The 144,179-nt window shown below is 43.0% G+C and overlaps 18 protein-coding genes and 1 pseudogene across 19 annotated transcripts; all 19 read left to right on the top strand.

The window, feature by feature from the left end:
- Positions 1–9,552: 9,552 nt before the first annotated feature.
- Positions 9,553–16,287, top strand: LOC311107776 (protocadherin alpha-C2-like; the record flags this gene model as incomplete). Its single annotated transcript, XM_084150318.1, has 4 exons — positions 9,553–12,108; positions 15,402–15,460; positions 15,604–15,719; positions 15,932–16,287. 4 exons carry the CDS (start codon positions 9,553–9,555, stop codon positions 16,285–16,287), a joined length of 3,087 nt encoding a protein of 1,028 aa, XP_084006444.1.
- A 6,733-nt stretch (positions 16,288–23,020) lies between these two features.
- LOC311107703 (protocadherin beta-14-like) lies at positions 23,021–30,673 on the top strand (the record flags this gene model as incomplete). Its single annotated transcript, XM_084150222.1, has 3 exons — positions 23,021–25,417; positions 29,171–30,244; positions 30,617–30,673. 3 exons carry the CDS (start codon positions 23,021–23,023, stop codon positions 30,671–30,673), a joined length of 3,528 nt encoding a protein of 1,175 aa, XP_084006348.1.
- Positions 30,674–30,852: 179 nt separating this feature from the next.
- LOC311107702 (protocadherin alpha-C2-like) lies at positions 30,853–33,455 on the top strand (the record flags this gene model as incomplete). Its single annotated transcript, XM_084150221.1, has 2 exons — positions 30,853–33,258; positions 33,438–33,455. The coding sequence occupies 2 exons, from the start codon at positions 30,853–30,855 to the stop codon at positions 33,453–33,455; spliced, it is 2,424 nt and encodes an 807-aa protein (XP_084006347.1).
- A 2,086-nt stretch (positions 33,456–35,541) lies between these two features.
- Positions 35,542–38,281, top strand: LOC311107701 (protocadherin alpha-C2-like; the record flags this gene model as incomplete). The annotated part of the gene is made up of 2 exons (XM_084150220.1): positions 35,542–37,953; positions 38,273–38,281. 2 exons carry the CDS (start codon positions 35,542–35,544, stop codon positions 38,279–38,281), a joined length of 2,421 nt encoding a protein of 806 aa, XP_084006346.1.
- Positions 38,282–38,580: 299 nt separating this feature from the next.
- Positions 38,581–43,795, top strand: LOC311107700 (protocadherin beta-16-like; the record flags this gene model as incomplete). Its single annotated transcript, XM_084150219.1, has 2 exons — positions 38,581–40,878; positions 42,695–43,795. 2 exons carry the CDS (start codon positions 38,581–38,583, stop codon positions 43,793–43,795), a joined length of 3,399 nt encoding a protein of 1,132 aa, XP_084006345.1.
- A 536-nt stretch (positions 43,796–44,331) lies between these two features.
- Positions 44,332–46,779, top strand: LOC311107699 (protocadherin alpha-C2-like; the record flags this gene model as incomplete). Its single annotated transcript, XM_084150218.1, has 1 exon — positions 44,332–46,779. One exon carries the CDS (start codon positions 44,332–44,334, stop codon positions 46,777–46,779), a length of 2,448 nt encoding a protein of 815 aa, XP_084006344.1.
- Positions 46,780–47,900: 1,121 nt separating this feature from the next.
- Positions 47,901–58,433, top strand: LOC311107781 (protocadherin alpha-C2-like; the record flags this gene model as incomplete). The annotated part of the gene is made up of 2 exons (XM_084150323.1): positions 47,901–50,315; positions 58,401–58,433. Exons 1-2 carry the CDS (start codon positions 47,907–47,909, stop codon positions 58,431–58,433), a joined length of 2,442 nt encoding a protein of 813 aa, XP_084006449.1. The 5' UTR covers positions 47,901–47,906.
- Positions 58,434–67,488: 9,055 nt separating this feature from the next.
- Positions 67,489–71,562, top strand: LOC311107698 (protocadherin gamma-A5-like; the record flags this gene model as incomplete). Its single annotated transcript, XM_084150217.1, has 3 exons — positions 67,489–69,852; positions 71,268–71,435; positions 71,518–71,562. The coding sequence occupies 3 exons, from the start codon at positions 67,489–67,491 to the stop codon at positions 71,560–71,562; spliced, it is 2,577 nt and encodes an 858-aa protein (XP_084006343.1).
- A 504-nt stretch (positions 71,563–72,066) lies between these two features.
- On the top strand, positions 72,067–74,460 carry LOC311107696 (protocadherin alpha-13-like; the record flags this gene model as incomplete). The annotated part of the gene is made up of 1 exon (XM_084150215.1): positions 72,067–74,460. The coding sequence occupies one exon, from the start codon at positions 72,067–72,069 to the stop codon at positions 74,458–74,460; it is 2,394 nt and encodes a 797-aa protein (XP_084006341.1).
- A 3,172-nt stretch (positions 74,461–77,632) lies between these two features.
- Positions 77,633–84,488, top strand: LOC311107695 (protocadherin beta-15-like; annotated as a pseudogene). Its single transcript has 3 exons — positions 77,633–77,681; positions 79,382–79,860; positions 83,563–84,488. The product of its transcript is annotated as a protocadherin beta-15-like (transcript).
- A 669-nt stretch (positions 84,489–85,157) lies between these two features.
- On the top strand, positions 85,158–87,584 carry LOC311107694 (protocadherin alpha-8-like; the record flags this gene model as incomplete). Its single annotated transcript, XM_084150214.1, has 1 exon — positions 85,158–87,584. The coding sequence occupies one exon, from the start codon at positions 85,158–85,160 to the stop codon at positions 87,582–87,584; it is 2,427 nt and encodes an 808-aa protein (XP_084006340.1).
- A 481-nt stretch (positions 87,585–88,065) lies between these two features.
- On the top strand, positions 88,066–90,429 carry LOC311107693 (protocadherin alpha-7-like; the record flags this gene model as incomplete). Its single annotated transcript, XM_084150213.1, has 1 exon — positions 88,066–90,429. The coding sequence occupies one exon, from the start codon at positions 88,066–88,068 to the stop codon at positions 90,427–90,429; it is 2,364 nt and encodes a 787-aa protein (XP_084006339.1).
- An 815-nt stretch (positions 90,430–91,244) lies between these two features.
- On the top strand, positions 91,245–93,623 carry LOC311107782 (protocadherin alpha-7-like; the record flags this gene model as incomplete). The annotated part of the gene is made up of 1 exon (XM_084150324.1): positions 91,245–93,623. The coding sequence occupies exon 1, from the start codon at positions 91,248–91,250 to the stop codon at positions 93,621–93,623; it is 2,376 nt and encodes a 791-aa protein (XP_084006450.1). The 5' UTR covers positions 91,245–91,247.
- A 3,954-nt stretch (positions 93,624–97,577) lies between these two features.
- LOC311107692 (protocadherin alpha-7-like) lies at positions 97,578–99,938 on the top strand (the record flags this gene model as incomplete). The annotated part of the gene is made up of 1 exon (XM_084150212.1): positions 97,578–99,938. The coding sequence occupies one exon, from the start codon at positions 97,578–97,580 to the stop codon at positions 99,936–99,938; it is 2,361 nt and encodes a 786-aa protein (XP_084006338.1).
- A 788-nt stretch (positions 99,939–100,726) lies between these two features.
- LOC311107691 (protocadherin alpha-3-like) lies at positions 100,727–103,108 on the top strand (the record flags this gene model as incomplete). Its single annotated transcript, XM_084150211.1, has 1 exon — positions 100,727–103,108. Exon 1 carries the CDS (start codon positions 100,733–100,735, stop codon positions 103,106–103,108), a length of 2,376 nt encoding a protein of 791 aa, XP_084006337.1. The 5' UTR covers positions 100,727–100,732.
- Positions 103,109–107,076: 3,968 nt separating this feature from the next.
- Positions 107,077–109,449, top strand: LOC311107779 (protocadherin alpha-3-like; the record flags this gene model as incomplete). The annotated part of the gene is made up of 1 exon (XM_084150321.1): positions 107,077–109,449. One exon carries the CDS (start codon positions 107,077–107,079, stop codon positions 109,447–109,449), a length of 2,373 nt encoding a protein of 790 aa, XP_084006447.1.
- Positions 109,450–110,663: 1,214 nt separating this feature from the next.
- LOC311107690 (protocadherin alpha-3-like) lies at positions 110,664–113,039 on the top strand (the record flags this gene model as incomplete). Its single annotated transcript, XM_084150210.1, has 1 exon — positions 110,664–113,039. The coding sequence occupies one exon, from the start codon at positions 110,664–110,666 to the stop codon at positions 113,037–113,039; it is 2,376 nt and encodes a 791-aa protein (XP_084006336.1).
- A 797-nt stretch (positions 113,040–113,836) lies between these two features.
- On the top strand, positions 113,837–116,209 carry LOC311107780 (protocadherin alpha-3-like; the record flags this gene model as incomplete). Its single annotated transcript, XM_084150322.1, has 1 exon — positions 113,837–116,209. One exon carries the CDS (start codon positions 113,837–113,839, stop codon positions 116,207–116,209), a length of 2,373 nt encoding a protein of 790 aa, XP_084006448.1.
- Positions 116,210–117,004: 795 nt separating this feature from the next.
- LOC311107689 (protocadherin alpha-8-like) lies at positions 117,005–136,936 on the top strand (the record flags this gene model as incomplete). Its single annotated transcript, XM_084150209.1, has 3 exons — positions 117,005–119,294; positions 122,355–122,539; positions 136,859–136,936. 3 exons carry the CDS (start codon positions 117,005–117,007, stop codon positions 136,934–136,936), a joined length of 2,553 nt encoding a protein of 850 aa, XP_084006335.1.
- Positions 136,937–144,179: the final 7,243 nt, after the last annotated feature.

Here is a 144,179-nt window from a genome sequence, read left to right as displayed (position 1 = left end):
CCGTGGTGTGGTGTTGCAATATGTCCCTAGTGTTATATGGCTGTAGAGCTTTTGATGACAGTGCGCCAGCTTAGCTCAACGGTTACTACTTACTCCAAAGTTGCCACTCCTTGTCGGTCCGCCGGCTGAGGAGTCGAACCGTGGGCGCTGCCTGGCGTTTTTTTCTATTTCCTGTTACACTTTATTACGTCAGTTATTTTTCTTCAGTTAGGATATCCTTTGATTATGAAACAGATATTAGCCTAGTTTCATTGTAAGGGTGGTGTGGCCTTGTAAGCTAGGTCTTTTTACATGGTTGTCATCCTAGTCACTTTAATAATGGAACACTAGTCCCTTTAATAATGTTTACATACTGCTTTACTCATTTGATATGTATATACTGTATTCTATTCTACTGTATTTTAGTCAATGCCACTCCGACATTTCTCGTCCTAATATTTATATATTTCTTAATTCCATTATTTTACTTTTAGATTTGTGTGTATTGTTGTGAATTGTTAGATACTACTGCACTGTTGGAGCTAGGAACACAAGCATTTCTCTACACACGCAATAACATCTGCTAAATATGTGTATGTGACCAATAACATTTTATTTTATTTTATTTTATTTTGTAGTAGGCCTATCAAAAATAAAACAGTCTTAAAAATGGGCAGGCTATTCCACCTGATCCGTGAGGAAGGCCAGTTAATGGACAGTTGTGTGCCTTTGCTTACCTGTAATGCCAGAATCTACAGGTACATTCCCCCCTGTGTGTGCTGCCTGAATTATCTGAATGTACTAGCAGGAGTTGCTCTGAGACAACGGAATATCAGATAATATACATGAACAATTCAATCTAGAATGATTTCCTGCAGGTGGATTTCAGGCACATTTTAAACCATTTCAAATTAAAGAGGCAATTGGGGAAACCACCTTTAGCAATATAGGGCCTAGTAATAATGAAAACAACAACAAAAACATTATTATAATGATCATATACAGTTGAAGTCGGAAGTTTACATACACTTAGGTTGGAGTCATTAAAACTCGTTTTTCAACCACTCCACAAATTTCTTGTTAACAAACTATAGTTTTGGCAAGTCAGTTAGGACATCTACTTTGTGCATGACACAAGTAATTTTTACAACAATTGTTTACAGACAGATTATTTCACTTATAATTCACTGTATCACAATTCCAGTGGGTCAGAAGTTTACATACACTAAGTTGACTGTGCCTTTAAACAGCTTGGGAAATTCCAGAAAATGATGGCATACCTTTAGAAGCTTCTGATAGGCTAATTTACATAATTTGAGTCAATTGGAGGTGTACATGTGGATGTATTTCAAGGCTTACCTTCAAACACAGTGCCTCTTTGCTTGACATCATGGGAAAATCAAAAGAAATCAGCCAAGACCTCAGAAAAAAAATTGTAGACCTCCACAAGTCTGGTTCATCCTTGGGAGCAATTTCCAAACGCCTGAAGGTACCACGTTCATCTGTACAAACAATAGTACGCATGTATAAACACCATGGGACCACGCAGCCGTCATACCGCTCAGGAAGGAGGCGCGTTCTGTCTCCTAGAGATTAACATACTTTGGTGCGAAAAGTGCAAATCAATCCCAGAACAACAGCAAAGGACATTGTGAAGATGCTGGAGGAAACAGGTACAAAAGTATCTATATCCACAGTAAAACGAGTCCTATATTGACATAACCTGAATGGCCGTTCAGCAAGGAAGAAGCCACTGCTCCAAAACCGCCATTAAAAAGCCAGACTATGGTTTGCAACTGCACATGGGGACAAAGATCGTACTTTTTGGAGAAATGTCCTCTGATCTGATTTAACAAAAATAGAACTGTTAATGACCATCGTTATGTTTGGAGGAAAAAGGGGATGGCTTGCAAGCCGAAGAATACCATCCCAACCGTGAAGCACAGGGGTGGCAGCATCATGCTGTGGGGGTGCTTTGCTGCAGGAGGGACTGGTGCACTTCACAAAATAGATGGCATCATGAGGAAGGAAAATGATGTGGGTATATTGAAGCAACATCTCAAGACATCTGTCAGGAAGTTAATGCTTGGTCGCAAATGGGTCTTCCAAATGGACAATGACCCCAAGCATACTTCCAAAGCTGTGGCAAAATGGCTTAAGGACTACAAAGTCAAGGTATTGGAGTGGCCATCACAAAGACCTGACCTCAACCCTATATAATATTTGTGGGCAGAACTGAAAAAGCATGTGTGAGCAAGGAGGCCTACAAACCTGAATCAGTTACACCATCTCTGTCAGGAGGAATGGGCCAAAATTCACACAACTTATTGTGGGAAGCTTGTGGAAGGCTACCCGAAATGTTTGACCCAAGTTAAACAATTTAAAGGCAATGCTACCAAATACTAATTGAGTGTATGGAAACTTCTAACCCACTGGGAATGTGATGAAAGAAATAAAAGCTGAAATAAATCATTCTCTCTACTATTATTCTGTTTTTTTTTTTTCACATTCTTAAAATAAAGTGGTGATCCTAACTGACCTAAGACAGCGAGTTTTTACTAGGATTAAATGTCAGGAATTGTGAAAAACTGAGTTTAAATGTATTTGGCTAAGGTGTATGTAAACTTCCGACTTCAACTGTTTGTCTTGAATTATGTCTGCAGCCTATTTATGCCTAAGTTATTTAGTAGGCACTCTGATAACAGCACACTTGGTTAAACATGTTGGTTATCTGACCTCAATGAATGTGAATGGATAAGCCTATTCATGTATACTCTCCCTGGTTGCACAATGCACATCCAGCCTATATATAGATGTTTTTCTTCCTGGGTAACTGTGCCAGTGTAGCTCAGTGGTTACTTCTGAATGTTCTCAGTTCCAATCTCTCAGTCCGCGGACTGAGAAGTTCAAACCCATGGGTGCTGTCTGATTTTTTTTATTTATTTCAATTTCATTTGGTTCACAAAAGTTAGCCTATAAATCAAGAAAAATAGGTTATTGATATAACGAAAACTGTTTAAGCCATATACATAAATGTCGAATGATGCAAAACTTTTATAGCACTATAATAAACTATAGCCTAGGAAACTAATCTACAACACCTAGTCAGTTTATTATGACTTGATTTGCAATCTCAATCATGCAATCATTGTTTGTTTTTTCAGGTTTGGCCGCATTCGTTTCGTCAAAGGTTTCCAAAACAAATGTTGTTGATTAACTACTATTCCGAATTCTGAGTTAAACAAACCTGTACGGAGATACCTGTGACGTAGGCTTGGCCTGAGCTATGCCTACAAGGTCAAAAGTCGTTTTGCTGTATGTAACTCTCGGCGCTGGTTTAGCTCAGTGGTTACTTCAACTCGAAATGCTATGTCAAGGTCGCGGTCCAGCATAAAACAAATATTTTAATTCCATTCCATTTAAATGGGGGCGGCAGGTATTTTAGGGATTAAGAGCGTTGTGCCAGTAACCGAAAGGTCGCTGGTTCTAATCCCCGAACCGACTAGGTGAAAAATCTGTCGATGTGCCCTTGAGCAAGGCACTTAACCCTAATTGCTCCTGTAAGTCGCTCTGGATAAGAGCGTCTGCTAAATGACTAAAATGTAAAAAATTTAAAAGTAGGCAATTACAATTCCGTTTATTGGTTACATGTTTTCATTTGTATTATTGACATTTAATAATAACATTAAATGTAATTAATAACATTAACTGAATTGACAGCAATAGATAGTGACCAACTCTGGTCTCTTTATTATGTTAAATGTATTTAACCATAAATAAATACATTCTGAAAAGTTTATGATAGGTCAGTATCTATCCATAGTCCCTAGTTTTGCAGTCTTTTTGAATGTAAGCTTTCTATCAGGTAGATGGCGCTCTAGAATCATGAATGAGAGAAGTGAATGCTTTGTTTTGAAAATATTGTGGACTATAGACTCACTCTAAAACAATTATAATGGATCCTTCACTTAATTGCAAAACCGTCTAAGCTAATGCAGTTCCTTATTGCACAAGTCTTCCTTAACCTGAGTGACGTAGCCTATATCATAGCAGAAGTCTGTAGCTCAGCTGGTAGAGCACGGCGCTTGTAACGCCAAGGTAGTGGGTTCGATCCCCGGGACCACCCATACACAAAAAAATGTATGCACGCATGACTGTAAGTCGCTTTGGATAAAAGCGTCTGCTAAATGGCATATTATTATTATAAGTCTTACGTCATTCTGCAGCCTCGCCCTCTCCGCGCAGGGTTAGCTCAGAAGTTACTTCAACTGTCAAACAATCTACAGGACCTCAGGTACGATCCACCGGCGATGTCTAGCGTTTTTGGAAAAAATATTCAAAATACAAAAATTAGTGTTGGATTTTTCTTATTGGTGAATGAGGATAACTTCCTATTGAGAGTTTACATTTTGAACTTTCATTCTTACATTGTAGCCTACATTTACAGTGGGGGAAAAAAGTATTTAGTCAGCCACCAATTGTGCAAGTTCTCCCACTTAAAAAGATGAGAGAGGCCTGTAATTTTCATCGTAGGTACACGTCAACTATGACAAACAAAATGAGAAAGAAAAATCCAGAAAATCACATTGTAGGATTTTTAATGAATTTATTTGCAAATTATGGTGGAAAATAAGTATTTGGTCAATAACAAAAGTTTCTCAATACTTTGTTATATATCCGTTGTTGGTAATGACACAGGTCAAACATTTTCTGTAAGTCTTCACACACTGTTGCTGGTATTTTGGCCCATTCCTCCATGCAGATCTCCTCTAGAGCAGTGATGTTTTGGGGCTGTCGCTGGGCAACACGGACTTTCAACTCCCTCCAAAGATTTTCTATGGGGCTGAGATCTGGAGACTGGCTAGGCCACTCCAGGACCTTGAAATGCTTCTTACGAAGCCACTCCTTCGTTGCCCGGGCGGTGTGTTTGGGATCATTGTCATGCTGATAGACCCAGCCACGTTTCATCTTAGTCATTTAGCAGACGCTCTTATCCAGAGCGACTTACATTATTTATATATATATATATATTTTTTTTCATACTGGCCCCCCGTGGGAATTGAACCCACAACCCTGGCGTTGCAAACGCCATGCTCAACATCCCTGCCGGCCATTCCCTCCCCTACCCTGGACGACACTGGGCCAATTGTGCGCCGCCCAATGGGTCTCCCGGTCGTGGCCGGCTACGACAGAGCCTGGATTCGAACCAGGATCTCTAGTGGCACAGCTAGCACTGCGATGCAGTGCCTTAGACCACTGCGCCACTCGAATCTTCAATGCCCTTGCTGATGGAAGGAGGTTTTCACTAAAAATCTCACAATACATGGCCCCATTCATTCTTTCCTTTACACAGATCAGTCAACCTGGTCCCTTTGCAGAAAAACAGCCCCAAAGCATGATGTTTCCACCCCCATGCTTCACAGTAGGTATGGTGTTCTTTGGATGCAACTCAGCATTCTTTGTCCTGCAAACACGACGAGTTGAGTTTTTACCAAAAAGTTCCATTTTGATTTCATCTGACCATATGACATTCTCCCAGTCCTCTTCTGGATCATCCAAATGCACTCTAGCAAACTTCAGACGGGCCTGGACATGTACTGGCTTAAGCAGGGGGACACGCCTGGCACTGCAGGATTTGAGTCCCTGGCGGCGTAGTGTGTTACTGATGGCTGTAGGCTTTGTTACTTTGGTCCCAGCTCTCTGCAGGTCATTCACTAGGTCCCCCCGTGTGGTTCTGGGATTTCTGCTCACCGTTCTTGTGATCATTTTGACCCCACGGGGTGAGATCTTGCGTGGAGCCCCAGATCGAGGGAGATTATCAGTGGTCTTGTATGTCTTCCATTTCCTAATAATTGCTCCCACAGTTGATTTCTTCAAACCAAGCTGCTTACCTATTGTATATTCAGTCTTCCCAGCCTGGTGCAGGTCTACAATTTAGTTTCTGGTGTCCTTTGACAGCTCTTTGGTCTTGGCCATAGTGGAGTTTGGAGTGTGACTGTTTGAGGTTGTGGACAGGTGTATTTTATACTGATAACAAGTTCAAACAGGTGCCATTAATACAGGTAACGAGTGGAGAACAGAGGAGCCTCTTAAAGAAGAAGTTACAGGTCTGTGAGAGCCAGAAATCTTGCTTGTTTGTAGGTGACCAAATACTTATTTTCCACCATCATTTGCAAATAAATTCATTAAAAATCCTACAATGTGATTTTCTGGATTTTTTTTCCTCAATTTGTCTGTCATAGTTGACGTGTACCTATGATGAAAATTACAGGCCTCTCTCATCTTTTTAAGTGGGAGAACTTGCACAATTGGTGGCTGACTAAATACTTTTTTTCCCCACGTATAACTTCAATGAATGGGTATAATTGTGAGCTAAATTAAAGTAGTTTGTAAAACCAGTTTATAGGCTACCATTTAGGCTACAGGTAGCCTTTGCCTTAACATTTCAAAAATGTAAATGTAGGCTTTGGTTTGAGTATATAGTTTAATATTGAACTGTTGCAATGTAAAGAAAACAAAGATTATGTTTGTAGGCTACAGTATTTCAGTCCTATCTGCCCTGACATTTCTCCACCCAAATTTATACAGTAGATGGCGCTCTAGGATCACGAATAAAATAAGGATTTTCAATAGGCACACAGATAATAAACTGGCATCTCAAACTTCCCACACGGCTTAAGGTCAAGTCCATTTCAATACAATTCAGGATTTAGGAAGTGAATGTATACGAACCACAGTTTAAGATGATCATATTTTTGTGGGGTTAATAAAATATACCTATTCATTTGGAAGAACAGGTTATGACAATTACAAAATGTTTTGTTGTTATAGAAAACGTAAATAAATTATCTTCAGCTTCATGTAATGTTAAAAAAAGTATAGTTGCTCTCATAGAATGTTATTAATTGAACACTAGGCCCACTCTCTGCCTCTATGTCCACATAGAAAATAACGAACTCTGTTGTGCTGAAGAACAGCTCCGCCATTCAGCCGGTTAGCCTATAGAACTCTCAGTTGAGTTAGCCCATCATAAACCTTTGAACGCCGGACTACCCTTGTGTATGTATACTTTAAACAAAACAAAAAAAGAGTAAATCGTTGAAAAATTTTAAGAAAGAAGGTAGGTATGAACATGACAAAAGTAAGAATGGCAGTCAATGATGGTGTGTAACAAGGCAGTCAATGATGGTGTGTAACAAGACAGGTTATGTGGCCTAGAAAGTACCCCCCCCCCCCATCCTGTCTCTAGCTCTCCGCTTTCTCTTCCCCCCCCCCCCCCCCCCCCCCCTCTCTCTCTCTCTCTCTCTCTCTCCCTCTCCGTGTGTGTGTGTGCGTGCGAGCGAGCAAGCAAGAGAGAGAGAGAAATGACCTCTGTGTGTGCTCTTCCGGGTCAGTCAGGTGATTGTTGGTGAGTGTGAGCAAGGTGCTTTCGCTGTCGTACAATGCAATGGGGGTGCAAGGAGATGCGAGGGGCGGATGAAACGATCTTAATGCTCCGTGTAATGCATGTTAATGTAACAGGCACCGAGGGACTTTCGGTACATCCAACTGAGTGCTTAGGGATTATTTATCACAAAACATTTGTATTATTATGTTGGGGAACGGTTGATCCCGGATAGCTACACACTAATCCTCCACTCTGTTAATTAAAAAGACGATGAAACCAATGGAAATTGTGTTTTTTCAGAAATGTAATCATTTCTGGAGAAGCTTAACCATCTGCTGGAGGTTAAGTCTGTGAGCAGATTGTGTTTTCTGGTTATTTAAACCTGCGGATTTTACTATTTTTTCAAGAAGGGCGGGTGGAGGGTTTCTGTGGGTGATGGGGGAAGGAGGAGGGAGGAAGGGGGTTGTCGCTAAGGAAGGGTGTCCAACAAGCTCTCACAGTCTCATGTCAGAATTAGACGTTCATCAATGTTTCTCAAACATCACATTTCCAAGATGTTCCAAATGTAAAATGTCGAAGTGTTTGGTTACTTCTCCGTATCTTTCCAAGTTTGTTTAGGCATTAACTCCGAATTTGGACGTCGAAGACAGACTTGTATCACGGGTGACCTGCCTTTGGTGTCGGGAAGATCTTTCTTTGTTCTGTGGCTGTGTTGTCAGCTCATGTTGAGAAATCTGAGCTCGAGCCACGGCGTTTAATTAGAGTGCGACTCGAGTTGGTCGAGAGACGAGGCCTAGCGCGCGGAGGGATTCTGTAGGCCTAGTGTGTGTGCGCGTGCGCGCGCGTGGTTAATATCTGACTGACTGGCCCGGATTAAAGGGGAAAAGATTAGATGTGCGCAAACATGTGCCGCACTCTTAAGAGATCCCGGCCGTCCTCTTTGTTTTATCAGAGCCCGACCTGCCAGCTCCATAATCTAGTCAAGTTATTCCATCTTATTGACATCTATTCAAATTAGGTGGCCTAACATTTTGCCTTGTCTGTACAAACAACCTCTGTCTTTTGCCATGTTTTTATGTTATCTCCGTAAAATGACCGCAATTATCCCTGCAAACTATAATGTAAAATGTGAGTTTTATATAATCTGAAGAGTAATGCCTTTCTGTGATTAAACAGCGCGATTATGGTTTTATGAAGTTGCTTTCATGATGATTGTGTTGATACGAGTTCAGGTCTGCTTATACAGATAAAGTAGTTGTAATGCGTGTTTGTACCAGAATATCAGTTCCTCTTTTAATGATTGTCATTCTTTTTAGCTGGAAAATAGATGCTCACAAACAACCATTAAAATTGAATAACCCATTAAGAATTATTTTTATAAACCCCAAATTCTCTATGATGATTAATCATCAATGGGGTCCTTTGGGTATTAATTTTCTAGGAAGCTATTGGAGGCACTGTTTCATATAGTGGCCAGTAGCTATATGAAATAAGAAGAGTCTTTTTAGTGGATTTTATTTCCAACTCTGTGTCTTTATAAAGTGTATTATTGAAAGGCCTGAAGGACACTGTGGAGGACGAAACCTCTGAAACCTGCGTCAGCTGCGCAGCGTAATAACTGGAAAACGACACCCTCGATGAAAAGCAATTAGCCGTTAATCCAAATCTGACCCTGATGTCTCGACTGAAAGCTACTCTGCTTTCGCGTCTCTAATCGCTCGGAGGAGCCGCACCAGAGAAAGGGTTAACGTTGCTACTGTAATTAGAGTCGCTGCTCTCATGTCGTCGTTCTCCAATACGATGCTGCTCGCAGCTACGGAACCCCTCCCTCTCCTAACACACACACACACCCCTCCCCACCAGCTCTTCCAAATGTCTAATAAACTGGAAATTCTGAGCGCGAGCCTCCCCTGCTCACACACTGCTGGTATTGCGCGCGGGGAGCACAACACATAGAGACGCTTAACTCCTCTCCTCTCCTCCAAGTTTACATTCTTGTATTTATTATTCTAAAGAGCAATACTTTGATGAAAGTAGACTACATTGTAAGTGCGTAAAGGAGCAACATGCGCTGAAGTGTTTGCTTGTTTGTTTTCTACAACAACTGGAAACAAATCCACAAATCATTTTATTAAGCGCATAATGTCAGTTACGGGTAAACTCATCCTGTGCTGTTTTCACGGTTGATGATTTTCTTGGGAGGCATTGAGATGGAGCACAGGCTCGCGAGCACGCGGTGGACACCGTTAACTGGGCTGGTGGTGTGCCTGCTGGTGTGTGCGTGTGTGGTGGACCTGGTTCTGGCACAGATTCGGTACTCCATCCCCGAGGAGTTGGAGCACGGGGCTTTTGTCGGTAACATCGCTGAGGACCTCGGTTTGGATGTGGCCAAACTGTCCGCCCGTCGCTTCCGGATAGTCTCCGGTGCCAAGAAACAGTACTTAGAGGTGAATCTGGAAAACGGTATTTTATTTGTTAACGAGAAGATCGACCGTGAGGAGCTGTGTGAACGGAGCCCGACCTGCTTCTTACACTTGCAAGTGGTGATCGAGAATCCGTTAGAACTGTACCGAGTGGAGGTGGAGATTTTGGATGTGAACGACAACTCTCCCATTTTCCCGTGGAGCGAGTTTAATCTGGAGATTACAGAGTCAGCGGCGCCCGGGTCCCGGTTCCCGTTGGAGAGCGCGCAGGACCAGGACGTGGGCACCAACTCGCTCAGATCCTACCAGCTGAGCTCCAATGAGCACTTTGTTCTAAACATCCAGACACGTAATGACGGGAGCAAGTTTGCAGAGCTTGTGCTGGAGACCCCGCTGGACAGGGAGCAGCAGAAGACGCACGAGATGGTGCTCACAGCCGTGGACGGGGGGTCGCCGGAGCGCTCCGGCACGGCTCTCATCACCATCACGGTGCTGGATGCCAACGACAACGTACCCGTTTTCGACCGGTCTGTTTACCGGGCGAGCCTGGTAGAAAACGCACCGAGAGGGACTTTAGTGCTAAAGCTAAATGCCACCGATTTGGACGAGGGTGCGAACGGGGAGGTCTCATACGCGTTCAGTGGGCACGCACCGCTCAAAGTGCGCGAGCTGTTCAGCGTGGACCAGTACACGGGTGAGATCAGAGTGAAGGGGATTGTGGACTATGAGAAAGCGAGTGTTTATGAGCTGTATGTGCAGGCTAAAGACAGGGGTCCCTCAGCAGTGGCCGTGCACAGTAAGGTACTGGTGGATGTCTTAGATGTGAATGACAATGCGCCGGAAGTCATCCTCACCTCCGTGTCCACACCTGTCCAGGAAGATGCGCCACCGGGCACGGTGATAGCCGTTATAAGCGTCATGGACCGGGATTCGGGAGAGAACGGGAATGTGGACTGCCAGATCCCCAGCAACGTCCCCTTCCAGCTCCACTCATCTTTTAAGAACTACTACACTCTGGTGACTAGCGAGTTTCTCGATAGAGAAGCCGTCTCCGAGTACAACATCACACTCACGGCCCGGGACCTGGGCTCCCCGTCGCTCTCCACTAGGAAAACCATTCTTGTCCAAGTGTCTGATATTAACGATAACCCCCCGCGCTTCGCCCAGCCATCATACACAGTTTATGTGACCGAGAATAATGCCCCGGGCGCATTCATTTGCTCAGTCACTGCTTTCGACCCCGATTCTAATCAGAACGCCTATCTGTCCTACTCGATTCTGGAGGGTCAGATCCAGGGAATGCCCGTGTCCACTTACGTCTCCATCAACTCGGACAACGGAAACATTTACGCGCTGCGCTCCTTTGACTACGAGCAGCTAAGGAACTTTCAGATACGGGTGCAGGCGCAGGACGCCGGTTTCCCCCCGCTCAGCAGCAATGTCACGGTAAATGTGTTTGTTTTGGACCAGAATGATAACGCGCCGGTCATCGTGTCCCCCTTGCCCAATAACGGAACCGTGGCGACAGAGGTGGTCCCGAGGTCAGTGGATGCGGGGTACCTAGTCGCCAAGATCACTGCGCTAGATGCGGACGCAGGACAGAACTCGCGCCTCTCCTACCAGGTGCTCCAGGCTACGGACCCGGGGCTGTTCAGTGTCGCCCTCTACACGGGAGAAATCAGGACGATTCGCCGGTTCGTGGATAAGGACTCTACGAGGCAGAGAGTCGTCATCCTGGTCAAGGACAACGGGCAGCCGCCTCTCTCCGCCACCGTCTCTATCCTCCTCTCCGTGGTTGACAATGTGCCCGAGTCCCTGTCTGATTTCGGCGACCTCACTCTGAGCCCACAGCCCCCCTCCAACCTCGCCCTCTACTTGATCGTGTCACTGAGCACCATCTCGCTAATCTTCCTGGTGGCTATTATCGTCCTGGCTGCGGTCAAGTGTTACAAGGACAGAGAGACCCTCAGTGGGTATAACCTCCCCCCCTTCGCCTGCTGCTGCTGCGGGGGCTTCCAGCCAGAGCCGCCCCCGGAGGTGTTCAAGAAATCTAACCTAAACCTGCAGATCTCCACCGGGACTAAGGTGCCCACCAACTGCATGGAGGTCAATGGCAACGGTACTCTGTCCCAGGCGTACTGTTATAAAGTGTGTCTGACCCCCGAGTCAGCTAAGAGTGACTTTATGTTCCTGAAGCCGTGCAGCCCCATTAGCACCCCGAGGAACAACGAGGCAAAGGGGGCTGAAAACTTGGCTTGGAGCGCGCACAACCGGAGCGCATCGGTGAATAACAACTCCGGAGCCACCACTCCGAATGAGGTAACGTGAGAGTAAATGTGTTGGCATTCATATAATTGATTTTGTGTTTATTCTCAGTTTTGTTTTGATAATCATCAAGTACATGACATTCCACCTAATGAAGGTCAGATCATACATGCAAAAGTGTGATATGTTTGACTGAGCTTGAACGATATTCATATCAACGTATATATCAGACTTGGAAACTCTCTCCTAATGCAACCAACACGTATTTAGTTTACATTTCTGTTGGTGTGTATATGTGACAAACCATAACCTTGATTATACAGTAATGGCATGTGAGTAAATGAAAAGGAAGTTAAATAATTAGAGAGTGGATATTCTATTCACAAAGGCTATGAGAGAAAGCTGAACACACCACAGTATATTTTACACTGAGCATGTGTTGTGGAGCGTATTTATCTCCTCTTGCACACAGAACTGAACAGTCTGCCAGAGATATCCGTTTCACAGAGCAACGGAGAGGTATAAACCTCAGTCATGTTTTCTTCGATGCTTGTATTTCGATCCCTAATCTATGTGTTGTTTCTAATCTATTTGCACTGTCTATAATCCTCGTGTGTCCATTGCTTGTTTATTTGTAAACATGTTCGGAGTAATAGGGTGATTTGAGAAATCCCATAACGTTTGTATGATTGAGTTTTGTGGGTACAATGTCATTGTCTGTTCTGTCTGCTGCGTTGTGATACGAAAGATATACAGACATTCAGTCTATACTTTCCTATCAAAAACCACCAGTTTGAATTGATTTCTAGTAGCATCTGCGAATAGAGTTTTTACAAGGTGAACCGCTGACAGACAGCTAATGACGGGAGCGAGTTTGAAATACAACACCGCTTGTCTGGGCTATAGTATTCTATCAACGACCGTTCTGGAGAATTCTGCACGTCTACTTATTTTCATACTAACGTTTTTTTGGACCAATAACCCCACTAACTATGCCTCAAGGGCACAGTCACGGCGGAGCCATTATACGACACACAATGCCGTGCATACGAAAGGGGGTCGCGTCCATTATTGATGAAAAATGCAAAGAGATGGTTTTGGGGGACGAGTTAAGGGGTCCAAGGACCTGGCTGGGACGTGGCGCGCCTGTAGATTGCCCTGGCGTTGTCCTCGCGGTATGAGAGAGTAGAGAGATGTGGATCCTGCAACCTGGACTCAGGGGTAGACATAACATAGTGAACGTAAATCCGGCCTCAGGGCTAGACATAACATAGTAAATGTAAATCAGGGACACTCCAATTAGTATAATATGTTACCTTTTGTATAGTTTGTATTAATTTGTGGATGTCCAACATCCATTTTGTATGATATGTTACGAATTACAATTCGTACAATATGTTACAAATTTCCATTTGTTCAAAATATTATGAATTTGGAAACGTATGATATGTTACAAATTCCAATTTGTTGTGGGAATTGTTAGCTCGGTGGCTAGGTGGCTAACGCTAACGTTAGCTAGGTGGCTAACGTTAGCTAGGTAGCTAACATTAGCTAGGCTAGGGTTTAGGGTTAAGGTTAGGGTTAAGGTTAGGGTTAAGATGAGTAATTAGGTTAAAGGGTTAAGGTTAGGGGAAGTGTTATGCTAAGTAGTTGCAAAGTTGCTAATTAGCTAATGTTGTCCGTGATAAGATTCAAACACGCAACCTTAGGGTTGCTAGACGTTTGCGTTATACACCCACCCATCCACCCTGACTTTGTAATTTTTACCTTAAAGCAATACTTTGTTATTTTGGCATTGAGGCCCTTTATATACTTCCCCAGAGTCAGATGAACTCGTGGATACTATTTTTATATCTCTGTGTCCAGTATGAAGGAAGTTAGAGGTAGTTTTGCGAGCCAATGCTAACTAGCGCTAGCACAATGACTGGAAGTCTATGGGAATTTGCTAGCATGTAACCATACCAAACGTAACATATCATACTAATTTGAGTGTCCCAGATTTACGTTTACTATGTTACGTCTAGTCTATGAGTCCAGGCTGGTGGATCCATTTTTTGTCTGAGTTCCGAGCAACTAGGAAGGATGGGGGAGGGGGAGGCGATATCGACACCGCTGTTGTCGGAGTCACTAGATGTAATCTGGTACAATGTAGGCAGACAGTGTGACGGATAAAGGGACACACTTTTTTTCCTAGAATATCGCCATCTCCGTGTAGACTGAAGACTAAAAATGTCAGTCCCATTCATAGCAAGAACACCTCTGGCCATATAAAGAGCTTGATTCTAGGTCATGATGATTGTTCTGCTCGTAGCTATGTCCCTCCAGAGGCTTGGTGTCCTTGATGACGTTAATTGGTTCCCTTAAATCACCCTTGTGTTCCCCGAGAGTCATGTCGCGGATGACACCATAAAACCTCAAAGACTTACCAATTAAACAGTGGGATGGTTATATAGCCTAGTTGTCAACCATAACAATGTTGTATGTAGGCCTACATGTAGTGTCATTTCAGCAGGGTGATAAAAAAACAGTAAAACATACATTGAAGGTGAAAAAATGGTATGGTCTGTGAAACAGAGTGATCAGCTGAGATGACCTATAGTGTGTAAAGCTGCAAGGACTGCACAACTTTTCCCGCTTCTCAACAAGACAGTAATTAAAAGCATGTTCTCGGAGCATCAGAGCATTATGAAGGTAAAAATGATGCATAAAAACCACAAAACAATTACTTGTATAATTTTCTTAATTTCCTGAGTGCCACGGTTTTCTTTGAAGATGAAAATCGTGTTTTCGTTTAATCCCGGTGGGGTTCTAATTGTTTTTTTGTGCACAGCTCCTGTGGAATGTATTTTGAATATCGGTTCTATACGCTTACGTGGCAATCTTCTTGTTAACAGCTCTAAGTGAATTAATAGAGCGTGGAATCCATAGGCTACTATGAGACTTATTCCCAGAATAAATATCACTCCGCAGTGCCGGTCCCACTCCCCTGCTGTGCTGTGCTGCGGTGGATGAAAGCGAAATAATTGACAGGCAAGTCATTGCTCATGGCACGGCGCACTTCCTCACTGCGTTCTGAAATAAGGCCACAGGGGGGCAGTCAAGCTCCATGGAAAAACTATCACTCGTCCAATTCAATGAGATATCCGGATATAATGAAGCCTAGAATATGGAAATGAAAAGAAGTCTACTATTGGATATTTATCACTATTCTTACATGTTTAACCATCTCTTCAACGAAGACATTGAACCACAAGGCTATATTACTGTTGGGTGATTTCAGACCGGTTGTTTGGTGGTTTGTAAGACAGGACATGTTTTAAGATCGTATTTTCTCTCTTTATCTATAGCTCAAGCAACCAAACACAGACTGGACCCTCACAAAGAACCAGAACTCCACTCTGAAAAGGTAACCATTACTTTTGACACTACACTTACAACTACCTCAGCATACCGGTCTTTTACATATAACCTTATTAATGTATGGCCGGTATGTGTTCATGCCATAAAGCATTGTGTGATTATTTATGGATGAATCTTTATCCTCTGTAGCTGTAACTCTATCAACATGGACGGCACTCTGATGAGGAAGGCCATGCATGCAGACCCAGAGAACTACATGACACCCATGGCTGGCCAGTACTGGACCTGGGGCACCCATATGAGGGGTACGTGAAGGCCTGGGCCTGAAACACACAGACACACGCAGGCACGCACACACAGACACACAGACGCAGGCACAGATACACACACACACACCACACACACAATGCCTCTCCCTGTGTGTGTGTTTGTGTGTTTGTGTGTGTTTGTAATAGCCGTCTCACCTTGATTTCAGTCATGCAGTATGTTAATTGATATTATCTCTCTACTTTCACAGACTACAAGATGTCTCCTCCTGCCACTGGGCCTCCTCCTCGCTCCTGGACCCCCCGGTGCACCCCTCCACCACCCCAGCAACAGCCCCAACCCCAGCAGCCTCCACTCCCCCCACACCCACACCCCCATCCTCACCCTCACCCCCACCCACCTCCAGACTACCAGCATAATGTGTACATCCCGGGCACACCGTCGGCCCTGTGCACCCTGAGGCCAGCAGCCACCCACCACCGCAGCGAGCTGGACGTCCACAACTCCTTCTCTACCTTTGGCAAGAAGAGATGCTTCATCCACAACTACGAGCCCCAGACAGAGCAAGCAGCAGCTGTCATCAACAACGACCTGTATAACGATTAATAATGGGATCCTGAGAGGGAATGAGTGAGTGAGTGAGTGAGTAGTCTCTGTGGTATGAATGAATGAATGTATGAGCCCTATGTCTGCTAACATAGTAAACAGACTAAGGGTTGAATGAAAATGAATAAATTCATGTCTGAATGAATTCAATAATTGTACAAATGCCAGAATGAATTAATGAACTTTCGACCTCTATAATAAAGGAAAGAGGGATATGGACTAATATTGAGAAGATGAATGGATGAATCTAAGAAGAGTGATCTTCAAACCGTTTTTATATCTGCCACTGTTGGCCATTGCTATTTTTGACACATGTTTTTCACAGTCTGGTTTTTAGTGGATTTGAGTCATTTAGCAGACGCTCTTATCCAAAGCGATTTACAGGAGCAATTAGGGTTAAGTGCCTTGCTCAAGGGCACATCGACAGATTTTTCACCTAGTCGGCTCGGGATTTGAACCAGCGACCTTTCGGTTACTGGCCCAACGCTCTTAACTGCTAGGCTACCTGCCGCCCAGTATGATAAATTATTATTATTATTATTATTATATTATTATTATTATTATTATTATTATTATTATTATTATTATTATTATTATTATTATTATTATTATTTTGACAATCAGCATGGAGCAACAGTTTGATGAGAAACATCCAAATAGCCTAAGATTGGACAGCGCTTTGCACATTGTTATAAATATGAATTATATTTTTGAATGTTTACGAAAATGAAAATTAATACAAATAACCAAGTTGCATTCATTCATCTGAAATGGTAAAAAATGTATGGCTCTGTCAAGCAGAACTTGTGTGAATATATATGAACATAGCCTACTTTTAGATGAAAACTGCATTTGTGATGCAGGTGATCCACAAAGACTTAAACATTTTAGATGCAAACTGCATTTGTGATGCAGGTGATCCACGAAGACTTAAACAGTCAACTACCCAACACATATACTGTATATACATTTCTGAGAATAAAGTATTTTTTCTCATATATACTTTTCTTTCTTATATTATGGAGCCTATTACGCATTCTCTTGTCATCACCAGCTTTCCCCAAACAGGCCTAGAGGCAGTAAAGGTTTTAATTCTGAGGATGGATTAAATTGAGTGAGACACGTATTCAATGTTTAGTCAGCTTGAGTCACACATCCACTTTAAAGTTGGGAAATTGTTTTAGGGTGAAAAAGTTCCACGGCACACTAACTCCGGGGCAAGCTTTCTGCCACGGTAAGCTGTTTTCCGTGGCAAGGAATAAACATAGTAAAATGCTAACATATGCTAATTGGGGTGCTCGCATTTACATTCGCCCGCAGAGAATAGTCGAGGTTCATTAACTGAACAAACAGAATCTCCCCTCGAAATATCATTTTAATTAAAGACGGTGGCACTGGGACACAAGCGGCGGGCTGGGAGCTTCCGTTCCAAATGCCACACCTGGACGCGATATATTGAACCTTCTGCCCATTCTCTCCATGCCCTTTTCTTTTTAATGTCCGGGGGAATGAGTTCCGAATGTCAACAGATGAGTAGTCTATCGGCCGGATTCATGGGGGTAATTAGGTCGGCGCGTGCCTCAGATTGAAAATAATTCTGTTAATAAGGAAACGGTCTCCATGGAGACAAGACGCTTCTCGAACTGGAGTGTAACCTTCTCTCTGGCTGGGGAGGAGGAGGAGAGCCATAGGGACGGTATAGCAGGGCTGGAGTTATTTAGTTAAGCTAAACATCACTTAAATAAAGGTGATATAGTACGTGGACCTACTGTACAGTGCATTCGGAAAGTATTTAGACCCCTTCCCCTTTTCCACATTTTGTTACTTTACAGCCTTATTCTAAGATGGACTAAATACATGTTTTCCCTCATCAATCTACACACAATACTCCATAATGACAAAGCGAAAAAATAATGTTTGCACATGTATTACAAATAAAAGACAGAAATACCTTATTTACATAAGTATTCAGACCCTTCGCTATGAGACTCAAAATTCTGCTCAGGTGCATCCTGTTTCCATTGATAATTCTTGAGATGTTTCTACAACTTGACTGGAGTCCACCTGTGGTAAATTCAATTGATTGGACAAGATTTGGAAATGGACATACCTGTCTATATAAGGTCCCACAGTTGACAGTGGATGTCAGAGCAAAAACCAAGCCATGAGGTCAAAGAAAATGTCCATAGAGCTTCGTGACAGGATTGTGTCGAGGCTGGGGAAGGGTACCAAAAAATGTCTGCAGCATTGAAGGTCCCCAAGAACACAGTGGCCTCCATCATTCTTAAATGGAAGAAGTCTCTTCCTAGAGCTGGCCGCCCCGGCCAAACTGAGCAATCGGGGGAAAAGGGCCTTGGTCAGGGAGGTGACCAAGAACCCGATAGTCACTCTGACAGAGCTCCAGAGTTCCTCTGTGGAGATGGGAGAACCTTCCAGAAGGGCTACCATCTTTGCAGCACTCCATCAATCAGGCCATTATGGTAGAGTGGCCAGACGGAAGCCACTCCTCAGCAAAAGGCTCCTTAAGGACTCTCTGACCATGAGAAACAAGATTCTCTGGTCTGGTGAAACCAAGATTGAACTCTTTGGCCTGAATGCCAAGCATCACATCTAGAGGAAACCTGGCACCATCCCTACGGTGAAGCATGGTGGTGACAGCATCATGCTGTGGGGATGTTTTTCAGCGGCAGGGACTGGGAGACTAGTCAGGATCGAGGGAAAGATGAACAGAGCAAAGTACAGAGAGATCCTTGATGAAAACCTGCTCCAGAGCACTCAGGACCTTAGACTGGGGTGAAGGTTCACCTTCCAACAGGACAACGACCCTAAGCACACAGCCAAGACAACGCAGGAGTGGCTTCGGGACAAGTGTCTGAATGTCCTTGAGTGGCCCAGCCAGAGCCCGGACTTGAACCCGATCGCTGGACCAATTGTGCGCCGCCCATGGGTCTCCCGGTCACGGCAGAGCCTGGACTTGAACCAGGATCTCTAGTGGCACAGCTAGCACTGCGATGCAGTGCCTTAGACCACTGCGCCACTCGGGATCTGTTTGGGATTCTTGCGGTGAATTTGCAGTCAAATTATTTGTTATTATGTTCGGCCTGCGGCTGAATCTAGTTGATGATCCCTGCTATAGAGGCTGTTATGCCTTTTCCCGTCAGTATCCAGTGTAGACGCCAGTGTATTTGCTCCCTTATAAGCCCTCTCCCACTGCCTCTGACCTTATTGAGGCCTAGTAAAGGCTCTATATCCAAACCTCAGAGGGAAGCTCCATGTCTCATCACTAGAGAACAGGATGACCATGTCTGTACCCCATGCAGCTCTGTGACCCATGGGGCTTATTCTGCAGGTGTATCCCCATACTCACCTCTACCCCACCCTTTCTTCCCTCCCTCTCTAATCCCATATATTCTCCTCCAAGTCGGCTTCTCCCTTTCACTAGATCAATGAACGTCAATGAAATACACAGAGAGGGACACATTATTTAGGTAAGAAAAACACGTATATAAAGTCAATGTGAATGAATGAACGCTCTTACAAGCATGTTCAGAACGCCATGGCCTAGATATGTCTTATTATGAGATAATACAGGGATAATGAACACTCTTAGAGAACTGAATGAAACACCAGCTCTATCACATAGCCTACTTCATTACCACAGCGCATGACCGATGTGATCAGGCATGGCCTAATATAGATCTACTTACTAAGGTTACTATCTGTAAAGACTGGATCTGTATACAGTACATGACGTCTGCATGCTGGATCTCCACCAGGGGGCACCATTAAGTCACAAACAGAGGGAGAGAGATGGAAAAGGAGCAGACAGACGAGAGAAGCTTCTTCGCATTTCAAAATAAAGATTTAATCAAGTAAAGTACTCACTTAACAAAAATATTTCACTGTGCTACACTTTCAACATAATCGAATAGAGCACATAAAAAAGGGTACTAACACTCAGAACGCATGCATGGGTCCCCCTGTAGCTCAGTTGGTACAGCATGGCGCTTGCAACGCCAGGGTTGTGGGTTCGTTTCCCACGGGGGGCCAGTATGAAAATGTATGCACTCACTAACTGTAAATCGCTCTGGGTAAGAGCGTCTGTCAAAAAAACAAAGACGCAGACAAGAAAGCACATAAGACTTAGTTGTGTTTTAGAAATTACAGCTAGTTTAGTTGATATTGGCACACATGTGTTGGTATTGGTTTGAGAGATTGATATCAGTTTGGGGATTAAGTGGCTTCCTGGTCATCTGTAGAGGTCATACGTTGGCTCTGGTTCATCAGTAAGTGACCTGTAATGAAAAAAGAACACAGAATACCCCAAAGTCCCGCCTACTTCCTGGTGCAAGTCCCGCACTGTTTTGAATGGGCGTCAAGCTTATATCATACAATTAATGACAATGGGGTCATTTCACTGGCATACCGGACACCTCCACAGCCCCCGCAACATGTTTTATTTCGATATGTACTAGGAAACTACATGTTTGTTTCTTGGGCTTCAGGAATGTGACTGGAAAAGTGCCCCAGGCCTTGAAAAATAAAAAAATAAACTGATAAGTATAAGCGGATATCGGTGAACATACGCAGTGGTCAAGGCTACGACGGCGCCGGTGCAATGAGTGGAGTTTACTCAGGTGTTCAAAAGTGCATATCTGACCGAGAGCCTAATGCTTCTTCGGTAGTTCTTTATGAGATTTAGTTTTAGAAAACAATTTCTCCGCAGAAGCGACAGTTACAGGGATGCTAAAAACAGCTTGAATACCATAACAACATCAGGGAAACTGGGCAGAAGGGAGCGGTGCTTCAAATCCAGCAGTTCTGCAACATCTTTAATTGGGCCTCTCATGCTCCTTGATGGAACATTACACCTCAAAACGATCCTTTGGTTTTTGTTTCATTAGTCCATTGTTGACATAATCCCAAAGGTTTTCAAGATATGTCACTTTCAAAATACAGAATTCATCCCCAAATGATGCATTTTGCATCACGGGATAATTTCTGTATTGGATTTAATGAAATGTACCTTGAATATTGCAGCCCATTTGTGTAGGCTATTTGCCAGACACAACCCTCTGAGTAGTTTGAATTTATTTTCAAGCCGACTACTTTTTTCCTCATTGTTAGGCTATTTGATATGTAACAGTTTATAAATAGCAGTTAAATAGCAACTAAATACGGTATATAGCTATAAATAGTACACTGCATAATGAAACAATCCATACTAAACTAGTGTTTTGAGGGTGGACTGACTGTATTATTTGGCATTAATAGACTGGTTTTACGCACAACAACTTTGCATCCAAACTGGGAGAGAGCGTGTACAATCTGCAATGTTTGAATTTCCAACTTTAATTACTGAACAAGTAATTACATTATTGCCACCAGCCAGCAGTCTAAATGGCAGGATTGCAACACCGTGTATAGCTTCATGAAATGAGCTTCATAACATGAGAAAATGACGACCAAATAGGCCTACCAATAAACATTTATCCATTAGCTAAAGCAAAGCTATACATACCCTGGCACCAAAGAAAGCCTATCATCGATTCGATAGGCACGCAGCCACATAGACATACAGCAGCCTTTCAGCACCATGGACAGCGATCGGTATCGTCGATACTTTGTGAGCGGCTGTCTGGCTGACACATTCGATTTTTATTTTATTTTAGGGGGGAACGAACTCCGACCTTGCCGGGGTCCAGAGAAACTGCGTTATACCAGTCGGTCATTTAAGATATATGTCAAATTATATTCCTATTCGCGGATTAATTTACCTTTACCCAATGCCTTTTTATGAAGGTTTTCGATTACGAAATTGTTTTGCAAGCGAAAACCTTCATGAAAGGCATCAGGTAGAAGTTAATTAATCCACGAATACGAATATCATTTTACATATATCTTAAATGATCACGTCTTCATGAATTGTATGATATAAACTTGAAGCCCATTCAAAAACCGTATGGGATTTACACCAGGAAATAGGTGCGACTTTCATAGAGTATAGAGAGGCAGTTAGGAATGTAAGAGACAGCGGCATACACACCATTACAGTAAAGACTATTCATGAATTATATGTTCAAATAAACTGCTAGTAATTTGAGTGTTTTTCAACCATTCAGGCCTGCTATATTTGGCCTTCTAAACGTTTAGTGAATAAAGGCGCTTGGTTAGAGTGATATACAGGCGCTGTCCACTGGCGAGGTGCTGAAATCCCTGCCAACGGTCTATTGTTGTGTCACATTAGGATACTAGACAGCAAAAATTGAATTTTATTCATATTTTTCGCGGGTGATGTCATAATCATTGAGTAGAGGTCAGATAATTTGAATATATGGATTTGGCGCTACATTTGATTCACTGCTAGCCCATTTGTGTACATGCCCTTCATACTTAGTAATATGAATATCAACAGCATACTTAGTAATCAGAATATTTAGCAGAATCAGAGCAACCAGTGTGGCCTCTCTCGCAGCCTGACTCCACTCCTGCGTTAACCACACGGTGTCGCTGTTCACCAGTAAACGTCTCAGCACTGTTCAGAGGGAGCCATGACATTCTCATCCAGCCCTGCTGTAGGACAGACCTGTTTCAGCTGATATAAATATGCCTCTTTATTTTATAACAACGATAATGCTCTGAACAACTGGCTACTACATAGGAATTTTGTACATGCATTAATAGCATCCGAGTGTATAAGGAGTCTATTTCTGGCTGGAATTCAACGTTCAGGATGCATCGGGAAAAAAGGCGTTTCTCGGCTGTCTTTGTTTTTTGTACCTTATGGAGCAGCACTTTGTCCGTGACTCGGTACTCCATACCCGAGGAGATGGAGAGGGGGTCCGTCGTGGCCAATTTAGCCGCAGATTTGGGTCTGGAGGTTGGAGTTCTGGCTCATCGTGAGGTAAAACTTGAAATGTTCCAAGAAAGCAAGAAATATCTGGATGTCAACAAGAAGACAGGGGAGCTCTACATTGTTGAAAAGATGGACAGAGAATATCTCTGCCCATCGAAAACTGCAACAACATGTTTTGTTAAACTAGACGTTATCATTGAAAGTCCCTTGCGCATTTTCAATATCGAGTTAGAAATCAAAGATATCAATGATAATGCCCCTCATTTTCGTAGAGACAGGGTAGAGCTTGATGTTTCAGAATCGGCTACCCCGGGTGAGAGATTCTCCTTACCAAATGCCGTGGACCCAGATGGTGGTATAAACACTGTAAAAATGTACAAACTCAGTGAAAGCGAACATTTCACCATAGAAATTCAGACTGGGAGTGATGGTACTAAATATGTTGACATGGTTTTGACAAAGGCTTTAGATCGAGAAGAGCACGCGGTTCATCATCTAATATTGACCGCTGTAGATGGCGGGGTGCCCGCGCGCTCTGGTACAGCTAATATCATTGTTAGGGTGCTAGATACAAACGACAACGCCCCTCGATTCGACCACCCGGTTTATTCCGTTAATATGACAGAGAACTCCCCGATTGGAACGCTAGTAATGAAGCTTGACGCCACAGATTTAGATGAGGGCCCAAATGCAGAAATCACGTATTCATTCACACTTTACACATCAGAGAAAACACAAGACGTCTTTGCACTAAATCCAAACACAGGAGAGATAACAGTGAAGGGCACTATTGATTATGAAGACATTAAATTTTACGAGATGCATGTTGAGGCTAAGGACAAAGGACAGCATCCCCTATTGGGGCAGTGTAAAGTTATAGTGCACGTTACAGATATGAACGACAACTATCCAGATATCACCGTTAAATCTTATAAGAGCACAGTTAATGAGAACATTCCCGTAGGGACAGTCATAGCTATCGTAGGTATAAGCGACAGGGACACAGGTGACAATGGCAAAGTGAGCCTATCTATAAACCAAAAGCTGCCATTTGTTTTGAACAAGTCATCTGACGTCCTTTATGAGCTTGTAGTCTCAAAGCCATTAGACCGTGAGCAAGTCGCAGAATATGACATCACACTCGTTGTGACGGATGGTGGAACGCCCTCTTTGTCTGATAATGAAACGATAACTTTACATCTATTGGATGTCAATGACAACGCGCCACTTTTCCCCCAGTCCTTCTACACTATACCCGTTATGGAGAATAACGCACCTGGGGCCTTGCTAAGTTCCCTCACTGCGTTTGATCCAGACCTCCATGAAAACCAGTATCTAGTTTATTTCATCATAGAGAAGGAGATAGTGAACACCTCCATGTCCATGCTGTTCTCCATCAATCCGGAGAACGGTAATCTTTACGCACTAAAGACGTTTGACTATGAGATAGAGAAGGAGTTCCTTTTCCACATTGAGGCCAGAGACTCTGGTGTTCCTCCACTCAGCAGTAACGTGACTGTCCACATCATTATTGTGGACCAGAACGACAACACCCCGGTCATAGTCTCTCCGTGGCGCGCGCACGGCTCCATGGTGGAGGAAAAGATCCCCAGATCCACCGATAAAGGATCTCTGGTCTCCAAGGTGATAGCCATAGACACGGACTCGGTCCAGAACTCTCGGATTACATACCAGTTTCTACAGGTTACTGACGCCACCTTATTCAGTCTAGACCAATACAACGGAGAGGTCCGTACTATGAGAATGTTTAGTTACAGAGATCCGCGTCATCAACGGCTGGTTGTCATCGCCAAGGACAATGGGGACCCTGCTCTCTCTGCTACAGTTACCATAAAGCTCTCAACAGTGGAGACTGCCGTTAAAGCCTACTCTGACATGACTGAAGTGCCTCTGGAATATGACATATTTTCAGATTTAAACTTGTATTTGGTGATCGGCCTTGGCTCTGTGTCCTTTCTGTTATTGATCACCATATTGGTCACCTGTGTGCTGAAGTGTCAGAAACCAATGCCCAGCAAAGCGGCTCCTCCAAGTAGGAACAGCGTGATCAGTGAGAGGAACTCGACCATCGCAGATTCCACCCTGGTCTCCAACGATGCCTACTGGTACAGTCTGTTTCTGGCGGAGACTAGGAAAGGAAAGCTGGTAGTCAGACAGCCTGTGCCAAAGGCGGGGTCCAGATACATCGTGTCCAGTATACCAAGGAGCACGGGATTGACAGAGACCAGCGACTCAGCAGCTTCTACTTTGCAGGTAATACTAAACTCTTCATTTCAGATATTTAAATTGTTGTTTCTATGTAGTCTATTGTCCGTGTATGACTCTTTACACATTCACCTTGTGTGTACATGTCTATACATTATTTGATTATTAAACAGAAGATACTTCAGGGTTTATAAAATAATACTCAATCTCTATACCATAGGTCTACAAAAACCTTTAAAAGATAAATATATATGGCAAAACCAAATAAATCACATATAGGCTAACTTGGGGCGGCAGGTAGCCTGGCGGGTAGGAGCATTGGGCCAGTAACCGAAAGGTTGCTGGATCGAATTCCCTAGCTGACAAGGTAAAAATCTGTCGTTCTGCCCCTGAGCAAGGCAGTTAACCCACTGTTCCCCGGGCGCCGAAGACGTGGATTTCGATTAAGGCAGCCCCCCGCACCTCTCTGATTCAGAGCGGTTGGGTTAAACGCGGAAGACACATTTCAGTTGTACAACTGACTAGGTATCCCCCTTTCCCCTTCATTCTTAAATTCGATAAAAATCTTGCAGGCAATAATGTTCCACACATTTGCATCCTTGTATGTACAGTACCAGTCAAAAGTTTGGACACACCTCTCATTCCAGTGTTTTGCTTTCTTTTTTACTGTTTTCTACATTATAGAATAATAGTGAAGACATCAAAACTATGAAACAACACATATGGAATAATGTAGCAACCAAAAAAGTGTTAAACAAATCAAAATATATTTTATATTTTATATTCTTCAAAGTAGCCACCCTTTGCCTTGATGACAGCTTTGCACACTCTTGGCATTCTCTCAACCAGCTTCATGAAGTAGTCCCCTGGAATGCATTTCAATTAACAGGTGTGCCTTGTTAAAAGTACATTTGTGGAATTTATTTCCTTCTTAATGCATTTGAGCCAATCAGTTCTGTTGTGACAAGGTAGGGGTGGTATACAGAAGATAGCCCTATTTGGTAAAAGACCAAGTCCATATTATGGCAAGAACAGCTCAAAAAAGCAAAGAGAAACCAGTCCATCATTACTTTAAGACATGAAGGTCAGTCAATCCGGAACATTTCAAGAACTTTGAAAGTTTCTTCAAGTGCAGTCGCAATAACCATCAAATGCTATGATGAAACTGGCTCTCATGAGGACCCAGAGTTACCTCTGCTGCAGAGAATAAGTTCATTAGAGTTAACTGCAACTCAGATTGCAGCCCAAATACATTTTTCACAGAGTTCAAGTAGCAGACACATCTCAACATAAATTGTTCAGAGGAGACTGCGTAAATCAGGCCTTCATGGTCGAATTGCTGCAAAGAAACCACTACTAAAGGACACCAATAAGAAGAAGACACTTGCTTGGGCAAAGAAACACGAGCAATGGACATTAGACTGGTGGAAATCTGTACTTTGGTCTGATGAGTCCAAATTTGAGATTTTTGGTTCCAACCGCCATGTGTTTGTGAGACACAGAGTAGGTGAACGGATGATCTCCACATGTGTGGTTCCCACCGGGAAGCATGGAGGAGGAGGTGGGATGGTGTGGGGGTGTTTTGCTGGTGACACTGTCTGTGATTTATTTAAAATTCAAGGCACACTTAACCAGCATGGCTACCACAGCATTCTGCAGCGATACGCCATCCCATCTGGTTTGCGCTTAGTGGGACTGTCATTTGTTTTTCAACAGGACAATGACCCAAAACACACCTCCAGGCTTTGTAAGGGCTATTTGACCAAGAAGAGTGATGGAGTGCTGCATCAGATGACCTGGCCTCCACAATCCCCCGACCTCAACCCAATTGAGATGGTTTGGGAATAGTTGGACCACAGAGTGAAAGAAAAGCAGCCAATAAGTGCTCAGCATATGTAGGAACTCCTTCAAGACTGTTGGAAAAGCATTCTTCAAGAAGCTGGTTGAGCGAATGCCAAGAGTGTGCAAAGCTGTCATCAAGGCAAAGGGTGGCTACTTTGAAGAATCTAAAATAAAAAATATATTTTGATTTGTTTAACACTTTTTTGGTTACTACATGATTCCATATGTGTTATTTCATAGTTTGTATGTCTTCACTATTATTCTACAATGTAGAAAATAGTACAAATTAAGAAAAACCCTTGAATGAGTAGGTGTGTCCAAACTTTTGACTGGTACTGTAGTTTTAGTCAGATGTACAACCTTGTTATATGCACAAAGTGTCGCTGTTTACCAGCTAAACACACTCGCTTGTGATGCAATAATCGCCATGACAGTTTGTCATGAAGAAGACAGTGTACAAACGCAGTGGATAGCTCCCAGTGCTGAACCGTCAAAAAGGAGATTATTCTGCCCTGATCGCCCTAAAACACCAAAGGAATTGTGCTATGCTGTTTTAAAGATCTTATTCTGTTGTCTCACGTTTTGTTTGACCTGACTGCTTTGTCAACAAAGCTCACAAATATAACAATGGAGGCATGTATCAGCGCACAGCACTGGAGAAGGTACGTCTCGGTATTTCTTATTTTCTCTGCGGTCCTGAACACGGCATATGCCGTTACTCACTATTCTATTCCTGAAGAAATGGAGGAGGGCTCCGTTGTGGCTAATCTTGCAGCTGATTTAAGTTTGGATGTGAAAACATTGAGTAAACGTAAGATGCGGTTGGACATTATCTCCAATAAAAAATATCTGGATGTGAACAAAGAAACGGGTGAGCTGTACATTGTAGAGAAGATGGACAGGGAATATCTTTGCGCTGCTAAGACATCTTGTTTTCTTAAAATGGAAGCTATTATTGAAAATCCACAACGGATCTTTTACATCGAAATAGAGATAATGGACATAAATGATAACGCCCCCCATTTCCGAAGAGACACCATTAACTTGGATATTTCAGAAGCAACACAGGGGGGTGAACGATTTTCTGTTAACAATGCAGTGGATCCTGACGTTGGTTCGAACTCAGTGAAAACATACCTACTGAGCGAAAATGAGCACTTTACAATCGAAATTCAGACAGGAAGAGACGGGTCAAAATTTGCTGATTTGATACTGAAAAGTGTGTTAGACCGAGAGGAGCAGGCAGTTCATAATCTAATACTCACCGCTGTAGACGGTGGAGTCCCTGCGCGCTCTGGTACAGCCAGCATAGTTGTTCGCGTTTTAGATACGAATGACAACGCCCCAAAGTTTGACAAAGACAACTACAAAATCGATATAATGGAAAACTCACCTATTGGAAGCCTTGTTGTTAAATTGAATGCAACTGACTTAGATGAGGGTACAAATTCGGAAATAATATATTCTTATAGCCTGTACACGTCAGAGAAAACACAACAAACATTCCATTTAAACCCTAATAATGGTGAGATCACGGTAAAGGAAATGATCAATTATGAGGATTTCAGGATCTATGATATGGAAGTAATTGCAACGGATAAGGGGCCCAATTCCTTGTCAGGTCAATGTAAATTAACCATTTTAGTTACGGATATGAATGACAATCATCCCGAAATATCAATCAAATCATTTCAAAGCCCTGTAAAGGAGGACATAGCAGTAGACACGGTGATAGCAGTAGTCAGTGTCAGCGATAAAGATTCAGGTGAAAATGGGATAGTTGATATTCATATTGCCGATACATTACCTTTTGCGCTGAGAGAGTCTTCTGATAACTATTATGAGTTAGTAGTTTCACAACCTCTGGATCGTGAGAAGATCCCAGAATATGACATCACCTTTACAGTAACAGACAGGGGTTTCCCTCCGCTTTCTGACAATGAAACTATGACTTTAGAACTACTAGACGTTAACGACAACGTTCCACAGTTCCCCCAGTCATTCTACACTATTCCCGTTATGGAGAATAACGCACCTGGGGCCTTGCTAAGTTCCCTCACTGCGTTTGATCCAGACCTCCATGAAAACCAGTATCTAGTTTATTTCATCATAGAGAAGGAGATAGTGAACACCTCCATGTCCATGCTGTTCTCCATCAATCCGGAGAACGGTAATCTTTACGCACTGAAGACGTTTGACTATGAGATAGAGAAGGAGTTCCTTTTCCACATTGAGGCCAGAGACTCTGGTGTTCCTCCGCTCAGCAGTAACGTGACTGTCCACATCATTATTGTGGACCAGAACGACAACCCCCCGGTCATAGTCTCTCCGTGGCGCGCGCACGGCTCCATGGTGGAGGAGAAGATCCCCAGATCCACCGACAAAGGATCCCTGGTCTCCAAGGTGATAGCCATAGACACGGACTCGGTCCAGAACTCTCGGATTACATACCAGTTTCTACAGGTTACTGATGCCACCTTATTCAGTCTAGACCAATACAACGGAGAGGTCCGTACTATGAGAATGTTCAGTTACAGAGATCCGCGTCATCAACGGCTGGTTGTCATTGCCAAGGACAACGGGGACCCTGCGCTCTCTGCTACAGTTACCATAAAGCTCTCAACAGTGGAGACTGCCGTTAAAGCCTACTCTGACATGACTGAAGTGCCCCTAGAATATGACATATTTTCAGACTTAAACCTCTATTTGGTGATCGGCCTGGGCTCCGTGTCCTTTCTGTTATTGATCACCATATTGGTCACCTGTGTGCTGAAGTGTCAGAAACCAAAGCCCAGCAAAGCGGCTCCTCCAAGTAGGAACAGCGTGATCAGTGAGAGGAACTCAACCATCGCAGATTCCACCCTGGTCTCTAACGATGCCTACTGGTACAGTCTGTTTCTGGCGGAGACTAGGAAAGGAAAGCTGGTAGTCAGACAGCCTGTGCCAAAAGCAGGTTCCAGATACATCGTGTCAAGTATACCAAGGAGCACGGGATTGACAGAGACCAGCGACTCAGCGGCCTCTACTCTGCAGGTAAGAATAAACTCTTCATTTCAGATTAGCGAACTATTTGACTTTAATTGGTTGTCTATGTATGACTCTTCATGCATTCACGTAGTGCGTAAATGTCTATACATTTGTTGTTATTCAAGAGAAAACACTTGTGGGGTCATGAAACAACAAGTATTCAACATCAAGTTGGTCTACAACAAGTTTTATAATAGAAATGTTTGGCAAAAAACGGAGATCACATATCGGCTACCTTGGTCTTTCAGGCAATGATGCTTCACACGTTTGCATCCATCTATCTAGAATTAGCTATAATATTCAGACATAGTCCAACAAAGTCGAAGGAAGAACAGATGTACAAGCTTGTTATATGCACAAAGTGTCGCTGTTCACCAGCTAAACACACTCGCTTGTGATGCAATAATCGCCATGACAGTTCGTCATAGTAACTAAGGCAGTGTACCAACGCAATGAACAGCTCCCGGTGCTGAAACCATCAAAAAGGACATTATTCTGCCCTGCTCGACATAAACGCCAAAGGAGTTGCTCTATTCTCTTGTAAACATTTTATTCTCCTGGTTCACGTTGTGTTTGACCTGACTGCACAGTTACCAGGACACAAAAATATGACAATGGAGGCGCACAGAAGCGCAGAGCACTGGAGAAGGTACGTCTCGGTCTTTCTTCTTTTCTCTGCGGCCCTGAACACCGTATATGCGGTTACTCACTATTCTATTCCAGAGGAATTAAAGGAAGGCTCTGTTCTCGCCAATTTAGCTGCTGATCTGGGACTAGACGTGCAGGAACTAAGTAGACGAAAGATGCGGTTAGATGTCATAGCCAATAAGAAATACTTGGATGTGAACAAAGAAACAGGAGAGCTGTACATTGTTGAAAAAATTGACAGAGAATATCTTTGCATATCAAAAACAACATGCTTTCTCAAATTGGATGCAACAATTGAAAATCCAATAAGAATGTTCAACATTGAGTTGGAAATATTGGACATTAACGACAATGCGCCTCATTTTCGAAGAGATACAATGCACTTGGATATAGCAGAGTCTACTCCTGCGGGCGAAAGGTTCTCATTGAACAATGCGGTGGACCCAGATATTGGTACGAATTCAATTAAAACATACTATCTGGGTGAAAGTGAGCACTTCAATATAGAAATCCAGACTGGAAGAGATGGGTCTAAATTTACTGATTTGATTCTGAAAAAGGCTTTAGACAGAGAGGAGCAGTCGGTTCATAATCTAATACTCACTGCTGTAGACGGAGGAGTCCCTTCACGCACAGGCACAGCGAATATCATTGTCCGTGTGCTGGATACAAATGACAACGCCCCTAAATTTGATCGGGAAAGCTACAACATTGATATAATGGAGAATTCCCCAATTGGACGTGTAGTAGTGAAACTGAATGCAACGGATTTGGACGAGGGGTCCAATTCGGAAATAGTATATTCATTTAGTCTTTATACATCAGAGAAAACGCAAGAAACGTTCAATTTAAACCCTAATACCGGTGAAATAACAGTAAAGGAAATGATAAATTATGAAGATTTTAGGATATATGATATGGAAGTTATAGCAACGGACAAAGGAACTAATTTTTTATCTGGACATTGCAAACTAACTATCTTAGTGACCGATATGAATGATAATCATCCCGAATTATCAATCAAATCCTTTCAAAGTCCAATCAAGGAGGATATAGCAGTAGACACGGTAATAGCAGTGGTTAGTGTCAGCGATAAAGATTCAGGTGAAAATGGAAAAGTCGATATTCACATTGCTGATCAATTACCTTTTGCGCTGAGAGAATCCTCTGGTAACTATTATGAGTTAGTAGTTTCAGAGCCTCTGGACCGCGAGAAGGTCCCAGAATATGACATCACTTTTACCGTAACAGACAGGGGTTTCCCTCCTCTATCTGACAACGAAACTATGACTTTAGAACTACTAGACGTAAACGACAACGTTCCACAGTTCCCCCAGTCGTTCTACACTATTCCCGTTATGGAGAATAATGCACCTGGGGCCTTGCTAAGTTCCCTCACTGCGTTTGATCCAGACCTCCATGAAAACCAGTATCTAGTTTATTTCATCATAGAAAAGGAGATAGTGAACACCTCAATGTCCATGCTGTTCTCCATCAATCCGGAGAACGGTAATCTTTACGCACTAAAGACGTTTGACTATGAGATAGAGAAGGAGTTCCTTTTCCACATTGAGGCCAGAGACTCTGGTGTTCCTCCACTCAGCAGTAACGTGACTGTCCACATCATTATTGTGGACCAGAACGACAACCCCCCGGTCATAGTCTCTCCGTGGCGTGCACACGGCTCCATGGTGGAGGAGAAGATCCCCAGATCCACCGATAAAGGATGCCTGGTCTCCAAAGTGATAGCCATAGACACAGACTCAGTCCAGAACTCTCGGATTACATACCAGTTTCTACAGGTTACTGACGCCACCTTATTCAGTCTGGACCAATACAACGGAGAGGTCCGTACTATGAGAATGTTCAGTTACAGAGATCCGCGTCATCAACGACTGGTTGTCATCGCAAAGGACAATGGGGACCCTGCTCTCTCTGCTACGGTTACCATAAAGCTCTCAACAGTGGAGACTGCCGTTAAAGCCTACTCTGATATGACTGAAGTGCCTCTAGAATATGACATATTTTCAGACTTAAACCTCTATTTGGTGATCGGCCTTGGCTCAGTGTCCTTTCTGTTATTGATCACCATATTGGTCACCTGTGTGCTGAAGTGTCAGAAACCAAAGCCCAGCAAAGCAGCTCCTCCCAGTAGGAACAGTGTGATCAGCGAGAGGAACTCAACCATCGCAGATTCCACCCTGGTCTCCAACGATGCCTACTGGTACAGTCTGTTTCTAGCGGAGACAAGGAAAGGAAAGCTGGTAGTCAGACAGCCTGTGCCTAAGGCGGGGTCCAGATACATTGTGTCCAGTATACCAAGGAGCACGGGCCTGACAGAGACCAGTGACTCAGCGGCCTCTACTCTGCAGGTAAGAATAAACTCTTCATTTCAAATCTGCAAAATCTTGTTTTACTGGAGCCTACTGTCCGTGTTTGACTCTTTATGCGTTCGCCTCGCGCGTAAATGTATATCTATCTGTACGTTCTTAAAAATTCAATGGAAGACACTAATAATGTCATAACATAATAATCAATCAACAATGTGTAGGTCTACAACAACTTTTAAAAGATACATACAGTATCTCACAAAAGTGAGTACACCCCCTCACATTTTGCTACAACGTAAAGTAGTTAGTGTACAGCTTGTATAACAGTGTAAATTTGCTGTCCCCTCAAAATAACTAAACACACAGCCATTAATGTCTAAACCGCTCGCAACAAAAGTGAGTACACCCCTAAGTGAAAATGTCCAAATTGGGCCCAAAGTGTCAATATTTTGTGTGGCCACCATCATTTTCCAGCTCTGCCTTAACCCTCTTGGGCATGGAGTTCACCAGAGCTTCACAGGTTGCCACTGGAGTCCTCTTCCACTCCTCCATGACGACACCACGGAGCTGGTGGATGTTAGAGACCTTGCACTCCTCCACCTTCCGTTTGAGGATGCCCCACAGATGCTCAATAGGGTTTAGGTCTGGAGACATGCTTGGCCAGTCCATCACCTTTACCCTCAGCTTCTTTAGCAAGGCAGTGGTCATCTTGGAGGTGTGTTTGGGGTCGTTATCATGTTGGAATACTGCCCTGCGGCCCAGTCTCCAAAGGAAGGGGATCATGCTCTGCTTCAGTATGTCACAGTACATGTTGGCATTCATGGTTCCCTCAATGAACTGTAGCTCCCCAGTGCCGGCAGTACTCATGCAGCCCCAGACCATGACACTCCCACCACCATGCTTGACTGTAGGCAAGACACACTTGTCTTTGTACTCCTCACCTGGTTACCGCCACACACGCTTGACACCATCTGAACCAAATAAGTTAATCTTGATCTCATCAGACCACAGCACATGGTTCCAGTAATCCATGTCCTTAGTCTGCTTGTCTTCAGCAAACTGTTTGCGGGCTTTCTTGTGCATCATCTTGAGAAGAGGCTTCCTTCTGGGACGACAGCCATGCAGCACTGACAGGCTGACCCCCCACCCCTTCAACCTCTGCAGCAATGCTGGCAGCACTCATACGTCTATTTCCCAAAGACAACCTCTGGATATGACGCTGAGCACATGCACTCAACTCAACTTCTTTGGTCGACCATGGCGAGGCCTGTTCTGAGTGGAACCTGTCCTGTTAAACCACTGTATGGTCTTGGCCACCGTGCTGCAGCTCAGTTTCAGGGTCTTGGCAATCTTCTTATAGCCCAGGCCATCTTTATGTAGAGCAACAATTCTTTTTTTCAGATCCTCAGAGAGTTCTTTGCCATGAGGTGCCATGTTGAACTTCCAGTGACCAGTATAAGGGAGTGTGAGAGCGATGACACCAAATTTAACACACCTGCTCCCCATTCACACCTGAGACCTTGTAACACTAAAGAGTCACATGACACCGGGGAGGGAAAATGGCTAATTGGGCCCAATTTTGACATTTTCACTTAGGGGTGTACTCACTTTTGTTGCCAGCAGTTTAGACATTAATGGCTGCGTGTTGAGTTATTTTGAGGGGACAGCAAATTTACACTGTTATACAAGCTGTACACTCACTACTTTACATTGTAGCAAAGTGTCATTTCTTCAGTGTTGTCACATGAAAAGATATACTCAAATATTTACAAAAATGTGAGGGGTGTACTCACTTTTGTGAGATACTGTATATGGGGTAAAACCACTTCATCATTCTAATAATGACTGGACAGCACGTAATCCACTGGAGTTGGCAAAGCTGGGTAAAGCCAAAGAAATGCCATATAGGCTACCTTAGTCATTTTTCATTATTTACGTCGATTAAAATCTTGCAGCTAATGATGCTGCAAATGTTTGGATCCCTGTATCTGGTTTTAGTTATATTTTTCAAATATAGTCCGCTTAAATGCAAAGAGAAATATGTACAAGCTTGTTACATGCACAAAGCGTCGCTGTTGACCAGCTAGCTAAACAGACTCGCTTGTCATGCAATGGTCGCCATAACAGTACGTCAAAAGGAAGGCAGTGTAGCCTACTAACGCAGTGGACAGCTCCCGGTGCTGAATACGGTCAAAAAGGACATTATTCGTCACTGCTCGCCCTTAAACGCCAAAGGAGTTGTGATATATTATTTAACATATTTTCTTCGGCTGGCTCACGTTGTTTTACCTGACTTCATAGTAACCAGAACCTACAAATATAACAATGGAGTCGCATATAAGCGCACAACACTGGGTAAGGTACGTCTCGATCTTTCTTCTTTTTAGTGCCGTCCTGAACACTGCGTCTGCCGTGACTCACTATTCTATTCCCGAGGAAATGGAGGAAGGTTCTGTGGTTGCTAATTTAGCTGCTGATTTGGGTCTGGATGTAAAAACTCTGAGTAAAAGGAGGATTCGATTAGATGTCATAGCGAATAAGAAATATCTGGATGTGAACAAAGAAACAGGGCAGCTGCATATCGTAGAGAGGATTGACAGAGAATATATTTGCACTACTAAGACATCTACATCTTGTTTTCTAAAAATGGAGGCTATTGTTGAAAACCCACAGCGGATATTTTATATCGAATTAGAGATAATGGACATCAATGATAATGCACCAAATTTCCGAAGGGACACCATAAACTTAGATATTTCTGAAGCAACGCAGGCCGGTGAAAGGTTCTCTGTCAATAATGCAGTGGACCTTGATGTTGGGGCTAATTCAGTGAAAACCTACCATCTAAGTGACAGCGACCATTTCAATATAGAAATTCAGACCGGAAGAGATGGGTCAAAGTTTGCTGATTTGATCCTGAAAAAGGCTTTAGATCGAGAGCAGCAGGCGGTTCATAATCTAATACTCACGGCTGTAGATGGCGGGTTACCAACGCGCTCCGGGACAGCCAGCATTACTGTTCGTGTGCTTGATACGAACGACAACGCCCCTAAGTTTGACAAAGACAATTACAAAATCGATTTAATGGAAAACTCTCCAATTGGAAGTCTTGTGGTTGAATTGAATGCAACAGACTTAGATGAGGGTACCAATTCGGAAATATTATATTCATATAGTTTGTATACATCAGAGAAAACACAACAAACATTCGATTTAAACCCTAAGAACGGTGAGATCACGGTAAAGGAAATGATCAATTACGAAGATTTCAGGATCTATGATATGGAAGTCATAGCAACTGACAAGGGGCCTAATTCATTAACAGGTCAATGTAAATTAACCATTTTGGTCACAGATATGAATGATAATCATCCTGAAATCTCCGTCAAATCATTTCAAAGTCCAGTCAAGGAGGATATAGCAGTAGACACGGTGATAGCAGTAGTCAGTGTCAGCGATAAAGATTCAGGTGAAAATGGGATAGTTGATATTCGTATTGCCGATACATTACCTTTTGTGCTGAGAGAGTCTTCTAATAACTATTACGAGTTAGTAGTTTCACAACCTCTGGACCGTGAGAAGGTCCCAGAATATGACATCACTTTTACGGTAACAGACAGGGGATCCCCTCCACTATTTGACAATGAAACTGTGACTTTAGAACTACTAGACGTTAACGACAACGTCCCACAGTTTCCCCAGTCGTTCTACACTATACCCGTTATGGAGAATAACGCACCTGGGGCCTTGCTAAGTTCCCTCACTGCGTTTGATCCAGACCTCCATGAAAACCAGTATCTAGTTTATTTCATCATCGAGAAGGAGATAGTGAACACCTCCATGTCCATGCTGTTCTCCATCAATCCGGAGAACGGTAATCTTTACGCACTAAAGACGTTTGACTATGAGATAGAGAAGGAGTTCCTTTTCCACATTGAGGCCCGAGACTCTGGTGTTCCTCCGCTCAGCAGTAACGTGACTGTCCACATCATTATTGTGGACCAGAACGACAACACTCCGGTCATAGTCTCTCCTTGGCGCGCGCACGGCTCTGTGGTAGAGGAGAAGATCCCCAGATCCACCGACAAAGGATCCCTGATCTCCAAGGTGATAGCCATAGACACGGACTCGGTCCAGAACTCTCGGATTACATACCAGTTTCTACAGGTTACTGACGCCACCTTATTTAGTCTGGACCAATACAATGGAGAGATCCGGACAATGAGAATGTTCAGTTACAGAGATGCGCGTCATCAACGGCTGGTTGTCATTGCCAAGGACAACGGGGACCCTGCGCTCTCTGCTACAGTTACCATAAAGCTCTCAACAGTGGAGACTATCGTTAAAGCCTACTCTGACATGACTGAAGTGCCTCTAGAATATGACATATTTTCAGACTTAAACCTATATTTGGTGATCGGCCTTGGCTCGGTGTCCTTTCTGTTGTTGATCACCATATTGGTCACCTGTGTGCTGAAGTGTCAGAAACCAAAGCCCAGCAAAGCGCCCCCTCCAAGTAGGAACAGTGTGATCAGTGAGAGGAACTCGACCATCGCAGATTCCACCCTGGTCTCCAACGATGCCTACTGGTACAGTCTGTTTCTAGCGGAGACTAGGAAAGGAAAGCTGGTGGTCAGACAGCCTGTGCCTAAGGCGGGGTCCAGATACATCGTGTCCAGTATACCAAGGAGCACGGGATTGACAGAGACCAGCGACTCAGCAGCTTCTACTCTGCAGGTAAGACAAAACCCTCCATCTGATTTGACCAAATTACCCTCAATCCCTTTGATAAACAAGCCTGGATGTCTGTGCGTAAAAGCAGTCAATGCAGGGTGAAACGTTCATGCATATAGGCATAAATATATGGGTTGTGAACAAACAAGTATGACAACGCAAAACAACAACAACAAAAAACATTTAGAACTATTGATTGTATTATACCTATTTTAATCAATTAAACTTTTCTGCCTGGTTTTAATTCAATGGTGTGAATGCTGGTAAAATGCGCGAAGTGTCGCTGCTCACCAGTAAAACGAACTCTTCTATGATGTAACAGTCGCCATGACAGTTCGTTACAGTGAAGAAAGCAAAGCAATTTGTGGATATCTCCTTGGTCCTGAATCCTTCGCTGTGAAAAGGATGATCTAAAATACATCTCGGTACAACGGTCGACTCGTTTGGCGTCTCATACCACCATCAAAAGGTATCGTTTTCTATATTGCATCACGCACTGATCAAAACAATCAAACGATGGAGGCACATTGTCTCGTTCAACCCTGGAAAAGGTACGTGTCGATCTTTGTTATATTCTCTGCCACCATGAACACGTTGTCTGCCGTTACCCACTATTCTATTCCCGAAGAAATGGAGGAAGGCTCTGTTGTTGCGAATCTAGCTGCTGATTTGGGACTGGACGTGAAAACACTGAGTAGACGGAAGATGCGGTTAGATATTATTGCCAATAAGAAATACTTGGATGTGAACAAAGAAACAGGCGAACTGTACGTTGTTGAGAAGATAGATCGAGAATATCTCTGCGCTTCTAAAACAGCCACAACTTGTTTTCTGAAATTAGATGCTACAATCGAAAACCCAATACGAATATTCAACATTGAATTGGAAATAATGGATATCAATGACAATGCGCCACATTTTCGACGAGATTCCATACACTTGGACATATCTGAATCCACACCAACTGGGGAAAGATTCTCGTTAAACAATGCAGTGGATTCTGATGTCGGTACAAACTCAATTAAAACATACTATCTCAGTGAAAGTGAGCATTTTAATATTGAAGTTCAGACTGGGAGAGACGGGTCAAAGTTTGCTGATCTAATTTTGAAAAATACTTTAGACCGAGAGGAGCAGGCGGTTCATAATCTAATACTCACCGCTGTAGATGGTGGAGTCCCCGCACGCTCTGGCACAGCCAGCATCATTGTTCGCGTGCTGGACACGAATGACAACGCCCCTAAATTTAAAAAGGATAATTACAATATAAACATAATGGAGAACTATCCAATCGGAAGTCTTGTGGTTAAATTGAACGCAACTGATATTGATGATGGTACTAATTCGGACATTGTCTATTCATTTAGTTTGTATACATCAGAAAAGGCTCAAGGAACCTTCAGTTTGAACCCAACTAACGGAGAAATCAGAGTAAAAGAAATGATTAATTATGAAGATTTTAGAATATATGATATGGAAGTCATAGCAACCGACAAGGGGACCAATTCCTTATCAGGACAGTGTAAATTAACTATTCTAGTCACAGATATGAATGATAATCATCCAGAAATCTCAATCAAATCATTTCAAAGTCCAGTCAAGGAGGATATAGCAGTAGACACGGTGATAGCAGTGGTTAGTGTCAGCGATAAAGATTCAGGTGAAAATGGAAAAGTCGATATTAATATTTCTGATCAATTACCTTTTGAGCTAAGAGAGTCTTCTGATAACTATTATGAGTTGGTAGTTTCAGAGCCTCTGGACCGTGAGAAGGTCCCAGAATATGACATCACCTTTACCGTAACAGACAGGGGTTCCCCTCCACTATCTGACAATGAAACTATGACTTTAGAACTACTAGACGTTAACGACAATGTCCCACAGTTCCCCCAGTCGTTCTACACTATTCCCGTTATGGAGAATAACGCACCTGGGGCCTTGCTAAGTTCCCTCACTGCGTTTGATCCAGACCTCCATGAAAACCAGTATCTAGTTTATTTCATCATAGAGAAGGAGATAGTGAACACCTCGATGTCCATGCTGTTCTCCATCAATCCGGAGAACGGTAATCTTTACGCACTAAAGACGTTTGACTATGAGATAGAGAAGGAGTTCCTTTTCCACATTGAGGCCAGAGACTCTGGTGTTCCTCCGCTCAGCAGTAACGTGACTGTCCACATCATTATTGTGGACCAGAACGACAACCCCCCGGTCATAGTCTCTCCGTGGCGCGCGCTCGGCTCCGTGGTGGAGGAGAAGATCCCCAGATCCACCGATAAAGGATCCCTGGTCTCCAAGGTGATAGCCATAGACACCGACTCGGTCCAGAACTCTCGGATTACATACCAGTTTCTACAGGTTACTGACGCCACCTTATTCAGTCTGGACCAATACAACGGAGAGATTCGGACTATGAGAATGTTCAGTTACAGAGATCCGCGTCATCAACGGCTGGTTGTCATCGCCAAAGACAACGGGGACCCTGCGCTCTCTGCTACAGTTACCATAAAGCTCTCAACAGTGGAGACTGCCGTTAAAGCCTACTCTGATATGACTGAAGTGCCTCTACAATATGACATCTTTACAGACTTAAACCTGTATTTAGTGATCGGCCTGGGCTCGGTGTCCTTTCTGTTATTGATCACCATATTGGTCACCTGTGTGCTGAAGTGTCAGAAACCAAAGCCCAGCAAAGCGGCTCCTCCAAGTAGGAACAGTGTGATCAGCGAGAGGAACTCAACCATCGCAGATTCCACCCTGGTCTCCAACGATGCCTACTGGTACAGTCTGTTTCTAGCGGAGACTAGGAAAGGAAAGCTGGTAGTCAGACAGCCTGTGCCAAAGGCGGGCTCCAGATACATCGTGTCCAGTATACCAAGGAGCACGGGCCTGACAGAGACCAGCGACTCAGCGGCCTCTACTTTGCAAGTAAGAATACACTCTTAATATATTATAACAGAATGAAATGCTATGCTATACATACAGTTGCTATAGTCCCGTGCGTAAAACCAGGGCACAAATAAATATAAGTAAGTAATAAAAGCTGTATAAAAAAAAAATATATATATATATATGGACATATGTATTTCCCTAATCCAACAGTTAGTCTCACCCGAAAGGTGGACATATTTCCAATTCTAAGGTGAAGTCTGATAAAATGCTCAAAGCGTCGCTGTTCACCAATAAAACCCACTCTTCTGTGATGTAACAGTCGTCATGACAGTTTGTCGCTAGGAAGAGAACAAGGCAATTTCATGTAAACAGCTCCCTGGTCCTGAATCCATCTTTGACTAATGATAATTTAAATTACATTGCATTACAACGCCGGAACTGTCGTCGACTCGTCTTCTCATATTCAAAAAGGTCCCATTTTGTTGCTTGGTGCATTGCGCAAAACAGTCAAATGATGGTTGAACATCGCATCGTTCAGCACTGGATAAGGTACGTCTCTGTCTTTCTTCTTTTCTCTGCGGTCCTGAACACGGTGTATGCGGTTACTCACTATTCTATTCCTGAAGAAATGGAGGAAGGTTCCGTTATTGCTAATCTGGCCTCTGATTTGGGGCTGAACACGAACAGCCTCAGTAATCGCAAGATGCGCTTGGATGTTATTGCCAACAAAAAATATCTGGACGTTAACAAAGAAACTGGCGAGCTGTATATCGTCGAAAGGTTGGACAGGGAATCTCTTTGTACAACTAAGACAGCAACATCATGTTTTCTTAAAATGGATGCAACGATTGAAAATCCAATAAGGATGTTCAATATAGAATTAGAAATCCTGGATATAAACGACAACGCGCCACATTTTCGACGGGACACAATGCATTTGGATATATCAGAGTCTACTCCCGTTGGGGAGCGATTCTCTCTGAACAATGCAGTGGACCCGGACGTTGGTAGCAACACTGTTAAAACCTACCACCTAAGTGAGAGTGAACATTTCAATATCGAAATACAGACCGGTAGAGATGGAGCAAAATTTGCTGATTTGATACTGCAAAAGGCTTTAGACCGAGAAAAGCAGTCGGTTCACAATCTAATACTCACGGCTGTAGATGGCGGAGTACCCGCGCGCTCTGGAATAGCCAACATCATTGTTCGCGTTCTAGATACAAATGACAACGCCCCTAAGTTTAATAAAGACACCTACAAAATAGATATAATGGAAAACTCTCCAATTGGAAGTCTTGTGGTAAAATTGAATGCAACAGACTTAGATGAGGGCACCAATTCGGAAATAATATATTCATATAGTTTGTATACATCTGAGAAAACTCAAGGCACTTTCAGTTTAAACCCTAACAATGGAGAAATAACGGTAAAAGAAATGATAAATTATGAAGATTTCAGGATTTACGATATGGAAGTCATAGCAACAGATAAGGGAGCGAATTCCTTGTCAGGTCAGTGTAAATTAACCATTTTAGTCACCGATATGAATGATAATCATCCTGAAATATCTATTAAATCTTTCCAAAGTCCAGTCAAGGAGGATATAGCAGTAGACACGGTAATAGCAGTGGTTAGTGTCAGCGATAAAGATTCAGGTGAAAATGGTATAGTTGACCTTCATATTGCTGATAAATTACCTTTTGCGCTGAGAGAATCCTCTGGTAACTATTATGAGTTAGTAGTTTCAGAACCTCTGGACCGCGAGAAGGTCCCAGAATATGACATCACTTTTACCGTAACAGACAGGGGATCCCCTCCGCTATCTGACAATGAAACTATGACTTTAGAACTACTTGACGTAAACGACAACGTTCCACAGTTCCCCCAGTCATTCTACACTATTCCCGTTATGGAGAATAACGCACCTGGGGCCTTGCTAAGTTCCCTCACTGCGTTTGATCCAGACCTCCATGAAAACCAGTATCTAGTTTATTTCATCATAGAAAAGGAGATAGTGAACACCTCCATGTCCATGCTGTTCTCCATCAATCCGGAGAACGGTAATCTTTACGCACTGAAGACGTTTGACTATGAGATAGAGAAGGAGTTCCTTTTCCACATTGAGGCCAGAGACTCTGGTGTTCCTCCACTCAGCAGTAACGTGACTGTCCACATCATTATTGTGGACCAGAACGACAACACCCCGGTCATAGTGTCTCCGTGGCGCGCGCACGGCTCCATGGTGGAGGAAAAGATCCCCAGATCCACCGATAAAGGATCCCTGGTCTCCAAGGTGATAGCCATAGACACGGACTCGGTCCAGAACTCTCGGATTACATACCAGTTTCTACAGGTTACTGACGCCACCTTATTCAGCCTGGACCAATACAACGGAGAGGTCCGTACTATGAGAATGTTCAGTTACAGAGATCCGCGTCATCAACGGCTGGTTGTCATCGCCAAGGACAACGGGGACCCTGCTCTCTCTGCTACAGTTACTATAAAGCTCTCAACAGTGGAGACTGCCGTTAAAGCCTACTCTGATATGACTGAAGTGCCTCTAGAATATGACATATTTTCAGACTTAAACCTCTATTTGGTGATCGGCCTTGGCTCGGTGTCCTTTCTGTTATTGATCACCATATTGGTCACCTGTGTGCTGAAGTGTCAGAAACCAAAGCCCAGCAAAGCGGCTCCTCCAAGTAGGAACAGCGTGATCAGTGAGAGGAACTCAACCATCGCAGATTCCACCCTGGTCTCCAACGATGCCTACTGGTACAGTCTGTTTCTGGCGGAGACTAGGAAAGGAAAGCTGGTAGTCAGACAGCCTGTGCCAAAAGCAGGTTCCAGATACATCGTGTCCAGTATACCAAGGAGCACGGGCCTGACAGAGACCAGCGACTCAGCAGCCTCTACTCTGCAGGTAAGAATGACCTCCACCTATGCTTAACTATAAATAGCAATACGTTTGATAGAGTTGTTTTCTTCAGTGCACAATTCTCGTGCGTAAAATGGATGAATTGGTTGAATCAAGTTCGACCACGTTGAAATCAACAATTCCACGTCCACATTCAATTTAATTATAAGCAACCTAATGATTCAATTCACAAGTCTAAAAGTTACTGTTGTCCTGTTGCAACTGTTTTCACAGACTACTTAAAGTTTCAAGGCACTAATAATACAAGTAAAACGTTTGCAATGTTTGCAATTCAGGGCTGCATAGGCTGGCAAAATGCACAAAGTGTCGCTGCTCACCAATAAAACGCACTATTCTGTGATGTAATCGTCGCCATGACAGTTCGTCATAGTGATAGATGCAGTGCCTATTCTGTGTTGACAGCTACCGGTCCTGAATTTCGCTGCTTTCGAGATAATTTTAGTCCATTGTCAAAACGTTACAGGGTCATCTCGTTTTCTTGACATAAATTCAATACAACTTAATATTTTCGTTGCGGTGCGATACGCACAGAGCAAAGCAATACAACAATGGAAACGCACATCAGTGCACAGCACTGGATAAGGTACGTCTCGGTATTTCTTATTTTCTCTACCGCCCTGAACACGGCATTTGCGGTTACTCACTATTCTATTCCCGAAGAAATGGAGGAAGGCTCTATTGTTGCTAATCTGGCTGCTGATTTGGGTCTTGATGCGAAAACCTTAGTTAAGCGTAAAGTACGGTTGGATGTTATCGCCAATAAGAGGTATCTGGAGATTAACAAAGAGACAGGAGAGCTATTCATCGCGGAGAAAATTGACAGAGAGTACCTATGCAACAGCAAAAATCCATCTTGTTTCATCAAAATGGATGTTTCGATTGAAGAACCAATACGAATGTTTAATATTGAAGTGGAAATACTGGACATAAATGACAACGTGCCCCATTTTCGCCGGGACACCATGCACCTGGATATATCAGAATCCACCCCTGCAGGAGAACGATTCTCGCTAAACAATGCAGTTGACCCAGATTTCGGTACAAACTCCGTTAAGTCGTATCACTTAAGTGATAGCGAGCATTTTAGTATAGAGATTCAAACCGGGAGAGACGGGTCAAAGTTTGCTGATTTGGTTCTAAAAAATGCTTTAGACCGAGAAGAGCAGGCGGTCCATAACCTAATACTCACAGCTGTAGATGGCGGAGTCCCCTCACGCACAGGCACAGCCAACATCATTGTTCGCGTTCTAGATACGAATGACAACGCCCCTCAATTTGATAAAGAAAGCTACACCATCAATGTTATGGAAAACTCCCCAATTGGAAGCCTTGTGATTGAATTGAATGCAACTGACTTAGATGAGGGAACAAATTCGGAAATAGTATATTCATATAGCCTTTATACATCAGAGAAAACTCAAGCAACGTTCAGTTTGAATTCTAATAATGGTGAAATCAGAGTAAAAGAAATGATTAATTATGAAGATTTCAGGATTTATGACATGGAAGTCATAGCAATGGACAAGGGACCCAATTCCTTGAGAGGGCAGTGTAAATTAAATATTTTAGTTACAGATATGAATGACAATCATCCAGAAATTTCCATAAAATCATTTCAAAGTCCTATAAAGGAAAACGTAGCCATAGACACAGTGATAGCAGTTGTTAGTGTCAGCGATAAAGATTCAGGTGAAAATGGTATAGTTGACCTTCATATTGCTGATCAAATGCCATTTGCACTAAGAGAGTCTTCTGATAACTATTATGAGTTGGTAGTTTCAGAGCCTCTGGACCGTGAGAAGGTCGCAGAATATGACATCACTTTTACGGTAACAGACAGGGGTTCCCCTCCTCTATCTGACAATGAAACTATGACTTTAGAACTACTAGACGTTAACGACAACGTCCCACAGTTCCCCCAGTCGTTCTACACTATACCCGTTATGGAGAATAACGCACCTGGGGCCTTGCTAAGTTCCCTCACTGCGTTTGATCCAGACCTCCATGAAAACCAGTATCTAGTTTATTTCATCATAGAAAAGGAGATAGTGAACACCTCCATGTCCATGCTGTTCTCCATCAATCCGGAGAACGGTAATCTTTACGCACTAAAGACTTTTGACTATGAGATAGAGAAGGAGTTCCTTTTCCACATTGAGGCCCGAGACTCTGGTGTTCCTCCACTCAGCAGTAACGTGACTGTCCACATCATTATTGTGGACCAGAACGACAACACCCCGGTCATAGTGTCTCCGTGGCGTGCGCACGGCTCCGTGGTGGAGGAGAAGATCCCCAGATCCACCGATAAAGGATCCCTGGTCTCCAAGGTGATAGCCATAGACACGGACTCGGTCCAGAACTCTCGGATTACATACCAGTTTCTACAGGTTACTGATGCCACCTTATTCAGTCTGGACCAATACAACGGAGAGGTCCGGACAATGAGAATGTTCAGTTACAGAGATCCGCGTCATCAACGGCTGGTTGTCATCGCCAAGGACAATGGGGACCCTGCTCTCTCTGCTACAGTCACCATAAAGCTCTCAACAGTGGAGACTGCCGTTAAAGCCTACTCTGATATGACTGAAGTGCCTCTAGAATATGACATATTTTCAGACTTAAACCTATATTTGGTGATCGGCCTGGGCTCGGTTTCCTTTCTGTTATTGATCACCATATTGGTCACCTGTGTGCTGAAGTGTCAGAAACCAAAGCCCAGCAAAGCAGCTCCTCCCAGTAGGAACAGCGTGATCAGCGAGAGGAACTCAACCATCGCAGATTCCACCCTGGTCTCCAACGATGCCTACTGGTACAGTCTGTTTCTAGCGGAGACTAGGAAAGGAAAGCTGGTAGTCAGACAGCCTGTGCCAAAGGCGGGCTCCAGATACATTGTGTCCAGTATACCAAGGAGCACGGGCCTGACAGAGACCAGCGACTCAGCAGCCTCTACTCTGCAGGTAAGAAATACGACGCCTACTTGTACAGTCTGTTTCTAGCGGAGGAAAGGAAAGCTGTTTGTCAGACAGACTGTGCCGAAAGCGGGCTCCAGATACATTGTGTCCAGTAGCCTCCAGTAGCCTCTACTCTGATTCGCTGCTCTGAGCCTCTACCCCAGGGATAGTCAACTAGATTCAGTCACGGGCCACATTTTTTTCTCGTGCGGATGGTCGTGGGTTTGGAACATAATTACAAATAATTTGTGGACTGCAAATTGACCGCAAGTAGCCCAAACAGATATAATATTTGCCTAAAACAATCATTTCAAACTTTGCTTACATTTGTATACGACAACGTGTCTCTCCATTATGCGTGGGAATACTTGAACAGATTTCTTAAATTAAAATCTCTTGGAGCTGATGTCCTGGTGTTTTTAAAGTATTTTATGCTCAGAACACGTTGGGGGCCAAATAAAACTACCCAAGGGTCAAATTCGTCCCGCTGGCCGCCAGTTGGGGAACCCTGCTCTGCTCTGACTCTACTGGTTTAACATAATGTGCAATAACTTTGACGTGTGTTCTCTGCAGTACGCATGCGTACAATTGATAAGCACGTTGGCTAAAGTTCGACGATAATTTGAAAGCATTTAAAACAACACAAATTTTACTTTCACATTCCATTTGTTTACCATTGAACAATCAATTCACCTCAAACAGTTAGGTTACTAATATTTCTGTCCACAACTGCTGCAATTGTTACAATAAGTAAACACAATTAACCAATAATAGGCCTAAATAAAACAATGTTCATAATGTTTTCTTTACCTCACATTCTATAACTATTATTGTGTGTCGTCTTTAATCGTCACATAAATAATATCACCAAAAAGTGTGCAATAAATATGTATTAAATTCAACGTTGCAAGGGCTGTTAAAATGCGCAAAGGGTCGCTGCTCGCCAATAAAACGCACTCTTCGGTGATGGAATGGTAGCCATGACAGTTCGTCATAGCGATAAAGACAATGCGTATTCTGTGTGGACAGCTCCCGGGTTCTGACATTTATCACTGCTTTTGAGAAGGTCGTTTTTGTCTATATCTTCAAAAAGGTTACATATCTCATTTTCTTTACCCAAGTTCGCCACCAACTTAACGTTTTCGTTGTGCAGCATTACGCACATCCTAACAATGGAGGTGCATATTAGTGGAGAGCCCTGGAGAAGGTACGTCTCGGTCTTTCTTCTTCTCTCTGCTGTATTGAACACGGCATCTGCGGTTACTCACTATTCTATTCCTGAAGAGATGGAGGAAGGCTCCGTTGTTGCTAATTTAGCTGCCGATTTGGGTTTGGATGCTAAAATCATGGCTAGGCGTAAAGTACGGTTGGATGTTATCGCCAATAAGAGGTATCTGGAGATAAACAAAGACACAGGGGAGCTACTGATAGCGGAGAAGATTGATAGAGAATACTTATGCAACGTTAAGACGTCATCTTGTTTCCTCAAAATGGATGTTACCATCGAAAACCCAATAAGACTATTTAATATTGAAGTGGAAATAATGGACATAAATGACAACTCGCCCCAATTTCGCCGGGACACCATGCACCTGGATATATCAGAATCCACCCCTGCAGGAGAACGATTCTCGCTAACCAATGCAGTAGACCCAGATTTTGGTGCAAACTCTATCAATACGTATCACTTAAGCGAGAGTGAGCATTTTAGTATAGAGATTCAGACCGGAAGAGACGGGTCAAAGTTTGCTGATTTGATTCTTAAAAAGGCTTTAAACCGAGAGGAGCAGGCGGTTCATAATCTAATACTCACAGCTGTAGATGGCGGAGTCCCCACGCGCTCCGGTACAGCCAACATCATTGTTCGCGTTCTAGATACGAATGACAACGCCCCTCAATTTGATAAAGACAGCTACAACATTAATGTGATGGAAAACTCTCCAATTGGGAGCCTTGTGGTTAAATTGAATGCAACAGACTTAGATGAGGGTACCAATTCGGAAATAGTATATTCATATAGTCTTTATACATCTGATAAAACCCAACAAACTTTCAGTTTGAATTCAAAAAATGGTGAAATCAGAATCAAAGAAATGATAAATTATGAAGATTTCAGGATTTATGATATGGAAGTTATAGCAACTGATAAGGGGCCTAATTCATTGACAGGGCAGAGTAAATTAACTATTTTGGTCACAGATATGAATGACAATCACCCTGAGATATCAATTAAATCGTTTCAAAGCCCTGTCAAGGAGGATATTCCAGTAGACAGTGTGATAGCAGTGGTTAGTGTCAGCGATAAAGATTCAGGTGATAATGGGATAGTTGATATTCGTATTGCCGATACATTACCTTTTGCGCTGAGAGAGTCCTCAGATAACTATTATGAGTTAGTAGTTTCACAACCTCTGGACCGTGAGAAGGTCCCAGAATATGACATCACCTTTACCGTAACAGACAGGGGTTTCCCTCCACTATCTGACAACGAAACTATGACTTTAGAACTACTAGACGTAAACGACAACGTCCCACAGTTCCTCCAGTCGTTCTACACTATACCCGTTATGGAGAATAACGCACCTGGGGCCTTGCTAAGTTCCCTCACTGCGTTTGATCCAGACCTCCATGAAAACCAGTATCTAGTTTATTTCATCATAGAGAAGGAGATAGTGAACACCTCCATGTCCATGCTGTTCTCCATCAATCCGGAGAACGGTAATCTTTACGCACTAAAGACGTTTGACTATGAGATAGAGAAGGAGTTCCTTTTCCACATTGAGGCCAGAGACTCTGGTGTTCCTCCACTCAGCAGTAACGTGACTGTCCACATCATTATTGTGGACCAGAACGACAATACTCCGGTCATAGTCTCTCCGTGGCGTGCACACGGCTCCATGGTGGAGGAGAAGATCCCCAGATCCACCGATAAAGGATCCCTGGTCTCCAAAGTGATAGCCATAGACACAGACTCGGTCCAGAACTCTCGGATTACATACCAGTTTCTACAGGTTACTGACGCCACCTTATTCAGTCTGGACCAATACAACGGAGAGGTCCGGACAATGAGAATGTTCAGTTACAGAGATCCACGTCATCAACGGCTGGTTGTCATCGCAAAGGACAATGGGGACCCTGCTCTCTCTGCTACAGTTACCATAAAGCTCTCAACAGTGGAGACTGCCATTAAAGCCTACTCTGACATGACTGAAGTGCCTCTGGAATATGACATATTTTCAGACTTAAACCTATATTTAGTGATCGGCCTGGGCTCGGTGTCCTTTCTGTTATTGATCACCATATTGGTCACCTGTGTGCTGAAGTGTCAGAAACCAAAGCCCAGCAAAGCGGCTCCTCCAAGTAGGAACAGTGTGATCAGTGAGAGGAACTCAACCATCGCAGATTCCACCCTGGTCTCCAACGATGCCTACTGGTACAGTCTGTTTCTAGCAGAGACGAGGAAAGGAAAGCTGGTAGTCAGACAGCCTGTGCCTAAGGCGGGCTCCAGATACATCGTGTCCAGTATACCAAGGAGCACTGGCCTGACAGAGACCAGCGACTCAGCAGCTTCTACTCTGCAGGTAAGATGACCTACACCACTTCTTCCAGGAAAACAAACCCTTACAGCAAATCACCCTGCAACAATCAGAGGACGTCGCTAGGCGTCTGACCAAGTAGGCCTCGATTCACACTTTGAGCAGCTGTCTCAATACCTTTGTGGGTTATAGGCCTATTTACATGTTTCTCTTTAAGTTTTGTTTTTCAGAGGTATGTGTAGGCCTAATTGTGACCAAATCAGACGGATGAAAATAGCACACCAGCCTTTGCTCACCTCAAAACTCTCCTCAATTACAGTCAGAAGCTTGCCCCTTGACTAAGAGCATCACAATGTCAGTTCAAGACACTGGAGCTCATTTGGGTCAATGGGATCACTATGAGAGAGGGTCTTGATTCACACCTCGAGCAGCTGTCTAAGTACCTGTGTGGGTTTTAGGCCTACTTATACCATTTTCCAGAAGTTTTGGTCTTTAGAGGCTATGTGTAGGCCTACTCATGACCAAAACCAACCAACTAAAATAGCATAGCAGCCTTTGCATCTATTTCGTCAAAGTCAGTGGGTAGCTTGCCCCTTGACTCAGAGTACCACAGTGTAAAGGTTGAGACAGCTGAGGTCATCTCGGTCAATGGGAGCACTATGAAGGATGAGCTCTGCATCTGTTGATATTGTCAGGAGCTTCTCCTGCAGGCAGCATACTGTACTTGTTCCTGATTGGTCGAGTCTCATGTATACTGCCAGGAGTAGTCTGTCTTTCCTGTTTGAACTGTAAGAGAAACAATGAGTGTATCTCAATGGTCTAAGGTGACACACTCTCCTTGTCTCCAGTGCTTTCACATCAGTGATAAAGGAAAGGACACAGGGAGAGAATGAGACACTTAAAGGCCCAGTGCTGGCAAAAACATGATTTTCCTGCATTTTATACATATTTCCACACTACGAGGTTGGAATAGTAATGTGAAATTGTGAAAATCAAATCAAATGTTATTTGTCACATGCACCGAATACAACAGGTATAGACCTTACCATGACATGCATCCAAGCCCTTAACCAACAATGCAGTTTTAATAAAATAAGAGTTAAGAAAATATTAACTAAATAAACTAAATTTAAAAAAGTAACACAATAAAATAACAATAACGAGGCTACCAGTACCAAGTCTGTCACGATCGTTCAAGGAAGTGACGGACCAAGGCACAGCGTGGTAAGCGTATATTTTATTTAATTAACGTACTTAACACACACAAACAACAAACCAAACGATACGTGAAGTCCTAGGTTAACACCAAAACAAACCATACGGAACAAGATCCCACAATAAACAGTGCTAAACAGGCTGCCTAAGTATGGTCCCCAATCAGAGACAACAAGCAACAGCTGCCTCTGATTGGGAACCACCCTGGCCAACATAGAAATACATGAACTAGAACAAAACATAGAAAATAACACATAGAAAATCCACACCCTGGCTCAACATATAAGAGACCCCAGAGCCAGGGCGTGACAAAGTCAATGTGCGAGGGTACAGGTTAGTCGTGGTAATTGAGATAATATGAACAGTTGGATTCAGAAGTTTACATACACTTAGGTTGGAGTCATTAAAACTTGTTTTTCAACCACTCCACAAATTTGTTGTTAACAAACTATAGTTTTGGGAAGTTGGTTAGGACATCTACTTTGTGCATGACACAAGTAATTTTTCCAACAATTGTTTACAGACAGATTATTTCACTTATAATTCACTGTATCACAATTCCAGTGGGTCAGAAGTTTACATACACTAAGTTGACTGTGCCTTTAAACAGCTTGGAAAATTCCAGAAAATGATGTCATGGCTTTAGAAGCTTCTGATAGGCTAATTGACATCATTTGAGTCAATTGGAGGTGTACCTGTGGATGTATTTCAAGGCCTACCTTCAAACTCAGTGCCTCTTTGCTTGACACATTGGGAAAATCAAAATAAATCAGCCAAGACCTCAGAAAACAAATTGTAGACCTCCTCAAGTCTGGTTCATCCTTGAGAGCAATTTCCAAACGCCTGAAGGTACCACATTCATCTGTACAAACAATAGTACGCAAGTATAAACACCATGGGACCACACAGCCGTCATACCGCTCAGGATGGAGACGCGTTCTGTCTCCTAGAGATGAACGTACTTTGGTGTGAAAAGTGCAAATCAATCCCAGAACAACAGCAAAGGACCTTGTAAAGATGCTGGAGGAAACAGGTACAAAAGTATCTATATCCACAGTAAAATGAGTCCTATATCGACATAACCTGAAAGGCCGCTCAGCAAGGAAGAAGCCACTGCTCCAAAACTGCCATAAAAAAGGCAGACTACGGTTTGCAACTGCACGTTGGGACAAAGATCGTACTTTTGGGAGAAATGTCCTCTGGTCTGATGAAACAAAAATAGAACTGTTTGGCCATAATGACCATCGTTATGTTTGGAGGAAAAAGGGGGTCTCTTGCAAGCCGAAGAACACCATCCCAACCGTGAAGCACGGGGGTGGCAGCATCATGCTGTGGGGGTGCTTTGCTGCAGGAGGGCCTGGTGCACAAAATAGATGGCATCATGAGGAAGGAAAATTATGTGGATATATTGAAACAACATCTCAAGACATCAGTCAGGAAGTTAAAGCTTGGTAGCAAATGGGTCTTCCAAATGGACAATGACCCCAAGCATACTTCCAAAGTTGTGGCAAAATGGCTTAAGGACAACCAAGTCAAGGTATTGGAGTGGCCATCACAAAGCCCTGACCTCAATCCTATAGAACATTTGTGGGCAGAACTGAAAAAGCGTGTGCAAGCAAGGAGGCCTACAAACCTGACTCAGTTACACCAGCTCTGTCAGGAGGAATGGGCCAAAATTCACCCAACTTATTGTGGGAAGCTTGTGGAAGGCTACCCGAAACATTTGACCCAAGTTAAACAATTTAAAGGCAATGCTACCAAAACTAATTGAGTGTATGTAAACTTCTGACCCACTGGGAATGTGATGAAAGAAATAAAAGCTGAAAGAAATCATTTTCTCTACTATTATTCTGACATTTCACATTCTTAAAATAAAGTGGTGAGCCTAACTGACCTAAAACAGGTGAATTTTTACTAGGATTAAATGTCAGGAATTGTGAAAAACTGAGTTTTAAATGTATTTGGCTAAGGTGTATGTAAACCTCCGACTTCAACTGTACATGTAGGTAGGGGTAAAGTGACTATGTATAGATAATAAACAGCGAGTAGCAGTGTAAATAGTCCGGGTGGCCATTTGATTAATTGTTCAGCAGTCTTATGGCTTGGGGGTAGAAGCTGTTAAGGAGCCTTTTGGACCTAGACTTGGCGCTCTGGTACAGCTTGCCGTGCGGTAGCAGAGAGAACAGTTTATTACTTTGGTGGCTGGAGTCTTTGACAATTTTTGGGGCCTTCCTCTGATACAGTCTAGTATAGAGGTCCTGGATGGCAAGAAGCTTGGCCCCAGTAATGTACTGGGCCATACGCACTACCCTCTGTAGCGCCTTGCGGTTGGATGCCGAGCAGTTGCCATACCAGGTGCAGCTGTATAACTTTTTGAGGATCTGGGGACCCCATGCCAAATCTTTTCAGTCTCAAGCGTTGTTGTGCCCTCTTCACGACTGTCTTGGTGTGTTTGGAGCATGATAGTTTGTTGGTGAAGTGGACACCAAGGAACTTGAAGCTCTCGACCTGCTCCACTACAGCGCTGTCGATATGAATGGGGGTGTGTTTGGCTCTCCTTTTCCTGTAGTCCACGATCAGTCGTCCGGAACAGCTGGTGCTCTCATGCACTGTTCAGTGTTGCTTGCCTCGAAGTGAGCATAGAAGGCATTTAGCTTGTCATGTAGGCTCGCGTCTCTGGGCAGCTCACGGCTGAGTTTCCATTTGTAATCCGTAATAGTTTGCAAGCCCTGCCACATCCGACGAGCGTCAGAGCCGGTGTAGTAGGATTCAATCTTAGTCCTGTATTGATGCTTTGCCTGTTTGATGGTTCGTCTGAGGGCATAGCGGGAATTTTTATAAGCGTCCGGATTAGTGTCCCGCTCTTTGAAAGCGGCAGCTCTTTAGCTCAGTGCGGATGTTGCCTGTAATCCATGGTTTTTGCTTGGGATATGTACGTACGGTCACTGTGGGGATGACATCATCGATGCACTTATGGATGAAGCCGGTGATTGATGTGGTATACTCCTCAATGCCATAGGATGAATCCCGGAACATATTCCTGTCTGTCCTAGCAAAACAGTCCTGCAGCTTAGCATCCGCATGATCTGACCACTTCCGTATTGAGCGAGTCACTGGTACTTCCTGCTTTAGTTTTTGCTTGTAAGCAGGAATCAGGAGGATAGAATTATGGTCAGATTTGCCAAATGGTGGGCGAGGCAGAGCTTTGTACACGTCTCTGTGTGTGGAGTAAAGGTGTTCTATAATTTTTTTTTTTTTCTCCCTCTGGTTGGACATGTGACATGCTGGTAGAAATGAGGCAAAACGGATGTACGTTTTCCTGCATTATAGTCCCTGGACACTAGGAGCGCCGCTTCTGGATGAGCATTTTCTTGTTTGCTAATGGCTTTATACAGCTCGTTGAGTGCAGTCTTAGTGCCAGCATCGGTTTGTGGTGGTAAATAGACAGCTACGAAAAATATAGATGAAAACTCTTGGTAGATACTGTGGATAGTGTGGAAAATGTAGTCTAAGAGCTGTTTTGAAAAGACCGCCTGAAATTTCAGCCTGTTTTGGTGGGATGGATTTTTGTCCTTCCTGGTGACATCACCAGGTGGTAAATTACTGTAGTTAATAGACCAATAAGAATGGGAGTTCCAAACCTCTCTGCCAATAACAGCTAGTTGTCCGTTTTCCGTTCCACACTCAGACCACTCCCAGACAGTCATTGCAAAATTCATGCTTGAGAAATTGCTCTTTGCTTAAAAGCTATTTTTGTTTATTTCTGACCATTTTAACTTAATTTCAAACAATTACAGTAAGGTACTTAATTGTTACCAAGAAATGTTTTGATATTGAGATAAAAATGGCTGCATTGGACCTTTTAAGACTACAAAGACTGCATCATGAATAACACAAATATAACACTTTAGTGAAAAGTTTATTTCTGAGAAGAAGCAATGATGATTTCATATTACATTTTTCGACATCAGAAACCTGGCAAATTACAACCCCAAAAAAAGTAAGATAAAAAAAATAATGTTTGCCGTCACAAAAACTATTAAAAATAAAGAAAGTCACAAACTCTCCCGTTTACATTACAGAAACTATTCACAGAAACGTATCGCATACTGTTTACCCAGATATACAGTATATAGAAAGTATCAGATGCAGAGATGGCAGGTGTAACATTTCCACTTTCCACCACATTACCAGTCTAAAAATAGGTCACCTTCTGGTGTTGCCAGTTAATCCTTATGACAGGCCTAGTTCCTTTCTCTCTGAAATGCATTCACCTGGTATTCATTCATATCACTTCCCTCTAGCATCTCAGTAAACAGCTGCAGCACCTGCTGTGAATAAAACCTTCTAATTTGGTCTGACAGGTTGAGTGGTGTGTTGCTGTGTGGCGTGTGGTCTATATTTCACTTCACTGACTGTGCCTGCATACTGCAGTCATTTAGAGGTATACTGCAGCCGTTTTTCGAGGTAACACAGTGATGAAGATTACACAGTGCCAGAAGCAATTCTATTTATGTATGGTCTTCTAGAATATGGGGAGACAGAAACCCCTTGAGCTTTCAAAACAGACCAGATATGGTTTTACATTAGATTCACATTAGATTAGTCTATTATTAACCTAGAGGCATCCGCTCATCATTGACATCAAAGGTTTTTATCTAATGTTCTATCTGCTTATTGACTTCCTTTCATCAAATATATTCAACTGCAGCTGTAAATGCATTCGAATAAACCCCTCTCTCTCCCACAGTGAGCCCAGTCAAGCTGAAGGCCTAGCTTTGTGTAAAGCTTTTCAATGCGGCCACTCCCCCTCTATGCTGCAGAGGTTATCTCTCCTCCTCTTGCATCTCTCAGTAAGGGAAGGAGAGCAGGAGGAGGTCTGCAGTAAGAGATGGGTCAGGGTTGTAGTCAGCTTGTTTTGCTGTGCAGCTCTCTCTCTATACCTAATAATGTGCACTGCCAGTTCTCAAAAGCCAGTGGCCATGGCCTTTCTACACGTTCTGCAAGATCTGTTCTCATGTTATTATACATTTGCGCACTCATTCCAATTATAACACATGTTTTCCTTGATCAAGGCTAGTTCTTGTAAAAAGGTAAGTTTGGCAGAATAAGTGATTGTGTGCGCTCTTGTGTGTGAGGGTGACTGTGTTTGTGTGTGTATGGATTGCTGAAACTGTCATTTTCCTAACTAACTCATGTTATCCTTTTCAGACTGCCATGCAATTTTTCCTGTTATGGTGTTTTGTCTGTTTTATCTTAAGCATCTTCTGTTTTGGGCTATATTATTCAAAGTGCAGATTGTTTCGCAGACTTATAAGATACTCTCTTTAGTAGAAATGCAATGATTAATACGAAAAAAGTGAGAGTATAGCCATAGGCCAAAACCATGCATACAGAAAGGATTCCTCTTCTTGTGTTCTGCAATGTCTTGACCATTGAAATGATTCTTTCTTTTCTCCCTGTTCTTAAGTACCCTAAGTGAGGGAAGTCCACTCTGCAGTTGGAGGTATGCAGGAGTCTCACTCACCCGCCCCGGAACCCCTTATTGAATTACCTTACAGAAATGATGTATTTTCGTTTTTGTGTCTTTTTTTTGTTTTCGGTGGAACTCCAGTTCTCTTGTCGTTTCTTTGTTCCTCTTGGAGGACGTGCTGTGGTTTTGATGACAAACATCACTTGGCCGAGTCGATACCAAACCCCTGCCCTCCTGCCCTGTTCCCCATGGCTTAATCCACAATTAAAAAGCACCAGATTGAGGCTGGCCTGCACCGACCTTTTGTCCCTTTTAACAGATCCTCATCCCAAAACTAGCCACTGCTGCCCATATTAGACTCTCACCCTCAAGGCCTATTGAGCCTGTCTCAGCTCTAGAAATGCTACTGTTATGATGCTGATGTCTAGGTCCTGCTGACCTAGTTTCCTAACTCTACAGTACATTTGGTCTTTCTCCTCTGCCAGAACAGTGACTTTTGGACGGTTTCCTGTCAGGGAAACAAACTAATGGCATTGATTGACCTCAGAGGACATCAGACAGAGACAGAGTAATAATCATAATGCTGCTGATAATAATAATCTGTGATCTATTTGGCAGAAGCTCTGGCTTTAGTTGTAATCCAGATTAAAGAGGGGGATAGATGAAGGTATGTCCTCTCTCCTGCGATTGCCTTTCGTTTTTTGGGCACACACCTGTCTGTCCCACCTGACTGCAGCCAGTCACTGAGCCCTAAGCCCAGCACCTGGACCTAATGAAAAACGTAAACATGTCCTGCTTACACTTACCCACAACTATGGACTCCCTTGACTGATGCATTTTACAGTATCCTACCAGACCCTCCCTGAAACCACCACAGAAGCTTTCTAACCAGGCTGTCATACATTTTTACATGTAGCAGAACTATACATCTAATAGGTTTTCACACAGTCCTCTGCATGTGATATTAATATGTGTTCATCTCCTTCAGTCCCATCACTAAAGCAGACCAGGCACATACTCTACTGCATCTCAGACTGTTAGTTTGGTGGATTGGACTGTAGTGTTTTTGGTGTGATTGATTGATTGTTTGATTGTTTGACTGACTGTTGTTGAGTTCACAACACAATGATCCTTGTGAATTCCTGTTTACTGGGATGTGATGTGTGACCTAATTCTTCGTGCAGAGGGACGGGAAATGAAACTAATCACCCAGTTACTTAGCAACCACTCTCTCGCTCCCTCATAATCTTGGAGCATGGTATTCATGAATAGCCCCCCCCCCCACCACCACCACCACATGTCCCACTCTGTAGTTCTGCCTGATGCCCTGTCTGACTGACAGACCTCGGCTGCATGAGACATGTCAGAGTTTGGCCAATCATAAGGCTGTGAATGTCCCAGATCCCTCCCACTTTTGTCTAATTCTCTCCTCTCATTCGCAGGGGTCGACCACCACCGGCAGCAGTTCCTCGTAAGGCTCCATCCCCATTGGTCCACTGAAGTGACATCAGGAGGAATCCCCGTCCACTGAAGAAAGGAACCCCCATCCTTACCCTACTCAGCCCCCAACCCTAAACGCCCAGCCCCTCAGTGACACTCCAACTGCACCCCCTTGGCCCCACAATAACTGTACCCCAAGGACCTAAAGGACACTATCGTGACCCCCTGCCCCCCCGTCCCCCCTGTCCCCTAGCCATGCCCCAAACTCTCTTTAAGCACACGCTAGCCCCAATCAACTTCAACGTCTTTCAATGTCCATTCAACACGCATGATTCTGCATGGCTGTGGCCCATCACTGAGGGCCCTTCATATTTCAACTAACCACACTCAAGAGAAAAGACACTAGAGACACAGAATGCACAAGGAGAGGTACCACTGGACATACAAAAGGAGTTAAAAACAGCCACTATGAAGTAACAGAGATGGACATGGGAATGTGGAATTGCCTTCAAAGACAGTACCCCATCTCAGAAAAATAAAAATCTTGGATGTTATGCTTTTATTTAAGTATTTCTTCTTGTTCTGTCAGAGCATAGGTGTAGAAATGTATAATCAAACAAACAAAACATGAAAAGAAATATGTCAGATAGCTAAATAGCTACAGAGGATAAACAGTATAGGACAAAAGGGAATTAGTGTTGTGTGATGTAATGTGATGTAATAGTAGGAAATGTAGTTGTTTTCTGTAGTATACAAAGACATTGTGCTATATGTGAGTGAGAGACTCTTTAGAATAGTTTTATCAACCAATTTATCAAACAAGAAAGAGTGAGGCCTTCTTTATCAATACTGTATATGTATGAAGACTTAATTTGCATGGAGATTTCAATCTAAGTACTTTGTAAGGAATAGTGTTGGATTTGGTCCGGATATTCTGAGTGACTCACAGTGTCTACCAAGGTCTCACTCTCCAATCACTGTTTATTCACTGTTTTTTAAATAAATAAAAATTCATAACAGTATCATAACAAAGAATACTATTAGCCTCCATGATGACTTCGCAATGGTAAAGACCCTTATGAAATCACAAACACTTCTGGTCTGGAGGAGGGGTCAAAGGTCATGGACCTATGCTCTCCCCCTAACCAGGCAGGAAGAGGTGAAGCAAGAGGGTTTACTCCGCCCAAAATCTGTCCACGTTAAGCAGATTAATTATTAAGCAAGTGAGGAGTTTTTGTATGGGGGGCAATGAGAGAGTGTCGAAATTTAGTCAAGATAAAAATGTATTGCTATTTTGATACGCAAGGCTTATTAGACATTTCGTAATGCTTAGATTGTTATGAGTGTATTGATGTAAGTGTGATGCACGTGACATCCCGGCAACTTTGAAAAAAAAGCACACTTTACATTCCTTTTTATTTCTTATTTTTTCCAACTTTGTACATAATGTGACTGCTAAACAAAATGAGACGCCAATATTTAAAATGTTATTACTACAGTAACTACTATTATTGTAGCTTTAAGTTATGATCAAGGCAAGCATATAATACGTGCTTTGTGTAGCCTATAGTATCTATTGATGGTGCAATATGTAATCATTCTTTTTATGTATTGTACTGTATGCTATTGTGATTTGTTCTATATAATACCATTACATCCATTATTAATTTCCTCTTTGCTCTGTGAATTACTGGTTATTTTAGCTTTCCAAGGTGGGCCCACTCATCCTCAGCACATAAAAGATATCCCTAACCACTGATACAAGGTCAGATATTTTTCAGCGCTCTAATTGTTAAACAAGGTTAGTAGGGTATCTGATGATGCTGGATCTGTGGTTTAGGGGCAACTTCTACAGTAGGCTAAGTCTAGATCAGCTGATCAGTTCATGTTCCACAGCAGTTCATTGGTTGACATGCTAGCTACTGTAGCTTCTATAGCTACAGCTACAGCTACTGTACTCAATTCGATTTTTGATGTAGCTGCTCATGATCAAGTTCTACCAGAGAAAAGCTTCATAGTCGAACTGATCATGTGATTTTTTTTATTTATTTTTTACCTGGTTGTGCCCGCGGTGGAAGTGGGTGATCCGTAAAACAGAAGCAAAAACATAAAAGTAATAGGCCGGAAACAAGTAATTTTAAGTGAGAGACTATGAATCTCATTGGTTAATGTCATTGGTGGATATTGAAGGTGTGTAAAGTCATGAAAAACTCACTGGTATTGTAACTGTAGAACTTCTGTAACCCTCATTAAATATGGTTTATGCACACAATAAGTTGAAAAGTGAAAGATATCTGCTGGCTATTAACTTAGTAATTAATTGAACTGTGAGTTCGGCCATATGAGGAGAACAACATGTTTTTACTGCAAAGGTAAGCAATAACGTTGTTTAATTCGGCCTACAGTGACCAATTCAATGTTGTTTTGAATCGTAAATTAGCTAAACTCAGCGCAGAGAATATGAGGGAGTTCTATTAATAATAATATGCCATTTAGCAGACGCTTTTATCCAAAGCGACTTACAGTCATGCATGCATACATTTTTGTGTATGGGTGGTCCCGGGGATCGAACCCACTACCTTGGCGTTACAAGCGCCGTGCTCTACCAAGTTGAGCTACAGAGGACCACCTGAGCCGCTGTGCACCAGTCGATGTCCCGTGACGTGAACGGGCAAAAGCGATGAAGGAGGAGCGCCCTTCTCAAATCGAACAGTAATCTGCACTGCTCACCGATGTTGTCAACAAGGCAGAATCGTGCATGCATCGTCCAGAAACATACATCTCTTTCCCATGTGAAAACACAGAATCCTACTCATTACTCCACGTGCTAAATTTTTTAGCTTAGGCTACGTCTCTTTTGTTTTGAGCCGACTTCCGCCGTGGGCTTTGAACGGGGCAACTGGCTCACGCCCACGAGGCAGCCCGGTTCCATAACGAATGCAATCGCTTTTCACCGGTACAAACTCCTACCACCTGGGTAACCCGGGACAGATACTTGAATCCCCAAACTGTCAACAATGCATGCATGGTGATGTTTGCCATGCTTTGAGAAGGCCAGGCCTATTTATGCTAAAAGCTAAACGAGTGGTTAGCTAGCTTGCTATTTATTTTATTTATGTCTATTCTGCTATTCACCACATAGTGGCAAGGTAGATTTAGAGTGAGAGAGACAGGTCATGACCATACAGTATGTGACCCTGTCTTTGACTCCTCTCTAAGATGGCCAGAGTGGCCCTGATGCTGCTTGCATTGGTGCTGTGTAAGCCTGATGTTAATACTATTATGGTCATGCAGATGGAAAAAGAGAGAGGTGTGTGTGATTATGTGTGTGTTACTGTCCTACACGGCCAATAGCAACAACACAGAGAGGGTAGCTACATAGCAGACTGCTGTGAGTAGGACGTCTCGTCCCCTTGACTGTGTGGTATGGAGACATCTGTGGTTCAGTTAGATAATCAGCACTGTGATTTAGATTGAATGCATGTCTCCTCCTCACAGGCCACTGGCCTGCTGCTGGTATAAGGTGCTGACTGAGGAGGACATAGCTTTATGTAGGGCACTTACACACTGCTTATGAAACACCCAATTATTAATGTCAGAAAAAGAAACCTGCCTGTGGGAGGAACGGAACGGTCACGGCTATTTTTAACTAAACCTTCTTTTCTCAGACAGGATAGGACAGAGCTGTTCTTTCCTTCTTTTTAGTCTTAGAGACGCCACTGATGTAGGTGTGTGTGTGCGCGCGTGCATGTGTGTGTGTCTGTTTCCGTGTTTGAGTTTTCACAGACACCAGAGTGATTTAGCAGCAGCCAGGCTGATGAGTAAGAGTATCAAGCTGATTCTGTTGGATCTAATGACTCTTAATGCCCAGTTAGCGTAGCGATGGCAGCATGCTAGCCAAGCTGCTCTCCCCTGACTGCTGAGGCCATGGTCTCTGTTTCAGCCTTAATTAAAACATCACATCTGGGGCCCGCCTTGAGGAAAGCTAATTGTACTGTGAGTGCTCCAGCTGTTAGCATCTCTGTGCGTTGTAATTGCTGTTCTACATGTGAGGAAAACAAGCAAACAAATGAAACAACAGGAACCTGTTAACCTGTATCTTTATGCTCTACAGTAGAAATGCAATGTTATCAGTGGAATGAAATCGTGATATTTTTATGTGGAAGGCCTATATAATAAGCTATAATTACATAATTGTGCTGCAATAGTGACCTGCATAATAATAAGCCATTTAGCAGACTCTTTTATCCAAAGCGACTTACAGTCATGCGTGCATACATTTTTGTGTATGGGTGGTCCCGGGGATCGAACCCACTACCTTGGCGTTACAAGCGCCGTGCTCTACCAGCTGAGCTACAGAGGACCATGTTCATACGCTAAGATAAGATGAGTGCAAAGGGCTTACAGATAATGTAAAGGGAAAGATCATGAAAAAGTTTTGTTCACAGAGGATATTTAATAATAATAATATGCCATTTAGCAGACGCTTTTATCCAAAGCAACTTACAGTCATGTGTGCATACATTTTTACGTATGGGTGGTCCCGGGGATTGAACCCACTACCCTGGCGTTACAAGCGCCATGCTCTACCAATTGAGCTACAGAGGACCACATATTTACCGCAAGCTGAACTATATTAGCCCGAACTCTAGCAAAGCCAATTACACTAAAGCTTGTGCTCCTGTGTTGTGTTTTTGAACAATGACATGGTATCATGGTACTGTGTATTTGGTTTTCCATATGCACTTGATTGGTGTTAATAGAACTCATTCCTCTGTGTCAACCAACAGGATGTCTCTCTAAGGTCAAAGGGCATGTGGTTATGTGATTGGCAGAAAACTCAGTGTTTTCTGGGTTATAGAGAGTCTTGAGTGACAGAATCATTTGATGACCTGGTTTATATTCTCCTGCTGCTGCCTTTGTTTGCATGGGTTTCTACTTTTGGTTGAAGTGCATTTGCGTGTATTTGGGCGCATGTGTGTCTAGTTGTGTGTGTGTCTAGGTGTTTGTGTGTCTAGGTGTGTGTGTGTGTGTGTTTGGGTGGACAGGGATGGCGCCGAGATGAGATCATTCCTACAGAGAGATGAGGTCATGCGTGACCTATAGGACAGACTGGACAGAGCATGAGCCACTTTGCTTTTTCTATTGCTTATTTTTAAAACAAAAAATGTGACGTTACTACAAAATGTCCTGATAAATCATGTATCTGTGTCTGGATGTTCTGCTTGTAAAGTGTGAATAAAAGCTATAAAAGGAGCTGGTTTTGAGTTGGTGTTAACTGGTGCAATGTGAATGAGTGGCTTGAATTGGTGTTAACTGGTGCAATGTGAATGAGTGGCTTGAGTTGGTGTTAACTGGTGCAATGTGAATGAGTGGCTTGAGTTGGTGTTAACTGGTGCAATGTGAATGAGTGGCTTGAGTTGGTGTTAACTGGTGCGATGTGAATGGCTTGAGAAGGTTGGCACTTAGCGATGTGTTCCACAGTATTCCGTCTCCCTCCTCCTGACCCAGATGGATACTCCCATGCTGCCTGTGCTGCCTATATATCGCTACACTGCTGCTGTGTTGCTGTGAGCCTCTAACACGCTAACAACATGCTAACAACACGCTAACAACACGCTAACAACATGCTAACAACATGCTAACAACATGCTAATAACAACACACAGGCAGCAGCAGAGATCACAGGCTAACTGCAGAATGCCTCACTGTGAGCTTCTCTCCTCTCTCTATATGTGTGGTTATCCTCTTACTCCCCCAAATTAGATTGTAATCCTTCATACACTATATATACAAAAGTATGTGGACAACCCTTCAAATTAGGGGATTCGGCTATTTCAGCCACACTCGTTGCTGACAGGTGTATACAATCGAGCACACAGCCATGCAATCTCCATAGACAAACATTGGCAGTAGAATGGCCTTACTGAAGAGCTCAGTGACTTTCAACGTGGCACCGTCATAGGACGCCACCTTTCCAACAAGTTAGTTTGTCAAATTTCTGCCCTGCTAGAGCTGCCCGGTCAACTGTAAGTGCTGTTATTCTGAAGTGGAAATGTCTAGGAGCAACAACGGCTCAACTGCGAAGTGGTAGGCCACACAAGCTCACAGAACGGGACCGCCGAGTGCTGAAGCGTGTAGCACGTAAAAATCGTCTGTCCTCGGTTGCAACACTCACTACCGAGTTCCAAACTGCCTCTGGAAGCAACGTCAGCACAAGATCTGTTTGTCGGGAGCTTCATGAAATGGGTTTCCGTGGCCGAGCAGCCACACACAAGCCTGAGTGATGAATCACGCTTCACCATCTGGCAGTCCGACGGACAAATCTGGGTTCGTCGGATGCCAGGAGAACGCTACCTGCCCGAATGCATAGTGCCAACTGTAAAGTTTGGTGGAGGAGGAATAATGGTGTGGGGCTGTTTTTCATGGTTTGGGCTAGGCTTCTTAGTTGCAGTGAAGGGCAATCTTAATGCTACAGCATACAATGACATTCTAGACGATTCTGTGCTTCCAACTTTGTGGCAACAGTTTGGGGAAGGCCCTTTCCTGTCTCAGCATGAAAATGCCTCAGTGCACAAAGTAAGGTCCATACAGAAATGGTTTGTCGAGATCGGTATGGAAGAACGTGACTGGCCTGCACAGAGCCCTGACCTCATCCCCATCGAACACCTTTGGGATGAATTTGAACGCCGACAGTGAGCCAGGCCTAATCGCCCAACATCAGTGCCTGACCTCACTAATGCTCTTTTGGCTGAATGGAAGCAAGTCCCCGCAGCAATATTTCAACATCTAGTGGAAAGCCTTTCCAGAAGAGTGGAGGCTTTTATAGCAGCAAAGGGGGGACCAACTCCATATGATTTTGGAATGAGATGTTCGATGAGCAGGTGTCCACATACTTTTGGTCATGTAGTGAATTTAAGGCCTCTTCAAGCACACCAAACACTACTCAATATCCTTGCACTGTATCCTCTGTGACATCATCACACTGCAGGCCCACGGTGCCTCCATCCACACTGCCTCTGTATCTGCCTCCTGATTGCCACATATGAGCCTTCACACACAGGGGAGGGCTTGATGCTTAGGGCAGATATCGAGTGACAGAGGGGGAAGTGAAGGTGGGGTAGTGCAGGATAGAATCACAAGGCCCAGAATGGTGCGTTATGGGGATTTATGGTAAGTCTTTGGTAGATTGGGAAGGTTGTGTATGGTTTTAGTTTCATACATGATTACCAAGGCCATCATACATTTAGGGCTATACTGTGCTGAAACCTTGCATTGAGTTACACAAGGACATATTTATCTTCCCTTGGCCAAACAATACCGGGGATTCATTCTCCCTGTATCCAGGCGACGGCAGTATGTCTCTTAATGTGCATCTCTTAATGTGCATCATCTAAGCGGAGAGGAGGGGGGATATAAGAGGGTGGGCAATTGAGGAATAATTTGCACAAACCTTGTAACAAAAATGAGGACAAATTAGGATAAGCGGGAAAATAAAACATACCCGTAGATTTCATTCTACAGCAGGCATTGCCTCTTCATCCCTCTCCCTTTATCTTTCTCCACCCGGGCCTGCTTTCTTTCAGCACCGCGGACAGCGACCTGCCTCGCGGAGCTCAGTTGCCAAGGCAACGCGCTGCAGGAGCTGGTGGTGTACTTTGAAGCAGCCTGTAATTTGATATTCTGACAAGCCGCTCAGCTCGTGATGCAGTATCCGGGTAACGCATACATCATCTGCAGAGCTTTCATTGCAGTGATTTAACTGCGAGAAATGCAGCAGTGTTGTTGAAAATAAGGATTCAATCGTTAATAACTGGCCGTTTCAGAATAGCAGAATACACGTCATTGCAGTACGAAATGGCAGTGTTGGAGAGAGAGGGACAGAATAGAGGAGAATAGAGGAGCTAGAGAGATGCAGACACCAGTGTTTGTGTGTGTGTGTGTGTGTGTGGTGTGTGTGTGTGTGTCTGTGTGTGTGTGTGTGTGGGGGTGGGGTCTGTACATAACTATTATGTGGGTCATTCTGTCCGTGAATTTGGGTTGTTCAGACTGTTATGGTCTTGTCAGCATTTACTGTTCGGCCATGCAGCCAGTTACCATACTATCACACATGTGACGGGCAAGAAGACGTTCAATTGGCTCTGCTGAACCTACCACTCTCAGCCATAGGGTGCCGCTGTTTACCGTTGTAATAGCGGAACATGACAGGTGGCGCTAATAGTCCTATGTAGACCTACACAACACAAACCCAGGGAAGTTAAGTGACATGAAAGTGATTTCATTGTAATATTGTGACGCACTGACTATATTACTTGTCATATCACATTTAGATGTTATTTAGGCTATTATTTGAATAGAGGATGTAACCATTTTAAGAACAGTGACTGACTTCTTAAAGTCGTGGTATAAAGAGGCTACCCCCTAATCAAAGTATAACAACTTACAATACTTTATATTGTAAGAAGTGATACAATTAGGTTGATCTGTAATGGAAAGCATGTTCGATTCAATTCTAAAGTACTCTCCAAGCCACGGCATGCGATCCATGACATGCGTCATGAAATCAGTGAAGGCGTTAGCCGATACTCTTTGGTGTATTTTAATAATGACTTATTCCACACAATAAAGACTTTTCAACTTTCAAACCAACACGAGTGCCTGGACTTTGATTTTGTTATGCCACTTAGTAGGCTACCCATTTGTGGATATAATTTTTCCTTTTGCTTTTCAATTACTATTCCCCTCCAAGAGCACCTGTGGTTGTTTTGGAATACCTGAAGCTTTTACTTCATAATATGTTGGCCTACAGGTTATTGAACATTCAGAACCACAAGGTGCCCAGACGCATGGTGGCGCTTTTACATCATAAGCGCATAATGTAGGCGCGTAATAACACCATTCTTGAAGGGGTGAGGCATTCAGTAGCCGCAAAGACACAGAAGCATTAAGACCGATGTTAAATAGCGCTATTAAATGGCTAAACGATGGAAATAACAAACAATTATAGTGGGATCCTCTGAAAGGAAAATAATTTGTGTGATTTAAGATCTTGGCAGTTCTGCGTTAGGCCTATAGTTTTTCTGCCAAACAATGGCGATGCAAAACAGAAAAAGACGGTGGCTAAGCGGATGGGCATTTTGTAATTTTGCTCTTCTTTTTCTTCATTTGAAAGGAATCTCCGCGCAGATACGATACTCCATTCAAGAGGAATTAAAAGTAGGAACGGCAGTTGGGAATATAGCTAAAGATCTGGGATTCGACACCTCGAGACTAGCGGACCGGAATCTTCGCATCGTGTCTGGAACAAAGCAAGAGCTCTTCCAGGTAAACCAGAGAGATGGCGCTTTGCTAGTGAACCACAGAGTAGACCGAGAGGAACTGTGCGTAAAATCCACGCCGTGTTTCATCAACTTGAAAGCGGTGATAGAGAATCCGCTAGAAATGCACCAAGTCACAGTCGAGATAATGGATGTAAATGATAACTCCCCTACCTTTCCAGATGAAACATATAACTTAGAGATACTAGAGTCTGCTACCACAGGAGCCCGACTCCAGTTGGAAGGAGCTCACGACCCAGATATTGGCGTATATTCTTTGCAATCTTATAAATTAAGCCAGAATCAATATTTTCGAGTAGAAATTGAGGACTTTGGTGAGGATGGCAAAATTCCGTTTTTGATTTTACAAAGACCTTTGGATAGGGAACACATAGCCCAATATGATTTGATGTTAACGGCCTTAGATGGAGGCAAGCCACCGAAATCGGGAACTCTTAATGTTACAGTTAATGTGTCTGATATAAACGACAATACTCCTGTGTGTGATAAGCAGAAATATACCGTAACAGTCAAAGAAAACGTACCTAAGGGTACATTTCTATTGCGAGTTAACGCCTCTGATTCGGATGAAGGCGTGAATGGCGAGGTGGAGTATTCATTGCGAAGTAAATTCAGAGGTATGGCTGCTGAGCCATTTGAGTTGGACAGCAAAACAGGGGAGCTAAAGGTGAAGGGAGGCCTTGATTTCGAGGAGAAGCAGGTGTATGAGATGAAGATATTGGCCGCGGACAAGGGAGCAGTATCTCTCTCCACACACTGCAACGTGCTCGTCAGAGTGGAAGACGTGAATGACAACAGGCCTGAGATTGACGTCACCTCTCTGTCTAGCCGGATACCAGAGGACGCAACTCCCGGAACCGTGGTGGCTCTGATGGGGATGAACGACCTGGACTCCGGTGTAAACGGACAGGTAGTCTGTTCTTTACCGAAGGATTTACCGTTTGTTCTGAAGCCCTCTCTTGATGGAAATTTCTATTCGTTAGTCACCAATGATTACCTTGATAAAGAGTCGGTGCCTCTTTATGATATTACAATCACGGCTAAAGACTTAGGAATCCCTCCTCTGTCGTCAACTAAAGTAATTCAAGTGGAGGTAGTAGATGTTAATGATAATAGTCCACTATTCACTGAAAACCCATATACATTTTATGTAGTTGAAAACAATAAGCCTGGTATGCCCATTTTCTCAGTAAGCGCGTCTGATGTTGATGAAGGTGAAAATGCAGCAATTTTATATTCACTGGACCGTGGGAGCACTGGACAAAGCGTGACATCCTTCCTAAACATAAATGAAGGCAACGGTACCATTTACGCACTAAAGAGCTTTGACTTTGAAACCCTCAAAACGTTCCAGTTTCACATCATTGCCAAAGACTCTGGAACTCCGTCACTAAGCAGCAACGTCACAGTGAACGTGTTCATTCTGGATCAGAACGACAACGCTCCAGTGATATTGTATCCAGTCAGCGCTAACGGTTCCACTGAAGGTGTGGAAGAGATTCCCCGCAATGTGAACGCAGGCCATTTGGTGACTAAAGTGAGAGCCTATGACGCTGATATAGGATATAATGGCTGGTTATTATTTTCACTGCAGGAAGTTACTGACCACAGTCTCTTTGCTTTGGACCGCTATACAGGACAGATAAGGACACTTCGGTCATTCACAGAGACAGACGAGGCTGAGCATAAACTGGTCATACTGGTAAAAGACAATGGGAACGTTTCACTGTCAGCAACAGCTACTGTGATTATCAACGTCGTGGAGCCCAAAGAGGCTTTTGCAGCTTCAGATGTTACAAGTTCAGTAAAAGACGAGGAGGAGAACAGCATTACATTTTATTTGATCATTACTTTGGGGTCAGTTTCAGCGCTTTTTCTCATCAGTATCATCGTGTTGATTGTAATGCAGTGCTCCAAACCCACAGACTATTCATCCAAGTATTTACAAGATGTGAATTATGACGGGACACTGTGCCACAGTATCCAGTACAGATCCGGAGACAAACGGTACATGTTAGTTGGACCCAGAATGAGTACAGGTTCTACTATAGTCCCGGGCAGCAATGGGAATACCTTAGTGGTCCCCTCAGAACACAGGAAAAGAGCTTCTGCAGAGGTAAGAACTCTCTCTCTATTATTTACTGCCTATTAAGTCGGATAAACAGAGATGTTTTGAGTAAATTTTGTTTTGTCTCCGAATAATGTCCGAGTGTGCAAACTCGCTGCGGTGGTCGCTGTCCATGGTGCTGAATTATCACAAACTCACTGCTAAGCATGCTAGGCTACTACCTCGAGTTTATTATCTGTTATTTTGCTGTGTACTCCTTCAAGTCACTTTCTTCCTCTACCTCCCATATCTATCTCTCTTCACCTTTATTCGTTCTTTGATGGTTAATTTGGATTGTAATTGGTATATTTATTGGGTTTGATGCAACACGAATACAACGATTATCACTTCCTCTGAGCTTATGTACATAGTTTTTGTGGATACCTGAATCCCGGACCACAGGTTGTCAGTGTAACACAAGGAGAATGTCTGGTACTTTTTAAACTAGGCCCCTCTCTGGGCTGTTTTGTTCCACACATACAGAGAGAGCAGTGCAGACATCAGAACAAGACGTGCTATGATAGTCAGAGAATAGTTGTATTACTTAGTTCTGAAACATTGGATTTGTCACGGATTATTATGAGTTTTTCTATTTTTGTCATTGAGGATTGTGCTTAATTTTCTGTCTAATGATGGGAGGAGGAGGACAAAGGCGTAGATGGGAGTACTGGTGTGTTGCTATGTGTTTCTCTTTGCTGCTGTGCTTCGGGCAGCAGGTTTCAGCACAGATAAGGTACTCTATTCCAGAGGAGGCGAAAGAGGGATCCGTTGTTGGAAATGTTGTTAAGGATTTGGGTCTTGACGTTAGTACTTTGGTGGAGAGACGGTTTCGTATCGTTTATGGATCCAAGGACGCTCTTTTCCATGTAAATCAGAACAATGGCGTCTTGTATGTTCATAACAAAAATCGACAGAGAGGAGATATGTGATGGCAATAGCGCCTGCTTGATTAACCTGAAAATGGTTGTTGAAAACCCTCTAGAAATCCATTATGTTGGTGTAGAAATTACCGATATGAATGATAATTCTCCCAGTTCCCAGAGATAGCGGAAGGGCTGGACATTTCGGAGAGCACACACCCTGGAGCGCATTTCCAACTGCAATATGCGCGTGATCTTGACTCTGGGATTAATTCCATTCTCTTGTACAAGTAAAGTCAAAACGCTAATTTTGAAATGGAAGTTAGAGATAGAGGAGATTAAAAGGTACCCTTTTTAGTTTTACAGAAAGCGCTGGATAGAGAGCAGAAACTTGAGCACAGATTATTATTGACAGCAATCGATGGAGGGAATCCGCCGAGATCAGCCAATCTTAATTTGACGGTCACAGTGCTAGACATAAACGACAACCGACCTGTATTTAGTCAGGAGGTATACACTGTAACGTTGGAGGAAAATGTAGACTATTCCTCCAAGTATTTACAAGATACGAATTACGACGGGACACTGTGCCACAGCATCCAGTACAGATCCGGAGACAAAAGGTACATGTTAGTTGGACCCAGAATGAGTATAGGTTCTGCTATAGTCCCGGGCATCAATGGGAATACTCTTGTGGTTCCCTCAGAACAAAGGAGGAGAGCTTCTGGAGAGGTAAGAGCTGTCTCTAAACCTTTACACCACATAATATATGCATTACCATGTTTTGTCCGTGGCTAACGCAAACTCTTTGCAGCAGCGGTTGCTTTCCATGGAGCTGAACTACCAGCTCACCGATTAGTTTAGCTGGTGAGAGCATTATACTGCTAGGCTAACTACTGTACCTCAGGTTTATTATATGTTCTTCTGCTGTAGTCCTTCAATTCAGTCTCTATCTCTTCTACTCACATCTACTCACCGTCATCTTGATATTACACCTTCTTATAGCTAATTTACAGTAGTTGGTGTATTTGTTTGTTTGGATGCAAAACGTACATTGATAACAACTCTCTCGGAGCCTATGTAGTTCTTGTGGATACCAGAATCCTGGACCACGTGGTGTCAGTGTAACACAAGGAGACTGGTGCTTTGTAGATTAAGCCCTTCCCATCTCTGGTCTGTTTTGTTCCACACATACAGAGAGAGTGGTGCGGACATCAAAACAAGACGTCCTAAGACAGAGAGAATAGTCTTCTATTTTGGTTGCTGAAGCATTGAACTCAGTATGGATAATTGCGAATTGGCCATCTGATCATTAGGATTGTATTTTTTCATTGAGCATTGTGTTTAATTTGTCTATTTAACGATGGGAGACGGAGGACAAAGAAGCAGATGGGAGTACTGGTGGGTTGCTCTGCGTTTCTCTTTGCTGCTGTGCTTCGGGGAACAGGTTTCAGCACAGATAAGATACTCTATTCCAGAGGAGGTGAAAGAGGGATCCGTTGTTGGAAATGTTGCTAAGGATTTGGGCCTTGACGTCAGTACTTTGGTGGAGAGACGGTTTCGTATCGTTTCTGGATCTGGATCTGAGGAGGCTCTTTTCCAGGTAAATCAGAACAATGGCGTCTTGTATGTTCATAAGAATATCGACAGAGAAGGGATTTGTAACAGCAAGGTTGCTTGCGTGATAGACCTGAAAATCGTCGTTGAAAATCCTCTTGAAGTCCACTATGTAGGTTTAGAGATAACGGACGTAAATGACCACTCGCCCAGTTTTTCTGAGAAAAATCTACATATAGAGATAGCAGAAAATAAACCTCCAGGAGCTCGATTTGAACTCCAGCCTGCGCGTGATTTGGACGTAGGAATTAATTCGATAGGTTCCTATAAATTAAATCAAAACGAACATTTCGATTTAGAGCTGAGAGATAGTGGGGAAGGGGATAAAATCCCGTTTTTAGTTCTACAGAAAGCCTTGGACAGGGAACAGAAGACCAAACATTTATTACTATTGACAGCATTTGATGGGGGGAATCCGCCTAGATCAGGTACTCTGAACATAACTGTCACAGTCCTTGACTTAAATGATAATCAGCCTGTATGTAGTCAGGACGTCTATTCAGTTACATTACAAGAAAATTCGGATATCGGTAGATTTGTAGTTAGAATTAATGCAACCGATGCAGACCATGGGTCAAATGGCGTGATTGAATATACTCTCGGTAGAAATTTAAAGCGGAGAGTACATGACATTTTCCAGTTGGATAGCATTACTGGGGAAATTAAGGTGAAAGGCCCGGTAGATTTTGAAGAAAATGAGGTGTACAGCATAAATGTACAGGCGTCTGATAAGGGCCAGCCTCCACTGACAACTGATTGCAGAGTTATTGTAAAAATACAAGACGTGAACGACAACAGACCACAAATTGAGGTTACATCACTATCTAACACAGTGTCTGAAGATTCTAAACCTGGAACTGTTATATCGCTCATCAGTGTGATAGATCAAGACTCTGGTATTAACGGAAAAGTTATTTCCAGTATATCTGAAAACGTGCCATTTGAGTTAAAACCTTCATATAAGGATAACGTGTATTCTATAGTCACAAAGGGACGTTTAGACAGAGAACTCGTGTCCCATTATGACATCACAATAACAGCCACTGACTGTGGCCAGCCTCCTCTGTCCACATTCAAAACTCTGAGCGTCCAGATATCAGATGTGAACGATAACCGTCCAGAATTCTCCCAAAACCCATTTGAGCTGTACTTAGTGGAAAATAACGCCCGTGGTGCTTCCATATTCTCTGTAAGCGCTTCTGATAAAGACATGAATGAAAATGCTGCGATTTCATATCACATAGTTAGAGGAGAAGGGGCACAGAATGATATGGCATCTTTTCTGAATATAAATTCTGATAATGGCCATATTTCTGCGCTAAAAAGCTTTGACTTTGAAACTCTCAAAACGTTCCAATTCCAAGTTGTAGCTACAGACTCTGGAACTCTGTCACTAAGCAGCAACGTCACAGTAAACGTGTTCATTATGGATCAGAACGACAACGCTCCAGTGATCTTGTATCCAGTCAGCGCTAACGGTTCTATTGAAGGTCTGGAGGAGATTCCCCGCAATGTGAACCCAGGCCATTTGGTGACTAAAGTGAGAGCCTATGACGCTGATATAGGATATAACGGCTGGTTATTATTTTCACTGCAGGAAGTTACTGACCACGGTCTCTTTACTTTGGACCGATATACAGGACAGATACGGACACTTCGGTCATTCACAGAGACAGACGAGGCTGAACATAAACTGGTCATACTGGTAAAAGACAATGGAAACGTTTCACTTTCAGCAACAGCTACTGTGATTATCAACGTTGTGGAGCCCAAAGAGGCTTTTGCGGCTTCTGATGTTAAAAGCGCAGTGAAAGACGAGGAGGAGAACAGAACTACATTTTATTTGATAATTACTTTGGGGTCAGTTTCAGCGCTTTTTCTCATCAGTATCATCGTGTTGATTGTAATGCAGTGCTCCAAACCCACAGAATATTCATCCAAGTATTTACAAGATGCGAATTACGACGGGACACTGTGCCACAGCATCCAGTACAGATCTGGAGACAAACGGTACATGTTAGTTGGACCCAGAATGAGTATAGGTTCTACTATTGTCCCGGGCAGCAATGGAAATACTCTAGTGCTACCCGAACACAGGAGTAGAGCTTCTGGAGAGGTAAGAACTGTTTCCAAGCATTAAACTTCGAAAGCATGTTGCTGGTTATTTGAATGTATTTATCGTGCGTAATGGAATGTGTGACGGATGATGAAGCGGTTGCTGTCGACCGTGGTGGTGTTGAATTCATTCTTAATCACTTGCGTTTGTTTTTGGTTTATATATGCATGAGATATGATGACCTCTCTCAAATAGGTGAATAGTCATAAACCAGGTTCAAACAAGACTCATTAGTGTAATTCCCCTGTCTACAAAACTGATTGTCTGTGCGTAATGGAGAAATGAACTCATTCATGCGGTTTCTGTCCACTCTCCTGGTGCTGATTTACAAAGTTCATTGTTTTTCCTTGCAATCGAGGTATTTACTATGTCAGTATTTTACATCTGTAGTCCTCACATCCATTTATTCATAATCATTTTCCTTTTAATCCCACTCAACCTTTACTTATACCACGCCTGTAACTATAATATAATAATAATAATAAGCCATTTAGCAGACGCTTTTATCCAAAGCGACTTACAGTCATGCGTGCATACATTTTTTTGTGTGTGTGTGTATGGGTGGTCCCGGGGATCGAACCCACTACCTTGGCGTTACAAGCGCCGTGCTCTACCAGCTGAGCTACAGAGGACCACCATATGGTGCTGGTACATTTGCTGATGCTAATACAGGAAGGTACAATCATTCTAGAGCCGTGTGTACTCGTGGCAAGCAGTAGCTCGGTCCGCATGGTGTCAGTGTCACACAAGGAGACTGACTGACTGTCTGGTGTTTTGTATATTAGGCCTTGCCCCTCTCTGGGATGTTTTGTCCCCAAACGCATAGAGAGCGGCGAGGACATCAGAACAGGACGTGCTATGATAGTCAGAGAATAATTGTATTATTTTTCTGTGCTGAAACATTGCATTCGTTATGGATCATTATGAGTTGGTCATCTGATCATTAGGATTGTATTTTTTCATTGAGGATTGTGTTTACGTTTCTTTCTAACGATGGGAGATGGAAGACAAAGGCGTAGATGGGAGTACTGGTGGGTTGCTCTGCGTTTCTCCCTTCTGCTGTGCTTCGGAGAGCAGGTTTCAGCACAGATAAGGTACTCTATTCCAGAGGAGGTGAAAGAGGGATCCGTTGTTGGAAATGTTGCTAAGGATTTGGGTCTTGACGTCAGTACTTTGGTGGAGAGACGGTTTCGTATCGTTTCTGGATCTAAGGACGCTCTTTTTCAGGTAAATCAGAACAATGGCGTCTTGTACGTTCATAAGAATATCGACAGAGAGGAGGTCTGTGATGGCAATAGCGCCTGCTTGATTAACCTGAAAATGGTTGTTGAAAACCCCTTAGAAATTCATTATGTAGGTGTCGAAATCACCGATGTCAATGATCACTCTCCTATTTTTCCTGGAAAGGAGCAGTATTTGGAAATAGCGGAACAAACCATGCTAGGGACGCGCTTCCAAATCCAGGCTGCACGGGATCCAGATATAGCGTTAAACTCTGTCCGTTTGTATAAATTAAGTCAGAACGATCATTTTGAAATTGAGATTAGAGACGATGAAGACAAAATACCTTTCTTAGTCTTGAAAAAAGCGTTGGACAGGGAACTCAAAACCAAACACAGATTACTTGTTATTGCAGTTGATGGAGGTAGTCCACAAAGATCAGGGACTGTCAACGTCACTATTAATGTGCTTGATTCGAATGATAACCGTCCGGTTTGTAGTCAAGACACCTATTCAGTGAGACTACGGGAAAATGCCGCACTTGGTACTCTGGTTGCTAGGGTAAATGCCACTGATCTAGATGAGGGTTCAAACGGTGAGTTGGAGTATACTTTAGGCAGAAACCTAAAGCGTAAAGTATATGATATTTTTGAACTAGATAGCTTAACTGGAGAAATTAAAGTTAAAGGTGAGGTGGACTTCGAGGACACAGCAGTTTATAAACTAGATGTACAGGCTTCAGACAAAGGACAACCTCCTTTAACTGTGGAATGCAGAGCAATTATAAAGATAATTGATGTTAATGATAACCAACCAGAAGTAGAGGTGACATCACTGTCCAATGTGGTTTCAGAAGATTCAAAACCAGGAACTGTTATTTCTCTCATTAGTGTGACGGATAAAGACTCAGGTATTAATGGTAAAGTTTTGTGTAGTATCTCCAACGATGTACCGTTTGAGTTAAAACCGTCATATGAAGATAATATGTATTCTTTAGTAACCAAACAGTGTTTAGATCGAGAGCTAGTGTCTGGTTATGACATCACAATAACAGCCACTGACTGTGGTCAGCCTCCTCTGTCCACATTCAAAACTCTGAGCATCCAGATATCAGATGTGAACGATAACAGTCCAGAATTCTCCCAAAACCCCCTTGAGCTGTACTTAGTGGAAAATAACGCCCCTGGTGCATCCATATTCTCTGTAAGCGCCACTGATGAAGACTTAAATGAAAATGCTGCGATTTCATATCACATAGTTAGAGGTGAAGGGACACAGAATGATATGGCATCATTCCTTAATATCAATTCTGATAATGGAGATATTGCCGCGCTAAAAAGCTTTGATTTCGAAACCCTCAAATCATTCAAATTCCAAGTTGTAGCTACAGACTCTGGAACTCCGTCACTAAGCAGAAACGTCACAATAAACGTTTTCATTTTGGATCAGAACGACAACGCTCCAGTGATCTTGTATCCAGTCAGTGCTAATGGTTCCGCTGAAGGTGTGGAGGAGATTCACCGCAATATGAACGCTGGCCATTTGGTGACTAAAGTGAGAGCCTATGACGCTGATATAGGATATAACGGCTGGTTATTATTTTCACTGCAAGAAGTTACTGACCACGGTCTCTTTGCTTTGGACCGCTATACAGGACAGATAAGGACACTTCGGTCATTCACAGAGACAGACGAGGCTGAACATAAACTGGTCATACTGGTAAAAGACAATGGGAACGTTTCACTTTCAGCAACAGCTACTGTGAAGATCAACGTCGTGGAGCCCAAAGAGGCTTTTGCAGCTTCAGATGTTAAAAGCCCAGTGAAAGACGAGGAAGAGAATTTCGTTACATTTTATTTGATCATTACTTTGGGGTCAGTTTCAGCGCTTTTTCTCATCAGTATCATCGTGTTGATTGTAATGCAGTGCTCCAAACCTACAGACTATTCCTCCAAGTATTTACAAGATGTGAATTATGACGGGACACTGTGCCACAGCATCCAGTACAGATCCGGAGATAAACGGTACATGTTAGTTGGACCCAGAATGAGTACAGGTTCTACTATTGTCCCGGGCAGCAATGGGAATACTCTAGTGTTACCCGAACACAGAAGAGCTTCTGGAGAGGTAAGAACTGGTTCTAAGCATTTCAACAGTTAATATGTCCTGTATGTAAGCATCTTGTTGGTCATTTGATAATTACATTTTTTCTCAGTTCATTGGATTGTCTTTACCGTGTGTAATAGAAATCACGTTGTTGGTGCGGTCGCTGTCCACTTCGGTGGCGCTGAAATACCAGCTCACTTGCTGCATGTATCTTCGCTTAAGTGTGTAAGTCCATCTCCATCTCTCGCTCCTTTTTTAAAATGTTCTCATTCCTTGACTGCTACTACATAGTTATGGCAAGGAGAAAACAGACAAAAACTCCAAGTTCATATGGTTATGAATACCGAATAACGAACCTCAGGGTGTCAGTGTAATACTAGGATATTGTTTGTAGGTTAGGCCCTGCCCCTCTCTGTGCTGTTTTGTTCCACACATACGATAGCGGTGAGGACATACGAGCAGGACGTGTTCTGTTGGACAGAGAATTATTCTCTTTGTTTTCTGTGCTGAAAGATTGGATTCAGTATGGATCATAACGAGTTGGTCACCTAATCAGTAGGATTGTATTTTTTTCATTGAGGATCCTGTTTTGTTGCGTGTTTAAGGATGGGAGATGAAGGACAAAGAAGCAGACGGGGGTACTGGTGGGTTGCTCTGCGTTTCTCTTTGCTGCTGTGCTTCGGGGAGCAGGTTTCAGCACAGATAAGATACTCTATTCCAGAGGAGGTGAAAGAGGGATCCGTTGTTGGAAATGTTGCTAAGGATTTGGGTCTTGACGTCAGTACTTTGATTGAGAGGCGGTTTCGTATCGTTTCTGGATCTGAGGACTCTCTTTTCCAGGTAAATCAGAACAATGGCGCCTTGTATGTTCATAAAAATATCGACAGAGAGGAGCTCTGTGATGGCAATAGCGCTTGCTTGATAAACCTGAAACTCGTTGTTGAAAACCCCTTAGAAGTCCATTATGTAGGTTTAGAGATAACGGATATAAATGACCATTCACCCAGCTTCTCAGAGAAAGATATACATTTAAAAATAGCAGAAAATAAACTTCCAGGTGCTCGTTTTGAACTCCAGACTGCGCGTGATTTGGATTCAGGAATTAATTCTATACGTATTTATAAATTAAATCAAAACGAACATTTTGATTTAGAGCTGAGAGATAGTGGGGAAGGGTATACAATCCCTCTTTTAGTCTTACAGAAAGCCTTAGATAGAGAGCAGAAGACTGAACATGTATTACTATTGACAGCACTGGATGGGGGGAATCCGCCTAGATCAGGTACTGTGAACATTACTGTCACAGTTCTTGATACAAATGATAATCAACCAGTCTGTAGCCAAGACGTTTACTCAGTGACATTACAGGAAAATTCTGATATAGGTAGAACTATACTTACGATTAACGCGACTGATGCAGACTATGGATCAAATGGAGAAGTTGAATATACTCTCGGTAGGAATTTAAAGCGGCGAGTTCATGAAATCTTCCAATTAGTTAGCGTTACTGGAGAAATTCGAGTTAAAGGCCCAGTAGATTTCGAGGAAAATGAGGTGTACAGGTTAAATATAGAGGCGTCTGATAAAGGCCAGCCTCCACTGACTGTTGATTGTCGAGTAATCATAAAGATAATTGATGTTAACGATAATATACCAGATATTGATGTAACATCCCTCTCAAATACAGTGCCTGAAGACACAAAACCAGGAACTGTTATTTCTCTTATTAGTGTAACAGACAAAGACGCAGGTATCAACGGCAAAGTGATATGTAGTATATCAGAAGATGTGCCATTTGAATTGAAACCTTCCTTTCAGGATAATGTATATTCTATAGTCACAAAGGGGCGCTTAGATCGAGAACTCGTGTCCCATTATGACATCACAATAACAGCCACTGACTGTGGTCAGCCTCCTCTGTCCACATTCAAAACTCTGAGCGTCCAGATATCAGATGTAAACGATAACACACCAGAATTCTCCCAAACCCCCCTTGAGCTGTACTTACTGGAAAATAACGCCCCTGGTGCATCCATATTCTCTGTAAGCGCCTTTGATAAAGACTTGAATGAAAATGCTGTTATTTCATATCACATTGTAAGAGGAGAAGGGACACAGAATGATATGGCATCTTTTCTGAACATCGATTCTGATAATGGAGATATTTCCGCGCTAAAAAGCTTTGACTTTGAAACCCTCAAAAAATTCAAATTCCAAGTTGTAGCTACAGACTCTGGAACTCCGTCACTAAGCAGCAGCGTCACAGTGAACGTGTTCATTCTGGATCAGAACGACAACGCTCCAGTGATCTTATATCCAGTCAGTGCTAACGGTTCCGCTGAAGGTGTGGAGGAGATTCCCCGTAATGTGAACGCAGGCCATTTGGTGACTAAAGTGAGGGCCTATGATGCTGATATAGGATATAACGGCTGGTTATTATTTTCACTGCAGGAAGTTACTGACCACAGTCTCTTTGCTTTGGACCGCTATACGGGACAGATAAGGACACTTCGGTCATTCACAGAGACAGACGAGGCTGAGCATAAACTCGTCATACTGGTAAAAGACAATGGGAACGTTTCACTCTCAGCAACAGCTACTGTGAAGATCAACGCGGTGGAGTCAAAAGAGGCTTTTGCAGCTTCTGATGTTAAAAGCTCAGTAAAAGACGAGGAGGAGAACAGCGTTACATTTTATTTGATCATTACTTTGGGGTCAGTTTCAGCGCTTTTTCTCATCAGTATAATCGTGTTGATTGTAATGCAGTGCTCCAAACCCACAGACTATTCATCCAAGTATGTACAAGATGCAAATTACGACGGGACACTGTGCCACAGCATCCAGTACAGATCTGGAGACAAACGGTACATGTTAGTTGGACCCAGAATGAGTATAGGTTCTACTCTTGTCCCGGGCAGCAATGGGAATACTCTAATGCTACCCGAACAGAGAAGGAGAGCTTCTGGAGAGGTAAGAGCTGTTTCTATGCATTTAAGTCTGAATGATTATAGATTGTGGTTAACTCCTGAGTGGCGCAGTGGTCTAAGGCACTGCATCGCAGTGCTAACTGTGCCACTAGTGATCCTGGTTCGAATCCAGGCTCTCTCGCAGCCGGCCGCGACCGGGAGACTCATGGGCGGCGCACAATTGGTAGGGGAGGGAATGGCCGGCATGGATGTAGCTCAGTTGATAGAGCATGGCGTTTGCAACGCCAGGGTTGTGGGTTCGATTCCCACGTGGGGCCAGTATTAAAAAAATATGTATTCAATAACTGTAAGTCGCTCTGGATAAGAGCGTCTGCTAAATGACTATAATGTAAATTTGAATGACTCCAGTGCGTAAGTAAATAATTTTTGACTGACGATGAAGCGGTTGCTGTCCATCCCGATCGTGCTGAATCGATGCTTAATGTCTTATTTGTGTTGTTGGCTGATATTCGCGTGTTAAAAAATATATAAATATATAAATATAATTTAGATATGCTGATCTCTCTTTTTTAATATGTGACTTGCCATAACCAGGTCCCAACAAGACTCATTATTGTACGTGATTCCTCTGTCAACAAACGCTTTTTCTGTGCGTAATGGAGGAGAACTGAACTCATGGATGCGGTAGCTGTCCGCCCGTGTGCTCCTTAATTACAAGTGCATTGTTTTATTTGAAAACGTAGTATCTACTATCTCATTCGTCTACATTTATGCTTCCCATAAACATATTAGTCTTGTTCCATATCACTTTACTCTCTCTCAAACTTTTCTCCAGGAGTATTGGTGAGCGGCAGGTAGCTTAGTGGGTAAGAGCGTTGTGCCAGAAACCGAAAGGTCGCTGGTTCTAATCCCCGAGCCAACTAGTTGAAAAATCTGTCGATATACCCTTGAGCAAGGCACTTAACCCTAATTGCTCCTCTAAGTCGCTCTGGATAAGAGCGTCTGCTAAATGACTAAAATGTAAATATAGTGCTGATACATTTGCTAAAGCTAATACAGAGAGGTACAATCATTCTAGAGCCTTGTGTACTCGTGGCAAGCAATAGCTCGGTCCGCATGGTGTCAGTGTCACACAAGGAGTCTGACTGACTGTCTGGTGTTTTGTAAATTAGGCCTTGCCCCTCTCTGGGATGTTTTGTCCCCAAATGCAGAGAGAGCGGTGAGGACATCAGAACAGGACGTGCTATGATAGTCAGAGAATAATTGTATTATTTTTCTGTGCTGAAACATTGCATTCGTTGTGGATCATTATGAGTTGGTCATCTGATCATTAGGATTGTATTATTTCATTGAGGATTGTGCTTACTTTTCTGTCTAACGATGGGAGATGGAAGACAAAGGCGCAGATGGGAGTACTGGTGGGTTGCTCTGCGTTTCTCCCTTCTGCTGTGCTTCGGAGAGCAGGTTTCAGCACAGATAAGGTACTCTATTCCAGAGGAGGTGAAAGAGGGATCCGTTGTTGGAAATGTTGCTAAGGATTTGGGTCTTGACGTCAGTACCTTGGTGGAGAGACGGTTTCGTATTGTTTCTGAATCTGATGAAGCTCTTTTCCAGGTAAATCAGAACAATGGCGTCTTGTACGTTCGTAAGAATATCGATAGAGAGGAGCTCTGTGATGGCAATGGCGTGTGTTCGATAGACTTAAAAGTCGTTGTTGAAAACCCCTTAGAAGTCCATTATGTGGGTGTAGAAATAACGGATGTAAATGACCACTCGCCTATTTTTGCTGAAAAATATCTACATTTAGACATAGCAGAAAATACCCTTTCTGGGACGCGCTTTGAACTCCAGACTGCACGTGATGCAGATGTAGGAGTTAATTCTGTGCGCATGTACAAGTTAAGTAGTAATGCTCATTTTGAATTGGAGTTAATTGATAATGGAGACGAAGACAAAGTTCCATTTTTAATCACAAGGAAGGCCATTGACAGAGAACAAAATGCAAAGCATTCGTTAATTCTGACAGCTATAGATGGAGGCAATCCCCCAAGATCAAGTACTTTAAATGTCACAGTAACTATTCTTGATACAAATGATAATCGTCCAATTTGTGGTAAAGATCTTTATACTGTAACAATCCAGGAAAATGCACCCATTGGAACAGCTGTATTAACCATAAACGCCACTGATACAGATGAGGGACAAAATGGCGAAATTGAATATGCACTTGGTAGAAACATTAAGCGCAAAGTTCATGACATATTTAATTTGAACAGTCTTACTGGTGAAATTCGTGTTATAGGTCCAGTAGACTTTGAAGAGAATGAGGTTTACAAGCTAACAGTGCAAGCCTCTGATAAAGGACAGCCCCCATTATCAGTCGATTGTAGAGTTGTCATCACGATAACGGACATAAACGATAATAAACCAGAAATAGGGGTGACATCATTGTCTACCATGATATCTGAAGATTCTAAGCCTGGAACGGTCATATCTCTAATTAGTGTAACGGATAAAGACTCCGGTAACAACGGTAAAGTCCTATCGAAAATATCTGAGAATATCCCTTTTGAGTTAAAACCGTCATTTAAGGAGAATGTCTATTCCATTGTCACAAAGGGGCGTTTAGATCGAGAACTTTTTTCCCAGTATGACATCACAATAACAGCAACTGATTTTGGCCGGTCTCCTCTGTCCACATTCAAAACTCTCAGCGTACAGATATCAGATGTGAACGATAACAGTCCAGAATTCACCCAAAACCCTCTTGAGCTGTACTTAGTGGAAAATAACGCCCCTGGTAGGTCAATATTATCTGTAAGCGCCTCTGATGAAGACTTAAATGAAAATGCCGCGATTTCATATCACATAGTTAGAGGAGAAGGGACACCGAATGATATGGCTTCTTTTCTGAACATCAATTCTGAAAATGGAGATATTTCCGCTCTAAAAAGCTTTGACTTTGAAACCCTCAAAACGTTCCAATTCCAAGTTGTAGCTACAGACTCTGGAACTCCGTCACTAAGCAGCAACGTCACAGTCAACGTGTTCATTCTGGATCAGAACGACAACGCTGCAGTGATCTTGTATCCAGTCAGCGCTAACGGTTCAGCTGAAGTTGTGGAGCAGATTCCCCGTAATGTGAACGCAGGCTATTTGGTGACTAAAGTGAGAGCATATGACGCTGATATAGGATATAACGGCTGGTTATTATTTTCACTGCAGGAAGTTACTGACCACAGTCTCTTTGCTTTGGACCGCTATACAGGACAGATAAGGACACTTCGGTCATTCACAGAGACAGACGAGGCTGAGCATAAACTGGTCATACTGGTAAAAGACAATGGGAACGTTTCACTCTCAGCAACAGCTACTGTGATTATCAACGTCGTGGAGCCCAAAGAGGCTTTTGCAGCTTCGGATATTAAAAGCTCAGTAAAAGACGAGGAGGAGAACAGCATTACATTTTATTTGATTATTACTTTGGGGTCAGTTTCAACGCTTTTTCTCATCAGTATCATCGTGTTGATTGTAATGCAGTGCTCCAAAACCCCAGACTATTCCTCCAAATATTTACAAGATGTGAATTACGACGGGACACTGTGCCACAGCATCCAGTATAAATCCGGAGACAAACGGTACATGTTAGTTGGACCCAGAATGAGTATAGGTTCTACTATTGTCCCAGGCAGCAATGGAAATACTCTAGTGTTACCCGACCACAGGAGGCCTGCATCTGGAGAGGTAAGAACTGTTTTAAGAGTTGCTCTTTCAAACATTTACAAGTATTATATGTAGTCTGTTATTGTTATTTTTAGTTATGTTTTTGATAAATAGGTCCTACCTTATCTCAGTACAGATTAGTCATTTTTTCAAATGGCTCCCATGTATATTGGAATGTTTTGTCCGTGCATAATGGGGAAGTTTATTTGAAGCTATCCGGAAAAAATAGCTGTCCACTGCAGTGGTGCTGAATTCTAGTCTTTCTTTTTTACGTTGGTGAAGTCATCCACTACCTTTTACGTTGGTGAAGTCATCCACTACTTTTGCCATATACACTTCGGTCTTAACGAGGCGATAACATTGTTTTTCCCTTTCATCCTTTCTCATTGTTTAGCTGTTACTAAAAGTATAAGTAGTGGTGTTTTTACATATCTTCACATGGCATCTCTTAACCGTTAAATCTTCATAGGTGTGGTAACCAGAACCTAGGTCCGCCTGGTGTCAGTGTAACACAAGGAGACTGACTGTATGGTACTTTGTAGAATAGGCCCTGCCCCTCACTGGGCTGGTTTGTTCGACACATACAGAGAGAGTGGTGCGGACATCAGAACAAGACGTGCTATGCTGAACAGATTATTTTGTAATGTTTTCTTGCTGAAGAATCTGTTTTAGTATGGATCATAACGAGTTGGCCATCTGATCATAAGGATTGTAATTTTGGGATCGTGTTTGGTTGTTTTTACAATGGGAGACGGAGGACAAAGGCGCAGATGGGAGTACTGGTGGGTTATTCAGAATGTATCTTTGCTGCTCTGCTTCGGGGAGAAGGTTTCGGCACAGATAAGGTACTCTATTCCAGAGGAGGTGAAAGAGGGATCCATTGTTGGAAATGTTGCTAAGGATTTGGATCTTGACGTCAGTACTTTGGTGGAGAGACGGTTTCGTATCGTTTCTGGATCTGAGGACTCTCTTTTCCAGGTAAATCAGAACAATGGCGCCTTGTATGTTCATAAAAATATCGACAGAGAGGAGCTCTGTGATGGCAATAACGCATGCTTGATAAACCTCAAAATCGCTGTCGAAAATCCACTTGAAATCCACTATGTCAGCATAGAAATAACGGATATAAATGATCACTCTCCTATTTTCCCTGAAAAAGATCAGTATCTAGAAATGCCAGAAAATACCTTTCCAGGTGCGCGATTCGAACTCCAGACTGCGCGCGATGTTGACGTTGGAATCAATTCTGTTCATTTGTATAAGTTAGGTCAAAATGCACATTTTGAATTACAGTTAATTGATAGTGGTGAAGGTGACAAAATACCATTTTTAATTTTGCAGAAGCAATTGGATAGAGAGCAAAACACCAAACATATGCTATTACTTACAGCACTAGACGGAGGGAATCCCCCTAAGTCAGGCACCTTGAATATCACTGTTACAGTTCTTGATATAAATGACAACCGACCCATCTGCAGTCAAGACGAATATTCAGTAACATTGCCTGAAAACGCTCTAAATGGAACTATTGTCCTCCGAGTAAACGCCACAGATGCTGACGATGGCCCAAATGGAGTAGTGGAATACACACTTGGAAGAACCATAAAGCGTAAAATACATGACATCTTTGAATTAGATCACGTAACTGGTGAAATTCAAGTCAAAGGCCAGGTTGATTTTGAAGTAAAGGAGGTTTACAGGTTAAATGTACAGGCTTCTGATAAGGGACAACCTCCAACAAGTGTTGATTGTAGAGTTATTATTAAAATAGGAGATGTAAATGACAACCAACCAGAAATAGATGTGACTTCCCTCTATAACACAGTGTCCGAAGATTCTAAACCAGGAACTGTTATTTCTCTCATCAGTGTAACAGATAAAGATTCCGGTATTAATGGTAAAGTCATTGCTAGTATATCTGAAGACATACCATTTGAATTAAAACCATCATTTCAGGAGAATGTGTATTCTATCGCCACAAAGGGGCGCTTAGATCGAGAACTCGTGTCCCATTATGACATCACAATAACAGCCATTGACTGTGGTCAGCCTCCTCTGTCCACATTCAAAACTCTGAGCGTCCAGATATCAGATGTGAACGACAACAGCCCAGAATTCTCCCCCAAAACCCTTGAGATGTACTTAGTGGAAAATAACGTTCCAGGTGCGTCCATATTCTCTGTAAGCGCCTCTGATAAAGACTTGAATGAAAATGCTGCGATTTCATATCATATAGTTAGAGAAGGGACACAGAATGATATGGCATCTTTTCTGAACATCGATTCTGATAATGGACATATTTCCGCGCTAAAAAGCTTTGACTTTGAAACACTCAAAACATTCAAATTCCAAGTTGTGGCTACAGACTCTGGAACTCCGTCACTAAGCACTAACGTCACAGTGAACGTGTTCATTCTGGATCAGAACGACAACGCTCCAGTGATCTTATATCCAGTCAGTGCTAATGGTTCAGCTGAAGTTGTGGAGCAGATTCCCCGCAATGTGAACGCAGGCCATTTGGTGACTAAAGTGAGAGCCTATGACGCTGATATAGGATATAACGGCTGGTTATTATTTTCACTGCAGGAAGTTACTGACCACAGTCTCTTTGCTTTGGACCGCTATACAGGACAGATAAGGACACTTCGGTCATTCACAGAGACAGACGAGGCTGAGCATAAACTGGTCATACTGATAAAAGACAATGGGAACGTTTCACTTTCAGCAACAGCTACTGTGAAGATCAACGTTGTAGAGCCCAAAGAGGCTTTTGCAGCTTCAGATGTTAAAAGCCCAGTGAAAGACGAGGAAGAGAATTTCGTTACATTTTATTTGATCATTACTTTGGGGTCAGTTTCAGCGCTTTTTCTCATCAGTATCATCGTGTTGATTGTAATGCAGTGCTCCAAAACCACAGAACATTCCTCCAAATATTTACAAGATGTGAATTACGACGGGACACTGTGCCACAGCATCCAGTACAGATCCGGAGACAAACGGTACATGTTAGTTGGACCCAGAATGAGTATAGGTTCTACTATTGTCCCGGGCAGCAATGGGAATACTCTAGTCTTACCCGAACACAGGAGCAGAGCTTCTGGAGAGGTAAGAACAATACTTTTTTGTAACTGCATAGCACTTGCATATTTGATTGTCTTATTTTGTTTGTAAGTTCCGTCTGAATTGCATTTTATTTTAGTGTGTCTAATATCTGGCTTCGGTCGGAGTATGGTTGTAGCATTAACAACCGTACTCCTCTCATAGGGTATCTCATTGAAATCAGCCGCTCATCACTGCTTTTGTAGGTGATCGCTGTCCACGACAGTGGTGCTGAAACACTGTACAGTTCAACGTGCTGTTTGACATGTCACATATTTATGTTTTAGAGTTGGTGCGAGTGGTGATGTTGTGCTCATGGTGTCGCTGCTCTTCAGTGTTAGAAACATGCATTTGGTTTAAATCCCTCCCTGTCTTTGTCGAGTTGGCTCATTGAAAATCATATATTTCTAGTGAAACGGGCACTGCCTTTCTGGAACGGAGAATACCAGCCACATGAAAGGTTGCTTGGATATGTTTGGTGGATAACCTTGTCATCTTGATTTTTCGGTATAAAACGGAATGTAACGGTTCCAAATTAACAGGAATTTTCAAAATGGTAGACGGACAGAGAAGAGGGGCGCCTCTCAGGGCGATGCTGTTGTTTGTCTTTTTGTTGTGCTTTTGCCGTGGAGTTTATTGTCAAATTCGCTATTCTATCGCGGAGGAGTCGAAAGAAGGTACTTATGTGGGAGACGTAGCAAAGGATCTGGGGTTCAGTGTGGATAAACTGGCGGAACGAAGGTTTCGGATTGTATCGGGCTCTAAGGAAGGTCTTTTGCAGATAAACCAAGACAATGGCGTGTTGTATGTGAACAGAAACATCGACAGGGAGGAGCTGTGTGAGAAAAGCATTATGTGCTTGATAAACCTAAAAACCGTCGCCGAAAATCCGTTGGAAATACACTATGTTGAGGTAGAAATTACAGATATGAATGATCATTCTCCTAAATTCCCGGAAAAGGTGAAACATTTGGAAATATCCGAGAGCGTTATGCTCCAGGGGACGCGCTTTCCCCTGGATGCTGCGCGTGACCCTGATGTTGGAGCTAACAGTCTCGGTAAGTACACTCTCAGTACAAACGAGAACTTTGAGTTAGATGTTAAAACTCGCGGCGAGGATAAAATCCCTTTTTTGATATTGAAAAAGCCGCTAGACAGAGAGCATAAGCCTGAAATATTGTTAACGTTGACTGCGTATGACGGGGGTAAACCAGAGAGATCTGGCTCTGTCAATATAACCGTAAAAGTTATCGATATGAATGATAATATTCCCGTTTTCGACCGACAGGTGTATACATTAACATTAGATGAAAATGCTCCCTTAGGCACGTCTGTACTGCGGCTGCACGCCACGGATCTAGATGATGGCGCAAACGGACAGGTTATATACTCATTTGATAAGAGTCTTAAAAACAAAGCGTTCGATTATTTCGAGATAGATGCAGTTACAGGGGAAATTACAATCAAGGGGTTAGTAGACTTTGAAGAGCAGAGTGTATACGAAATTGACGTGCAGGCATCTGACAAGGGCCACGTTACTTTGACTGGTCACTGCAGTGTCGTTATCAACGTGAAAGATGTTAATGACAACGCACCTGAGATGGACGTAACGTCTCTGTCAGGCCAAGTCCCCGAGGACGCACGACCCGGTACAGCTGTAGCTCTAATCAGTGTGTCTGACAAGGACTCTGGTGAAAACGGCTTGGTTATATGTACAATCTTGGACAACATCCCTTTCGAATTAAAACCGTATTTTCAGAAAAATATGTATTCTTTGATTACTAAAAGTGGTTTGGACAGAGAGTTGGAGCCTATGTACACAGTGACTATAACTGCTACGGATAAAGGAGACCCATCATTGTCTTCCCACAAAACTATCACGGTCCATATCTCAGACGTTAACGACAACAGCCCTGTCTTTTCCCAGAGTCCATATACTTTTTATGTACCTGAAAACAATGCTCCAGGCGAGTCTTTGTTTTCATTGAGTACATCAGATAGAGATCAGGATGACAACGCTCGTGTGTCTTATCATATTTGGAAAGGCGATGGAGATTCTCCTATTGTATCTTACCTAAATATTAATTCTGATGGTAACGTTTACGCGCTAAAGAGCTTTGACTTTGAAACTACCAAAACATTCCAGTTCCAAGTTGTAGCTACAGACGCTGGAACTCCGTCCCTAAGCCGCAACGTCACAGTGAACGTGTTCATTCTGGATCAAAACGACAACGCTCCAGTGATCTTGTATCCAGTCAGCGCTAATGGTTCCGCTGAAGGTGTGGAGGAGATTCCCCGGAATGTGAACGCAGGCCATTTGGTGACTAAAGTGAGAGCCTATGACGCTGATATAGGATATAACGGCTGGTTATTATTTTCACTGCAGGAAATTACTGACCACAGTCTCTTTACTTTGGACCGCTATACAGGACAGATAAGGACACTTCGGTCATTCACAGAGACAGACGAGGCTGAGCATAAACTGGTCATACTTGTAAAAGACAATGGGAACGTTTCACTCTCAGCAACAGCTACTGTGATTATCAACGTTGTGGAACCCAAAGAGGCTTTTGCAGCTTCTGATGTTAAAAGCGCAGTAAACTACGAGGAGGAGAACAGTGTTACATTTTATTTGATCATTACTTTGGGGTCAGTTATAGTGCTTTTTCTCATCAGTATCATCGTGTTGATTGTAATGCAGTGCTCCAAAACCCCAGACTATTCCTCCAAGTATTTACAAGATGTGAATTACGACGGGACACTGTGCCACAGCATCCAGTACAGATCCGGAGACAAACGGTACATGTTAGTTGGACCCAGAATGAGTACAGGTTCTACTATAGTCCCGGGCAGCAATGGGAATACTCTAGTGCTACCTGAACACAGGAGGAGAGCTTCTGGAGAGGTAAGAACTTAAATACGTTTCTAATTACTAACCATTTGCTGGTGCTGTCCCTGAGCTTGGAAATTGCCAATATTATTATTTCATAGTGTATAAATGTGTCAGATGTTATGTTGTCTAGTAAAAGCACTAGCCTATTGGATGAAACATGATCTCATAATATCGCTCATCGAAGTAGCTTGCCGGCTCGTTCACAGCCACATGCTTTCAGGACTGGTCGCTGTCCACGGCTGTGGTGCTTAAACGCTATATAAGTTCAATGAGCTGTCTGTCTTGTGAAGTTTTGCCATAATGTGTTGGTGGTGTGCATGCACCTCAAGTAGCTATCCTGTTAATTTATACAAATATTTCTCAATTTTTATTTCTGTCGGGGTGGGACACTTGTTGAATACGTCAGTAAATGGTGTCCCAGGCTATTCATCATGGTATGTAGACCCCAGTAAACTGTATCCTTACTTTCTTAATCAACACAACTTATTGAGTAAGGTTTTCGCTTTGATATTTACTGTGACAAAATACCATGAATAATCTTAAACTATAGTGTAATGTGAGGTATAATCACATGGTGTCAGTACCCAACTAGAATAACGCTCCTGTTAGACATCCTCTTGTCATACTTTTGAGTCCGCCCCCTTGCTGTTTTCGTATCATATTCAGTCGCTAGAGGAACACAGTCGTGAGCTTCGTGGGGAGAATACAATCTCAAATTTACATTCTGAAAACACTTTTGGATAATGAGCTTTGGCCATATTTGTTTATATAATATATAGACAACTGTCACCAATGACGGAATAGCGGAAGTGCTCTGGATTACTGTTATTCATCTTGAAAACATGGAACAAAGAGGATGCGGGGCATGGTGGGAGCGACGGCAGTGGTTCGTCTTCATGGTAGTTTTGGTTTTCTGTTGGAGCGGAGGTTCTGCACAGATAAGATACTCCATCTCTGAAGAGCTTAAAGAAGGAACTGTCGTGGGGAATATAGCTAAGGATTTGGGTGTAGAGCGAAGCACCTTAAAGGAAAGGGGATTTCGAATCGTTTCTGGCTCTACCGAGACCCTTTTCCAGGTAAACCAGAATGACGGAATATTGTATGTGAACCGAAAAATAGACAGAGAGGAGATGTGCGAACTCAGCAGCGTGTGTTTAATTAACCTGAAAACTGTTCTAGAGAACCCGCTGGAGATCCATTATGTTGCGGTTGAGGTGTTAGACGTCAATGACCATTCTCCCAGTTTTCCAGAGAAAGAGAAACGGTTAGAGATTTCAGAATCTGCATTACCGGGGGCGCGATTTCAGCTGCCAGCTGCGCGCGACTTGGATGGTGGCCAATTCTCTGTTCAACAATATAAACTCAGTCACAATGAACATTTCCGTGTTGAGGTCAAAGACCGAGGTGAAGATGGCAAAATGCCGTTTTTGGTTTTACAGAAGCCACTAGATAGAGAAGCTATAAGAAGCCATAAATTACTCCTCACTGCCATTGATGGTGGAAATCCCCCGAGATTTGGAACTATTGAAATAACTGTAGATGTATTAGATGTTAATGACAACACACCTTTGTTCACCAAAGATGTGTACTCAGTAATGTTAAATGAAAACTCTCCGGTAGGTACAACTGTTATTCAGGTAAACGCAACTGATTTAGATGACGGTGTCAACGGACATGTAATATACTTATTCGGTAATGACGTGAATAGCAAAATACAGAAACTTTTTGATTTAGATGCCAAAACTGGGCAAATAACGGTTCGAGGGCAAATCGATTTTGAGATAAAAGATAGCTATGAGATTGACATACAAGCGTCAGATCAAGGAGTTGCTCCACTAACAACAGACAAAAGTGTGATCATAAAGATAGTTGATGTCAACGACAATGAACCCGAAATAGAGGTGACATCCTTTTCCAACGCCATTCCCGAGGATTCTAGACCCGGAACTACTGTCGCATTAATCAGTGTTAATGATATGGACTCTGGTCTCAATGGGAAAGTGATCTGCTCTATAAATGGTGAGGACGTCCCTTTTAAACTAATGCCGTCCTTACAGGATAACATATATTCTGTAGTCACAAAGTCACAACTGGATAGAGAGAAACAGGCTCATTATGACGTTACAATATTTGCTAAAGACGAAGGCCAGCCTTCCTTGTCATCTATAAAGACTATCAGCGTTGTTATATCAGATGTGAATGATAACAGTCCAGAGTTTTCACAGAGTCCCTATACTTTCTATGTCACTGAGAACAACGACCCAGGAGGCTCAGTATTTTCAGTCAGTTCCTCAGATCGTGACATAAATGAAAACGCAGTTATTTCATATCATATTCCGATAGAAGGTGGTGAGGGGAACAAATTGGCATCTTTTCTTAATATTAATTCTGAAAATGGGAACATGTTGGCGCTAAAGAGCTTTGACTTTGAAACTTTAAAAACGTTCCAGTTCCAAGTTGTAGCTACAGACTCTGGAACTCCGTCACTAAGCCGCAACGTCACAGTGAACGTGTTCATTCTGGATCAGAACGACAACGCTCCAGTGATCTTGTATCCAGTCAGCACGAACGGTTCCGCTGAAGGTGTGGAGGAGATTCCACGCAATGTGAACGCTGGCCATTTGGTGACTAAAGTGAGAGCCTATGACGCTGATATAGGATATAACGGCTGGTTATTATTTTCACTGCAGGAAGTTACTGACCACAGTCTCTTTGCTTTGGACCGCTATACAGGACAGATAAGGACACTTCGGTCTTTCACAGAGACAGACGAGGCTGAGCATAAACTGGTCATACTGGTAAAAGACAATGGGAACGTTTCACTCTCAGCAACAGCTACTGTGAAGATCAACGTTGTAGAGCCCAAAGAGGCTTTTGCAGCTTCAGATGTTGAAAGCTCAGTAAAAGACGAGGAAGAGAATTTCGTTACATTTTATTTGATCATTACTTTGGGGTCAGTTTCAGCGCTTTTTCTCATCAGTATCATCGTGTTGATTGTAATGCAGTGCTCCAAAACCCCAGACTATTCCTCCAAATATTTACAAGATGTGAATTACGACGGGACACTGTGCCACAGCATCCAGTACAGATCCGGAGATAAACGGTACATGTTAGTTGGACCCAGAATGAGTACAGGTTCTACTATTGTCCCGGGCAGCAATGGAAATACTCTAGTGTTACCCGACCACAGAAGAGCTTCTGGAGAGGTAAGGTTGTAAAGTTGTTATTCAAGTTACACGTTGTGTTTGGTCCTCATTAACTATAAAGCCTGTACTGTACAGTGCATAGATTCATTGTCTCAATAAAATTATATGAACGTATGTATTTTGGAACTTGCTTTGCTATTTAGAGGTTTTTTTCAAGTGTATTCGTTTTAGTTCTGTTATCTACGACAGTTTGGAGGGAATTGTATTGCATTCGTTTTTTGTAGTTCTTTAAGTGTCCTTTTAATACCACCAATTTGCTACAGAATATGATGTGTGGGGCATCCTAAATCAATTAAAGAGTAACTCAAAGTTGTATCGCCTTAGAGCTGTGTGTTTCTGCAAGGCAGAATAATGCACTTGTGATGTGTCGCTGTCCATTTGCGTGGTGCTGAAACACTGTTGTTTTGCGGCTCTTCAAAAGAAAATATAACATACAAACTATGCAATATGCTTTATTTTATATTTTTGTAAATCTCTATCAAGTTGCTGGTAGATAATATCAGCCTCTATTAGCCTACACATAAACCCTACACACAATTTAAGTTAATGATTGCAATGTGTGGTAGAATCGCACGGTGTCCGTGCTTTAACTAGAATTATGCTCTTGAAAGAAATCTCCAGGTCATACCTTTGAGTCCTCCCCTTGGTTGGTTTGTAATTTCGCTGCTAGCAGACAACAGTCGTGAGCTGCGAGGAGAGATTTAGAACACAATTTTTTTATTTATTTTATTTCACCTTTATTTAACCAGGTAAACCAGTTGAGAACAAGTTCTCATTTACAACTGCGACCTGGCCAAGATAAAGCAAAGCAGTGCGATAAAAACAACAACACAGAGTTACATATGGGGTAAAACAAAACAAAGTCAAAAATACAACAGAAATAAATATATATACAGTGTGTGCAAATGTAGCAAGTTATGGAGGTAAGGCAATAAATAGGCTATAGTGCAAAATAATTACAATTAGTATTAACACTGGAATGATAGATGTGCAAGAGATGATGTGCAAATAGAGATACTGGGGTACAAATGAGCAAAATAAATAATAATATAGGGATGAGGTAGTTGGGCGGGCTAATTTCAGATGGGCTGTGTACAGGTGCAGTGATCGGTAAGGTGCTCTGACAACTGATGCTTAAAGTTAGTGAGGGAGATAAGTGTCTCCAGCTTCAGAGATTTTTGCAATTTGTTCCAGTCATTGGCAGCAGAGAACTGGAAGGAATGGCGGCCAAAGGAGGTGTTGGCTTTGGGGATGACCAGTGAGATATACCTGCTGGAGCGCAGACTACGGGTGGGTGCTGCTATGGTGACCAATGAGCTAAGATAAGGCGGGGATTTGCCTAGCAGTGATTTATAGATGGCCTGGAGCCAGTGGGTTTGGCGACGAATATGTAGTGAGGACCAGCCAACAAGAGCGTACAGGTCACAGTGGTGGGTAGTATATGGGGCTTTGGAGACAAAACGGATGGCACTGTGATAGACTACATCCAATTTGCTGAGTAGAGTGTTGGAGGCTATTTTGTAAATGACATCGCCGAAGTCAAGGATCGGTAGGATAGTCAGTTTTACGAGGGCGTGTTTGGCAGCATGAGTGAAGGAGGCTTTGTTGCGAAATAGGAAACCGATTCTAGATTTAACTTTGGATTGGAGATTCTTAATGTGAGTCTGGAAGGAGAGTTTACAGTCTAACCAGACACCTAGATATTTGTAGTTGTCCACATACTCTAGGTCAGATCCGTCGAGAGTAGTGATTCTAGTCGGGTGGGCGGGTGCAAGCAGCGTTCGGTTGAAGAGCATGCATTTAGTTTTACTAGTGTTTAAGAGCATTTGGAGGCTACTGAAGGAGTGTTGTATGGCATTGAAGCTCGTTTGGAGGTTTGTTAACACAGTGTCCAATGAAGGGCCAGATGTATACAAAATGGTGTCGTCTGCATAGAGGTGGATCTGAGAGTCACCAGCAGCAAGAGCGACATCATTGATATACACAGAGAAAAGAGTCGGCCCAAGAATTGAACCCTGTGGCACCCCCATAGAGACTGCCATAGGTCCAGACAACAGGCCCTTCGATTTGACACATTGAACTCTATCTGAGAAGTAGTTGGTGAACCAGGCGAGGCAGTCATTTGAGAAACCAAGGCTATTTAGTCTGCCAATAAGAATGCGGTGGTTGACAGAGTCGAAAGCCTTGGCCAGGTACAATGAAAACGGCTGCACAGTACTGTCTATTATCGATCGCGGTTATAATATCGTTTAGGACCTTGAGCGTGGCTGAAGTGCACCCATGACCAGCTCGGAAACCGGATTGCATAGCGGAGAAGGTACGGTGGGATTCGAAATGGTCGGTGATCTGTTTGTTGACTTGGCTTTCAAAAACGTTTGAAAGGCAGGGCAGGATGGATATGGGTCTGTAACAGTTTGGATTGAATGCAACTAAAATGCTTTAATTTTTTTTGAATCAGTGATCATATTTGGGAATGTGATGGGCAAGGGTCATTGATGATAGAAGCATAGTTTGGTGTGCTGTGGATTATTGTTGGACTAAAGATTCTACTATTGTCCCGGGCAGCAATGGGAATACTCTAGTGCTGCCCGAACACATTAGCAGAACTTCTGGAGAGGTAAGAACTACATGTTTTGTAACTGCAAATGTTGTGGAAAATTATCACTATACTTATGAAAAATCAAAGTTCTTGCAGAGTTTTTGTAGAATCAAGATATACTTTATTACATAGAGCAACAAAAGCCGAGCTGGTCTGCAGAGCAGCTAACTCACAACACTCGGCCCTCAGTTATATACAGTCATTCCTGCTCGTTTGACATACTTTTAGCTTGAAACCCTCCCAGTTCAGTTTCTCCCCAATTGTCTCCAAACTTTCATCTTTTGACCGCACCGCCCACTCTCTTAATTTATGATAGTGGCGAAATCTGACTTCTCCTCCTATATTTATTTAGTTTGGATACAATGGTGGCCAAACCAAACTTTCTCATGTGAAAAATAACAGAGCCACCACCTGGCTCTGCTCTGTTCATTCCAAAACATATCAATCGATACTGAAATATGGTTTAAACATAGCAGATCCATAACCCATTCCCAACCATAATACATTTTAGACATTCCTAATGCATTGCCTCATACATAACAGTATAATCAATCAAGAGCCATTTCCTGACTCTGGCTCAGACTCCCTCCTTGTGTACCATTCGGTACCACACTCCACATCACTTAGTCTTATTGCCTCATCCTCCGTACCATTCTGTACCACACTCTGTATTTGTAATTAGCTATATTTTAATCTTTATAGTCTAGAAAGATTTACTATTTTTAACCTATGGTCTGATCTTGGGTACCACTCGGTACCATGGCTCCGTATGGTCTACTGAAAAAATACCCACCCCTACTGAGCAAATACCCAACACATAGCACTTACATAGTTCATTATCCTATTCGGTTTGTAAGTTCCGTCTGAACTGCATTTTATTTGAGTAGGTCTAATATGTTGTTTTGGTCGGAGTATGGTTGTGGCAATAACAACCCTACTCCTCTCACAGGTGGCATTAACAACCCTACCCTCTCACAGGTTATCTCATTGAAATCAGCCGCGCATCACTGCTTTTGTAAGTGATCGCTGTCCACGACAGTGGTGCTGAAACACTGTACAGTTCAACGTGCTGTTTAACATGTCACATATTTATGTTCGTTGAGTTCTTGCGCGTGGTGATGTTGTGCGCATGGTGTCGCTGCTCTTCAGTGTTAGAAACACCTACTTTGTTTAAATCCCTCCCTCTCTTTGTCGTGTTGGCTCATTGAAAATCATACGGGTCGAGTGAAACGGGCACTGGATTTCTAGAAGGGAGAATACCATCTGCATGGAAGGTTGCTTGGGTATGTTTTGTGGATAACCTTGTCATCTTTATTTTTCTTGATAAAGCGGACTGTAATGGTTCCAAAATTACAGGACTTGGCAAAATGGTAGACGGACGGAGAAGAGGGGCGCCTCTCAGGGCGATGATGTTGTTTTTCTTTTTGTTGTGCTTTGGCCGTGGAGCTTATTGTCAAATTCGCTATTCTATCGTGGAGGAGTCGAAAGAAGGTACTTATGTGGGAGACGTAGCAAAGGATCTGGGGTTCAGTGTGGATAAACTGGCGGAACGAAGTTTTCGGATTGTATCGGGCTCTAAGGAAGGTCTTTTGCAGATAAACCAAGACAATGGCGTGTTGTATGTGAACAGAAACATCGACAGGGAGGAGCTGTGTGAGAAAAACAATGTGTGTTTAATCAATATAAAAACCATAGCAGAAAATCCAATGGAAATACATTATGTTGAGGTAGAAATCACAGATATAAATGATCATTCTCCTAATTTCCCGGAAAATATAAAGCTCTTGGAAATAGCAGAGAATCTTGTATCGCAGGGAACGCGCTTTCCTCTGGACGCTGCGCGGGACCCTGATGTTGGAGGGAATAGTCTCCGTAAGTACAGTCTCAGTCCTAACGATCACTTCGAGTTAGATGTTAAAACTCGCGGAGAGGATAAAATCCCTTTCTTGATTTTGAAAAAGCCGCTAGACCGAGAGCAGAAGCCTGAAATTATGTTAGTTTTGACTGCGTTTGATGGAGGTAAGTCAGTGAGATCTGGCACAGTCAATATTACAATAACTGTTATTGATGTTAATGACAATGCACCAGTCTTTGACCGACAGGTGTATACGGTAACTTTAGATGAAAATGCTGCCTTAGGTACCTCTGTTTTGAGGGTGCACGCCACGGATCTAGATGATGGCGCAAACGGACAGGTTATGTACACATTTGATAACAGTCTTAAAAACAAAGCGTTCGATTATTTCGAGATAGATGCAGTTACAGGGGAAATTACAATCAAGGGGTTAGTAGACTTTGAAGAGCAGAGTGTTTACGAAATTGATGTGCAGGCATCTGACAAGGGACAAGTTACTTTGACTGGTCACTGCAGTGTCGTTATCAACGTGAAAGATATAAATGACAATGCACCTGAGATGGACGTAACGTCTCTGTCAGGCCAAGTCCCCGAGGACGCACGACCCGGTACAGCTGTAGCTCTAATCAGTGTGTCTGACAAGGACTCTGGTGAAAACGGCTTGGTTATATGTACAATCTCGGACAAAATCCCTTTCGAATTAAAACCGTCTTTTCAGAAAAATATGTATTCTTTGATTACTAAAAGTGGATTGGACAGAGAGTTGGAGCCTATGTACACAGTGACTATAACTGCTACGGATAAAGGAGACCCATCATTGTCTTCCCACAAAACTATCACGGTCCATATCTCAGACGTTAACGACAACAGCCCTGTCTTTTCCCAGACTCCATATACTTTTTATGTACCTGAAAACAATGCTCCAGGCGAGTCTTTGTTTTTATTGAGTACATCAGATAGAGATCAGGATGACAACGCTCATGTGTCGTATCATATTTGGAAAGGCGATGGTGACACTCCTATTGTATCCTACATAAATATTAATTCTGATGGTACCATTTACGCGCTAAAAAGCTTTGACTTTGAAACTCTCAAAACGTTCCAATTCCAAGTTGTAGCTACAGACTCTGGAACTCCGTCCCTAAGCAGCAACGTCACAGTGAACGTGTTCATTCTGGATCAGAACGACAACGCTCCAGTGATCTTATATCCAGTCAGCGCTAATGGTTCTGCTGGTGTGGAGGAGATTCCCCGCAATGTGAATGCAGGCCATTTGGTGACTAAAGTGAGAGCCTATGACGCTGATATAGGATATAACGGCTGGTTATTATTTTCACTGCAGGAAGTTACTGACCACAGTCTCTTTGCTTTGGACCGCTATACAGGACAGATAAGGACACTTCGGTCATTCACAGAGACAGACGAGGCTGAGCATAAACTGGTCATACTGGTAAAAGACAATGGGAACGTTTCACTTTCAGCAACAGCTACTGTGAAGATCAACGTTGTGGAGCCCAAAGAGGCTTTTGCAGCGTCTGATGTTAAAAGCGCAGTAAAATACGAGGTGGAGAACAGCATTACATTTTATTTGATCATTACTTTGGGGTCAGTTATAGTGCTTTTTCTCATCAGTATCGTCGTGTTGATTGTAATGCAGTGCTCCAAAACCCCAGACTATTCTTCCAAGTATTTACAAGATGTGAATTACGACGGGACACTGTGCCACAGCATCCAGTACAGATCCGGAGACAAACGGTACATGTTAGTTGGACCCAGAATGAGTACAGGTTCTACTATAGTCCCGGGCAGCAACGGGAATACTCTAGTGCTACCTGAACACAGGAGGAGAGCTTCTGGAGAGGTAAGAACTTAAATACGTTTCTAATTACTAACGATTGCTGATAGTTTGCCTGAACTTGGAAATTGCCTACATTATTATTTCATAATGTGTAAATGTTGTCAAATGTTATGTTGTCTAGTGAAAGGATTAGCCTATTGGATGAAACATGATCTCATAACATCGCTTATCGAAGTAGCTTGCCACAGCCTCATGCTTTCAGTACTGGCCATTGTACATGGCTGTGGTGCTGAAACGCTATAAGTTAAATGCGCTGTTTGTCTGGAGAAGGTTTGCCAAAATGTGATGGTGGTGTACATGCACGTCATGTAGCGATCCTGTTGATTTATACACATTTCCCCCATCTTTATTTCTGTCTGATGTGGGACACGTCAGTAAATGGTGCCAGGCTTTGCATCATGGTATGTAGACCTCAGTAATCTGTATCCTTACTTTCTTCATCCACACAATTTATTGAGTAAGGTTTTCTCTTTGATATTTACTGTGACAAAATACCATGAATAATCTTAAACTATAGTGTAATGTGAGGTATAATCACATGGTGTCAGTACCCAACTAGAATAACGCTCCTGTTAGACATCCTCTTGTCATACTTTTTAGTCCGCCCCCTTGCTGTTTTCGTATCTTATTCAGTCGCTAGAGGAACACAGTCGTGAGCTTCGTGGGGAGAATACAATCTCAAATTTACATTCTGAAAACACTTTTGGATAATGAGCTTTGGCCACATTTGTTTATATAATATATAGACAACTGTCACCAATGACGGAATAGTGGAAGTGCTCTGGATTACTGTTATTTATCTTGAAAACATGGAACAAAGAGGATGCGGGGCATGGTGGGAGCGACGGCAGTGGTTCGTCTTCATAGTAGCTTTGGTTTTCTGTTGGAGCGGAGGTTCTGCACAGATAAGATACTCCATCTCTGAAGAGCTTAAAGAAGGAACTGTCGTGGGGAATATCGCTAAGGATTTGGGAATAGATCTGAACACCTTAAAGGATAGGGGATTTCGAATCATGTCTGGCTCGACCGAGCCCCTTTTCCAGGTAAACCAGAATAACGGTATCTTGTTTGTGAACCGAAAAATAGACAGAGAGGAGGTGTGCGAACGGAGCAGCGTGTGTTTGATAAACCTGAAAACCGTTCTAGAGAACCCGCTGGAGATCCATTATGTCACGGTGGAGGTGTTAGATGTTAACGACCATTCTCCCAGCTTTCCAGAGGAAGAGAAAAGGTTAGAGATGTCAGAATCTGCGTTACCGGGGACCCGATTTCAGCTGCATGCTGCAGACGACCCAGACGGTGGCCAATATTCAGTTCAACATTATAAACTCAGTCACAATGATCATTTCCGTTTGGAAGTTAAAGATAGAGGTGATGACCGCAAAACACCTATTTTGGTTTTACAAAAAACACTGGATAGGGAGGCTATAAAAAGCCATAAGCTAATGCTTACAGCCCTTGACGGTGGGAAACCTCCTAGGTCTGGAGAAATCAGAATAATTGTAGATGTATCAGATGTCAACGATAACGCCCCAGTCTTTACAAAGGACGTATACTCAGTATTGCTGAATGAAAACGCTCCTTTAGGCACAACTGTGATACAGGTTAATGCCACTGATTTGGACGAGGGTTCTAATGGTGAAGTTATCTATTCTTTTGGCAATGACGTGCAAGGGAAGGTGCGGAAACGTTTTGATTTAGACCCGAAAACTGGTGAAATAATTGTAACAGGAGTTATAGATTTTGAAGAAAATAAAAACTATGAAATTGATATTCAGGCATCAGACAAGGGGGCAGCTGCTTTGACAACTGAAAAAAGTGTTATAATCAAAATAGTTGACGTTAATGACAATGCACCTGAGATAGAAGTGACATCATTTTCTAACGCAATCCCTGAGGATTCTAGACCAGGAACTACTGTAGCACTAATCAGTGTTAATGACTTGGACTCTGGTCTCAATGGCAAAGTTCTGTGTTCTGTGAGTGAGGGCGTCCCGTTCACTCTAACGCCGTCTTTACAGGACAACATGTACTCTGTAGTCACCAAGTCACCACTAGATAGAGAAAAACAGTCTGAATATGATCTAACAATAGTAGCCAAAGACGCAGGGGAACCGTCCTTGTCATCTATAAAGGCTATCAGCGTTGTTGTATCAGATGTGAATGATAACAGTCCAGAGTTTTCACTGAGTCCCTATACTTTCTATGTCACTGAGAATAACGACCCAGGAGGGTCAGTATTTTCAGTGACTGCCTCAGATTGTGACATAAATGAAAACGCGCTTATTTCATATCATATTGTCAGAGACGGTGGCGAAGAGAACAAATGGGCGTCTTTTCTGAACATGAATTCTGAAAATGGGAACATATTGGCGCTAAAAAGCTTTGACTTTGAAATCCTCAAAACGTTCCAATTCCAAGTTGTAGCTACAGACTCTGGAACTCCCTCACAAAGCAGCAACGTCACAGTGAAGGTGTTCATTCTGGATCAGAACGACAACGCTCCAGTGATCTTGTATCCAGTCAGCCCTAACGGTTCTGCTGGTGTGGAGGAGATTCCCCGCAATGTGAATGCAGGCCATTTGGTGACTAAAGTGAGATCATATGACGCCGATATAGGATATAACGGCTGGTTATTATTTTCACTGCAGGAAGTTACTGACCACAGTCTCTTTGCTTTGGACCGCTATACAGGACAGATAAGGACACTTCGGTCATTCACAGAGACAGACGAGGCTGAGCATAAACTGGTCATACTGGTAAAAGACAATGGGAACGTTTCTCTTTCGGCAACAGCTACTGTGATTATCAACGTTGTGGAACCTAAAGAGGCTTTTGCAGCTTCTGATGTTAAAAGCTCAGTAAAAGACGAGGAGGAGAACAGCGTTACATTTTATTTGATCATTACTTTGGGGTCAGTTTCAACGCTTTTTCTCATCAGTATCATCGTGTTGATTGTAATGCAGTGCTCCAAACCCACAGACTATTCATCCAAGTATTTACAAGATGTGAATTACGACGGGACACTGTGCCACAGCATCCAGTACAGATCCGGAGACAAACGGTACATGTTAGTTGGACCCAGAATGAGTACAGGTTCTACTATAGTCTCAGGCAGCAACGGGAATACTTTAGTGGTCCCCCCAGAACACAGAAGGAGAGCTTCTGGAGAGGTAAGAAGTTAAATTCTATTCTAATTACTAACCGTTTGCTGGTGCTGTCCCTGAGCTTGGAAATTGTATATGTTATTATTTCATAGTGTATAAATGTGTCAAATAACTCAATGTGGTCACATCCCATGGCTCTTATCGTAAGAGTACTGTTAACCCCTGTGTCCTGGCTAAATTCCCAATATGACCCTTAAACCATAGGGGTCACCTAATCATCCCCAGCTTCCAATTGTCTTATCATCCTTCTTCCGCTCCCCTGTATCAATTCCCCAGGTCGTTGCTGTCAATGAGAATGTGTTCTCAGTCAACTTACCTGGTAAAATAAACGTAAAATAAAAACAATTATGGCAACATGATATCATAGGAAAACGTCATCCTGGAACAAAAAGTTCAAATGTCACAACATTGCAGTCAATGGGAACAGATGAGTGTCACAGTGTTTGTTTTCCTCAGTACAGTCAATGGGAAAATGTGTCTTATTGATATACAATTAAATTGGTTGAGGCTTATTTTTTCCCATTGACTGCTATGTTTTGATATAAGCTTCATCCCTGTGACACTCATCTTTTCACATTGATTGCAATGTATTGACATAAATGTCAACCATGTGGCACTCAGCTTTTTCCATTGACTACAATGTATTTTAAAAAATGTCAACCCTGTGAGACTCATCTTTTCCCATTGACTGCAATATATTGAGAAAAAAACATCCTGTGACACTCATCTTTTCCTATTGACTGCAATGTACTGAGAAAAACATCAACCCTGGGGCACTCATATTTTCCATTTGATGAAAATGTGCTGAGAAAAAAATCGACCTTGTGACACTCATATTTTCCCATTGACTGCAATGTACTGAGAAAAACCTGAACCCTGGGACACTCATATTTTCCAATTGATGGCAATGTGCTGAGAAAAACATCAACCTTGTGACACATCTTTTCCCATTGACTGCAATGTATTGAGAAAAGCGTCAACCATGTGACAATCATCTATTCCCATTGACTGCAATGTATTGAGATAAACATCAACCCTCTGACACTTATCTTTTCCTATTGACTGCTATATACTTAGAAAAACGTCAACCCTGTGACTAATCTTTTCCCATTGACTGCAATGTACTGAGAAAAATGTCAACCCTGTGACACACATCTTTTCCCATTGACTGCAATGTATTGAGAAAAACTTCAGCTGCCCTGGCAGTTTAGCTTTTTGTAAAAACGTGCCATGATGATGTTTTCAGGCTGATAATGGGCTGAAAATGTTATGTTGTCGATTAAGAGGGTTATCCTAAAGCCATATATATAGAGACTTAGGCCAATGCGGTTGAACGTTCCGAGAGCTCCACTTTCTCCTCCATAGATGCGGTTAAGGCATCAATGGAATGCAGACCTATCCATTGACAAGATTGGCATACATTCAACAAATCTGATCTAACAAAGTAGATATTCCTAAAATCCGTCATGATTTATGTATTGTAATAGGCCCACAATGTGGTTACTTAAGTCCGATATGGATATATTTATCTGTTTTCGCTGCACAACATTTATAAGTCCTCCCTTTTCAGGTTTAGAAGAAGTGACTGCTAAATGCTAACTCCCGTTCGTGTATGCTGGTTAGCATGGCAATTCCCCAACCGTTTCCATGGCAATTCCATTGTTTTGGTCGTGTTCAATTGACCTCTTTACCACATCTTTAACGTTGCTAAGTGATAATTGACACTTCCGTGTTGTGTTGTTCATTTCTGATAGTTTTCTAAACCTATGAAGATGTCCACTGAAAGCAGATATGCAATTTGTTAACACTACAACACAGTAAAGACTTGGATACACATTATCCCAAATGCTGATCAATAAAAATGTCTGTTAAATTCGCTGCAATGTTTTGCGTGTTTACAGCGGGTCATTGTTACATCACCAATATTTCAAGAATAAAGTTCGATATGGGTGCTAACATGGCAGCCGTTCTAAAACCTGGGCTTCGGAAAGTTTTCAGATCCCTTGACTTTTTCCACATTTTGTTACATTACAGACGCATTCTAAAATGGATTAAATAAATACAAATCCTCAGCAATCTACACACAATACCCCATAATGACAAAGTGATAACAGGTTTTTAGATTTTTTTGCAAATTTATAAAAAAACAAAAACACAAATACCTTACACACATAAGTATTCAGACCCTTTGCAATGAGACTCGAAATTGAGCTCAGGTGCATCCTGTTTCCATTGATCATCCTTGAGATGTTTCTACAACTTCATTGGAGTCTACCTGTGGTAAATTCAATTGATTGGACATCATTTGGAAAGGCACACACCTGTCTATATAAGGTCCCACAGTTGACAGTGCATGTCAGAGCAAAAACCAAGCCATGAGGTCAAAGGAATTGTCCGTAGAGCTCCGAGACAGAATTGCGTCGAGGCACAGATCTGAGGAAGGGTACCAAAACATGTCTGCAGCATTGAAGGTCAAATGACAGCCCGGTTGGAGTTTCCCAAAAGGCACCTAAAGACTCTCAGACCATGAGAAACAAGATTCTCGAATCTGATGAAACCAAGATTGAACTCTTTGGCCTGAATGCCAAGCGACACTTCTGGAGGAAATCTGGCACCATCCCTACGGTGAAGCATGGTGGTGGCAGCTTCATGCTGTGGGGATGTTTTTCAGTGGCAGGGACTGGGAGACTAGTCAGGATCGAGGGAAAGAGGAACGGAGAAAAGAACAGAGAGATCCTTGATGAAAACCTGCTCCAGAGCGCTCAGGACCTCAGACTGGGGCGAAGGTTCACCTTCCAACAAGACAACGACCCTAAGTACACAGCCAAGACAACGCAGGAGTGGCTTTGGGACAAGTCTCTGAATGTCCTTGAGTGGCCCAGCCAGAGCCCGGGCTTGAACCTGATCGAACATCTCTGGAGAGACCTGAAAATAGCTGTGCAGCAACGCTCCCCATCCAACCTGACAGAGCTTGAGAGGATCTGCAGAGAAGAATGGGAGAAACTCCCCAAATACATGTGTGCCAAGCTTGTAGCGTCATACCCAAGAAGTCTCGAGGCTGTAATCTCTGCCAAAGGTGCTTCAACACAGTATTGAGTAAAGGGTCTGAATACTTATGTAAATATGATATTTTCGTTTTTATTTTTAACAAATTAGTAAAACATTCTGAAAACCTGTTTTTGCTTTGTCATTATGGGGTATTGTGTGTAGATTGATGAGGAAAAAAACGATTTAATCAATTTTAGAATAAGGCTGTAGCGTAACAAAATGTGGTAAAAGTCAAGGGGTCTGAATACTTTCCGAAGGCACTGTGGGTTAGCATATTACATTGAAAATCATGAAAGTAGCTAGCTGGCTCATTTGCAGCCATAGCTTTCACCACTGTTCGCAGTCCACTACCATAGTGCTGAAATGCTGTTTATTTCAATGCGCTGTTTGTCTGGTGAAGGTTTGCCAAAAAGTGATGACATGTAGGCCTACATGCACTTCAAGTAACTATGCTCTTCATTTATATAAATATTTCTCAATATTTATTTCAGTCGGGGTGAGACAATTGATGCATACTTCAGGCTATGCGTCATGGTTTGTAGACCTCAGTTAACTGTATCCGGACTTTCTTAATCCTCACAACTTTTTCAGTAAGGTTTTCTTCGATATGTATTTTTTCTAAATACCTGAATAATCGTTAAACGATAGTGCATTCTGAGATAGAATCGCATGGTGTCAGTACCCAACTAGAATAACGCTCCTGGTAGACATCCTCTCGTCATACTTTTGAGTCCAACCCCTTGCTGGTTTCGTAGCTTATTCAGTCGCTGGAATGACACAGACGTGAGCTTCGTGGGGAGAATAAGATTTACATTTTATATTCTGAAAACACTATTGGATAATGTGCTTTGGTCATATCGGAATATAATGGATAGACAACTGTCACCAATGAAGGAATAGTGGAAGTGCTGTGGATTGTTGTTATTGATCTTGAAAACATGGAACAAAGAGGATGCGGGGCATGGTGGGAGCAACGGCAGTGGGTCGCCTTCATGGTTGCTTTGGTTCTCTTTTGGAGCGGGACTTCAGCTCAGTTAAGATACTCCATCTATGAAGAGCTTAAGGACGGAACTGTCGTTGGGAATATAGCTAAGGATTTGGGAATAGATCTAAGCACATTGAAGGAAAGGGGATTTCGAATCGTATCTGGCTCGACTGAACCCCTTTTCCAGGTGAACCAGAATGACGGCATCTTGTATGTGAACCGAAAAATAGACAGAGAGGAGGTGTGTGAACGGAGCAGCGTGTGTTTGATAAACCTGAAAACCGTTCTAGAGAACCCGCTGGAGATCCATTATGTTGCGGTGGAGGTGTTAGATGTGAACGACCATTCTCCCAGCTTTCCAGAGAAAGAGAAACTGTTAGAGATATCAGAGTCTGCGGTACCTGGGGCTCGATTTCAGCTTAATGCTGCTCATGATCGAGATGGAGGCATTTATTCTATTCAGCAGTATAAACTCAGCCCCAATGATCATTTTCGTTTGGAAGTTAAAGATCGAAGTGAGGACCGCAAAACCCCTACTTTGATTTTACAGAAGGCGTTAGATAGAGAGGCCATAAGGAGCCATGGATTACTGCTCACAGCTATTGATGGAGGTAAACCTCCTAAATCTGGAGACATGAGAATAACTGTAGATGTATTAGATGTAAACGATAACACCCCTGTCTTTACTAAGGAAGTATACTCTGTATTGCTGAAGGAAAATTCCCCTTTAGGCACAACAGTCATACAGATAAACGCGACTGATTTGGACGAAGGTTCAAATGGTGAAATAATGTATTCTTTTGCCAACGACGTGGGCGGTAGGGTACGGAAACGTTTTGATTTAGACCCAATTACGGGGGAAATAATTGTAAAGGGTGTTATTAATTTCGAGGAAAATAACAGCTTTGAGATTGATATTCAGGCATCAGACAAGGGGACAGCTCCTTTGACAACTGACAAAACTATTATTATCAATGTAATTGACGTTAATGACAATGCACCTGAGATTGAAGTGACATCTTTCTCTAACGCAATCCCTGAGAATTCCAAACCTGGAACTACTGTAGCACTGATCAGTGTTAATGATTTGGACTCTGATCTCAATGGCAAAGTTCTTTGCTCGCTACTTGAAGATTTACCTTTCAAACTAATTCCCTCTTTACAAGACAACATGTTTTCTGTAGTGACCAAGTCACCACTCGATAGAGAGAAACAGTCTGAATATGATCTAACAATAGTAGCCAAAGACGCAGGGGAACCATCCTTGTCATCTATAAAGACTATCCGCGTTGTTGTATCAGATGTGAATGATAACAGTCCAGAGTTTTCACTGAGTCCCTATACTTTCTATGTCACTGAGAATAACGACCCAGGAGGCTCAGTATTTTCAGTGACTGCCTCAGATCGTGACATGAATGAAAACGCTCTTATTTCATATCATATTTTGAGAGATGGTGGCGAGGAGAACAAATGGGCGTCTTTTCTCAATATAAATTCGGAAAATGGGAACATTTTGGCGCTAAAAAGCTTTGACTTTGAAACTTTAAAAACATTCAAATTCCAAGTTGTAGCTACAGACTCTGGAACTCCGTCTCTAAGCAGCAACGTCACAGTCAATGTGTTCATTCTGGATCAGAACGACAACGCTCCAGTGATCTTGTATCCAGTCAGCGCTAATGGTTCCGCTGAAGGTGTGGAGGAGATTCCCCGCAATATGAACGCAGGCCATTTGGTGACTAAAGTGAGAGCCTATGACGCTGATATAGGATATAACGGCTGGTTATTATTTTCACTGCAGGAAGTTACTGACCACAGTCTCTTTGCTTTGGACCGCTATACAGGACAGATAAGGACACTTCGGTCATTCACAGAGACAGACGAGGCTGAGCATAAACTGGTCATACTGGTAAAAGACAATGGGAACGTTTCACTGTCAGCAACAGCTACAGTGATTTTCACCGTTGTGGAACCCAAAGAGGCTTTTGCAGCTTCCGATGTTAAAAGAGCAGTTAAAGACGAGGAGGAGAACAGCATTACATTTTATTTGATAATTACTTTGGGGTCAGTTTCAGCGCTTTTTCTCATCAGTATCATCGTGTTGATTGTAATGCAGTGCTCCAAACCCACAGAATATTCCTCCAAGTATTTACAAGACGTGATTTACGACGGGACACTGTGCCACAGCATCCAGTACAGATCCGGAGACAAACGGTACATGTTAGTTGGACCCAGAATGAGTACAGGTTCTACTATAGTCCCAGGCAGCAATGGGAATACTCTCGTGCTACCTGAACACAGAAGAGCTTCTGGAGAGGTAAGAAGTTGAAACTACCATTTATTCCTAATTATCCTGTACCCAGTGTTGACCATTCACGTAGCCTAGTGCTGATAGTGGACAGTATGTGTTACAGAGTTAGGCACGTACCGTAAGCTCACTCCACAGCTAGCTTGAAATGTTCCGGACATAGCCATCCAATTGGTAGAGTACCTTTTGGGTTTCTCAACCCATTGGAACGTTGATAATGAGAGCGGTCACGTGTGTTGCGAAGCAGAGGACTACTGGTTCGAGCCCAGTACGTGGCAGTCGAAAACTGGAGGAAACTAAGCTGTTAGCAGCACACTGACCCTCGTTACATCCCACTGGGCACAAACGTTAATTCAAATTCTATTCCATTTTGGTTCAGCGTAATGCCATTAAAACTACGTGGATTCAACCAGTGGGATATGCTTGAGTTGTAAAATTACATGGACTATTCTCATTGCTTTTGGAAGTATTTCAGGTTATTATTTCATTGACCAAAATGGTAGTGTGAATTTGTAAATGGTGTTTTTGGCAGCAGTAAGAGGTTTGTTGGCTGTCACATGATCTCACACCAGAAGTAGCAGGCTCATATACCAACCAATTTACCTTCCACGCCTCGCTGGTCGCTGTCCACGACAGTGGTGCTGAAATGTTGTGCTGTTCAACACGCTATTGGCGTTGGGTATTTTTGCCAAAAAGGAATAACATACAAACGCAAGCAATGTAGCTATCCTCTTTTTAAAAATGAATCTTCCTTATTCCTTATGGGGCACTTGTTGCATTCATGAGTAACGCTTTAGTTGTTCTTCTGAAAACATGGTTTGTCATGGTTATCCTGATTTTATGTATCCATTTATCTGTTGCAGTGACCTATTGTCTGATATTTGTTATGTGTCAAGACAACGTTCAGTATTGAAATAGAAACATTAATAAACTTGAACGATAGTGCAATGTGAGGTAGAATCGCAAGGTGTCAGTACCCAACCAGAATAATGCTCCTTACAGATACAATTGACTTCATGCTTTTCAGTCCGCCCCCTTGTTGGTTTCGTTGCTTATTCAATCGCTCTGCGAGGAGCAGTCATGCAACATCGAGGAGAGAATAATATCTCAAACTGACATTCTTAATGCATTATTGGATAATGAACAGTGATCCTATTCGGAATGTAATGATAGAAAGGTCTTACCAATAGAGGAATAGTAGAATTTTGTGGATTATTGTTATTCATCTAGAAAACATGGAACAAAGAGGATGTAGGGCATGGCTGGAGCGACGGCAGTGGGTCGCCTTCATGGTTGCTTTGGTTCTCTTTTGGAGTGGAGCGTCTGCTCAGATAAGATACTCCATCTCTGAAGAGCTTAGCGAAGGAACTGTCGTTGGGAATATAGCTAAAGATTTGGGAATAGATCTGAGCACCTTGAAGGATAGGGGATTCCGAATCGTGTCTGGCTCGACCGAGCCCCTTTTCCAGGTAAACCAGAATAACGGCATATTGTATGTGAACCGAAAAATAGACCGAGAGGATGTGTGTGAACGGAGCAGCGTGTGTATGATCAACCTGAAAACCGTTCTAGAGAACCCGCTGGAGATCCATTATGTCTCGGTGAAGGTGTTAGATGTTAACGATCATTCTCCCAGCTTTCCCGAGACAGAGAAACGGTTAGAGATTTCAGAGTCCGTGTTACCAGGCGTGAGATTTCAGCTACAAGCTGCACTCGACCCAGATAGCGGACAATACTCTGTTCAACAATATAAACTCAGTCATAATGAGCATTTTCGTTTGGAAATTAAGGACCGAGGCAAGGATGCGAAAACTCCTGTTTTGAATCTACTGAAGCCGCTAGATAGAGAGAATACAAGGAGCCATAGATTACTACTTACGGCCATTGATGGCGGAAAACCTCCAAGGTCTGGGACTATAGAAATAATTGTAGACGTTTTAGATGTAAATGATAATATGCCTGTTTTCACTGAAGAGTCATACACTGTAAAACTGAACGAAAATTCTCCTATTGGCACAAAAGTTGTAGAGGTAAACGCTACGGATTTAGACGAAGGTTCAAATGGTGAGGTAATTTACTCCTTTGGTAATAATGTGAATAGGAAATTACGTGAGCTTTTCGATGTGGATATCAACACCGGTGAAATAACTGTAAAAGGAGGGATAGATTTTGAGATGGAAGACAGCTACGACATTGATATACAGGCATCTGACAAGGGACCTGCTCCTTTTAAAACGGACAAAAGTGTAATTGTAAATATTGTTGACCTGAACGACAATGCACCAGAGATAGAGGTGACATCATTTTCTAACGCAATCCCCGAAGATTCTAGACCCGGAACCACAGTCGCACTAATCAGTGTTAATGACTTGGACTCTGGTCTCAATGGAAAAGTTATGTGTTCTATAAGTGAGGGCGTCCCGTTCACTCTAACGCCATCTTTACAGGACAACATGTACTCTGTAGTCACCAAGTCACCACTAGATAGAGAAAAACAGTCTGACTATGATCTAACAATAGTAGCCAAAGACGCAGGGGAACCATCCTTGTCATCTATAAAGACTATCCGCGTTGTTGTATCAGATGTGAATGATAACAGTCCAGAGTTTTCACTGAGTCCCTATACTTTCTATGTCACTGAGAATAACGACCCAGGCACCTCAATATTTTCCGTGAGTGCCTCAGACCGTGACATGAATGAAAACGCGCTTATTTCATATCATATTCCGAGAGACAGTGGCGAGGAGAACAAATGGGCATCTTTTCTAAACATAAATTCAGAAAATGGGAACATATTGGCGCTAAAAAGCTTTGACTTTGAAACTTTAAAAAACTTCAAATTCCAAGTTGTAGCTACAGACTCTGGAACTCCGTCACTAAGCAGCAACGTCACAGTGAACGTGTTCATTCTGGATCAGAACGACAACGCTCCAGTGATCTTGTATCCAGTCAGCGCTAACGGTTCAGCTGAAGGTCTGGAGGAGATTCCCCGCAATGTGAATGCAGGCCATTTGGTGACTAAAGTGAGAGCCTATGACGCTGATATAGGATATAACGGCTGGTTATTATTTTCACTGCAGGAAGTTACTGACCACAGTCTCTTTGCTTTGGACCGCTATACAGGACAGATAAGGACACTTCGGTCATTCACAGAGACAGACGAGGCTGAGCATAAACTGGTCATACTGGTAAAAGACAATGGGAACGTTTCACTTTCAGCAACAGCTACTGTGATTATCAACGTCGTGGAGCCCAAAGAGGCTTTTGCAGCTTCTGATGTTAAAAGCTCAGTAAAAGACGAGGAGGAGAACAGCGTTACATTTTATTTGATCATTACTTTGGGGTCAGTTTCAGCGCTTTTTCTCATCAGTATCGTCGTGTTGATTGTAATGCAGTGCTCCAAACCCACAGACTATTCATCCAAGTATTTACAAGACGTGAATTACGACGGGACACTGTGCCACAGCATCCAGTACAGATCCGGGGACAAAAGGTACATGTTAGTTGGACCCAGAATGAGTACAGGTTCTACTATAGTCCCGGGCAGCAATGGGAATACTCTAGTGCTACCTGAACACAGGAGGAGAGCTTCTGGAGAGGTAAGACGTTGAAAAATATCCTATATTCCACAAACGTATTGTGCCCAGCATTGACCATTGACATTAACATTAACAGTTCAGGCCAATATTTCATTGACCAAAATGGTTATGTGAGTGTGTCAAGAATGTTGTTTTTGAGTCAGAGGGTTGTTTGCAGTAACTTTATCTCACACCTGATCTAATTTACAGCCGCTTCTGGCTGGTCGCTGTCCTTGACAGTGGGGCTGAAACGTTGTGCAATGAGTATTTGCCAAAAAGTGATGACAAAAACGCACGTAAAGTTAACGCATCATACAAAAGCCTTCATCTTTATTTTTATAAATATTTCTCGATCGTATATACTTGTGGACACTTGCTGCATTCTTGAGTAATTATTTAGTTATTGTAAATACATTATGATTTGATTTAATATGTATCCATAATTCCTACAACTTTTGCAGTAACGTTTTCTCTCGTATGTATTGAGTCAAGATTGCATTCAATATAGGACAAATACAATTTAAAGTTTTAAATGACAGTGTAATTTGATGTAGAATCACATGGTGTCAGTAACCATCTAGAGTAACACTTCTGGTAGATATCTTCTCGTCATAGTTTTGAACCCTCCCCTTTGCTGGTTTGGTAGCTTATTCAGTCGCTGAAGGATACAGTCGTCCAGCATCGTGGACAGAATAGGATCTGAAATGTATATGAATAAAACTAGTGTTGGCTTATTAGTTTTGGTATTTGGCTAATATATTGGATAGACAAGTGTAACCAATGGAGGAATAGTGGAAGTGCTGTGGATTATTGTTATTTATCTAGAAAACATGGAACAAAGAGGACGCGGGGCATGGTGGGAGCGACGGCAGTGGGTCGCCTTCATGGTTGCTTTGGTTCTCTTTTGGAGCGGGGCTTCTGCTCAGATAAGATACTCCATCTCTGAAGAGCTTAGCGAAGGCACTGTCGTGGGGAATATAGCTAAGGATTTGGGAATAGAGCTGAGCACATTGAAGAATAGGGGATTTCGAATCGTGTCTGGCTCGACCGAGCCCCTTTTCCAGGTAAACCAGAATGAAGGCATCTTGTATGTGAACCGAAAAATAGACCGAGAGGAGGTGTGCGAACGGAGCAGCGTGTGTTTAATCAACCTGAAAACCGTTCTAGAGAACCCGCTGGAGATCCATTATGTTGCGGTGGAGGTGTTAGATGTTAACGACCATTCTCCCAGCTTTTCAGAGAAAGAGAAACGGTTAGAGATTTCAGAATCTGCATTACCGGGAGCGCGATTTCAGCTACAAGCAGCGCGCGACCCAGACAGTGGCCAATTCTCCGTTCAACAATATAAACTCAGTCACAATGACCATTTTCGTATAGAAGTGAAAGATAGAGGTGAAGACCGTAAAATGCCGTTTTTAATTTTACAGAAACAGTTAGACAGGGAAGCTACTAGGAACCATATGTTATTGTTTGCAGCCATGGATGGAGGAAAACCAGTGCGGTCTGGCACAAGCGAAATAAAGATTGAGGTATTGGATGTTAATGACAATTCCCCGATTTTTACTAAAGACGTGTACTCTGTAAGGCTTAGTGAAAATGCTCCTGTCGGTGCAACTGTCATTCAGGTAAACGCAACCGATTTAGATGAAGGTGCAAACGGTGAAGTTAGATATTCATTTGGCAATGAAGTAGATAGAAAGGTACGTGAGCTTTTTGTTTTGGATTCGATTACTGGTGAAATAACAGTCAAAGGTGTGATAGATTATGAGGAAAATAATATATATGAGATTGATATACAAGCATCAGACCAAGGACTTGCTCCCCTTACAACCGACAAAAGCGTCATAGTAAAGATTGTTGATGTCAACGACAATGCGCCTGAGATTGAGGCGACATCCTTTTCGAATGCAATACCCGAGGATTCTAGACCCGGAACCACAGTTGCACTAATCAGTGTCAATGATTTGGACTCTGGTCTCAATGGCAAAGTTATTTGTTTGCTACTTGAAGATTTACCTTTCAAACTAATGCCATCTTTACAAGATAACATGTATTCGGTTATCACCAAGTCACAACTGGATAGAGAGAAACAATCTGAATATGATTTAACAATAGTTGCCAAAGACGCAGGGGAACCTTCCTTGTCATCTATAAAGACTATCAGCGTTTTTGTATCAGATGTGAATGATAACAGTCCAGAGTTTTCACTGAGTCCCTATACTTTCTATGTCACTGAGAATAACGACCCAGGAGGCTCAGTATTTTCCGTGAGTGCGTCAGATCGTGACATAAATGAAAACGCAGTTATTTCATATCATATTCTGAGAGACAGTGGTGAGGGGAACAAATGGGCATCTTTTCTTAATATTAATTCTGAAAATGGGAACATATTGGCGCTAAAAAGCTTTGACTTTGAAACTTTAAAAACGTTCCAATTCAAAGTTGTAGCTACAGACTCTGGAACTCCACCACTAAGCAGCAACGTCACAGTAAACGTGTTCATTCTGGATCAGAACGACAACGCTCCAGTGATCTTGTATCCAGTCAGCACGAACGGTTCCGCTGAAGGTGTGGAGGAGATTTCGCGCAATGTGAAGGCAGGCCATTTGGTGACTAAAGTGAGAGCCTATGACGCTGATATAGGATATAACGGCTGGTTATTATTTTCACTGCAGGAAGTTACTGACCACAGTCTCTTTGCTTTGGACCGCTATACAGGACAGATAAGGACACTTCGGTCATTCACAGAGACAGACGAGGCTGAGCATAAACTGGTCATACTGGTAAAAGACAATGGGAACGTTTCACTGTCAGCAACAGCTACTCTTATTATCAACGTTGTGGAGCCCAAAGAGGCTTTTGCAGCTTCTGATGTTACAAGTTCAGTAAAAGACGAGGACGAGAATTTCGTTACATTTTATTTGATCATTACTTTGGGGTCAGTTTCAACACTTTTTCTCATCAGTATCATCGTGTTGATTGTAATGCAGTGCTCCAAACCCACAGACTATTCATCCAAGTATTTACAAGATGTGAATTATGACGGGACACTGTGCCACAGCATCCAGTACAGATCCGGAGACAAACGGTACATGTTAGTTGGACCCAGAATGAGTACAGGTTCTACTATAGTCCCGGGCAGCAATGGGAATACTCTAGTGCTACCTGAACACAGAAGAGCTTCTGGAGAGGTAAGAAATTGAAAATGACCTTGCATTTCGAAATGTCATTTTCTTTGAAAGCCTCTCAGGCTGATATTTAATCGACCAAAAAGGGTTATGTGGTAATGTGTGAAGTCCTTTTTGTTTTTGATTAAGCGATGTGTTGGCTGCAACATGATCTCTCAGGACTGGTCGCTGTCCATGTCAGTGGTGCTGAAACAATGTTTAGTTCAACGTGCTGTTTGACTGGTGAAAGTTTGCCAAAACGTGATAACATATAGGTATATAAATGCTCGTTAAGTGGTTATTTGATTATTCTTCATTCTGTTTTCCTTGAGGCACCCTTGTTGCATACATGAGTAGCCAACATGATGTTCTATGGTCGCATTAACACATAATGATTTGTTACGTGTATTCAGACTTTTTTTATACAACTTTTGCAGTCACGTTTATTTATCGATTCAAGATTCCATTAGTCAGCTTCAAGAATAGTGTAATGTGAGGTAGAATCGCATGGTGTCAGTACCCATCTAGAAAAACGCTACTGATTGAAATCATTCTCGTCATGCTTTTGAGTCCGCCCCCTTGCTTGTTTAGTTTCTTATTCAGTCGCTGGAGGAATACAGTCGTGAGCTTCGTGGGGAGAACAACATTTCAATTTTATATTCTGAAAACACTATTGTATAATGTGCTTTGGCCATATCCGAATTTAATGGATAGACAACTGTCACCAATGGAGAAATAGTGGAAGTGCAGTTGATTATTGTTATTGATCTTGAAAACATGGAACAAAGAGGATGCGTGGCATGGTGGGAGCGACGGCAATGGGTCTTCTTGATGGTTGCTTTGGTTCTCTTTTGGAGCGGGACTTCAGCTCAGATAAGATACTCCATCTCTGAAGAGCTTAAGGAAGGAACTGTCGTGGGGAATATAGCTAAGGATTTGGGAATAGATCTGAGCACGTTAAAGGAAAGGGGATTTCGAATCGTGTCTGGCTCGACCGAGCCCCTTTTCCAGGTAAACCAGAATGACGGCATCTTGTATGTGAACCGAAAAATAGACCGAGAGGAGATGTGCGAACACAGCAGCCTGTGTTTAATCAACCTGAAAACTGTTCTAGAGAACCCGCTGGAGATCCATTATGTCGCAGTGGAGGTGTTAGATGTTAACGACCATTCTCCCAGCTTTCCAGAGAAAGAGAAACGGTTAGAGATATCAAAGTCTGCGTTACCGGGAGCGCGATTTCAACTACAAGCAGCGCGCGACCCAGACGGTGGAATATATTCTGTTCAACAGTATAAACTCAGCCACAATGATAATTTCCGTTTAGAAGTTATGGACAGAGATGAAGATGGTAAAATGCCTATTCTAAATCTACAGAAACCGCTAGATAAAGAATCTAAGAGGACCCATAGATTTCTGCTCACAGCTATTGATGGAGGTAAACCTCCTAGATCTGGTACTATAAACATAATTGTCGACGTTTTAGATGTAAATGATAATATGCCAGTTTTCAACAAAGAGTCATACTCTGTAATACTGAATGAAAATTCCCCTATTGGCACCACAGTTGTACAAGTAAACGCTACAGATATAGATGATGGTTTGAACGGTGAGGTTATTTACTCCTTTGGTAATAATGTAAACAGTAAGTTACGTAAGCTATTTGATGTTGACACTAATACTGGTGAAGTAATTGTGAAAGGACTGATAGACTTTGAGGTAAAAGATCGCTATGAAATTGATATACAGGCATCTGACAGGGGAGCCGTTCCTCTGACAACTTACAAAAGCGTAAAAATAAAAATTGTTGACCTCAACGATAATGCACCTGAAATAGAGGTGACATCGTTTTCTAAGTCAATCCCCGAAGATTCCAGATCCGGAACCACAGTCGCCCTTATAAGTGTTAATGATTTAGACTCTGGTCTCAATGGGAAAGTGATCTGTTCTATAAGTGAGGATGTCCCTTTTAAACTAGTGCCCTCTTTACAGGACAACATGTACACTGTAGTGACCAAGTCACCACTGGATAGAGAGAAAGTATCTCAATATGATTTTACAATAGTTGCCAAAGACGAAGGCCAGCCTTCCTTGTCATCTGTAAAGACTATTAGTGTTGTTGTATCAGATGTGAATGATAACAGTCCAGAGTTTTCACTGAGTCCCTATACTTTCTATGTCACTGAGAATAACGACCCAGGAGGCTCAGTATTTTCAGTGATGGCATCAGATCGTGACATAAATGAAAACGCACTTATTTCATATCATATTCCGAGAGACAGTGGCGAGGAGAACAAATGGGCATCTTTTTTAAACATAAACTCGGGAAATGGGAACATTTTGGCGCTAAAAAGCTTTGACTTTGAAAGGTTAAAAACATTCCAATTTCAAATTGTAGCTACAGACTCTGGAACTCCATCACAAAGCACTAACGTCACAGTCAATGTGTTCATTCTGGATCAGAACGACAACGCTCCAGTGATCATGTATCCAGTCAGCCCTAACGGTTCCGCTGAAGGTGTGGAAGAGATTTCGCGCAATGTGAAGGCAGGCCATTTGGTGACTAAAGTGAGAGCCTATGACGCTGATGTAGGATATAACGGCTGGTTATTATTTTCACTGCAGGAAGTTACTGACCACAGTCTCTTTGCTTTGGACCGCTATACAGGACAGATAAGGACACTTCGGTCATTCACAGAGACAGACGAGGCTGAGCATAAACTGGTCATACTGGTAAAAGACAATGGGAACGTTTCACTCTCAGCAACAGCTACTGTGATTATCAACGTCGTGGAGCCCAAAGAGGCTTTTGCAGCTTCTGATGTTAAAAGCTCAGTAAAAGACGAGGAGGAGAACAGCATTACATTTTATTTGATCATTACTTTGGGGTCAGTTTCAACGCTTTTTCTCATCAGTATCATCGTGTTGATTGTAATGCAGTGCTCCAAACCCACAGACTATTCGTCCACGTATGTACAAGATACGAATTACGACGGGACACTGTGCCACAGCATCCAGTACAGATCCGGAGACAAACGGTACATGTTAGTTGGACCCAGAATGAGTATAGGTTCTACTATTGTCCCAGGCAGCAATGGAAATACTCTAGTGCTACCCGAACACAGTAGACTTGCGTCTGGAGAGGTAAGATTTTGACCACATTGCCATGAGTAGCAACTATTTGGTTCTCAGTATTTTCTAAGTGATATTCTTGATGCTTACAGGATCTGTGCCTAAGGGGTTGAATGTATGAGTATATCTTATGGAGTGGCAAAGATAATTGCCACTATTGTAGGTGACAACAGAACATGCACTTGTTTGTGTTATTATCCTAATGGGTGTATTAGCAATATTCGTTTTACCTCAGAGGGCGCTGTCCTACGGTTTTTTCTCGTCTAAAGACACTGCGCTTGGGTGTGCCGCTGTCCATGGTGCTGAAACATTGCGGAGTTCATTCTGCATCTTCGTTTTGGCAAAACTCTCCTGGAATGGTTAACGATCATTTGTAGATTCACTAAGGCTATATTAGCAGCATTTTCTAAACGTCAACATACACACCCTGACTTCTCATAAATATCTTCCCCATGTATGTCCCATCTTCGCCTAACCAGAACAATGGTTTTTAATGTTGTTGTATTTTTCTTGCTAATTTTTGTTTCGAAATAACACTCGGTATCGGGGTAGTAATAGTTGGTAAAGGGTATAATTACCCTACGCAATCCTGCAACATGAGGTGGAAACGCATGGTGTCAGTGCGCAAGTAAAATAATGCTTATGAAAGAACTCTATTGGCCATACTTTTGAGTCCGCCCTTTAGAGCTGGTTTGGCATTTCGTCACTAGCAGACTACAGCCGTGAGCATCGAGGATACATTATAATTTAAAACCTTTCATCACCAACATGCTGTAAGATAACGATCTGTGATCATATTTGGAACTGCAATGGATACGATTACCTTACCCTTAGAGGCATAGTGGAAGTGCTCCGGATTTTTTTAAACCTTAAAACATGGAACAAAGAGGATGCGGGGCATGGCAGGAGCGATGCCAGTGGGTCGCGTTCATGGTTGCTTTGGTTCTCCTTTGGAGTAGAGCTTCTGCACAGATAAGATACTCCATCTCTGAAGAGATTAAGGAAGGAACTGTTGTGGGGAATGTAGCTAAGGATTTGGGAATAGATCTGAGCACCTTGAAGGATAGGGGATTTCGAATCGTGTCTGGCTCGACCGAGCCCCTTTTCCAGGTAAACCAGAATGACGGCATCTTGTATGTGAACCGAAAAATAGACCGAGAGGAGGTGTGTGAACGGAGCAGCGTGTGTTTAATCAACCTGAAAACCGTTCTAGAGAACCCGCTAGAGATCCATTATGTCGTGGTGGAGGTGTTAGATGTTAACGACCATTCTCCCAGCTTTCCAGAGAAAGAGAAACGTTTAGAGATATTTGAGTCAGCGTTACCCGGGGCGCGATTTCAGCTACAAGCTGCGTGCGACCCAGATGGAGGTCCATTCTCCGTTCAACAATATAAACTTAGTCATAATGACCATTTTCGTTTAGATGTTAAAGACCGAGGTGAGGATGGCAAAATGCCGTTTTTGGTTTTACAGAAGCCACTAGACAGAGAAGCGGTAAGGAGCCACAAACTCCTCCTCACTGCCATTGATGGTGGAAAACCTCCTAGATCTGGAACACTTGAAATATCTGTTGATGTATTGGATGTTAATGACAATACCCCAGTGTTCACTAAAAATGAATATACTGTAAGGTTAAATGAAAACGCTCCTTTGGGAAAAATTGTCATACGGGTAAATGCCACCGATTTAGACAGTGGTCTAAACGGGGATATCATGTATTCATTTGGCAATGATGTCAATAGCAGGTTAAGGAAACTTTTTAATTTAGACACCATAACGGGTGAAATAACTGTGAAAGGACAAATAGACTTTGAGGAAAAAGATAGCTATCTTATTGATATACAGGCATCAGATCAAGGACCCGTTCCCCTGACAACAGACAAGAGTGTAAAAATAAAAATAGTTGACCTCAACGACAATGCACCTGAGATAGAGGTGACTTCATTTTCGAAGGAAATCCCCGAAGATTCCAGGCCCGGAACAACTGTAGCACTAATCAGTGTTAATGATTTGGACTCTGGTCTCAATGGGAAAGTTACATGTTCTGTATTGGAAGATATACCTTTCAAACTAATGCCGTCTTTACAAGATAACATATACTCTGTAGTGACCAAGTCCCCACTGGATAGAGAGAAACAATCTGAATATGATCTAACAATATTTGCTACAGACGCAGGCCAGCCGTCCTTGTCATCTGTAAAAACTATTAGCGTTGTTATATCAGATGTGAATGATAACAGTCCAGAGTTTTCACAGAGTCCCTATACTTTCTATGTCACTGAAAATAACGAGCCAGGAGGCTCAGTATTTTCGGTGAGTGCCTCAGATCGTGACATAAATGAAAACGCGCTTATTTCATATCATATTGTCAGAGACGGTGGAGACGAGAATAAATGGGCATCTTTTCTAAACATAAATTCAGAAAATGGAAACATTTTGGCGCTAAAAAGCTTTGACTTTGAAACCCTCAAAACGTTCCAATTCCAAGTTGTAGCTACAGACTCTGGAACTCCGTCACTAAGCAGCAACGTCACAGTGAACGTGTTCATTCTGGATCAGAACGACAACGCTCCAGTGATCTTGTATCCAGTCAGCGCTAACGGTTCCGCTGAAGGTGTGGAGGAGATTCCACGCAATGTGAACGCAGGCCATTTGGTGACTAAAGTGAGAGCCTATGACGCTGATATAGGATATAACGGCTGGTTATTATTTTCACTGCAGGAAGTTACTGACCACAGTCTCTTTACTTTGGACCGCTATACAGGACAGATAAGGACACTTCGGTCATTCACAGAGACAGACGAGGCTGAGCATAAACTGGTCATACTTGTAAAAGACAATGGGAACGTTTCACTCTCAGCAACAGCTACTGTGATTATCAACGTCGTGGAACCCAAAGAGACTTTTGCAGCTTCTGATGTTAAAAGCTCAGTAAAAGACGAGGAGGAGAACAGCATTACATTTTATTTGATAATTACTTTGGGTTCAGTTTCAACGCTTTTTCTCATCAGTATCATCGTGTTGATTGTAATGCAGTGCTCCAAACCCACAGACTATTCCTCCAAGTATTTACAAGATACGAATTACGACGGGACACTGTGCCACAGCATCCAGTACAGATCCGGAGACAAACGGTACATGTTAGTTGGACCCAGAATGAGTGCAGGTTCTACTATAGTCCCGGGCAGCAATGGGAATACTCTAGTGCTACCCGACCACAGAAGAGCTTCTGGAGAGGTAAGAAGTTTATTGGACTAAGAGAGTTCAACACTGAGTATATGAGGGTCTTAATGTTGCCTTTTGTGTACTGTTGTGGATGCCTCAATTAGTTGACCTTCATACATGACTTGTGTAGCTGAGTGGATAGAGGTAGGCCTTTTACTATATGGTGTCATGACTGTCATACACTTACATGAGATTATATGGTGCTGAAATGTAAAAATAGTGAAGATGGAATATGTCCGTTGGTTCGAGTTATTTTCAATGTAATCATTCACTTTTGAGTAGGCCTCAATTCCATAGGATCCTATTTCATTTGATAACTTCTCAACCACTTGACACATCTGATTCAACCAATCAAATAACCATCAATACCTGTCACTTACACCTGAGCTGCATTCAACAACGGAAATAGTTCGCAAACTTTGGCTAACGTTAGCTAACATTTTCTATTTGTTTTGTGTTAGCCGCGACCATTCACTAGGTTAGCTAACAGTCTGAGAAGCTATTGTGTGGCGAACATAAGTGTCTGTTTCGGGTCTAAACTTCTGCTAAAAATAATCAAGTGGCCATGTAAACTGTCGACTATCAGAATCCTTGTTGAACTCGCCTCTGGAGCGTCAAAGAGGACATGGTCGCTACAATCTGCTTGTTCAGGAGGGTCAGCCTGATCATGCAAACAAACTAGTTAGCATGAACATGCATATGATACATCGATTAGTGAACCTACTGTGAACCAGAGGTATAGCTCCTGTAGGAGCCTGGCACTCACTGCTGATCTAAAACCAGCGAATCCTAAACCATCCATATCTTAACCATTAAGAAGTCAAATGCAACGCTGATCTTAGAAGAACAGTGGATAGGGGCAACTTCAGCCTTGTATTTACAGGGCCTTGTTACGTGGCTTTCCCTGTTGGGCTTGTGTTTTGGCCTTGAATGGATCAATTTCAGCAGTTAGAGCCTTTTCTTAATCCTTATGTGGGGCTATGCCCCCTCAGGAAGACGGTCTAATCACGATTAAATGCAACCTTAAAGCCTATGACACTGTCATACAGTGGGGAAAAAAAGTATTTAGTCAGCCACCAATTGTGCAAGTTCTCCCACTTAAAAAGATGAGAGAGGCCTGTAATTTTCATCATAGGTACACATCAACTATGACAGACAAATTGAGAAAAAATAATCCAGAAAATCACATTGTAGGATTTTTAATTAATTAATTTGCAAATTATGGTGGAAAATAAGTATTTGGTCACCTACAAACAAGCAAGATTTCTGGCTCTCACAGACCTGTAACTTCTTCTTTAAGAGGCTCCTCTGTCCTCCACTCGTTACCTGTATTAATGGCACCTGTTTGAACTTGTTATCAGTATAAAAGACACCTGTCCACAACCTCAAACAGTCACACTCCAAACTCCACTATGGCCAAGACCAAAGAGCTGTCAAAGGACACCAGAAACAAAATTGTAGACCTGCACCAGGCTGGGAAGACTGAATCTGCAATAGGTAAGCAGCTTGGTTTGAAGAAATCAACTGTGGGAGCAATTATTAGGAAATGGAAGACATACAAGACCACTGATAATCTCCCTCGATCTGGGGCTCCACGCAAGATCTCACCCCGTGGGGTCAAAATGATCACAAGAATGGTGAGCAAAAATCCTAGAACCACACGGGGGGACCTAGTGAATGACCTGCAGAGAGCTGGGACCAAAGTAACAAAGCGTACCATAAGTAACACACTACGTCACCAGGGACTCAAATCCTGCAGTGAAAGACGTGTCCCTCTGCTTAAGCCAGTACATGTCCAGGCCCGTCTGAAGTTTGCTATAGTGCATTTGGATGATCCAGAAGAGGATTGGGAGAATGTCATATGGTCAGATGAAACCAAAATAGAACTTTTTGGTAAAAACTCAACTCGTCGTGTTTGGAGGACAAAGAATGCTGAGTTGCATCCAAAGAACACCATACCTACTGTGACGCATGGGGGTGAAAATATCATGCTTTGGGGCTGTTTTTCTGCAAAGGGACCAGGACGACTGATCCGTGTAAAGGAAAGAATGAATGGGGCCATGTATCGTGAGATTTTGAGTGAAAACCTCCTTCCATCAGCAAGGGCATTGAAGATGAAACGTGGCTGGGTCTTTCAGCATGACAATGATCCCAAACACACCGCCCGGGCAACGAAGGAGTGGCTTCGTAAGAAGCATTTCAAGGCCCTGGAGTGGCCTAGCCAGTCTCCAGATCTCAACCCCATAGAAAATCTTTGGAGGGAGTTGAAAGTCTGTGTTGCCCAGCGACAGCCCCAAAACATCACTGCTCTAGAGGAGATCTGCATGGAGGAATGGGCCAAAATACCAGCAACAGTGTGTGAAAACCTTGTGAAGACTTACAGAAAACGTTTGACCTGTGTCATTGCCAACAAAGGGTATATAACAAAGTATTGAGAAACTTGTGTTATTGACCAAATACTTATTTTCCACCATAATTTGCAAATAAATTCATGAAAAATCCTACAATGTGATTTTCTGGATTTTTTTCCCTCATTTTGTCTGTCATAGTTGACGTGTACCTATGATGAAAATTACAGGCCTCTCTCATCTTTTTAAGTGGGAGAACTTGCACAATTGGTGGCTGACTAAATACTTTTTCCCCCCCCACTGTATAGGCCCATTTGCCATCCAATCAAGTTGTTTTCGTTTCTAACATTCTACCTGTGCCCTTTAATAAGGATGTCAACTAAATCATGTGATGGCTGTTGTTGTTTTAACCCAGAAGATGGGTTGTCTTATCACTTTCATTGTTAATCTGTAGGCCTACCTCTGACAAATGCAGGTTAGAGCATGTAGCCTAATAAGAGAACAGTGGTGTGCATGTGTGTGTTTGCGTGCATGCATGTGTCTGAAGGCCTGTGCACCGTGGTGGTAACTGTAGTGATTGATTATGCGAGAAGCGTGCATTTGAGGCTGAGAGCGAAAGAGAGCTGCCCGTCTCTTACGCACGGTGACTCCCATCGCCTAGCCAGCCGGGTGGGTGGAGGTGCAATGCTTGGCTTCACTAGGGAGCTTCCATTCATTATTTGCATGTTCCTTTCCAGTTCCCTCTCCGTCTGTGTTCTAATGCGGCGGCTGCGCGGTTGAAATAATAAAGGGGTTAGCTCCGGTGCCCTTGTTTTGATTTTCACAAACGGCCTCATGTTATTGGCTAACAGATAGCTTGTGTTTCATCTGCTGTGTGGCTGAATGAGGCCGATTCTAGGCGATGATGGTGTTGCCCTAGCAACGCACGTATTCACTGGTTTTCCACCGCATGCCGGCGAGTCTCGCGTGCAGTGCAGTGGTCTCAGCAATAGGAGAGAGGGAGGGGGAAAGCGGAGGGGGAGGGGACGTCGTGTCTTTTGTATGGTTCCTCTTCTACCATCTCACAGTATTGAATGAAAATGGGTTTAGTTTTGATTGAAACACAGATTATGTTAGCGAAATCCTCATTTTAATATTTGGTCAACAGATGGTGTCAACAGAGAAGCAACAGTAAATGTGAAAATAGATCAACACGTTATTAAATATATTGTAATATGGCAATTTTCTATTTTTACTCAACTAGGTCACTTCAGATTTCACACTTTGATAATTCCATAGGCTAGTAATAATGAGTGAGGTTAGTTAGAATCAGGATGGCAGTGCAGTACTATAGATTATTACTATTCAGTGGCACTAATACTCATACAGAATGATTGAGAGGAATGTGAAACAATGCAGAAGACGGAGAAAGAGAGAGATGGTGAGATAGTAAAGGATAAAGGGAGAGTGAGATATCAGTACTCAAAAGCCTAAAATGGGTGGAAGTCAGGGGTGAGTGATGAGTGAGATGGAGAGTAGAAATAATGAGAATGTGCACCATGAAGATTTGATAGCAGCCTTCCCATTTGTAAATGGTGATGATATCCCCTTCAGTGTCTCTGTTCAATGTCCCATGCCTAATGCCCAGTTTGGTGATCAGCCTCTGTGTGTGTGTGTGTGTGTGTGTGTGTGTGTGGCAGTGTGTGCACAGTGGCAGTGCCAAACCGTGCTTGGACAGCAGATGCCTGTGTGAGATTTACTGCTCTGATTAAAAATGGTAGTGTGTGTCTCATTTAGCCAACAAGTGTTGTCATGACTTCAGTGGTCACATGGGTTTGTTCAGGCCCTTATGACACACAGTGTGAATACACATGGTTTCACTCAGCCACATTTGCTTCCTCCATCCGTAGTGTGTGTGGTGAAGCTATTGGGGTCTATCATGGCGTGTAAGTTAATCTATTGGGACTAAACCCCTTTGGAACAGAAGGTTGTGATCGTGAAACATGCAAACAACCTTGCTAAATTCACAACAGTATATTGGTTGATGTGTCTGAGCATGTAGCCTACTTCATCATAATACAATGTGTACAGTACTTCATTCATATGTTGTATTTCTGGAGCCGTGGTATATCTTTGCCTCAGTGTCTCTTTCTGTGTGCTTGGTTAGTCTGTGTAATCGTGTTAGTATGCCACGTGTCTGAGCTCAAGACTGCTCCCACTGTGATGCACCTTTGTGGTGTGTCAGTTGTCTTGGTTAATCGTGTGAGAGTGTTCTCCCTGTGAGAGTGTGTTCAGTGTCATAGGGAGAGAGTGTAGCAGAGGCAGGGATGAGTATTACAGCCAGCCACTAAAGCTTTTAAGCAGTATTGTACCGAATTTCAGCAGGCGGAGAAACAGAATTGGTCTTATTTTAGATGGCTGCACACACACTGCCTTCTCCCCAAGCTCTATTACAGTTTTTGCCTATTGCTTACACACTTTTTGCAGAATTTGGCTCATTATGTCAAAACTCAACACACAAGCCAATCAGACATAGCATTTGGAGATTAACAACTCACATATATGCCAAAATGAAACACTGCAATCAAAATTTAACACTCCTTTCTAAAAATGAAATTCTTGCAACAAAACCATACACACAAGCAACATTTGAATTACTCTTTCATATCACCAGCAACACACTGATGGGCTTTATATAAAACACTGCAGTCTTTGTGTTTCTATTTTTATTGTCATTTTATTGTCATTGTCTTCTGTAAAACTCAAAAGTAGAATTTCTGCAGTAATCAAACAGTATTTACAAAAAAGTATTTACAAAAAAACAAACATTCTTACAGAAATTTTTAACATCAAATTTAGCAACAAAACAAAAGTAAAAAAACAAGACAATTACTGGATAAATTGCTATTGGGGGAAAAAACATATACTTATTTTGTGTGTGTGTGCGTGTGTGTGCGTGTGTGTGGTGGGGGTCGGGGGGGCTTATGGATCACGCCTTCTGTTCGGATCTGGCCACAAGACCTCGTCAACATCACAGGCGATGTCCTCACGGGCTAGGCATCGGGGAAAATATCGCCTTGTGTGCCGAATCCACCCTTGGATTGATCCCACCTCAATGTCTCCACATGCCTCTTCCATTGCTTGCAGAAGAGTCATGCGGGCATGTGGTTGCCGATCATATACTTTCCACCGCCACGCTGAAAAGAATTCCTCGATTGCATTTAGAAAGGGGCTGTAAGGGGGCAGGTATAAAACTGTGAAATGATTATGGTTGTTGAACCAATCTCGGACCAGAGCAGCCCGGTGAAAACTAACATTATCCCAGATGACAACAAACCTGGGCTGCTGTGGTCTGTCCTGCACAACTGCATGTAGTGCATCTAGAAATGTAATGACCTTTCCTGTATTGTAGGGACCTAGAGTGGCATGATCCTTGGACACTAATTGCAGCACACAAGGTGATATTTCCCCCACGCTGCCCAGGGACATTTACAACAGCCCTTTGTCCAACTACGTTACGGCCCGAAGCCTGGTTTTGGCCAGATTGAAGCCTGCCTCATCCACGTAGATGAACTCACGCGGCAGTTCGGCGGCATCAAACTCCAGAACTGTCTGTAACAGAAAATATTGAATAGTGTTACTGAAAACACATACAGTAACTATAATGTCTATATTTTCACACAAGTAGGGGCTGGGTTGGGTGAGTATAGACAAAAACTACAAGCTACAGGCAGGACAGGTGGCAGCATAAACCCTCATTCCCACATCACAATATATAGTATGTAAAGTAAAGTGACACATACCTGCACATAATCATGGCGCAGATCCTTGACCCTGACACTGTTCCTCTCAAATGACACCCTGTACAGCTGCTTCATTCTGAAGTTATGTTTCTGTAGGATGCGACTTAGTGTAGAAATGCTGACCCTGTTGATATTGTTGAAATCATTTCCATTTGCAATTATGCGTTGTTGCAACTCACGAAGTCAGATTGCATTGTTTTCTCGCACCATTTCAATGATGGCAAGCTCTTGTTGTTGAGTGAAGAGCCGTTCCCTTCCACCTTGAGGAGGTCGTCCAATCATTCTGTAGAAAATGCCACCACAAGATGTCATTGGTTAGGTTATTTTTCACATACTGTACTTTCAAACTGTACACAGTACTGCAACATCACAATGGTATTCCTTTACATATACAGTACTTCACAGCACTACCCATTTTTGTATAGTATAGTTAGTACAGTAATACTGTAATATGATACAGAATCATGTGACACATACAGTAGGTACAGTCTGGAGTAGAAACTTGAAGATATACCTGTTCTCCAGTCGGAATGTCCTTATTATCGATGCTACTGTGTAGCGACTGAGGTTAGGGTGGACTCTTTGCCCAGCCTCCCTCATGGACAGGCCATGATTTATCACATGGTCCACCAGAGTAGCCCTGATGTCATCTGATATACGTCTCCGCACTGGTCCTCGTCCTCTTCCACATCCTCTTCCACATCCGACTCCTCTCTCTCATTGCCTCCATGCTTGCAAAGTTCTAAAAATGGCTTACCTGAGGCCTATTTGTAGTGCTAAGGCTCAGACTGATTGGTGTTCTGTTTTCTGTGCAAGTGTTTTCAGGTGTGTATGTAAGTGCATACAATTGCCAGATGAGTTTTGCATTTTGAACAGAGTGTTTTCCCAATGATAACAGGTGATTTTGTTTTTGAACAAAGTGTCTAATGTAAGAAAACGTGTGTAGTGTTTCACAATAAGTATGTTACAGAATTGCAAACAAAGTGCAAAGTTGACATTGTGTTTAAGCTATGGTTACACTGTCACACCCTGGCTCTGGGACTCTATATGTTGAGCCAGGGTGTGTTCATTCTATGTGTTCTGTTTCTTTGTTTGGGTGTTCTAGGGTGGTTATTTCTATGTTTGCCTGTGTGACTCCCAATCAGAGGCAACGAGTGTCAGCTGTCGGCTGGTTGTCTCTGATTGGGAGCCATATTTAACTGTCTGTGTTTCACCTTGTGTTTGTGGGTTTTTGTTCCGTGTCGGTATTGTTAACCGTGGACTTCACGAGTCGTGTTTTGTTAGTACTTTAATTAAATAAAGTCATGTTTGTTTCACACGCTGCGCCTTGGTCTACTCACTCCTACGACGATCGTGACAGAAAAACCCACCATACAACGACCAAGCAGCGTGTCCAGGAACACACGCAGGAGGTGACGCTGGTGGATGTCCTCCTCGGTTGGGGGCAGATTACCGAGGAGGAGGCCGTCCGGTACCAGAGGGCTATGAAGGGGGAGACCCAGGCAGGAGAGGAGCAGCGGCGTCAGCAGTGCCATCGTCGGACGGACGAGAGGCACCCCCAATAATTTTTTAGGGGGGGGCACACGGCGTGGGTGACTGGGCAGCAGGAGGCTGCCACAGGGCGAAATAGGAGACGAGGAGAGAAGGCCACCGGGTTACGGGAGCCATTGGCGAGAGGAGGGAAGGAAGTCGTAGAGGCACGGCGAGAGGTACTGAGGTGTATTGCCAGTCCGGTCCGGCCCGTTCCTGATCCCCGTTTAAAGCCAGTGGTGTGTGTTCCCAGTACGGTCCGGCCTGTCCCTGCTCCACGCACCAAGCCTACGGTGTGCGTCGACAGCCCAGCCCGGCCTGTCCCTGCTCCACGCACCAAGCCTACGGTGTGCGTCGACAGCCCAGCCCGGCCTGTTCCTGCTCCACGCACCAAGCCTACGGTGTGCGTCGCCAGCCCTGTCCGGCCTGTCCCTGCTCCACGCACCAAGCCTATGGTGTGCGTCGCCAGCCCTGTCCGGCCTGTCCCTGCTCCACGCACCAAGCCTACGGTGTGCGTCGCCAGCCCTGTCCGGCCTGTCCCTGCTCCACGCACCAAGCCTACGGTGTGCGTCGTCAGCCTGGTCCGGTCCGTTCCTGCCACTCGCACCAGGCCAGGGGTGCGAGTCGTCAGCCTGGTCCGGCCCGTTCCTGCCACTCGCACCAAGCCAGGGGTGCGAGTCGTCAGCCTGGTTCAGCCCGTTCCTGCTACTCGCACCAAGCCCGGGGTACGAGTCGTCAGCCTGGTAAGGCCCGTCGCTGCTCCACGCACCAAGCCTAGGGTGCGAGTCGTCAGTCCGGCACAGCCCGTGCCTGGGTCATCGGTGCCAGTTCAGGTACCGCTCAACTGCTCCACTGAGGAGCTGAAGCCTACCGCCCCTGCTACGTCCAGTCCGGCTCCGGCCAGCGGGGCCAGACCGGACCAGGGGCGCTATGGGGGGTTTGTTGGAGGGTGGTGGGCAAGGCCGGAGCCAGAACCGCCGCCGAGGAGGTATGCCCTCCCCTGTTTTGCTCGTGTTTAGGCGCGGTCGCAGTCCGCGCCTTTAGGGGGGGGTACTGTCACACCCTGGCTCTGGGACTCTATATGTTGAGCCAGGGTGTGTTCATTCTATGTGTTCTGTTTCTTTGTTTGGGTGTTCTAGGGTGGTTATTTCTATGTTTGCCTGTGTGACTCCCAATCAGAGGCAACGAGTGTCAGCTGTCGGCTGGTTGTCTCTGATTGGGAGCCATATTTAACTGTCTGTGTTTCACCTTGTGTTTGTGGGTTTTTGTTCCGTGTCGGTATTGTTAACCGTGGACTTCACGAGTCGTGTTTTGTTAGTACTTTAATTAAATAAAGTCATGTTTGTTTCACACGCTGCGCCTTGGTCTACTCACTCCTACGACGATCGTGACATACACTGTGTTTAAGGTATGCTACAAGAAGTTTAGGTATTGAGGCTTTGGTCTAAGCATTCGGTTTTAGTGTGTAAGCAATGGGCAAAAACTGTATTGTTCTATTCCCTTTCCCTCCCTCTCGCTCAGCCCCTCGCTTTCCCTTTCTCTCTGTGTCTCTTTCTCTGTTTCTGCTGCTGCTTCTATGACTTTCTTTGGTTTTTCGCACAATGGCCTATCCCATTAGCAACTAGCTCTCACAGTCTCACGTCAGAATTAGACGTTCATCCATGTTTCTCAAATGTCAAAGTTTGAAGTTGTTGCAAATGTCACATTTCAAAGTGTTTAAGGTTAAGTTTAGGTGTTAACTCTGCATTTTTAAGGTTAGGGTTAACTCTCTATCGCTGGATTCGAACTTGCGACCTTTGGAATCAGATGGCTGATGGTTATGCATATCTGCCATCCTCGTCCACAACGCCCTAGCAAAACTGAAACCTACTTGAAGTTAACAGCGGCCGGTTTCCAAGTCATCTCCCAACGTCCTCAGACATGGATGGACGTCAAATACTGACTTGTATCACGGGTGACCTGGCTGCCCATTTGCTCTGCTCCCTCCTCTCTTACCTGTACTCTCCCATTCACTCTGCTTTCCCTTCATCCCTTAACCCTCTCATTTTTACTGCTCTCCATTTCTGTCGACTTCTGTATCCACCTCTCTCCTCTCTCACTACCACTCTCTGTTCTCTTTCTCTCCCTCCCTCCACCTGCCCCTCTCTCCCTCTTTCCCTTCCCCCATCTCTCCGCTCCCCTCCCTCTCCCTCCCCATCTCTCTCTGCCATGCCCGTGGGGCGTGGCTGTGGATGGGGATGTTGATCTGTATGTGCTGGAAGCTGCTGTGTGTCAGTAAGGCACACGTTCTGTACTGCTGTGTCTTTGTTAGGGCACAGTGTCACTCACATCCAGGTCAGAGCTGTGCCGGTAATCTCATTTACACACACAGCCACCCACAGCAGTGTACGGCAAAAACACACCTGTCCTATGTTGTTCACAGAGCCACACAGGAGAGGAGAGGAGAGGGGAGGGGACAGAAGAGGAGGGGAGGGGACAGAAGAGGAGGGGAGAGGTCTGAGTGTATCTTATTACACAGTGGAGCTGCCCAGTACTGGAATCAGGACTGCTTATTCCACTGTCCTTCTCACGTATCAGTGAATTCTGCACCACGTGTCTCTGCAATATGCTTATCTCATCTGCTGAGGCATCATTCTCTCTTTTCTCTGTATTTTTTCTCTCTTCCCCCTCTCTTTCCTGTCTGTCACAGTCTGTTGAGCTCATTAGTAATCACACAAAGTTTATTCAACGATGTGTATTCACAACAGTTAGTAAGGCTTATATCGGTGTAGTTGTGGTGCTATAGTGAATACTTTGCATGCAGTTTGGCAATAGCGCTGTGAGTGTGGCTGGAGTCTGGAGTTAGGCCAGGCCTAGAGAACAGTGAGTCCTGAGTATACCCTGGCTGCGTACTGTGAGATTCAGCACATTGTGGTTCTATCCAGGTGATGTGGGCATCTATGACTTAGCAGGCTGTATTAGTGTTAACGTCAGCAGGCCTCGTTGGACACTGCGGCAGAGCGGAGGTGTTGGCCCACAGACCCAGTGTGTGTGTGTGTGTGTGTGTGTGTGTGTGTGCGTGCGTGTGTGTGTGTGTTGTTCCCTACTGTAAACACACAGTAGTTGTGTCATGGCAAAGATGGTCGACCAGTATTGACTACAGAGTCATTCATCTTCATTGTGATCACAGAGAGAATAGAGCTGTAGCTGCATAAGACTCAACATGTGAGAACATGCATTGACATTGCATTTACACTGACTCAACAAGGAAAAGCATTCAAGCTAGGTACCAATAAAGGAGTCTGTTTATTATCAGTTTATTATCTCAGTTTTTTTACCAAGTTGCTTTGGTTCATGGTGTGTAGGTCCAGTCTAGTTAGTTCTGGTTCTAGGTGGATCAACCCTGGTTGGTTCCACTGTGAAGGGTCATGTCAGTTCTGGTTGTGTATCGGTCATGTGACCACTGACCCTGTTATCTCTCTAAAGTTAGCCTACACCCAGAACTACTTTTTAGACCTTCTCTATTACAGTCTCTCTCTCTCTCTCGCTCTCTCTCTCTCTCTCTCTCTCTCTCTCTCTCTCTCTCTCTCTCTCTCTCTCTCTCTCTCTCTCTCTCTCTCTCTCTCTCTCTCTCTCTCTCTCTCTCTCTCTCTTCTCTTTATCTCTCTCCCTCTCTCTCTCTCACTCCCTGTCTGTCTCTCTATCTCTCTCTTCTCTCTCTCTCTCCACTGCAGCGGATTCAGGAATCAGGATCAGGGTCAGAAGCTGCTCCTCAGGACTCGTGTATGTCTACATGAATAGTAATGTCTACATGAATAGTAATGCTGCATTTGTGAATGTATTAATGTATTAATGTATATATACAAAAACTGGTGTATATAGTACCATACCTATATTACAGTTTTTCTCAATTGCTAAAACACAATTTTCTGAAACCTTGCTCCATTTCCTGAAAACATTAAACACAAAACCTCATCTTCAAGCACTATTTACAAAACCTCTGACTCCTCTCGCAAAATGAAACATTTGCCTCAAAACTGTTTTACCTGTGTTCAAAATCAAACACTGCTCTCAAATCATAAACAAAGTGATCAAAATGATATACACTCTCAAGCAGTCAGTAAACAATACACCAAAAAATAGGAAACACATTGATTCTCAGGGAGAAGTACATTTTTAATCTCAAAACAAATTTCATATTTTTCCGTCATTGTCTTTTGATGAACGAAAACATGTTCTATCATAGTAGCTCAAAATTGATCAGAAATTACTACTGCTTTGCTCTTTGCAATTTTGTTTTTTGTTCTTCCTCCTCCTTGTACCCCTATTTTTACAGTACTGTACCCTGCATCTCACAAACTTGTTCATTGTCTCTGTGATACTATAATTCTTGTTCTTTGTTGATATGAACCTGCAACCAGTCAAAATCTATTGTGCAGTCAGTACTGTTAACAAATGGAAAGCACAATGTTCAGGGCCATACAATTTGTCCATTGTACAGTATACAGCCTACAAGGCACTGTACAACAGTATACAATACTAAAAGGGACAAAAATCAAAGGAGTAAACGTGATCAATATTCTTCTTCTTGTCTTTGGGCTGGGTCAGGCCAGAGCACTTGGTCCACATCACAAGCAATATTGTCCCTCCTGAGGCAACGGGGGAAGAAGCCTCTTGTGTGCCGTATCCAGCCCTGACATGATTCCTCACCTATATCACCACAGGCTAAATCCATGGCTTGCAGCAGATTTACTCTGGTGTAGGGTTGTCTATCATACACTTTCCATTTCCAAGAGGAGAAAAACTCCTCAATCGTATTTAGTTCATAAACTGCCCATTGATGTTAAACCATTCCCTTACCTGAGCAGCTCGGTGGAAACTGACATTGTCCCACACTATCACATAGGTGGGAATGGGATTCTCATTTAGCTCTTGACCCTAATGGTCTTGAACCTGCTGCTCAAATAAAATATCTCTTAGATATATACTGTATGTAGGATTTTGTAAGTCGTACAGAGACAGTGCTATACTGCAGAGTACAATTAGGCCTACTGTATGCACTTCTGATTCACATACATTGTATGTACTAAAGAGTAATGTCATTCACATAGTATGTGTTAGTACTGTAGACAATCTGGATTACAGTAAATGTTTCTGAATGTACACTTACTTGCACATACTGAGCTCGCAGTTCTTTCACCCTTGGTGAGTTGCGCTCAAAAGTTACTCTGTATACTTGTTTCATTCGCATCCTGTTACGATGGAGGACACGGTCAATTGTGGAAATGCTCACACTGTCGATTCCCTGGAAATGTGTGTTGTCTTGTATCACTCGTTCCTGGATTTCTCTGAGTCGTATTGCATTATCGTGAAGGACCATGCCAACTATAACGGCCTCTTGCTCCCGAGTGAATATAGCTGTCCTTCCACCTGCATGTGGCAGCCTTGCAATTCTACAAAAAGTAGTTGTGCAGTTACAAAACATATTCATGCAGTACAACACATACAGTGATTAACTTTACAAATGTCTATTGAAACAGCTGCATATAGTGTAGTACAGTAAATTTGCAATTACAAAAATATAGTAGTATACTGTACCTGTTCTCTTCTCTGAATGTCCTTACTATGGTGGACACAGAAAATCGGGTCAAATTGGGTTGCATTCTAAGTCCTGCTTCCCTCATTGTCAGTCCATGGACAAGAACATGGTCTATGACTGATGCTCGAATTTCATCAGATATTTCCACTCTTTGTCTTCCTCTTCCTCTTCGTCCTCCTCTTCGTCTTTCTTGCCGTCCTCCTCCTCTTCCTCCTCTTCCTCCTCGTCGCCCACCTCGCATACGCACTCGTCCTCGTCCTCTCACATTGTTTCTTCTATCCATTCTCAGACTTTCTCCTTCCCACCTTCAACAACCTGTTTGCTCTCTGAACTGGCTTATATTGGTTGTGTCGCATCATTTGAAACAGGTTAAATCAATTTTGAGTGGTTGTGTTCAATCAATGACATGTGTTCTCTATTTGTATTTGATTGTTGCCACTTGTGTTTACCGGTATGGATGACATGTGCATTAGAGTGCAGAATGTGTTTTGAGAATGAGAATGTGTTTAGAGTTTTGCTGAAAAGTCTAAGTGAGATCTGCAAATTGTGTTTTACCATGTGAAATGGTTTAAGGTATTGACAACAGACTGCATAATTAGCTAAATTAGTCCAGGCAACTGAGAACTTTGTTCAGCCAATGGGTTTTAGTGTTTTAGCAATTGAGAAAAACTGTAGTGCTGTATTATAATACCCAGTACTCTAGAGTATGTATTCCACAACTGTTCCTATACCAAGGGAGACATGTATAACGTTTTCTGAATCAGCCGTCTATTTTGAGCTCATATGGGAGTGGAATGTGAGTGCAGATTTACAGTATCAGCCTTTACTCTTAGCTAATATTACAGTAGTCTTTACTTTGAGCTACTATTACAGTAGCCTTTACTCTTAGCTAATATTACAGTAGTCTATACTCTTAGCTAATATTACAGTTGTCTTTACTCTTAGCTAATACTACAATAGTCTTTACTCTTAGCTAATATTACAGAAGTCTGTACTCTTAGCTCATATTACAGTAGTCTATACTCGTATACTCTAATAGTAATCTGTCTGTTCTCTTATCCAGTCTTATGGTGGCTGTGTGTGCCCACATTAGCTCAAACAGCAGCTGCTGAGCCTGGGTCTGGGGTCATCAGTGGATGCCCTGGAGACTGAGCTGGCTAGAGGTCACTAGGAGGTTGCATCCAAGTCACTGAGCCAGAAGAGCCACACAGTACAGAGTTATACAACGCAAACACACTTTGTTGAAGGTCCACTTGCAGAATGATGGTTGAAGAAAAGGAAAGTGACTGTCTTTGTTGCAATGTTACTGTGGTCTCTCATTCAAGAATGGGAAAATGTTTGTATATCATTGCAACATGTTTAAGCATCTTGAACTCAGCCCTCCTAAGCTTCTTGCCCCCACACACTGTAAGCATGCACTCCCAATGCAGGCTGAGGAGATGTAAGAAGTCTACAATTGAATGTGGCCACAGATGCTGCACACTTGCCTGATGAATCCATCCAACATTGACTTTTATCTACGGATGGAAGATTGAATGGAGAGTGTTTTTCTGTCTGTTGCAGAGAGCAGAGTCCCCATCTGCAGGGTTCTGACTCCCCCTCCCCCTCACACAGTCCACACAGACACACACACACACACACACACACACACACACACACACACACACACACACACACACACACACACACACACACACACACACACACACAGGTGGTTCATGCATGACAGCATGACCTGTTTATTTGTAAAACCTGCACTCTCTTACATGTAAGAATGGGCCAGGTCTGCGATGACTCACCACTATCCTCTCTCTACTCCAATTGCCTGTACAGATAATTGCAGTGCAGAACACTATATTCACAGGTCAATGGGAGGAAGACGTTCCTGTGTTTGCTTCTTTTATCTAACTGTACCCTTTTAAGAGTACTAACCTTGCTGGAAATCTCTCTTTGACACATTTTGAGCCTCTCTTTCCTGGAAATAACTGCCCACGATTTGGACAACTTGAGGCCTGGACTGTGTGACTCATCTAGCCCACATGTAGCTTATTTTTTCACTGTCTGTCAGCCTGTCTGTCTGTCTGTCTGTGGGCTTTTTATTTAGAGAGACCATCTGCCATAGAGGAGATTTTTTAGCGATGTGGGCATTTTGGTTAATAACGGTATTTTAATAGCTTAACGTCAATGAGACAACTATCTCCTGCACAGGGAGGCAGACCTGCTCAAGCTTTGCCTGTCAAACCTATTTATCCACCCTTCTTTAGTGTACAGTATGTGTGTCTATATGTGTGTGTCTTTGTGTGTGTGCAGGTTAAAGCTTCCCCTGTCTCTGCTCCTGTCAGTCAGTACTCTACTCTCTTATCGTTCCTGCCATCTTCTCTAGTGGGCCGTCTAGTATGACTTAAACAGTGGGATGTGGGTGTTGTGGATGAGTATTACACTATGAGACTGAATGACTGAGACAGCTCTCTACCCCTTCTACCTCCATCTCTCCCTCTCTCCCTCTCTCCCTCCATCTTTCCCCCTTCCTTCTCCATCTCCCTCCCCTCTCCATCACTCACCCTTATTCTCACAGCCACTCTGTTTCTTAGCTCGTCTTTCTGGTTCCCTCTTGCGCTGTCCTTCTCTTTTCCATCTTTCTTTCTTTCTTTCTTTCACTCCCTCTCTTTCTTTCTCTCCATTTTGCCTTCTTTCTCACACACAGTGGATCTTGCTATCTCGACCTCCTCCCACACAGCCAGTTTCTCCCTTGTTCGTTCTCTCTCGCTTGTGCCCCCCTCTGTCTCCTAGTGTGAGTGCAGTCTGATGTAAAATGGCTGAAACCTTGCTGTCTCTCTGTCTCCTGTGCTTGCTGTATTGGCTGAAACCTTGCTGTCTCTCTGTCTCCTGTGCTTGCTGTATTGTCTGAAACCCTGCTGTCTCTCTGTTTCCTGTGCTTGCTGTATTGTCTGAAACCCTGCTGTCTCTCTGTCTCCTGTGCTTGCTGTATTGTCTGAAACCCTGCTGTCTCTCTGTCTCCTGTGCTTGCTGTATTGTCTGAAACCCTGCTGTCTCTCTGTTTCCTGTGCTTGCTGTATTGTCTGAAACCCTGCTGTCTCTCTGTCTCCTGTGCTTGCTGTATTGTCTGAAACCCTGCTGTCTCTCTGTCTCCTGTGCTTGCTGTATTGTCTGAAACCCTGCTGTCTCTCTGTCTCCTGTGCTTGCTGTATTGTCTGAAACCCTGCTGTCTCTCTGTTTCCTGTGCTTGCTGTATTGTCTGAAACCCTGCTGTCTCTCTGTCTCCTGTGCTTGCTGTATTGGCTGGCTCCTTTCCTTGTCCATATTACTTCTCCTATTTTTTCTGCTGTTTTCTTCCCACCTCTTATTCCCCTGCTATCTGCATTCCTCTCCATTTTCCTTTCCTTTCCTTTCATTTCCCTTCCTTTTATTTTATTTTATCTCTCCTTTCCTTTCCTCTTTGCAGTCTCAGTCAGTCTGTCTATTTGTCTGCAGGGACAGTCTTCACCCCACACTCTTAGTAAAAAGGGTTCCAAAAGGGTTCTTCGTCCAGGTAGAACCCTTTTTGGTTCCAGGTAGAACTCTTTTGGTTTCCTTGTAGAACCCTCTGTGGAAAGGGTTCTACATGGAACTAAAACGGGTTATACCTGGGACCAAAAGGGTTCTAGCTGGAACCAAGAAGGGTTCTTCAAAGGGTTCTCCTATGGGGACAGCCGAACAACCCTTTTAGGTTCTAGATAGCACCTTTTTTTCTAAGTGTCCATTCCAAACCTCTCTTCTCCTTTCGCCCTGTCAGTCTGTGTCTGTTTGTCTATGGAGACTGTCCTTCTCTCTACTGCCCAGTCTCTATCATTCTGTTCCTCTGTCCTCTCCTCTCCTCTCCTCTCCTTACCCCATCCTCTCTTCTCTCTTTGGGGACTGGAGCAGTCAGCAGTGCTGCATATTTCAGTGTGCCAGTCCCTCTCACCTGTGTGTGGCTGTGACAGGAACAATGAGAGGGAAAGGGCTCCCATTTCACAGTGTGTCTTAGTTGCCTAATGCACTGAGGCTGAAGTCTTGTACTGTATCTGTGTGCTGAGTTTTCTGGACTCTTGGTGTCATTCTGACGAAGTTCTAACTGAGTAGTATTTTATTGTTTGTGACAGTGTAGTAGTATGTGGGTTTTGACTGTGTGATTCTGGGTAGGTTTTTAGACAATACTTTATGTGAGACACCCGTGTTTCCAATACCTTTTAATACCTCACCTTGCGAGGATAAAGGTACTGAGCCTTTTTCTAAAATGATGAGATTGGAGAACACATTGGGAGGGATCTTAGACCACGCCTCCATACAGAATCTTTCCAGATCATTAATGAAAATAGAGCTCTTTGGTGGTGGGCTTTGTGTCGAAAGAAATACGCAAATGTAGAAAAGAACCCCATACCATAGTTACTGTAAAATATGGTGGTAGATATTTGATGTTGTGGGGCTATTTTGCTTCCACTGGTCCTGGAGCCCTTGTTAAGGTCAACGGCATCATGAACATTACCCAGTACCAGGACATTTTAGCCCAAAACCTGTTTGCCTCTGCCAGGAGGCTGAAACTTGGCCGCAAGTGGATCTTCCAGCAAGACAATAACCCCAAGCACACATCGAAATCCACAAAGAAAGTGTAAATTGACCACAAAATCAACATTTTGCTATGGCCATCTGCACTGTTGGATCTAGAAACAAAAGCATTTTGCTTCACCTGCGATAACATCTACAAATATGTTATGCAACCAATAACATTTGATTTGTTTTTAATAAAAAATAAAAAAACTTCCATCCAGATTTATTTTAAATACATTTTCCTTTATTATTTTCCCCTAACCCTACCTCCCCACCCCTCCCCTAATTGGAGTAAACTAATGGACAACAACACTTAGGCTTCTACTTCCAACTTATACATACTATATACTTTTTACAGACACAGTTTATTTTACAATAGTTATCTTTTGTTTGTTTTTAATCCCATCCTTCAGCTACCCTCAACCCCTCCCATCTATCTCTGAACACCGTCCTGTTGTGATTTGAAGAGGGTTGTCCATAAGTGCAGACGAAGGATATCAAGGATCTGGAAATATTCTTTATGGAGGAATGGTCTAAGATCCCTCACAATGTGTTCTCCAATCTCATAAAACATTTAAGAAAAAGGCTCATTGTCATTATCCTCAGGTGAGGTATTGAAAGGTATTAAAAAAGGGGTGCCAATAAATTTGACCCCTATCTTTTTGAGAAAAAAAATTACTTGTTAAACAAAATCTCTTTCTCTGAGCAATTGTATTAGTATAAAATAATATAATTTCCCTTTTTTTTTGCAACCAATATAGCTCAGTATTTGTATTATTTATTTGATACAGTATTTTTTTACTCATCCTAATTAAGGGTGCCAATAATTTTAGACCTGAGTGTGTGCGTGTCTGTGTGTATGTGCTTACGTGCATGTGTGTGCGTGCATGTATGCCTGTGTACATGCGTCTGGTCACGTACATGTAAGGTACACTGAACACCCTCAGCACTAGTCTGCAGGCTATCCTATCAGTCATGCTCCATGTTTCATAGAGCATTCTGATGAGACCGGGATAGATGGTTTAGATTTCAGCTGTGTGTCATAGCCAGTAATGATGGAGGATAGATGGTTTAGAGATCCCCATGCGTCATCACACTAGATCAGCTATTCTGATAAAGTAGGCCAGATACCATATTATCCACAATGCCTCACACTGGATAACGAGACCAAAGTCTGACTCTAATAAGAGCAAAAGCAAAGATTATTTCCAAACAATCACACAAAGACTAAAAAAGTACCCAAACATAACATGTGATGTATTTCTGTTTCCCCTCTTGGCTGTTTGTGATTGGAGGAGAGAGTAGCATGGTCATGCAGTTGCTTTGTTCATCTGCTGTTTACTTCCAACTATCCAATCCCCATTCACTTTCCAGTCTCCTTGAACAGAGTTTCATAGTTCTGAAGCAAAGTGTCTGTGCCCCATGTGTCATTCCCCTGGCCTTGTCTAGCTCTTGCTGCAAACACACAATGCTCCCAGATTCTTTCAAATCCCATTTCGTGAATACCTCCATTCTGCCCGTGCTGACAGTATTCCCAGTTTTCCAGGATTAGGGCGGCCGTTAACCGCGTCTAAGTGATGATTCCACTTTGGTGCTTGTTTAATGCGATTAGAGGGAATCATCTTCATGGTGCAATGAAGAGTGGATTTATAAAAGCAGAGGAGAGAGAACAAACTGGGACGCCAGTCACTCTCAGTCTCAGGAGCTGTTGATTACCGCCTGTCCTTCCTCCTCTACTCTTCTTACTGTTGCTCGCCTTTTACTAAGCTTCTCTTTCTCCCTATATTTTTATGTTTTGGGGATTTCTTCTCTTTCTCACCCCCTCTCCTTTACGGTCTATGTCAATGATACAGTAGGTTGCAAACGTTTATCTGGTCAAATGGCAGTAAGAACTAGTGAAAATGGCCCCGGTTAACAGGGTTTTTAGTACCTCTAACGAACTATATTGTATGGTGGACATGTAACCTCCATACAGGGCTACCAATGAAAGAGTAACATCAACACACACATGCATGCACGCACACACACACGCACACACACACACAAACACACACACTAAACTGGGTTCATCTGAAGTGGAAAGCATGTCCTTTGTTTCATTTACTTGTAGGTGATTCAGTTTTGATGTTGAAAGTGGAAGATGATGTTTAAGGTTTTCTAAGAAGAACTACAGAGAGAACTGAAGCTTTGGGAACGGTTGAGTTATTATTTTATAAATATTTTGTTCTTCTTCTGGAAAGTGGAGCAGGCTGAGAAACTCTTTCAAACTGCGCTTCCAAAGTGTCTCTCTCTCTCTGCAGACCAGAGCTCCACTGCATTATTCAGTCTTATCTAAAGAACTGGGTTGAGGCCTCCTGCACCAAGGTTGGACCTGCACTGAACTCACTGCACTGCACACTCAGTAGTGTACACTGCTTGAATATTTCCTATTACATATGAAGGAGACTGGTATTACATAATACATTTAGACCTTAGTGCTATCTCCTATATCTTTCTATTGAGAGAGTGACACCGTCGTAGTGTAGATGATTAGGTTGTCAGTGAGAAACACGGTGTGCCCAGGTTTCGATTGCTGTGTAAATGTAGATTTGCTCTGTGTCTGCAGCGAGTCATTGAGTTGATGAATATCTGGCTGAGAGTTTGCTTGGTGTTCTTAGGCAGGCACACAAATGTGCACTCTATCTCTCGTTTATTACACAATGGGAGTTTTCCTTTTTCATTTCCGCAGGGGAGAAAGATTGCATGCACGGCAGCATCCCAAACAGATTTAATAGCTGAACCATGGATATTGTTTATGTGGTGTGTGTCTGAGTGGCTGTGATTGTGTGAATGTATTTATCAAGCAATATGTGGTTTTATGGGGGTGGGTGGAAGTGTGTGTGTCATGTGTGGCAAATCGGTTCATCTCATCTCTAGTAGAGAGCCAGGATCTAGGGAGAACAAAGGAACTGAAGGAAAAATCTCCCTCTCCTGGTCAAAGGCTGAACTAACTTGATCACTGTGTGTGTGTGTGTGCATGCGTGTGCGTGTGTCGTTATGTTCAATTATTTACAATGCTTACACTGTGTGTGTGTGTGTGTGCTCAGAGCTCTATTGATGTTTATTGTTAATGTGTTTTTGTGATTCTATTGGTTTAGATAAAGATAGTGGGGTCCTGGCCCATATTCGTTCAGCTATACCTATATGTATGCATGTGTAACAGATATTACATATGTAAAGTTTAAGCATGACTGCATTCTTGGCAATACGGACATGTTTCTATTTTTCCCTGCAAGCCTATGCCTAACAGACGGTGGTTGGAAGATCATAATATGTGTGCGCTACAAATGTTTGTTGTGTTTCTCTTTTGGATACAGATGAGAAGTGAAACATTAAGGCAGGATCCCCGAAGTCGCCCCCAGTCTTTCTCACACACACAACCCAGAAAATTTACGGTATAGTAAAACCCCTGAATATACATGTCTCAATGTGTTACGTAGCTATACATGTCGTTTTAGTCTCTCTCAGCGTCTCTCTATAAGTGTGTAGTAGTGTGTCACTGGCAATAGTGTCACTGACAGTGTGTGTACATAATAGATTGTCCTTGTGGGGTCCCTGTCCTTGATGCATGGTAGTGCTAGTCAGAATGGGGAAGTGAGGGATGCCTGGGGTGACTGGTAGGGGGGCAGCATGTGCGTCACCGTGGGTGAAAGGGTGGGGGGTGGGGTAGTGAATCTATTATGCTGTGGAGCTCTTACCCCGCTGGAGGTGGTCCCAAGGGGACTGTAAATCTATCGGACACCGCCTGTGTCCCCAGCCACTCTGAGAGCCAATCAAAGAGCCTGTTA

Source organism: Coregonus lavaretus (assembly GCF_964263955.1).
Source record: "Coregonus lavaretus genome assembly, chromosome: 32".
NCBI classification, from domain to species: Eukaryota; Metazoa; Chordata; class Actinopteri; order Salmoniformes; family Salmonidae; genus Coregonus; species Coregonus lavaretus.
The sequence above is the reverse complement of the archived record's forward strand: the minus strand, read 5'-3'. Positions and strand labels throughout refer to the sequence as shown.